Source organism: Eutrema salsugineum, unplaced genomic scaffold (genome assembly GCF_000478725.1).
Source record: "Eutrema salsugineum unplaced genomic scaffold, Eutsalg1_0 scaffold_4, whole genome shotgun sequence".
Taxonomy (NCBI): Eukaryota; Viridiplantae; Streptophyta; class Magnoliopsida; order Brassicales; family Brassicaceae; genus Eutrema; species Eutrema salsugineum.
Window position 1 is genome coordinate 5,764,100 of NW_006256686.1, and position 123,853 is coordinate 5,887,952.

A 123,853-nucleotide genomic window follows, 5' to 3' on the forward strand; every position below is an offset into this window, starting at 1 on the left:
CAAAAAAAGCAGGGGAATGGAGGACTGATCCTGGTGCCACCGAGACTAGAGTAATGAGTTTAGTTTCGGAATTTGGACAATGGAGCTGTTTGGGGTCCCACACGATTCCTCCGCGTCAATTTTTTTTTTTACGTTATTTCTTTCTTTTTTTATTTAACGCCCGCGTTTTTTTGACATTTTTGTTTTGGGGATTACGATCTCAATATGGAAACTTTTTATTTTTGTTGGGTCAGAAATCAATATGGAAACTAAACATAATTTTTTGTCATTTGAAAGTAAGATTAAAATAATTCATTTTTCGTATGTAACGAAGAAAATTCTCTAACCGAAATTCGCATGTGTATATTAAGTTGTGTAGTCGAGATGTAATATAAAGTAAAATTAAATGATATATATTATAAATATGATTTCAACCATCAGCTTAGTAAATATATATACTAATCCTATTATCTTATTAAAAAAAATCATAAGACCAAATTCATTAAGTACTATGGTATTGTTATTTGGAATAAAAAACAATTGTCATTTTCAAGTGATTATTTTACGATTATAAATTGCTTGATTTTATTCATATTATTAAGCCACTTTTGGTTTAGTGAGATTTTTAGTTACTAAAATATTATCCTCCTAAATAGCTGTTAAAATACAAAATGTTGCCACCTTGGCCTTTGTCGTAACTCGTACTTAGGACCATTCTAGGACCAATAGACTAGCTTCTAACCCTTTTAAATATTTTTTAAGTTTTTTTTTTAAATAAATATTTTTAAGTTTACTCTTTCATGGCCAAAAAGATAAATTTTTATACATTTTGTTCTCCCAACAAAAGTTGGGTATCTCAAAAGAATATGTGCATAATTTGCAACATACTACTATCATTCCTTAATATTTTCGTTTAATATTACTATTTTATATACAAATTTACCAGTTCACCTTCATAATTAGTTGACAAAGTCTAATTATAAATAAATTCAAAAAGTGTAAAAGCAGAAAACTAATGACGATTCAAGAAAAAAAGTAACTTACTATTCTATCTTGCAGTGTTGCGCATCATGAAAGTTTTAAAAAATTATCTTCGAAAGCATGTTGCTTAATGCTATATCTGAAATAGTGTCTTCACCCCGATGCATAAATTTGTTTAGTGAAATATCTATTCATAAATATATGATCATAGAAAATGTTGTATACGTCTGTTTTCTCCAAAAATCTAAGTTACTTCGAAAATCATTCAGTCACTAAAAACTAAAAAGGTTTTCTTTATTGAATTACTTTTTGTATATTTATTATTTAAAGTTCCTAGAATGAGTTACGGATTTAAACAAAATTCTGAATGTACGTTTACTTTCTTTCTTTTTCAGAAAAAGAAAGTGGTATATGACGGTTGCCAAATGGAATGTGGACTAAAATTATGCATTTATTGAGAATACTATTCGACCAAATAATACTAATAATAATAATAAAGTTAACTAGATTATTTAGATTTTATTTTTTTGGACCATAAACAAGGAATGTTAGATCCTCTTCCAATTTGTGTTTTGACCATCGATTCTCTACTATCTCAACATGGATGAATTCATGAAATAGAAACAACACAAGAAAGAATGATAAAAACATAAAGTAGGAAAAAGTAATGTGAAACCGTAATTATTTTCGGGGGAAAAAAAGGAATATATGTGCTCAAGGGTAAATGATGTAGATGTATTCGAGCGGAAAAATATTTAACAAATGCATTAAGTATTTAGAAGTATTTTGGTCTAAGGAGACATATAGACGAAATGCTCAACATTGACTGTATATGGAAAATACTAATTTTTGTATGTAAAATATAAGATTGCACTAGAGGAAATGCGTAATAGACTAATAGTAGAGGTAAACTGGTAAATATAAGATTGCTCTCAAGAAGAAAATATATAAGATTATTGTGAGAAGTTGTCTTTAGTTAAAGAAGAAGAAGTTTTCATTTGCTTAAAAGACTAAGTGTCGCAGAAACTCTGAAGCACGAAGAGGGTTTAGACAATCCGCAGGTGGGTCGGATTCGTTGAAGGCCCAAGAATAAGATAGCCGTTGCAGCCCAAAATGAAAGAGATAAGGATCACGTGGCACGCGCATGACACTTACCACTTTCGGAACCAAAACAGAGTTGGTTGGTGAGTGCTCTGTTTCTATCAAAAACGGAAATGATGCAGAGCAAGGTTTTGGACCACTTCACATGGTCGGCTGTAGGCTTGCAGGCTAAAGCATGCGCGGTTTTGTAAAGTAGGTTGTATGGACTATAAAACCAAAAGTGATTCTAGTGGATTCCGGGCACCAGATCCTGGCGACAGTAGGGTTCAAGTTTATGACCCGAAGTCGTTAAAACCTCTTGTCTTATATACTTTTATGCTTAGTTACACACAAGATCGAACTAAACAACAAACAAGAGAGAGCGAGAGAGGATTCAAGAGAGTAAACCTCAAGTATTTATTGTCTTAAATCCTAACAAATTGGTATCAGAGCCAGGTTCACCGATACAAGTCTCGTTCCCTCGGTGAAGGCGTCAGCTCGGTGTTGAGAAGATGTCCTCGGGCAAGGTCGACGTGGAGAAGTTCGATGGTGAAGGGGATTATATCCTCTGGAAGGAGAAGCTCTTGGCACACCTCGATTTGTTGGGTCTTATGGAGGGTTTAGGAGAAGCTGATAATGCTGCAGACGAAGAAACTCAAGTGTCGAGTGAAGGAGAAGTTACTCCGGCGTCTACAACATCAAAGCAAGCAAAACCCGAAAGTAAGGAGCTCAAGGAGAAAAGAGGAAAGGCAAGATCTACTATCATCTTGAGCGTAGGGAATCATGTTCTGAGAAAGATCATAAAGGAGAAGACAACTGCAGGGATCAACTTGTTCATGGCAAAGTCACTCCCAAATCGTATATACTTGAAGCAAAGACTCTATGCGTATAAAATGAGTGAAAGTATGACGATAGAAGAGAATGTAAACGATTTCTTCAAGCTCATATCAGATCTAGAGAACGTAAAGGTGAAATTACCTGAGGAAGACCAACCAATAGTCTTACTCATGTCTCTTCCAAGACAGTTCGATCAACTGAAGGAGACTTTAAAGTACTGCAAGACGACCCTAGCTCTGGAAGAAATCACTGGTGCAATCAGGTCAAAGATTCTTGAGCTTGGAGCGACAGGAAAACCGCTCAAGAACAGCTCAGAAGCTCTATTTGTTCAAGACCGAGGGAGATCTGAGACAAGGAACAAAGGTCAAGATAAGAGCTAGGGTAAAAGCAGATCCAAGTCACGAGGTGGAGCCAAAACATGTTGGATCTGTGGAAAAGAAGGTCATTACAAGAAACAGTGCTTCGTGTGGAAAGAAAGAAACAAGGGAAGCACCTCTGCAGAGAAAGGAGAAGCATTGCAGTAAATGGTGATGACTATCCGGTTCCAGCTCTCATGGTCTCAGAAGCAGAAGCAAACTTCTTGACAAGTAATGAGAGCAGTGAAAGGTGGATTCTTGACACCGGTTGTACCTTTCACATGACTCCTAGAATGGAGTGGTTCGAGACTATGTCAAAAGCAGATGGTGGAAGCGTCAAGATGGCGAATGACACAGTCTCTCTCGTCAAAGGGATCAGAAACATCCGAATACAGAATGATGATGGCACTATCGTATTGCTCACTGATGTGAGATATGTTCCAGCTATGTCCAAGAATCTCATCTCATTAGGGACACTGGAAGAGAATGGATGTTGGTTTCAGTCTAAGGATGGAGTACTCAAGATTATCAAAGGATACAGGACAGTGTTAAAGGCTGAGAAAACCAACAGGTTGTATTTTCTGAAGGGAAAGGTCATCATTGCTGAAGCAATGGATAAAAGCTCAGAAGAGACCAAGCTATGGCACAGTAGACTCGGCCATATGGGTCAGAAGGGGATGGAGGTTCTAGCCAAGAAAGGCTGTCTGCAGAAATGCAATGCAACCGGTCTAGAATTCTGTGAAGACTGTGTTTATGGAAAAGCACATCGCGTGAGCTTTGGAGCAGCTAAACACATTACCAAGGAGAAGTTGGAGTACATACACTCAGATCTCTGGGGCTCTCCAACCGTACCAAGTTCCCTCGGAAACTGTCAGTATTTCATCAGTTTTACTGATGATTTCACAAGAAAGGTATGGATTTTCTTCATAAAGAGAAAGGATGAGGCGTTTGCAAAGTTCTCTGAGTGGAAGAAGATGGTGGAGCTACAAATGGGTAAAAGAGTTAAAAGATTGAGGACAGATAACAGGTTGGAGTTCTGTAATCAGGAGTTTGATGGATTCTGCAGGAATGAAGGGATAACAAGGCATCGAACGTGTACATACACGCCTCAGCAAAATGGGGTAGCTGAGAGACTCAACAGAACCATCATGAACAAAGTTCGCAGCATGTTGAGTGAGTCAGGGTTATCACAAGAGTTCTGGGCCGAGGCTGCAGCTACTGCAGTGTTCTTGATCAACCAATCACCTTCAAGTGCAATAGAGTTTGAGATTCCGGAACAGAAGTGGACAAACTCTTTACCTGATTACAGTGGACTAAGGAGATTTGGCTGCATCACCTATGTCCACACCGACCAAGGTAAACTTAATCCAAGGGCCAAGAAGGGTATTTTCCTCGGATATCCCTCTGGAGTGAAAGGATTCAGGATATGGCTGTTGGAAGAAGAAAAGTGTACAATCAGTAGAAATGTTGTGTTTCAAGAGGATAAGGTCTATAAGGATTTGAAGACACACTCCAATGAGGTGGATAAACTACATGAAGAAGAAGAGAAAACAAGACTGGAAGTGGTTAGAAGCCTTGAGAAAGGTGAGCCTTCAAATCAAGGTGTAGACAACCGAGAACTAAGTGAAACACGAGAAAGGTATGATGATTCTTCTGAGGATAATGAATCACAGCAATCTGATAATTCTGAAGCCGATGAAGAGTTCTTCTCAGAAGACGGTGAAGATTTGGCAGAATATCAGCTAGTAAGGGCACCAGATCCCGGCGACAGTAGGGTTCAAGTTTATGACCCGAAGTCGTTAAAACCTCTTGTCTTATTTACTTTTATGCTTAGTTACACACAAGATCGAACTAAACAACAAACAAGAGAGAGCGAGAGAGGATTCAAGAGAGTAAACCGCAAGTATTTATTGTCTTAAATCCTAACAAATTGGTAACCGCAAGTATTTATTGTCTTAATCAGCTAATAAGGAACAGAGAAAGGCGCGAGATCAGAAAACCAAGAAGATATGCAGAGTCAAACGTAGTAGGCCTAGCTCTATTAATAACAGAAGATGGTGGAAGACCAGAGCCTAGAAGCTACGAAGAAGCACTCAAAGATCCTGACTGGGACAAATGGAGCCTGGCAATGGACGAAGAGATGGGTTCTTTAAAGAAGAATGAGACTTTCTCTCTTGTGAACAGACCAAAAGACAAGAAGATCATAGGCTGCAAGTGGGTCTATAAAAGAAAGTCTGGTACTCCTGGTGCAGAGGGTACTAGATTTAAAGCTAGACTAGTAGCAAAGGGCTATTCACAAAGAAGAGGAGTTGATTATAAGGAGATCTTCAGTCCGGTAGTAAAACATGTTTCTATAAGGCTCCTTCTATCTATAGTTGCTCAATATGACCTTGAACTTGAGCAACTAGATGTGAAGACAGCCTTTCTACACGGAAACTTGGAGGAACATATTCTAATGTGTCAGCCTGAAGGATACGAAGTGGAATCAGCTGAAGAGAAAGTGTGTTTGCTGAAGAGATCGCTGTACGGGTTAAAACAGTCACCAAGGTTATGGAATCAGAGATTCAATGCATTCATGGTTCAGTCTGGTTACAAGAGAAGTGGGCATGACAGTTGCGTGTATCTAAGGGAATATAAGAAAGATGAGTTCACCTATCTCCTGCTATATGTCGATGACATGTTAATAGCATCAAAAGATATGGGTGAAATCAAGAATCTTAAGACTCTCTTGAGCTCAAAGTTCGAAATGAAGGACTTAGGCGAAGCTAAGAGGATTTTGGGAATGGAGATACATCGTGACAGGAAGAATGGGACTCTTACTTTGTCTCAGGGAAGTTACTTGATGAAAATACTAGATACTTTCAAGATGGAGCAGTGTAAGCCAGTGTCTACACCTCTCGGTGCTCATTTCAAGTTGAAAAAGGCTACTGAAAAGGAATTAAAGGATCAAGCAGAGGAAATGAGATCTGTTCCGTACTCAAGTGCAGTCGGAAGTATTATGTACGCAATGATTGGCACGAGAGTTGATCTTGCTTATCCGGTGGGAGTCATCAGTCGTTTTATGGGTAAGCCAATAAGGGACCATTGGCAAGCAGTGAAATGGGTACTAAGATATAGTAAGGGGTCAACAGAAAGGAAGCTCGTGTTCAAGAAGCAGAACGAGTTTGTTTTAAAGGGTTACTCTGACTCGGATTTCGCTGCAGAACCTGACCGCAGAAGATCGATTGGTGCGTATGTATTCACAATAGGAGGAGGAACCATAAGTTGGAGGTCAAACCTGCAAAAGGTTGTTGCTCTTTCTACAACCGAAGCCGAATACATGGCATTATCTGAAGCAGCAAAAGAAGCGGTTTGGTTGAAAGGTTTGATGGAGGAGATGGGATTTCATCAAGGGCCGGTTGAATTGTTTTGTGATGCTCAAAGCGCCATTGACCTGTCAAAGAATGCAGTGTTCCATGAAAGAACCAAGCATGTTGCACTGAAGTATCATTTCATCCGTGATTTGATAGCAGATGGTTTCGTTAAGGTAACCAAGATATCGACTCTCTATAATCCAGCCGATATATTAACCAAGGTGTTGCATGTGGGGAAGCTCCAAGAAGCTTTGGAGCTGCTCCAAGTTTCCAAGAACTGACATAGGTCAGGAAGATCCGGGAGGAATCCAAGAACTAGAATCGAAAGGAACTCAAATCTAAGGTGGAGTTTTGTGAGAAGTTGTCTTTGAGTTAAAGAAGAAGAAGTTTTCATTTGCTTAAAAGACTAAGTGTCGCAGAGACTCTGAAGCACGAAGAGGGTTTAGACAATCCGCAGGTGGGTCGGATTCGTTGAAGGCCCAAGAATAAAAAGCCGTTGCAGCCTAAAATGAAAGAGATAAGGATCACGTGGCGCGCGCGTGACACTTACCACTCTCGGAACCAAAAGAGAGTTGGTTGGTGAGTGCTCTGTTTCTATCAAAAACGGAAATGATGCAGAGCAAGGTTTTGGACCGTTTCACATGGTCGGCTGTAGGCTTGCAGGCTAAAGCATGCGCGGTTTTGTAAAGTAGGTTGTATGGATTATAAAACCAAAAGTGATTTTAGTGGATTCTGGGCACCAGATCCCGGCGACAGTAGGGTTCAAGTTTATGACCCGAAGTCGTTAAAGCTTTTTGTCTTATTTACTTTTATGCTTAGTTACACATAAGATCGAACTAAACAACGAACAAGAGAGAGCGAGAGAGAATTCAAGAGAGTAAACCGCATGTATTTATTGTCTTAAATCCTAACAATTACATTAAAAGATAATGCGTAATTTTAATTTTTGTACGTGTAGCAAATAGCTTGGGATTCTTCTTGCTCCAAAGCAAAGGAAACAGCTGGAGTGCACTGAGCACAAATTCAAGGCCACCTATTGCGTTGACGTTTCTCCTAATGTATTCTTGTTATCTAAAATGATTTTACAGCACTATAATCCATTGAAAAGTTCAATAGACGATAAATAAATATTGTTAATCAAATTCGATTAAGGTTCTTAATAACACGTCAATTATATCATGGGAGTTAGTCTCCAGATTTCCAGACGATTACTTCGCTCTTTAGATAATACTATTAAATACGTTAATGTAAGTAATTATTTTGTAACCAGTCAATGGCCCTATCATTTGATTTTTGTATTTTAATATAACACACACGACAAGCGCGAATCTAAGAAACAAACATTCAACGCGGCGTAATTACGATGCTAATTTGTCAAATTTGGTTTGGTGATTGTTGTCAAATTGGTTCCCTAGTGATTAAACAAATACACAAGAAATATTTTGGTTTGAATATAGCGAACCGGTTTTGTTCTAGCAAACCAACAAATCAGACGATAGAAAAGTCGTAAGCAAACCCCCTACATTTTGATCTAACACACAATGATTACACTTCAAACTAAATCAAATCCAATGAAAATCACTAAAACAATACTGTCTTAAACCATCATTTTAGGAAACTAAAAAATAATTGAAATCGATAACTGCAGTATTGCATTTGTTAAAAGATGGTCATACTAAAAAAAAAAACTAACAAAATGTTAATTCCTTCTGTGATAGTTTTTATGGATAAGCTAATGCCTCTATAATATATCTGTCCACTCAAATGATCTAGCCAAGCTATTTAAATGAATCATAGTCTAACTCTCGTTGTCTCTTGGTTTCACAAGACAATACAATTGTATAAGGTATAAACCGTGATGGCGTGATCCTCTAAGGACTTGTATCCTAATCTTTCGATTGAACCTCCAATCCATTATCCTAAGTACATGATGACCAATCACGTCTAATTAAGATGGCTTATCTAATGGACAAATAGAAACTAGAAGCAACACATATTGTGAGTGAATGATAATATCTGCTAAATGATATGGAATTGTGGCGCAAAGTCTCATATTGTTGATACTATCCATAAAAATTAAACAAATATAATGAAAGGAACAAAAAGAACTATATAAAAAAATTATTTGATTAGAGACGTGTAGCGTGAGGACGAACGGAATGAGTGAGATAAGAAAAATGATCTTAGAGCATGTTTAATGGAGAGACCTTTATAGGTCTCTTATTCTTATTTTTATGATTAAAATAGATTATTTTATTAGTAGAGATCTAATTTAGAAATCTGGATGCAATGGAGAGACCTGTGACGGGTTTCTAAAAAAAAAATCTTGTAATAATAATTTATTTTAAAGAAGGATTTAATATCTTATAAAAGCAGATTTAATACAATAACATTGCAAAAAACATAAATTATTATACATAAACTTTAGGATATTATTTTGAACTTAGCCAAATTTTTGCCATATATGCTCAACTAAATCTTTTTTTAATTGGTGATGCACATCTCTTGATCGAACTTTTTTTCGGGTGTCCATCATATTTAGAATATTTGTAGGCATAGTTGTGGAATACGAGTAATCCACACTAGAACTTCCGCCTCCTTCTCCTTGTTGGAATTCTTCAACATTAGAATGCATGTATCCGTCTCGTTCGTCTTCGACTATCATATTGTGGAGGATGATACAAGCTCTCATAATCTTTCCAATTTTTGCTTTATCCCAAAACAAAGCAGGATTTTTTATTATAGCAAATCTTGATTGCAAGACTCCAAAAGCATGTTCGACATCTTTCCAGGTAGATTCTTGAACTTCAGCAAATTTGCGTGCTTTTTCGCCTTGTGGTAGTGGAATAGATTGGACAAAAGTTGCCCATTTTGGATATATACCATCTGTCAGATAGTATGCCAAATGATACTCCCTTCCATTGACAAAGAAATTCACTTTCGGAGCTTGACCTTTTATAATGTCATCAAAAACGGGTGAACGTTCAAGAACATTAATATCGTTGAGGGTACCTGGAGGTCCAAAGAATGCATGCCAAATCCAGAGATCATATGAAGCAACCGCTTATAAAACTATTGTGGGTTTCCCAGAACCACGTGTATACTGGCCTTTCCAAGCGGTAGGACAATTCTTCCACTCCCAATGCATACAATCGATGCTTCCTATCATCCCGGGAAAACCGCGTTCCTCTCCAATATTAAGTAGACGTTGAAGATCTTCTGCTGTGGGTCTTCTGAGGTACTCGTCGCCAAAAAGATTTATAATTGCTTCCACAAAATTTTCTAGACATGAACGAGCAGTAGTTGCTCCTAGACGGAGGTACTCGTCAACGGAATCAAGCGCAGTACCATAAGCTAAGAGACGAATTGCGGCTGTAGATTTTTGAAGTGCAGATAGACCAAGTCTACCCCGAGCATCTCCTCTGTTGAAAGAAAGGGACTTCGTTGGAGAGCCGATGAACAATACGCAAGAACAATGCTTTGTTCATTCTAAAACGTCGCCGGAAAAGGTGATCGGGTAGATTGCGTTTTCGCTGAAATAATCATTCCATAATCTTATGTGGCCTTCTTCTCGATGTCTTTCTATAACAGCTCGTTTCTTCTTTGATGAGGTAGCCGCTTCTTGATCACTGAGAAGATTCTCAAATGTTTGCTCGAAATACTGCTCGAAATATTGATCGAAATACTGATCAAATTGCTGCTCAAATTGTCGATCCCAAAGATCGCGGGAAGAAGAAGCCATAACAAGAGAATCGATGAAATGAGTGACTTTGGTTTGAGTGAATGACAAGAAACAGGTGACTTTGGTTTGAGTGAAATCGATGAAATGATTTTTTTCTCTTGATTTAGTGAAAGAAATGGGATTCACACAAAGAAATAAAGCTAGTGAGAAGAAAGATGGAGAATGAGTTTCTAAACTTCCAAGTTTACGTATATATACAACAAAGGAGAATGAGTTTTGTGGTAATGAATCAATTACCCTACATGTGGTGTCATACATATGGACCCAAACTACACAAAAAAACAAACACACTGCTTCTTGTACTCCACTACTTTGATTTCCACTCAAAGAGGGGTCCCTACGGTTTTGCCTGGCTTGTTGTACTCCACTCCTTTGAGTAACCCGTGAATATCGATTCCATTCAGTTGTCTTTATGTCTCTTCCAATAACCCGTGAAATCTGAAGCTCCAAAGTCAAGAGAATAATATTTCATTAAACAACAAACCATTACAAAGCAGTACACAACATTAAAGAGTTTGAAAAAACTCGATCCATTAAACTTGACACAGAGACAACATAAACTTAAAACACAAACAACATAACATAACATAGATTGGACATGACAGACACAACATAAACTTAAAACACAAACAACCTAATTACCCAACAATTGATTTATGAGCTTTTGCTTCAAGGCTTCTTCAGTCGCCGTGAGTGGTTCTTTTTTTGCGAATATAGAGTCCAGGAGTCCCATTGCCGTGATTTCCTTCTTCAGAACCATATCCCTCTCTTTAACAGCCCACATGGAACTAAACTCGTTCAAAGACTTCCTCTCCACCATTGATGCCTTCTTCCCTTTGGCTTTTGCGGCTTTCACTCCAGGAGGTCGGATGTTAGCCTGATCAGCTTCGGCGTCCTTGTTTCCATCAACTTCGGATGGTCCACCATTGTCAGCTTTCCTCCGTTTGCAGGGTCCATTGGTTTGAGTGGTCAAAGTTTTGCACCACTTCTGATCATTCCTAAGCTCCTTCCAACAATGCTCCAGGGTAAATTTCTTGTTATGGTCATTATAGAATATAGCATGCGCCTGCTTAAGAACGTCAGTCTCATTGTGACCGCTTCCTTTTGCCCTTGTTGCTGCGTCATAAGCTCCAACGAATTTACAGACAAGATCATTGATCTTGTGCCAGCGCTGTTTACACTGACCTGGCCCTCGAACATCACCACTTGTATGAGAAGCTGCATAGTATGTAGCTATGCGATCCCAAAAGGCACCCAAATTCTGTTCATTGCCTATAACAGGGTCTTTACTTGTATTTAACCATGCGCTTATGAGCAGAGTATCATCTGCAGGATTCCATGATCTTCTTTCTCGACGATGTGCAGGCTCCTTGGTCGGCTCATCATCGAATGCTCCTTGATCTTCAGGGGAAGTTTGGGTGCTGAATGCAGGGAGTTCTAGTGATGGGAATGGATTGGGATAGGTTGCCACAGTCTCTTGCTGGCTATGCAAGAGGTCAACAAAGTTTGAGGGTTGGTTAAAGGGATATGTAGAAGACATTTAGGAGGAGAAGAATGGAAGAAGATATCGAAGATTGAGAAGACTTGTATTTTTAAAAAGACAAGTACGAGAAGAGTGAAAGAAGATGGAAGTGTTCTCTTTAAACAAGGTTTAAATAGAAGAGGAGAATGAAGTAAAGAGCATGGAAGAGCAGAGAATAAAGACAGAGTAAAAGCAACCATTCATCGCTTGCATTCAAGACAAAGCATTCATCACAACCCAAACCAAATACAAGCATTCACCACAACTAGTCTGACTTGACATATATCTACATCGCCTTAAACACTAAACCATAAACTCTCTAAACTACAATAACCTAATCCTAACTTTCATTTATTAAAAGCTGAGAGGAATGAAATATGAAGCTGACCTTTTTGTGAGAAGCTGATGATGCCTTTAAACCGCTGTCCTTCTTCTCTCCTCTTGATTTTATTCCCCAATATTCTCTCCTCGTGCAAGGGAAAAAAAAAGATTACCATTAAATATAGAACCAAACCAACTTCAATACAAACACTTAACTCTCAGCTACCTCATATTAAAAACTACTCAAAACTAACTCCACAGCCATCCATTATTAAAAAGATCAAAGAAATACACCAACAATCTATGTAAGCACACGCACTATCAGTATAAAGCACACGCATTAAACCTTCAAATTTGACTAAGAAACATCAAGCAAAAACATAGTTAATCAACATCAAACCTACTCTCCAAGGAACGCAATAGCATAGTTTAAACAAGTAAAACCGATCAGGACAAGGACCAAATCGGATCGATTCTGAAGCAATTTTTCAACCAAAACAGAATCGAAATTTCATGATGCAAACAAAAATCTAAACCCAAAATCATGCATTGATCAGTAACCCTAGATCATGCATCGATCAATGATTGAGAAGAAACAGCATCAAAATAGATTGAGAAGATGAATCGCTTACCTCCAGCGATTGAGAAGACGAATCCCATCCATACTCTAAACTCCGGCGCTTCCATCACCGCCTCGGTCGGGATCAATCGGCGAAGCCCACGGTGTCGTCGAGATGCAGAGAACGAAGAAGGAATCCTCGCGTACGGAGAAAACGAAGAAGGAGAAAGAATGAGAAAATAGAGAAATGAAGGAAGAAAGAAAAAAAATTTCATTCTCCACAAATTTTTATCCAATAAAACACCGCCACGTGCCATTTAAAGACGTTTCTTGTGTCGCCTAAATTAGAGACGTCTTTAGCTTTATTAATTAGTTTTGATTTAATTTAATCATTAAAAAATTTTAGAGACCACACTAAAAACGCCGTTGATCATGCTCTTATATCGCATAGTCCTAAGAAGATTTATTTACAGAAAAAGACAAGTTGAGTTTTATTGATAAATTTCCAAAATGTGTGAGTGGGGGGCTGTGGGATAATATAGAAAAGTAGGGTGTCACATGGGGACACTATGATTATTATTTGGTATAAGTTTAACATTATGCACATGTTTAGTGGCATGACATTCGCTGGTTTCACCTTCTAATATTCTCTTGTTTTTAGTCTTTTTTCCTTTAAATTAAAGCTATCAAGTGTCAACACCCAAAAAAAAAAAAAAAAACACAGAGAAGCATAAGATAAAGAAGCATCCTAATATTGGCTAACTCTACATTGGACCCATCACCCCCATTCTCCTTAGCTTCGGTCTAGTCAATATTGGCTTTTTTCCAAATTGATTTTATTATATAGAAAAGTGCTTCTTTTTAAAAAAAGAAATTGGGAAGTCCATTCCATCGTAAACACAAATGTACGTATGTTGGGAAGCGTTATGGTATGTTTGGAGGATAAAGTATATGCATAAACGTTTTGTGGTGATGTTTATTGTAAATCATATACTCTTTTCGGCTTTTGAGATTAGTGAATAGGATGAGAATGACTATGGAATACATAGAAATAGGTTTACATAGTTTAACGTGGCTTTAATAGACTTTCTTCTAATTTTGAGTATATGCTAATTTGTCTAGGGGTGAACATAATTCATGTCACGTCCGGTCTTATTTCTAATCCCGAAATCTTGTTCCATATGGAAAATGCGTTTTCATATAGTACAAGCTAACAATTTCAATAGGATGTCTCGAAATTTCCATTCGGAATAACTGCATATTAGGTGATTAATCACATTTTTAGTTGAATATGCATATATAATATAAATATAACTAAAAAAATGTTAACTGATATTTATAATTACAAATTTATATGCTGATTATGTAACAATAAATAATAGTTACAATTACATTTATTTTATAATATAATTGCATAAATTCTAGATAAGTATTGGTTTTATAAGTTACTTTAATACATATTATTTTTTATATAAATAAAATTGCACATTTAAATATACTAAATTGGATTAATACGTTTTATCTAACCGGTTTACTATCAGACTAAGATATTTTATTTTTGATATTAAATAGATAATGTGATTATCTAAAAAAAATAAGATTAAAAAAAGATGATATAAAAAATATAATGTTTAGTAATAGAAGTAATATTATGTATTCAAATTTTTATAAATATTTTAATAAGAAAGAGAAGAGAAAATTTTTTTTTACAAATTAAATATTGAGTATTGAATATATAATGAATATAAATTAATCTCTAACCAAATTAATGATAAATGGCATATGATGTAATTACTCTAGTAAAGCAAATATTTTTTTAATATGTATTTTGAGAAGCTCTCTAATGATGACATATCAGCATGGTATTCTTGTAAATTATACATCAAGTGAATGTTATTTTTAAATTGTCCTTCTCAAATAATAATACAAGAAAATATTATATATATATATATCAGAGTGATAAAAAATTGTTAGAAATCGGTACACAATCACTTGTGAGTAAGGTATAATGTGAGAAAAAATGGTTTATGTTGGCTTGTTCAGATTCGAGAGTGTTAGACGTTATATATACTAGGTGAATACCCGCACGTAACGTGCGGATTTTTCTTTTCAAAATTTTCGATTTTTTTTATTATATTTTTATAAAAATTAATATAATCATCACTTATTATTTACTTACTTGTTAATATTTTATTCTAAATTTTTTTAAAATATTAATTTAAAATATATATTGAATATTATTTAATAATCTAAAATTATATTTAATTAATACATATCATTCAATATTTTTAATTAGTTATATCATAAATTTTAGTTTGACATTTACACAAATATTAATTAATAGTCAATTAATAAAAAAAATTAAAATTAATATAATCATTATTTTATTTGTTACTTGTTATTATTTTATTATATCTTAAAAATTAATTTTAACATTTTGAATATTATTAAATAATCATCAGTTATATAAAAATTATATATATATATATCAATATTTTTAATTAGTTATAACATAAATTTTTGTTTAATATTAATATAAATGTTAGTTAATACAATCTTTTCATATTCTTTAAGTGCTTATATAAATGTTAGTTAATACAAATTTTTTATATTCTTTAAATGCTTTAAAATTTAATATTAAAATTTATTATTTAAAATTTAGTTGACAGGTGTCAACTTCTCCAATGCTGATGTGTCAAGCATATGGAGAAAGTTGATTGTCTTTTATATATAAGATTTTATTATGACTATGTGTTTTATGTTGAATGGGTTAAGTTGCTTTTTTTTTGATGTTTTTGATTATGAGTCTGTGATTTATGCTAGCTTGCTGTAAAACCGTATTCTATCAATGGACTTAGTGAGAAAAAAAAAGATATAGAATCGTAGTTCGGGCAAAGTAAAGACATATCTTCTTTGTCATACTCATTATTCAGCATTGTAGCCAAACCCTCAAATTATCCTTCCTCAGATGCTCGGTTAAGAACGGGTCGTTCCCATTCCATTTATTCACACATAGCTTTTGCTTCATTCAAGTGTGAAATTCTAAAAATCATGTTAACGTTAGATTATTTGAAGTTATATTAACTAATTACCCAATCAACCAAAGTTGTCATGTTTATAAATCCAAATGGATAAATATTAGACTTTTCTGTGAGCTTGCCGCTAGCAGCTTATTCTGGAGCTAAATACCTATAAAAATCCCAAAACCAAAACTTTAATAAAGATGATAAGTATCATATACAAGCTTCAAGATTATCTTTTACCCAAAGGTTCCCATCACGCGTGTAGATACATGAGTGTTTGTATCAGGAACAATCTTGGCAAGACCAAAATCAGCAACCTGAAAAATAGAAGAGCTTCAAAAAATACAAAATTTAAAGATTCTTCTCAAAAATAGTGTCAAGTTACATATACAAAGCGTTGCTTTAAATTGGAAATCAATCAATATATTTGCCGCCTTGATATCACAGTGAATGATATTAAGATTGCCTGCAAATATACATATACACACGGGCCTCATATACAAATACAGCATGATTTATTAAACAACTATACATAATTTTAAGATCTAAAGACTTACAATTGTCATGAAGATATGACAATCCCGAATTCAAACTTCTTGGTTCATCCAGTTCTGCTTCAACCATCTCCAGGGCTTGCATTAGGCATATATCAAGGAACTTTCTCATACCACTACAAGAATACACGAATTTAGCGACACCAGAAAACGTCGGAAAATAGTCGCAAATCGGAACTTTACGACTGATTTGCGACTAAAAGAAGTAGTCGGAAATTCTTAGTCGCAATTACCACAGTCGTGAAATAGTCGTAATTTTGCGGCGATTTTACGACTAACTTGCGTGTGATATAAACTAACGTAACGTAGTCGTAAATCCGTCGGCAAATATAGTGACTATTTTACGACTACATTTACGACTCTTTTACGACTACAATGCAGTCGTACTCTTAATATCAACGTAGTAGCAATTTAGTCGTTAAATAATAAGTCGTTATTTAGACGTTAAATAAACGACCATTTGACGACTCTTTTGTGACATATTTACCTACTTATTTGCGACTGTTTCACTACTGTTGTCGGAAAATGAACAGTACTTTGTTGCACTTTTACGACTGAATTGTGACTGATCTGTGACCTTTTTCCGACAAATTTAAGACTGTTTAGTGACTATTTTGATCATCTTTTTTGGAATTTGGAATTTGCTATTTAGAAACCCCCAATTTTGAAACCTGTTTATAAACAGTGCTATAAAATGCACATTTGAATACTAAAACCATGATCAATATTTAAAAAGCCAAAAACCAATACATTCATCATCATCATTCATTTAAACCCAAAAAATCTCAAATGGTTTCTATATACAACCATTATAGAGAAGTACAAAATGAGAAGAGACATACTCTTCTAAAGTTTCCAAGACATTAAAAAGAGTCCTAAGGTTCCGAGACATAAAAAAAAAAAGTGAGAAGAGACCTACACATCTAAGGTGGTACTTGATGTTTGAGTTACATGTGTTGTCGGATCAGCCGGCGGATCATCAGGTTGTTGAGTGGTAGACTTCGCAGCATGAATGGTCGATGGAGGAGTTTGACTAGCCAAAAAATCATTGAACCGTGGATCAGTTTGAGTCAAGTACCTTTCAACCATGGTGAGCTTCTCGATCTTGGCTTCTTGTGCAGCTGAAGCTTTGGCAAACTCTGCTTCACGCCTTGCAATCTCAGCCGCTTGGAGCTCTATTTGGTGTTGAGCTTGTTGAAGCTGTTCCTGCAGAGTGTCGTAGGATGCAGAGCTTCCTGGGTACTTCCTCTTGCCATTGACGTACAAGTGAGAGAGGCTACCAACTCCATAAGGTACACCTCTTTCACTCATAATAGACGACTGCGAATACAAAAAGAGAGTCAGACATATGATTCATTAAACTAAAAAAATGTTAGAATCACAGGAAAAGCAAGATAAATCCATAAAAGAATAGAGAACCTTACCTGTAGAAAAAAAGTCGTTCTGCTCTTCCACAGTTAGCTCTCGACGAGGTGATGTACCCTCAGGATTGTCTGAGCTTTCAGGGTTTAGGGCAGACAACTTGGCTTCCAAGTTTTTCTGGTAAGTCTCAGCCACTCTCTTTGCCTTTCCATCCACATAACTCCCATCTTTTTTTGTGTGAGTCCTGATGAATACCTCACCAAGACTCACCGGTCTACCTAATTCCTCTTCCTGAAATTATAAACCAAAATATGTCAGCGGGTAAGTTATTAATCATATTTCCTAAAACTAACACTTATTGAAGAATAACAGAATAGAAAGTTACCATTTCTTGCTGGATTTGCAGATAGGATTTCTGACCTAAGAAGTGAACGTGAGGTCCAAGACCACCACGTTCAGACAACCGAGCAGCTGAAGTTGTTGATCTCTTATCTTTAGATTTTTCTGTGTACCAATAGGCAGTCATTTGTTCCCAGAGTGTATCCCCGATCCAGTTAGGTTGCACTCTTGATGTCCTTATGGTGCTGACCATATCCTTCATCCGGCTTTTGCAAATGCTCTCAAATTTTTCTTGAACCACACCAGTGATCAAGGGATCCCAGGTGTGGGTTTTCTACAACAACAAGAGACAAAGAGATGATGTTGAATAAGACATAGTTACAAAAACAAAACAAAACCATGTTGTCGACAAAAAAAAAAAAACAAAACCATGTAAATGAAAAAGGATGATCTTACCGCGAATTCTATGAAGTAACGCTCTTGTCTATCACGAGGCACACGACTCCAGCTGTAGAAAGGGCCATCAAACTTGTTGGTGAATACCTTGGTAATCTTCCGGGTAAGAGAGGACTTGTCACGATCACACCTGGATACAAAGAAAACAAAGCAAGCAGTCATCGAGCCATCATTTGAAGAATGAAACAAATGAAGCTAGAGTAAAAAATACTTACCACGTTGTACCCGGTTTCTCTATGGGAGATAGTACCGTAGTATAAGCCTCTCTCCCAGGCTTCGTGAGCAAGGCATTTAGAATGCTTAGCTGGTCGTCAGAGAGGTTGACATCACCATATTCTTCATCTGAAGGTTCTTGAAATGCAGCTTCTTCACCGTTATAATGAGCTTGTTGAGAGTGTGGAGAATTGCCTCCTTCTTGAGATAATGGAGATGCTCGATTTTGAGAGAAAGAAGAAGCTCCAGAAGCTCCTTGGTGCTGCGATTGAGGTGATGCAGAATGCTGCCGATGAGATTGTTGAGGAGATGGAGAGAACCGAGTTTGAGAATGTTCTGACCTTCTAGGTTGAGGCGGTGGTTGAGACTCAGGGGCTCCTTGTTGCGAGTTCTGGAAGAGCTCCATCGGCGATGGATAATCTCTTACATTATGTCGGAGATTGAGGTCCCTCCAGTAAGGCAACTCCCAAAATATACTTTCCTTGTGCCAGTTATGCCACTTCCCATATCCAGGCATCTTTTTTTCATGACCGTTGCCACCGCAGTCAGACGTTTTTGCAGGATTGACAGTTTCTATGCGCTCACTATAAACTTGTTCACTTGTCAAAGACTCTGGTGGTAACTCATTTATAGCTTGTCTACCCTTCAAAAAGTCTTTTCTATTCTTTCGTAATGGATGACCATGAGGGAGAAACCTTCTATGACAATCAAACCAACACGTCTTTCTTCCATTAGGCAGATAGAATGCCTTTGTATCGTCCAAACAAATTGGACAAGCCAATCTACCATGGGTCGTCCATCCTGACAACATGCCATACGCCGGAAAGTCGCTTATCGTCCACATCAGCACAGCCTTTAATTTGAAATTCTGCTGCAAAGATACATCATATGCATCGATACCAGTTGACCATAATTCTTTTAATTCCTCGACAAGAGATCGGAGGAAGATATCGAGACTGGCACGCGGATGATTTGGCCCAGAATTCAATATTGTGAGGAACAAGTACTCAGTCTTCATGCACATACCAGGGGGTAAATTATAAGGAGTCAAGATCACAGGCCACAACGAATGATTACGAGACATGCCAAATGGATTGAATCCATCTGTACATAATCCAAGATAAATGTTACGGGGTTCTTCAGCAAACCGGGGATGTAAATCTTGAAAATATTTCCACTCTGCAGCATCAGAGGGATGACACATTTCACCCTCCTTTGCTTGGTGCTCAGCATGCCATCTCATTGCCGCTGCAGTCTTCTGGCTCTGATACATCCTCTTCAATCTATCACCAATAGGTAGATACCACATACGACTATATGGTATTCTGGTTCGTGAACGTCGTCCTTCGTTAGGCTTATATCTTGGTGACTGACAGAATTTACACTCCTCCCACATTTCATCTTCTTTCCAGAAGATCATACAATTGTTAATACAAACATCAATTTTGTGAAATGGAAGCCCCAAATTACCCATCAATTTCTCTGTCTCGTAATGTGACCTGGTTGACTGATTTTCTTCTGGTAAATACTCCGTAAACAAAGATGCCCACGAATCCACACACTTTTCACTCATATTATAATCTACTTTATTTTGCATGAACCGAGCAGCTAAAGATAACTGCGAGTGACCTTCATGACAACCATCATATAATGGTTTTTTCCCAGCTTCTAACAAGTCGTAAAATTGTTGAGGATGGTTACGCACCGGTTCTTGTACATTCTGATAACTATCTTCTTGATGATATGTATCATCTTGATGATAATTACCATGAAATGCATCATTCACCATATCCACATATCTATCTCATACTACATTACCCACATTTTCTTCACTCCAATTTAAATGAGTTATATTACCATAACTAGTTCCATAATCCATAGTAATTTCTTCACCATGCTTATACCAAATATAGTAATCTGGCATGAACCCTTTACTAAAGAGATGGTTCCAAATTTTTTTTCCCGGCAAAAATTTATTATTTTTGCAAACACTACAAGGACAGTAAAATTTACCGCCATTACTCTGCGTTAGCGTCTGGTTGTTTGCAAAATTCATAAATTGTTCTACTCCGGATACAAATTCCGAATGAAAATTTTTCCGTTTCTTCGTCGATCCGTTTATACATCCACTCTCTATTATTATTATTATTATTATTACTGAAATTTCCAGACATTATATCTAGAAACGCTCTCCAGAATTTCGGAGCTTTTAGATTGTGATTGTGAGTGAATGAAAAGAAGATGCGTGGGTCTGTATATATAGAAAATTTTACGACTAATTTGCTACCAATTTGCGTCTAAATAGTGACTTCCGTGTTTTAGTCGTAAAAAACCGGTACACCTACCACAAAAGTTAAAACACATGTTTTTTATTAAGCGAATCAACAAATACGTCGTACATTGGTCGGTAATTAACGACCAAATTACGACTGTTTGTATTTAATACTAATTAGTGACTATTCAGTCATAAAATGCAGTCGCCAATTTCATGTTTTCCTGTAGTGTACGAGGAGCTATCTAGAGACATCAATGGATTCTTTGAGTCCAAATGGTTAGGACAAGGTGGCTTTGGGTATGTGTACAAAGGTACATTACGTAATGAAAAAGAAATCGTTGTGAAACAGTTGAAAGCAGGGACTGCTCAGGGAGAGCGAGAGTTTCAGGCAGAGGTCAGGATCATTAGCCGAGTTCACCACAAGAATTTAGTAGCTCTTGTCGGTTATTGCATCGCTGGTGCTCAAAGATTGCTTGTCTATGAGTTTGTTCCAACAACAGTCTCAAGTTTCACCTCCATGGTTAGACAAAAATTAAAACTCTTCTATGATTTATTGCATGCTTTGTTGTAGTCAATTTAGTGATGAATTTGTGACAGGGAAGGGACAGCCTCCTATGGAATGGAGCTCAAGATTGAAGATTGCTGTTGGTTCTAAGGAAAGGCGGTGGTGGAGAAACAGATGTTCTAAAAAATATTATGTATTCATTTTTTTAATAAATATGTTAATAAGAAAGAAAAAGAGAAAAAATATTTTTACAAATTAAATGTTGAATATTGAATATATAATGGATATAAATTAATCTCTAACCAAATTAATGCTAAATGTCATATGATGTAATTACTCTAGTAAAGCAAACATTTTTTATATGTATATTGAGAAGTTCTCTAATGATGACACATCAGCATGATATTCTTGTAAATTATACATCAAGTGAATATTATTTTTAAATTGTCCTTCTCAAATAATAATATAAGATAATATTATATATAATTATATATATATATATATATCAGAGTGAAAAAAGTTGTTAGAAATCGGTAGACAATCACTTGTGAGCAAGGAATGATGTAAGAAAAAATGGTTTATGTTGGCTTGTTCAGATTCGAGAGTGTTAAACGTTATATATATTTTATTATGACTATGTATTTTATGTTGAATGGGTTAAGTTGTTTTTTTTTTTTTTGATGTTTTTTATTATGAGTCTGTGTTTTATGCTAGCTTGCTCTAAAACCGTATTCTATCAATGGAAAACTACTTAGTGAGAAAAAAAAAATATAGAATCGTAGTTCAGACAGAGTAAAGACATCTCTTCTCTGTCATACTCATTATTCAGCATTGTAGCCAAACCCTCAAATTATCCTTCCTCAGATACTCGGTTAAGAAAGGTTTGTGCCTATTCCATTTATTCACACATAGGCCATAGCTTTTGCTTCATTCAAGTGTCAAATTCTAAAAATCATGTTAACGTTAGATTATTTGAAGTTATATTAACTAATTACCCAATCAACCAAGTTGTCATGTTTATAACTCCAAAGGAATAAATATCAGACTTTTCTGTGAGCTTGCCACTAGCAGCTTATTCTGGAGCTAAATACCTATAAAAATCTCAAAACCAAAACTTTAATAAAGATGACAAGATTCAAGATTATCTTTTACCCAAAGGTTCCCATCACGCGTGTAGATACATGAGTGTTTGTATCAGGAACAATCTTGGCAAGACCAAAATCAGCAACCTGAAAAATAGAAGAGCTTCAAAAAATACAAAATTTAAAGATTCTTCTCAAAAATATTGTCAAGTTACATATAAAAAGCGTTGCTTTAATTTGGAAATCAATCAATATGTTTGCCGCCTTGATATCACAGTGAATGATATTAAGATTGCCTGCAAATATACATACACACCCGGGCCTCATATACAAATACAGCATGATTTATTAAACAACTATACATACTTTTAAGATCTTAAGACTTACAATTGTCATGAAGATATGACAATCCCGAATTCAAACTTCTCGGTTCATCCAGTTCTGCTTCAACCATCTCCAGGGCTTGCATTAAGCATATATCAAGGAACTTTCACATACGAGGAGCTATCTAGAGAAACTAATGGATTCTCTGAGTCCAATTGGTCAGGACAAGGCGGGTTCGGGTATGTGTACAAAGGTGCATTGCGTAATGAAAAAGAAATCGCTGTGAAACAGTTGAAAGCAGGGAATGCTCAGGGAGAGCGAGAGTTTCAGGCAGAGGTCGGGATCATTAGCCGAGTTCACCACAAGAATTTAGTAGCTCTTGTCGGTTATTGCATCGCCGGTTCTCAAAGATTGCTTGTCTATGAGTTTGTTCCAAACAACAGTCTCGAGTTTCACCTCCATGGTTAGACAAAAATTAAAACTCTTCTATGGTTTATTGCATGCTTTGTTGTAGTCAATTTAGTGATGAATTTGTGACAGGGAAGGGACGGCCTCCTATGGAATGGAGCTCGAGATTGAAGATTGCTGTTGGTTCTAAGGAAAGGTGGTGGTGGAGAAACAGAGGAACTTGAAATCTGCAAAACGGTTTCTCTTTGAATCCAAATATTTGAAGATTACAGACATTCAAAGAAAATGTAGATAAATCTAGTAAGCATAATAGGTTTTATGAATGTTCTGTTATATGGAGCCGATTAGACAGAAGTGTAAAAAAAAAAACAAGAAAATGTTGATGAATAACAAAAATGAGGAACAAATTAGTTCGAGACTTGATTTCTTGATCTAATCTAATCAAGAATTTTGTTTTAACCGTTAGGAGCAGGAGGTGCTTCGTGGTCCCTTCTTTGTTTCTTCTTACAAAGGAAACAAACCAAATTCAATTTGACAAGCACAGCGACTCAAATCACTGAGTCTTGAGTAGAGTTAAAATTTCTCTCCCCAAATTAGAAGATTAAGAGACAGAAGAAGAAAATAGAGAAATGTTTCAATTACAACTCTTTACTTGCTAAGCAAGTTACATGCCAATTGCAACATCATGTCTAGACATTCTCATCTATATATGTTCTCATTGACCATATTCAATTTCTTAATGTTAGTTTACTTGTTCCAAAAATAGAATTTACATCCAGTACTTAACAGATTCCTTCAGTTAACATTTTCACTTTTGTATTCCTAAAAAATAGTTGGGATTCTTCGTGCTCCAAAGCAAAGAAACGAACGGGAGTGCACCATCACAACTTCAAGGCCAACTATATACAAACGTTTAATTCCCCCTGATTTATTTTTTCATCATCTAGCTAGCATCAAGTATTCAAGTTGCACACTAAAATAATCCATTTAAACTTGAAACGGACACTAAATTAGAGTAATTTGTAAATCAAATTCATTCATGGTTTTTTGTAAATCAAATTCAATCAGGCCATACATATCATTGGAGTCGGTCAGATTTCCAGATGATGTCTTTGCTAATCAGATAGTCATATAAGTTCTAAATAAATAATAATAACTAGATTTTAACCCCGTGCGTCCGCACGGAAATGTTTTATTTTTTATTTCTAATATAAGTTGCATTTATCTTTTTTGTTTAGATATAATTTATTTTTTTTATTTATTTTTTTAAATTAAAAAATTATTATCATATTTTAATTTTAAACAGTAAAATTTGTATATAGTAGAATAAGAGTATACGTTAATTAAGTATACATTGATCTAATGTTAATTATAAACTTTGTTATTATGTGAATTTAGATTTACACATAAACAATCTATATATCTATGAATTTGCTAATCCATCCGTTTAGTTGTCTTAAATCATTTTTAATATCTTACATGTTTTGACAAATTAACCCGTATAAGACTATAATTATAATTGTATAACCCTATAAATATTTACTAATATGGAATATTTGGACCAATTGATTATGAAAAATATAATAAGATATTTATTTACTATTTGTGCTATTAAAAAAATGTGTATATATATATATATATAAACGGGCTAACATGTTAGTTTAATTATCTCAAATCATCTTAATATTTTACATGTTTTAATAAATTAACTCATGAACCTTAAATATATAACTCTAATCAGCTCGATCATATTATTGTATAATATTTATTAATCTCAAATATTTGATATTTTACACCGATTGTTTATGATAAAATACGATAAAATATTTATTTACTATGCATTTTTATAAAAATATTATTTAAATTTAAAATTGTAAATTAAATCTTTCATGTATTTAAGAAATTCTAAAGTATTAAAATTATTATCTAAATTTTTGTAATAAAATTTAATTATAATTTTTTTTGAATTTTTTGAATTTAAATTAAATTGAATGTAAATTTTTGTAACTAAATTTAATTAAATTTCTAATAATTTAAAATTTAAATTAAAGATGACCTAGATTTTAGGAAATCTAAAAATATCTAAATTAATAACTAATTTTCTGAAATTAAATATAAAAAAAATAAAATTTTGACCAAAAAAAAATATATATATAAAAATAAAATAAAATATTATTAAAAAAACTTTAAGAGTGTTTGGATGCAAACACTAAATGTGCTTCTGTTTTAATAAAATAAATTATTATAGCAGGTCAATGGCCTACCATTCTTTAAATTTTCTTTTAGTTTAGAATTGATGACGTGCCTTTCGTTTAGTGGACCTCCTTAAGGGGGTTAAATATGGCGCAATGTGCCTGGGCCATTAGACCAAACCATTGTTTTTTGTTTTTGTCAAATTGGTTCCACTCCCAATATTGAATACAAATACCAGACATATATTACGGTTTGGACAAACACCAGAATACAAATAACCGTTGTCCACTACCTTTATAGAAAACAAATACCAGACATATTAGTGTCACATGGGGACACTATTATTATTATTTGGTATATTACATTATGCAAATGATTAGTGGCATGACATTCGCGGGTCTAACCTTCTAATATTCTCTTATTTTTAGTAGACAAGATTCTGCAAAACCTAGCTAGAACACGTACTAATAAGAATAGTAGACAAAATTCTGCAAATACTCTCTTTGCTTTATTAGAAATCGTTTAAACAAACTTCTTTCAAGTTGTTTAATCAGTTTTACACGACATCGACATAATGGTTTGTCATTGACCAATTCATAATCTATCCAAAATTTATGTTGCTATGTGATCACTCTTTGTTCACTCACCAAATCTAGAATGCTTTCTCCTGCCGTACAATCCGTACCAAACATCCTAACCGCACCTTAATTATTTATATCATCCAACTCACGTAGTTGAGAATATTTTGTCTCCAATTTTGAGGATATCACCAGATCTTCGTTTTCGTTTTCTTGATATTGAAATCCTCTGTTCTGATACGTCCAAAAAACTTCTTCCATATCAGATATGCTTCTTTTGTCTTTGTGCCTTAATTCCATTATGTGTTAAGCAGTATTCCAACTTGTTCAACCACAGGACTCAACACTACCTTGGACGGTTGGACCCATATATTTTGCTTCTTCAGCCTAACAGTGGGAGATTTATTTCAGGTTCTTTTGTCACTTCTTATGATAGCCCAGGCCCAGCCTTAAGGGCAGGCGAGAGACCACCAACTTTTTTTTTTAATAGGTCACATATTTTATTTTTGATTAATAGTTTATAAGTGTCAAATTTAAAAAAAAAAATTTTTTTAAGAAATTGCTTTCATCACATAATAAAACTTAAGTTTTTAATAGAGCACATATTTTATTTTTGATTAATAGTTTATAAGTTTCAAAATTTAAAAATTATATTTTTTTAAAGAAATTGTTTTCATCCCTTAAAAAAACTGTTTGCATCACATAATATCCAAGAATTGCAAAATAAAAAATTTATTACGAATTTTTTTTTTTACAGAAGGCCACATATTTTTTCTTGACTCTGACCACCATATTTGTTGAACCGAGGAGGCTGATGATAGTTCGGGGACCATCTCCAACCATAACACCAAATTTGGTGTCATGAATAATGTAAAATTTGGTGTAAAAGTGAATAGTGTTTTTTTTCATCTCCAACTACAACATCAAATCTCACACTAATAACAATATTTTATATTATTATATTATTAAATTTAAGATTCTCTTTATTTTTCATAATTTTGATGACTACTAATTATTCATAAAATAGATTAACTGTAAATTTGATATAACATTACATTGTGATAAAAAAAACAAAGATTACAATCAATAAAAAAAATAGAAAATAAATTATATTATACTAATTTTCATAATTAGCATATTCTAACCACAAGTGTTCAATTAATGCATTTCGAAGTTCAATATGAGCGTCTCGGTCCTTGATTTGCCTATGCCGAGCTAAGAATTCTTGAAATCGGACATCTTCATTACTCGCCATCTCAACTTCTGCAGATGGGACTTCCACTCGTTCTTCAATTATTGCATCAACATCACGTTCATCCTCAATGATCATATTATGCATTATGATACAAGCTGTAAAACTTTCTTACTCCAAAAGCGTGATGGTCCTGCCACAATTGCAAATCTTGACTGCAATACTCCAAATGCACGTTTCACGTCTTTTCTACATGCTTCTTGCCTCCTTGCAAATAATTTCTTTTTGGGGCCACGTGGATCATGAATTGTTTGAACAAGAGTGGACCATTTCGGATATATACCATCAGCTAGATAATAACCCATATTATAATTTTTTCCGTTAATAACATAATTAACGGGTGGAGCAGTTCCTTCAGCTAGATTAGCAAAAAGATGAGACGCCTCTAGTACATTAATATCATTGTTAGATCCTGGTAGCCCAAAAATGCATGCCAAATCCAAAGATCATAATCGGCTACAGCCTCTAGAATAATAATAGGAGATCCACTACGACCAGCGTATTGTCCTCTCTAAGCTGTCGGGCAGTTTTTCCATTTCTAATGCATACAATCTAAACTACCCAACATACCTGGAAATCCTCGGCTTTCCCCTATGGAGTAGTCGTGCAACATCATTAGCATTTGGTGATCAAAGATAACAGCTAGAAAATACCTCTACAACAGCACGACAAAATTGCTTCATACTTTCAATAGCTATGGACTCTTCTATTTTGATATACTCATCGGTGGAATCCGCTGGTGATCCGTACGCCAACATTCGAAACAACGCAGTCATTTTTTGCAACCCAAACAACCCAAGTCTATTGACACCATCTCTTCACTGAACAAAGTAATTGTCATGTCCTTGTATAGCTTCATGAATACGCAGAAACAAAGAGCAGCTCATCCGGAATCTTTGTCGGAACATCGTCTCGGTATACAAAGGATTATCTGAAAAATAATTTTTGAAAAGATTTCGAGAAGCACTTTCCCGGCCGCGGTTGATAACTATATGACCCGGAATAGATCCACCATGGGAACCCTCCGAGTTAAATAGGTAATTGTTCATGAGAAAATTGTTGTTTTTGCAGTAATTTGAGCTACTACTTGCTTTTGTAAATCATCATCCTCTGAAGATGAAGAAGAAGAAGAAGAAGAAGACGAAGAAGAGGGTATATAAGATGAACTACCATAGTTGAAATTCATCTTTTAAGAAACTAAATAGAATTTGATGGTGATATTCTTCACAATTTGTAAACATGATACCCATTTTATAGTGCAGGAAAATTGATCTGAGTCGTTGGATTTCTTCGGCCAAGATGTAACCGTTGCGTTCATTAGTCACATCTTGTCTATATAAATTATCAACTTCTGAGAAAAAGACGGATCAATCTCAGCCATTAATTTTTTGCAACGAAGATCTAACCGTTGTATTCATTCGTTACATCATGTCTATATCAATTATAAATAAATATTAATTAGCTTATAAATAAAAATCTGAAAATATAATTTTAATATATAAGAAAACATAGAAGTAAATCCTGATAAATAATTTTATAAATTCTTATAAGTAATCGTATAAATCCTTATAAGATTTTTTTTTGTAATATAAAACAATGACAAAATAAATTATAGTCTTATAAACTCTTATAAGTAATCTTATAAATCCTTATAACTAATCTCATAAATCTTTATAAGATTTTTTTTTTGTAATATAAGACAATGAAAAAATAATTATAGTCTTATAAACCCTTATAAGTAATCTTATAAATCCTTGTAATTAATCTTATAAGGATTTCTTAGTTAGTTACATCATATCTTTTGAATTTATTGTTGCATTCATTAGTTACATCATATCTGTATCAATTATCATCTTCTGAGAAAAAGACGGATCAATCTCAGCCATTAAATATGAATAACGAAGAAACCACTACTAATTTATCTCAGAGACCTATGGGTGTGAAAAAAGCAAAGAAAAAACAACAAGATGATGAAAATTTTTAAAAAAATTTGGAGCAAAATGAAAAGCTTACCAAAGCTCTTGCTAAACATTCTTCTGAAAAAATTGAAATTCGAAGACAGAAGCTTGAGTTACGAAGAATGAAACAAGAGCAGAAAATATTATTTGCGGATTTGAGTTCTATAACCGATCCAGCATGTCGTGCGTATATTGAAAGTCAAAGAGCGGAAATTCTGAGTAAAAGACCGCCATCAAACCAATATGGAGGGCACGGAGAGAGTTCTCGAATCCAATATCGTGAATCTCAATATCGAGAATTTCAGTAACAAGGAGATCCAACTCAAGGAGAACAAATTCAAGGAGACCATATCCAAGGAGAACAAAATCAAAGAGAAGACCAAATATCCCCAAGTGACCAACAAGATTATACCCCGTACTATCATTATCTTAGCAGAAATGGTAATCCAGACTATTAGAATATTGTTTAAAGTTATATTATGTTTTTAAAATTATTTTGTTGTATTTTGTTTTTTTTTAATTTTTTTTGGCTTTCATTTAGTAATTTTATGTTGAAATGTTTAATTAAACTTTATTATGAATTTTTAATCTTAATTTATTTACATATTAATAACAAAATTTTGTGCAATTCTAAATTACAAGAATGGATCCTACACTCCTGAAATCAATATAATTTAATTAACTAATAAACAATAATATAATTATATGAGTAAATGGAAAAAATAATATTTTAATGTTTGGTGTTGTGAATAGTGTTTGGTGCAACACTATTCACAAAACACCAAAATAAAAATTTGGTGCAACATTTAGTGCATCATTGGAGAAGAATCAACACCAAATTTGGTTTTTTGTGTATGGTTGGAGATGCTGTTATTCAGATAGGACAGATTTAGAGGGCTATGATATATAGAGTTGTTCAGATCTCTTGGACTGTTTATGGGAGTCATAATCCTCATGCAGTTAATTGTGATCACATGGTTTCCAGCTATGTCAGTTTTTCTTTTGGTTGTCGTATTTTAAGTGATATTTAGTTTACTGATTTTTTTTTTCTTTACTTTGGTTTAGTTGTAAATCCGGTGTACCAGTAAACCTCTTATCATTTTCAGAAATTAATCAATCAAATACCTTCGACCAAAAAAAAAAAAAAAAAAAAAAATCAATCAAATACCAGAAGATCCTCTCTCATTCTTATCCCTGATAAGAAAAGTCCCGTTGCTAACTGTCACTCTCTGAAAATTTAACAAAGCATAGTTATAGTATCATAGTAAAAGTGGAGCGTCGTGTTAGGGATATGCTTCAATCTGAGCTGGTGAATCGTTGACTTTCTCAATTTTATCACCCGACTAATGTCGCTTCAACTACGGTAAGTACATAGGTGATGTTTAAGACTAGTCTCTAATCTATATCATTTTGAATGTCCGTTGATGTGTTTGTTAATCTTTGCATAACGTTTTGTTTAAAAGATTGTGTGTTTATATCTCTAAGCAGAGGTTTGTTTTTTCTTTTTAAAAAGCTTGTATTCAGTTAGAAATGAGAATATTAGTTTTCGAAAATAAGGTGGTGAAAGCAATTATTTACTAATGCTTAGGTCAAATTTTTATATGTTGAGTATAATCTAAGTAATACTTTAACTAATACAAAAGAATAGAAAACGACCATCTACTAATCTAAGAAGATCGAGAAAATAACGGTTCAATATGAAGAATGTGCATTACTTCAAAAACTAATCTAGAGTTTTACTGGAAATCACAATTCACATGTTACCAAAATAAAATACTAACAAAAATTCAAAAATATAGAAAATGATCTTGACGTTTTCTTTAATGTTTGATGTTTCTTTGTTTTGTCAAATACTATGTTCGTTGTTCGAGCTTACTGCTTAGGCTCTTGTTTTAAGTAGATACCTACCCCCCTAAACCAGTGGTTCGGTTAAGTAGCTATCTCTTTTAAAAGCAGGAATAAAATCGACACATAAAACGAATATGGTCCAACACACAAGTAATGTCCCAAAGAAAGTAAAGAGAAGACCCTCTATCGGATTTAATGGAATCATGTAGGCAGTGAGAAAGATTGATCCTAGTATATGAGCGACATGGCCGGACATAAGGACAGCCACCGGATCCACACAAGACCATCTTAATGCAACTTCCGCTGCGACATAGATAAGGTAAAAGTAGCTGAGACCGATCACATCCATAACTTGGTGGAGATCATCAAACCCGTATGTAGAGAAAATTTGGTACATCAGCAAAGCGTATGCCGTGAAAATCAAAGAATGCATCACTATCGAGTAGACAACTCTCGAGGTGATCCTGCCAATATTACCAAATAATATTAAAACTTAGCTAGTGTCTATTCAAACCAAGCTTGCTTCTATTATATATTAATGATGAATATATGTATAAACTTTCTAATGTATAAATATATGTATAATGATAAACTTAGAAGACATATTGATGTGATGAAGACCCAAATTTAATTCAAATTCTAACCCCGTGCATCCGCACGAGAATATTTTTTATTGTTTAACGAATTTTGTAATATAATTTGTGTTTTTGAGTTTAGATATAATTATTTTTATAAATATATTTTTTAATAAGTGAAAATATTGATTTTTGTGTTTAGATATATTTTTATAGTATTAAAATTAATTATGATTATAAAAATATAATTTTAACCCGTGCGCTAATATTAATTCAAAATAAACTATTATAAAAATATAATTTTAACTTTTTCGTTCATATTACCGAATAATATAAATATCTGTTAAAAGTTTGAGATGTATTGACAGTATTATTTAGCATTATAGTTTTTTAAAATTTAATCAACGAAGGGAGTGTACAACTGGTTTTTCAAACCACATTATAGTGTATGCAATAATTTTTAATTTTTTATGTTTTGATGTTGTATAAAAAATATATTTTCGATATACATGTATAATTCAAAATTAGTGATTTTAGTTACCAAAATATTTTTAACCCGATTTTTTTATATATATTTTTAGTTCTTTGAATTTTAAGAAATATATTTTTAATATTTAAATTATACATTTTTACCCAATTATTTTATTATTATTTTGTAAATAAATCATAATCGTAAATATATTATATAAGCAACATAAATATCATATCATTTACATCATTATAAATATTTTATATTTCAAATATGACCATTATTTTTCATATGTGAATTATTTTTTTTCAAAAATTCTAGATATTTTTGATAAAAAGTTTAATAGTATAAAAATTATTTAAATTAAAATCTTTAAATCAACTCTAAATTAATATCTGATTTATTATTTTTAATCAAATCAAATCAAATTTAAATTACCTATATTTAAGGAACTCTAAAAATATTTAAATTAATAATTAATTTTCGAAATTAATTATAAATAATTATTAAAATTATTTTTAAACACTTAAAAAAAAATTAGGAGTGTTTGGAAACAAGTACTAAATGTGCTTATGTTTTATTATAATAGATATAAATACCCATGAAAATTTTATAAAAGTGGATCTTTTGGTTTGTCCCACATCGACAAACTTGGATAATTGAGTAGGGGAAGCTGCACTATAAATAAGAGTCATCATCTTCATAAATATTTTTTTTCAAGTTAAGGCCCATATCGAAGAATGAGTGAGTAATTCTCCTGTTGGGCCTGTTTTTAAGCCCGATTTTAAACTTAAATAATCGAGTTTTTTAAGAAATGGTTCTAAGCGGTTTAAAATTGATTATAATGGCTGATGAGGTTATTTGTTGGACCTGTTATTAAGCCCGATTTTAAACTTACGAGTATTTTAAGAAATGGTTCTAAGCGGTTTAAAATTGATTACGCTGGCGAGTTTACTTTAACATTGGGGAGATGTGGCGCTCTCTCATGGCCAACTTTTATAAAAAGAATATAGTTAGATTTTCTACCAAAAAATTAAGATTTATCATATTTAAATGTTAAATTTTGTTTATAAGAAGAGTGTAAAATAGATTTTTGTTTTGCCGACAAGTGTACACATAGATTTTAATTGATATAGTAAAAACTAAAAATTAACTTACTTACAATATAAATCTGAAATTTTTAAGAGAACTTTAAATCTAAAAGATTACTTTTACGTTCAAATTTCAAATTTGCAATATATTATGGAAAATATAGAAAATTTGTTTCCTATTATAATAGATACACCTTGATAAACTAAATATTTTAATTACATTAAACAAAATATATCAATTCAAAATATGAAAAGAAATATCTTATTATATATAAAAATAATAATTTAAAGTTACTAACTTGTCTAATCGTGACACATGTCAAGTTAACAAATCAGTTTTTGACATGTGATTAATTAATTTTAATTATATTTTTAATAAATTTTATTAAAAAATAAAATTTTATAATTGATCTTTAGTCTTACAAAATAAAAGAAAAAACAATTAAGGAAAACAATTAATTAAAAAATATAAACCACATATTATAGGAAAAAAAAGAAAAAAACTACATTTCAGTTATGAATTAAGCATAAAAAAATTAAAATATTAGATTACAAATTCTAACTAAAAAAACTTTTGCTAATCTTTTTAGTTCATAAACTACATGTAATTCAAAGAAACAAAATTCAAAAATTCTTCACGAAAATGTCGTGGCAAGTTACATGTACAGTGCTTTAATGGAAACATAAAAATGAGAAATCATACCTTTGCTTCAAAGTTGAAATCAAACAATATGTTTGACGCCTTTATATCACGGTGAATGATTTTAAGATTGCCAGCAAAAATATATACACATATAATTACATAAACAAATGCGGCATGTATTTATTAAACATCTGTTACATAATTTTGAGATATTATTTTTTTGGTGCGAATCCTTCTTATAACAGAAATTTTTTAACCGGTTACAATATTCAGACTTAATAAAGACCGTTTTGCAATAGAATCAGCATTGACATTTGCTGTTCTGGAATGAAATTAAAATCAACTGAAGATAAACATGGGATAGAGAGATAGATGACAGTGAAGATTCCGTGAATCTCCGAGATCGAACCGCCGGCGTTGATCGTTCAAATTAGGGATTGGGAGTCTGACCGAAAGGTTACTCTGTTGAGAAACAGAGATTTCGCACAGAACATAGCAGCTTTGATAGCCAATGCTTCCGCCATAAAAGGAGATGTAACATTGGATGTTGAGGAGGAATGTAAATAGGATGGGCTTTTCTCAAGGGTCCAGCCAAGTCCTGCTAGACCTGATTATGCATGCCAAGATGCATAAGTATAGCAAATATGAGTCTCTTCACTTAGTGAATAAGGATTTTGGAGAGATGTTGGAGAAATGGTCAGGGTTGTAGGCGAGGCTTGGATCTGCACAGAGCTCCACTCACGAGCATGGAAGATTGCCTTCACAACCATCTCCTCTACTGAGAGTCTGCGGTTATTGAATATTAGCTGGTTTCTTGAAGTCCATAGGGTCCAACAAACCCATGAAGATAAGGTTTCTTTATCCAGCCTTATCGGGGGAAGAGAATAGCACTCACTTGCTCTACGAATGCCTGATAAAGTGTCTATGATAGATGTCGGATCAAATCCATTCCATAAGGGGAGAGCTTGCCAGACCTCAACAGCAAAAGGGAAGTGGAAGAGCGGGTGAACTACTGTCTCAATTTCATTACATCTGCAACATTTTACTTCCATTGGGATTTGTCTGATTGCCAGTTGTTCTCCTACAGGGAGTGCATTGTGAATTGCTTTCCAGAGAAACATTTTGACCTTTAGAGCTGTTTTCAAGTTTCACACTTGCATGTTCCAGTTCGTTGAGGAGATATTGTTAGGTAATGAGGCTCTTCCTCCATTCTCTGATGCAACAAAATAGCCCGACTTGGTAGTGTATTCTCCTGAGAGGTACCTTAGCCATATTTTTATCTTTAGCCCCTAGGGTACTGGGTTTTATGGGAAGAATTTGATAATAGCCTCCAGGTTTCAGCTTGAGCTTTGTTCCACTAACAAATCTTTAACCTTGGTAGTTTGGAAGAGTTCCAGCGGTGGACCCATGGGTTGGGCCCTCTCCTTAGTTGACAGCCATGGGTCAGACCAGATTTTGAGATATTAAGACTTACATTTTTCATGAAGATAAGACAAACCCTTTGGCAGAACCAACAGCAATCTTCAATCTTGAGCTCCATTCCACTGGAGGCCGTCCCTTTCCTGTCAAAAAATCATCACTAACTGAAGACATTAAAGCATGGTGGGCCAGAATCATATTGATTAGTTATATTCATAGTAAATTAGTACAAAGGAATGGTGTAAATTTTGTTTTATGTTTAGAAGATACATGAAATGAATAGAGATTATATGTAGGTGAATTATGCAAGAAGAGAGATGGAATGTATTTTTAGGTGTGAGTTTGTTAGGAGGGGAAGGATCATGTGTGTCTATAAGAGGACAAGAGTGAGATAATAAAATTTGTCTTCTTATTGCAAAGTCATACGAAGATTTATTAATAGGAAAATAAAATAACGTTTTTGCTTTTCAGAAATCAACTTATATCTGAGTTGAATGAAAAATCTTGTAAAAGTTTTGAGTGGGGCTTCGGGATTATATATATAAGGTAGGGCATCACATGGGGGAACTATGATTTGTATTTGGTATAACGTTATGCACATGATTATTGGCATGACATTCGCTGGTCTCACCTTCTAATATTCTCCTATGTTTAGTTTTTTTTTCCTCTAAAACAAAGCTGTCAAGTGTCAACACCCAAAAAAACACACATACAACACAATTTATGATAATCTATACTATTAAAAGAGAAAGGTGTTTTGTGTCCAAACAGATTTTTGTTTGGTTTTCTACTATTCTATTTTTGGATATCTGTTATTTCTGTTACCAAACAAATTTTTCATTTAATTTTATATTTTAATTATTTTTTAAAAATAACATAAAATTTATTTAATTTATATTTAAAAATAATTCTGAAAATTTTAAATTTAAATTTAGTTAGTTTAGATTTTCTTAAATTTAGATTACATTAAATATAAAAATTACAAAAATTAATTATTATTATCTTTATAAAATAGTAAATAGGGTATTATGTTAATATTTAAATATTCAAATTTAAATAAAATTTTCATAATAAAATAAATGATAAACAATATGTATATATAGTTTTTCTAAATAATCACTCAATCTAAACATATAAATATTTAAAATTAGTAAATATTTATATTATATAGTAATATGAACAAACGGGTTAGAGTTATATTTTTAGAATTATATTCTTTTACGGATTAATAAATCGGTCGGGTTAAAATTATATTTTTATAATTATAATCAAATTTAATAAAATAAATAAATAAAAAATATTTATTTAAACACAAAAATAAATATACTACTTATTAAAATAATATTATCTATAAAAATATAAATTATATTATAAATTAGATTAAAAATATAAATTTCCCGTGATGATGCACGGGTTTAAATCTAGTGCATATATTAAATGTTAAACAAATTTTCAACTAATAAATATATGGTCCAGCGTCCACCGTTTTATTTGAATGTGATGTGGATCGGGCTTAGGTTCTAATGTAAATTCATACATTCTTCCTTGTTCCACATGTTCCTTGATTTTTCAAATTAGTTATAGAATTTATAGTATTGTAATTTAATATATGTAAGAACTAGAAGATCCCCTTCTCATTCTTATCCATGCTAAGAAAATTTCTCCAACATCAACTCCATAGTGAAAATGTTGGAGTTGGCTCGGAAGATATATAAAGATTTGTCATCCTAGCTAGTACAAATGAGGAATCATTTGAATGCCATGTGTGTGAAAAGGCGTCTACAGTTGTTCCTCCAATTTTTCTGCAATTATGGATACAAAGAGTACTGTTGATATAGATATGCTTAATTTTGTAAATCATATGATTAGTCTAATTAATAGACTAACTGTGTTTAAGAAGGTGCCAAGGGTCCACTTGCATTATTATGGAGACTAGGAGAGAACCCGCACATATGCGCGGTTCTTGTTTTAATTTATATTTTAAATAATACATTTTTAGAATTTGTATTGAATTTTATTATTACCATCAATGTTTTTTTCGTTTAAAATATTTATATTTTCCGATTTCTTCTAGATGATAAATTATTTGTAATCTCTTCCATACCGGTTGTACTAAATAATCCAATTTTTCTCCTACGGTAATGAGGGACTAAAGATCTACTATTTTAATTTTTATATAAAAACGTAATAGCTTATAGAAAAATTTACTATTTTGAGTTTTTTTGGTTATATATATTTTATTGATTACATCTTTTTAAAAATTACTAAAAAACTTTGTATGACATTTTTATGTATCCACTTTTTTTTACTATTATTTTTTAATAATTTTAATAATTTATTGAATATTTTTTGTGTGTTATAATTTTACTAGTTAGAGTTTTATATAAGATTATTTAAAACTTCTTAACTTATTCAGTCTGATAATTTTTTTTCACTTTCATAAAAATTTAATTATACTTTTAGTTTGAAAATGTAGTTTAAATCACTTGGAAGGAAGAAATGGAATGATGTATTTCAAAAAGTCTTATATTATATAATATTTATAAGTTTTGATATATTTAAAATAAATTTGAATTTATTTATTTAAATACATTTGTAATACATATTAATATTTATTAATGTTCTTTAATGTTTTTTCTTTAAATATGATTAATTGTTTATTTTATAAAAAATTTAAATGGACAGGTGGCGCTTTCTCCAGTGCTGATGTGGCAAGCAGCTGGAGAAAGTTGGCCAAATTTTATATATAAGATAAGCACATTACTTAGTAATCAAAGTTGTGTTCGAAATAAGGATCTTACTTAGATGATGAACGTCTTACAACTTGATTGCAAACTTGATATCAACTTTTTTTTTCCCTTTTCATCCATAAAATAAAATACTAATTAAGCTAATGGATCTCTTTGATTCTCCTCCAATTAATAGTTTAGACCATCGTTTTTTTTTCAATTCACAATGGACAATATTTTAATTTCGGAAGGTTTTTTTTGTTCTAATTTTACACAAAAATCTATTAGTTTGATGGCTTTTCCAAAAAAAATCAGACTCCATCTCGAAAAAGACCAAAACTCGCTTCATCACCAGGTCTGTCGTCAACTCTTAAGAAGCTCACTATCCAAGCTACAATCTTCTTCCCAAACTTTTGGAAAGAAGAATCAATATCTTCCACAATAACACCTCGCTAACTGCTAAAGTGGTTTTTAATAGCAATTGGATCGCACTATCAGGGACACTATCCTTGCTTGTCTCCCCAGAAGACAATGTCAAGATCTAATGTCTAATGGTTCACATCTGCCTAACTCGGTTCCCACTAGTTTCATCTTTGCTTTTCTCTTTTCTTTGGTCAAATGAAGCTTCTTGTTATTAAACGCTTGTAATCAAACTTATGTTCATGTTGGTAATATATTCACATTTTATCCCAAAAAAAGAATATCAAAACTCGTTATATTAAGACCAACCATACTCCATTGTATTCCATTGTATGATTAACGAGGTAATATTTTATCTCTTTTATTTTAAATTCTGGAAATTTAGATTATATAATTTGGGGTTTTCTTTCAAATATGACAAACTTGGAGGGCATCAAGATTCTAGGTCGTTAGGGGCCGCTGGTGATCACACTGGTGATTGTAGAAATGTTAGTGTGACATTTTCGATTTCCAGTATATGTGAAAAAGGCTTATAAGAATTAATTTGGCTACCTATGTCATCAAAAGTGTATATTTTCCGGTCAAGTGTCTTGAGAGAACTCAAGAGTTAAGCGTGCTTATGTTGGAGCAATCTCTGGATGTGTGATCTACCGGGAAGTAGTCTGCGGTATCGTACGAGTGAGGACAAAACATGGAAAAATATCACGTGGTGATTGCAGGGACAGTAGACAACTCTTACGAGCCTCCTAGACCAAGCGAATCCCGACCGTCAGACAGGGTGGGCCCATGGGTCTAGAAAGAGGCCAATCGTCGAACAGTGGTGGGCCAATGGACCTAGAGAGAGAAGACGTTGGGCCCCAGATATATAGCGTTGGGCTCATTGGTAGGGACGGTTGGGGACGTTCAAAGTTGATAGCCAATCCAGATGAAAGGCGGATTCGGAGTCTCATGGATTTGATAAGTCCGTCTGGTTCCCGATTATGGAAGAAGGGAGCGGAATCTCACAGTTAGCTTTTCCAGATTAACAATGAGATAATTATTTAAGGTCTTTTATCATTTATAATGACAAGTTCGAAGTCTTAGTCTTATTGAGATAGGACAGAACAATTTGGAGAGTTAGAATAGAGTGTTTAGGTCCCTCGGACTCTGACCACTCTTGTTAGGGGTTATGATTTTTTTATGGGAGTCATCATCCACATGCATGTTACTGTGATCATGTGTTTTCTAACAATGTCAGTCATTCAGACTAGGATTCATTTTAGTCAGTTGTTTGTTTGAGTCCTCTACCGTCGTCATATTCATGAATAATGACAATTTAGTTCACTAATTTATTTATTTAATTTAATTTTGTTTTAGTTGTAAACTCGATGTACAGTAAAATCTCTATAAATTAATAATGTTAGGACCATGATATTTTATTAATTTATCGTGATATTAATTTATCTATAAATTAATAATTATTAATTTATAGAGAAAAATTGATATTTGCATATAATTTTTTAAAAATTATTTTGGAATAATGTTATATTTTAAAATTTTAACAAATATCATAATATAAATTATGATTAAAAATCATAACTATCACAATAAAATAGTTTTCTCCATATTGGATTATCCATATAAAAATATACATGTTCATAAGTTTAAAATTTATTAAAAAAAACTATGGCTACTATCAGTATTATTGATAATAAAATTGAAGATAACACTACAATACATTTAAAAACATTTACATGTAAGAAAATCAATTATCACATCAAAAAATCATCATAACTTTTGAATGTATATAGTAAAACCGCAATAAGAGCTACTCATATAATAATTAGAGAGATGAGAACTAATGAGATTTCAACTTTAACTAAAAACGAACACATTAGTCATATTTTAGAATATTAAATTTATATATATATTCATAAATTTATATCATTATTAATTTATGTTTTTGTTGGGACCATATATTTACATAAGGGTTTCAAAAAAAATTATTATCTTATTATCTTATCGAATTTGATGGATTTTTACATTGGCCCGACTTGAAACTAGCAAAATTTATTAATTTATAATGATTATTAATTTATCGAGTATTAATTTATAGAAGTTCTACTGTATATGTAAGACTCTTGTCATGTTCAGAATTTAATCAATCAAAAACAATATAATCTTCTTCACTCTCTTTCTATTATTCATCACTGTTATCATAATCTATCGAATATTTTATTCTTTGAAAAAAAATCTCTTACTCTTTGATCTTCTTGTAAGTTTTGATCTCGAATCTCGTGGTTCTCGGTGAACTTCTAGATTATCTCATTGTTTTTTCTTGTTTCAAAAGTTGTATCTCTGTGATGATGGTTTTACACCTTTATCATCGTACTACAAATAAATTTGTAATATGGGCACAAAGACCTACGTATGTTGATTATAGATTAGATAATACTTATTTTGTAAATTAATATGACTAGATTAAATACTAGCTTAGCTGTGTTTAGGAAGGCGCCAGGTGCTCCACACTAAATCAGGTAAGGGTAAAATCGTCTTTTACAAACCACAACATATGACGCAGAAAGAATAAGAGACGACGAAGAAGCGAGGAAGACGCGGATGGACTTTCGTTTCTCCTTCTCTAATCTATTCTTTCTTCCTCACTGAATCTCCGAAAACTTTCTCCGGAAAATCCTCTGAGAGAAAATCTCCCCAAAAGATCGATTTGGGGAAATTATAGTTTTGTGGACGATCGAACAATGAACCGACAAGTCGGCGGAGGAGGAGGACAGCGGCTGAGATCCGCTAGACCCACCACAATCCACGATTGCGCTCACTCCGGCGATCTCATTGCCTTGCAGAGACTTCTCAAAGACAATCCTTCTCTTCTCAATGAACGCAATCCCGTCGTATGATTTCTCCTCCATTTCTTGCGACTTTCTTTTTCCCCTGAATCTAAATCCGATTTGGGGGGTTTTGTTAAGAATTCGGCCAAATCGCTAGCTTTTAGCTTGATTTTTGGAATCTGGTTGCAAAATTTGATCTTTTAATGGTGAATCGATTTAGAGAATCCAAAACTTTAGCAAAAAATCAAATTTTTGTCTTGTTATTGAGTTGGTTTTTGATTGGTCTGTAGATGTACCACACGCCACTTCATGTTTCTGCTGGTAATGGAAATGTTGATATAGTCAAGTATCTCCTCGATTGGGCAGGATCTGAGAAAGTTGAGTTGGAAGCAATGAATACTGTAAGCTTGAATTATCTTTTGTTCTTCTCCCTCTCTATCTGATTCTTCATTTTTGGAGATTTTGATTCTATCAATGTCTTCTTCAGTATGGTGAAACTCCATTGCACATGGCAGCCAAGAACGGCCGTAATGAAGCTGCGAAGCTACTTCTTGACCGTGGTGCTTTCATCGAAGCCAAAGCCAGCGTAAATTTGTCCTCTTTCTCTAGTTTATCTGTCTTCTCTCATTGTAATGTGGAAGTTTCTGCTCTTACTAAGATAGTAGCTTGGACTTATTTGGGTTTATGCAGAATGGTATGACACCATTGCATCTTGCGGTATGGTACTCAATTACCTCTAAAGACATCTCGACTGTTAAGACACTGCTCGATAATAACGCAGATTGCAGCGCCAAAGATAATGTATGATCCTCTTAAACTATGTGTTTCTTTTGTTTTTGGTAACTGTATTATTTGTGTGATAGCTGTTGAATTTTGTATTTTACAGGAAGGGATGACTCCTTTGGACCATCTACCTCAAGGACAGAGCAGTGAGAAGTTACGGGAGCTATTACGCTGGTTTCTACAAGAGCAGAGGAAAAAAAGCGCGCTTGAGGCTTGCGGTAAGACAAAAGCCAAGATGGATCTACTTGAGGACGAGTTGTCAAATATTGTTGGACTAAGCGAGCTCAAGACACAACTGAGGAAATGGGCAAAAGGAATGCTTTTGGATGAGAGGCGTAGAGCTCTTGGGATAAACATCGGAACTCGAAGACCTCCGCATATGGCATTTCTTGGAAACCCTGGGACAGGTGAGAGAGAAAAGGATTTGTATATTTATGGTTCTCTGTCTTTGCATCAATACCAATGCATGAACACATTTTGTTTTCTAACAGGTAAAACCATGGTTGCTCGAGTTCTCGGGAAGTTGCTTCACACGGTTGGGATTTTACCGACCGACAAGGTAACAGAAGTGCAGCGAACAGACTTGGTTGGTGAGTTCGTTGGTCATACAGGGCCAAAGACCAGGAGAAAGGTAATGAAAACCCGTTCAGAAAGTTCTGATTTTTACTTGTGGGTTTGGTTCCAGAGAATCTAGAAGTCTTTTCAATTTCTTGACAGATCCAAGAAGCTGAGGGAGGGATTCTCTTTGTGGACGAAGCATACAGGTTGATCCCGATGCAAAAAGCAGACGACAAGGACTACGGTCTAGAAGCTCTTGAAGAGATAATGTCGGTCATGGACACAGGGAAAATCGTGGTGATATTCGCTGGATACAGCGAGCCAATGAAGCGTGTGATCGCATCGAACGAAGGGTTTTGCAGGAGGGTCACAAAGTTTTTCAATTTCAGCGACTTCAGTGCCAAGGAACTGGCACAGATACTACACATCAAGATGAACAGCCAGGGAGAGGATACTCTGTTCTATGGTTTCAAGTTGCATGAGTCTTGCACTCTGCAGGAGATAGCGTCGGTGATAGAGAGAGAAACAACCGAGAAGCAGAGGAAGGAGATGAACGGTGGATTGGTGGACACGTTGCTTGTTAACGCGAGGGAGAATCTTGATCTTCGGCTTAGCTTTGAATGTGTTGACACTGAGGAGATTTGTACAATCAGGTTGGAGGATTTAGAGGCTGGACTTCGAGTTTTCTCGCAGTGAGAAGAAGATTTTCAGGATTTTTCTGATGGCTGATAAATTGGTTAGTATTACAAAATTGTATTGATTCAATTCTTTACATATCCTATTCTTTATGTTTTGCCCTCCAGAGCTGTACGAGGAGTGGCTATGGTTTCAACTTCCATTGTCTGGTTCGATCTATTTGTGTTATATTACAATATTGCTATTTTGGTCATTTTTATTCTACTTTTCTTATATTCTGGATGTAGTTGTTGCATCTTTTGGTGATTTTAGTTAATCGAATCGTGTGTTCCCCAAATTATTTGAATCTTATTTTATAGTTTCAAACCTAAACTTCGTTTACCACATATTTATTTTTATGATAGACAATAACATTATTTTCTAACACAAAATGTTCATCAACTCTCATCAGTATACTTTGATTGCATTTGGTTTCATCTCACACCTTATGATGTTCAAACCTTAAAGCTTTCATTAGTCTAAGAATCTCAAGATGAACAAAAGATTGTTTCCTTCCATAGATGATAGATCCTTAATTCAATATCTTACCCCGAAAAGGTCCACAAAACTTTAAGATCCATATTTATACTGTCCCAAAATCTGATTTCTGTATTTGTAATCCTAATTGTGATTCTTAACCCTAGTTGTGATGCCTTCAACCAGTAGTTTTCCATTTCACTCTATGAAAAGAAACTTGAACTTATATTTCGAGATTTAAGGCACTACAAAAAATCAGCAGAAAGAGGATTTTCTTGAAAACAAGTCAACAACCTATTTTGATGCTTTTCCCCGTTCTTTTGATATTGATTTAATAAGACGTTAATATTAAGTTATTAACAAATGAACTGGCAGTTTGGCACTAAGTGTCTCAATAAGTATATGATTATAGAGACTTTCAAATTTCATAAAAGAAGTCACTTTTAAGGGACAAAGATTGCTTGGTTAAGAATTGATGAAACCTTTAATCCAATCAAATTGGCACACATCAAACATTCAATACACTATTTTATTGTTTAAGCCAACCCAATATCCTAATGCAAAAAGTCACCAATTAAGTAATTCATTGATTATGTAAAATTTTAACTTAAGAGGACGTGGGTCAGAGGCTAACCACATGTTAGGTGGGATTAAAAAAATTGAATGTGCTTTGAATAAACCAACCATTTATAGAATCAAAGCATGGTCCTTAATTCGCCAGATCCTAAGAGACAATGACCTCCTCAAATCGGCGAGAGACGGTTCTCTTTTTCATTTTTATTTTTTTTGCAAATATTCTCTCCTTTCTTTTTTTGGTATATATTTCCAATAATATGGAATCTGACGTCTTCGATTTGGACAAGAAATAGTACTCTGATTACTAAATTGGGCTAGCTTATCCATAACCAATTTTTATTTTGATATATTTCCCTTGCTATATTAGGTACGAAATTTTAATATACCGAATATTAATGTATATAAACATTTCAACTTTTTAAGTACTATTTATATATCAGTTCAGATATTCAGATTATTTTGAAAAAATACCATTCGAATATCAATGATTACCCAAATCTGTTTTATTTCTCTTAATTTGATTCGTTTTAGTTCAACTTTTAGGTTTCGGCTAGTTTGCTCAGAGATTCAGAGCGAGTTGATCAACTAATCATGAATTGCTACAGTTTTACATGATGTATGCGCATCGTAGAGGAGCCGACAATAATAGTGTAGGGCCCGCACATCTACAAAAGATTTTGCCACTATCTGGCATCGACACGCGTCCATGTGTGTGTGAGACATCAGGTGGTCCATGCCGGTCCAATTGAAATCAATCGTTGTTTAAGAGACTCTCTCACGTAACCCAATGAGTGTTCGAAACGTTTAAGGCCGACCAAAGTCCCGTGGCTAACTGTCACTCTCTTAAAATTTATCAAAGCATAGTATTGTAAAAAGTGAAGCATCGTGTTAGGGATATGCTTCTAATTGAATCATCGTGGCTGGTGATTCGTTGACTTTCTCAATTTTATCACTCGTGACTCGACTAATGTCGCTTCAACTATGCAAGTACATAGACAATGTATAAGACTGGTCTATATATCATTTTTGAATTTTCTGTTGATGTGTTTGATATTCTCTGCATAACTCTAAGTTTATAAACATGACTCTAAATCTTAGCTCACTATATCTCTAAGCATAGGTTTTTTTATTAAAAAATTGAATTGAATAGAAAAGGATACGCCAAAATAATTTTTACAAATATTTTAGAAAATAATTATACAAAGAAAGCATTAATTTACTAAGTAGATGTGCTTAGGTATAATTTTATGTGTTGAGCATAATCTAAGCATTACTTAACTAAGACAAAAGACTAGAAAGCGATAATCTACTAATTTTTAAAAACATCAAAAAGAATAACGATTCACTATGAAGAATGTACAAAATTTCAGAAAATAAAACTAGAGTTTTACTGGAAATCACAATTCACATGTTGCCAAAATAAAAACACTAACAAAAATTCAAAAATATAGAAAATTATATTTTGTCATTGTCTTGAATGTTTGTGGTTCTTGATGTGAAGAAATTTTATCATTTTAAGTGAAAAGTTTCGATACTTTTAGCTTGTTCCAGTATTCTCATTTTGTTTTAGTTATGAGAACATTTATAATAGATTTGTTACCAAAAAAAAAATATAATAGATTAATATAGTTTCATACTTTCCATTTTATTTACGTTAATCATACTTCGAAAACGGAGATATAATTTGCTGTTCCACTTCTTAAAAGAATGCACAAGTTTTCGTCACAATTTATGAATGCATGTCTCTGTAACTCTGTCACTTTTCTAAAAGTTTTTTTTTGGGTAAAATGTTAAGAGCATTTCTAAAAGTTGTTATTACAAAAGAGAGATATAGCTTTAATACTTGATTTAAAAATCAAAAGACTAAAGTCTGGGGGAAAAAACAAAGTCAAATATGAACTTTTTAACAATATAATCGGAAACCATATACTGTCAAACTTTCTATAAATCGATATGACTATACTGAGTCACTGACTCTGTCTCCCTGTCCTAATACTCACGTAACTAACAACTATCGATCCTGTCCTTTTTTTCTTTTCTTTCTTTTGTTATACATAAATAATTAAGAAAACCCAAAAAAAACAAAACAAAAAACAAATAATAACAAGAACCAAAAGATCATATATCATGTGGAGAGCTATAGCTAAAAGCCTAAAAGCCACCTCGAAACAAAGAAAACGGATAAGGCGGTGTTTGTGGATTTGACTCTACCACTCCTCCAAACGTCGCCGTTTCACTGAACCTTGTTTCTCCCTGATGAATACTTCCACATCCTCCTCCTCCTCCTCCGTTAACGCTCTCCGGCAACGACAACGTCGACGTTAACGACGATGGTGTCGAAGACGAAGAAGTAGAAACCATCGAGTTCGAAACAAGACCCGTCTCGTTGTAACTATTACCAAACTGTCCCGTCCTCTGCAACGGAACAACCCATCCCATCGAACTCTCCGGCGACTGAGTCCGGTAAAGATTCTCCGGCGGAGAAAGCGACGGCGAAACAACACCAACACCAAAAACCCTCCCGTTCTCTTCCTCTTCTTCCTCCTCTGCACCTTCCTCTGACTTCACCGTCACGCGACGCTTCTTCTTCTCCGAGACTAATTGCTTCGTCCTCTCTTTCTCGAGCATCATCCTCGGGAGGAGGTTCGGATCCTCCACGACTTTGTAGAGAAACGCCATCATCTGCTCCGGTCTCTTCTCCGTCGCTTCGATCCTCTGGTTCATCCTCTGAATCTCCATCTCCAGCTCCCTCTGCTCATCTTTCAACCGTTCGATCTCCCTCACGATCTCTCCGTCCTCCAAATCTTGTCCGTACATCATCCCACGCGCGTGTTTCCTACGCGCTATGTTCTTGAGCAGGTGCTTCTGGCCTCTCAAGAAATGCTCGTTTGCAAACTCCCACCTGTCCGGATCCACTTTCCTAAACCCCTGAAAACAATATAAAAAAAGATTAGTCTTTGTTTCAACTCAAGAGATTAATCTGAGTTTCGGCTCAAGAAGAGTCTATTGAGTTTCTTGAGCCCTTGAGCCGAAACTCAAGAAATTAGTCTGAGTTTTGGCTCAAGAGTCTTGAGCCCAAATTCAAGAAATTAGTGTGAGTTTGAGATGGACTTGGAAATTAAGAGAAAAAGAGTAGAGTGGCTTACATAAGTGTTGAGCTGACGAACGAAGCTGCTAAAATTGTTGTGTTTGAAATAAGCAGGCAAGATCCGTTGAGAGAAGTCGAGAGGGTCAACGACGATGAAGCTGTTGTGTGCAGGTCCCCAAGTGATGAGCCAATCGGTAGAAGGATCGTTGACCATCTGGTACGTTTTCACAACAAAAGGTGCGATCACGTTTGTGTTGCTTGTGTTATTATTATTGTTGTCGTCCTCCATTTTTCTCTTTTCTTTTTTTTTTCTCTCTCTCTCTCTTTTTTCTTTCGCTTTATATGTTTGCTGTTGGTAAAGAAATTAAGGAGGAAGCTTGTAGGTTTATATAAACAAAAAAAAAAAACGAAAGAGGAAAGTGAAATGAGGAAATAGTATATAGTATAGTAAGTGTTGACAGTGAGACGGTGTGACGTGGATAGCTTTTGAGATAACGTGGCGAGTTCGTGTTTTGCTTTTTACGGTGTCACGAGCAAACCTGTGGGACCCCATACAGGTGCCCAAAAGCTTCAGGTCCTTGGCCTTTTTCTCAAAAAGTTATTTTCTTAGGTGACAAGTTATTTGATCCGCCCATGTGTGAGATATATTTAGGTTTGGCGTAATTTCCGTTAGATTCGTTTGTAAAAATTCATGGAATTATCTACAACATATAGCAAATACTAAAATCTACTAACCGTAGATAGTCTAGTGGTCTTCATAGAATATTATGTTCTGAACTCTAGTTTAAATCTTGTTTGGGAAAGATATCTCCCAAAAATAGTTCAGACTTCACAATCTTCTCGGTTTGGTCTACAAACTTTCGAAACTGTTTTGATAGCAAGAAGTAATATCAGTTAAGAACAAAACAAAATTCTTTCAATAATTTTTACACAAGGATTTACAAAATGACCTATTGTAAAGTTTCTTCTTCCAGAAACCATAAAATCGATGAACGTATATCTGCTTCTTCTATGGTTTGATGTCTAATTCCTTGCAGTAGTTGTCCTTTTGATTGGTCATATAAGTTTCGATACACAAGACTTATTAATCACAAGAATGTTAAAGTGGACCAACTGTGTTTGGGAAAGGAAGCACACTTGGATTGTGGTTTATCCGGAGCTTAATTCAGGAGCTCTTCCTTGTAAGGATCAAGTCTCTTTCCCATAAACTAGAGTTTTTGTATACATAAACACTCGAGCACGCACGAATACAACAGAAATGATCCCACACAACTCAATATAAACAAACACAAAAACAAGACTTTAGAAAAGAAAGTTATATGTTTTTGACTGGTGAATTTGCGAATATTATCAATAGGGATGATGATCTTTATATATGCTAAAAATGCTCAAACAAGAAAATTTGATTAGCCAAAAATCATAAGAGAGTGATTTTAGAGAATATATCCATTTAATTAGCCAAATAAGGTGGGAGACGCCTGGAGAAAATTTGGCATGAAGTTTTGGTCTCGTGAGAACTTTTTGTATGTGTAGAAGGTCTCTAAGTCGTGTACTTTCTGTCTTGGAAAGAGCCGTTGGAATTTATGGGATTTGGATGCAACCAGGTCCAAATAAATTAAGAAAGTTGTGTTTTGGCTGGATTGTCCTGATCCATTGTGGGACGATGCAGCTGAGGACGTCCTGAGAAATTTGTAGACGAAGATGAGACTCTTTTAGTAAGGTAAACTGATCTTTTAGTCCATTTGTGGTCATTCGGATTTGGAGGTGAATCACAAATATAAAATTAGAAGTTCGTTTCCTATAGTTTTATAAACATCAGCTCCAATTACACACTTTAATACTCGATTTCTCATTTTAAAAAGTACCAATCCGAACATAATTAGAACGGATCACATAGATCACAAAAATATATATCACGATATCTCCTAGCTATGCATTCATCTCTAACATGCCCCTAAATCTATCAGGACATAACATCAAGACAATCTAAAGACAGTCAATCGAATTTTGGCTTAAGCTTATATTTATTTCAAGCATTAAATGCCAAGTTAACATGATATTCCAGACACATTCTTTAACCTGCAAAAGCACATCCCATTTCCCTATTCATATTTATGGACTCAACCACAAGTGTTGCAACTTGCAAGGGGTTTTTGATTATAGAGGTACAAAATTACATTAACATTAACTACTCGAATGGACAAAGATTACTTGGTTAAGAATCAAAACCCGTAGTTCCCATCAAATCACACGCATCAAAGGCACTACTATTTTATTGTTTAAGCCACACCACGAAATCCAATACGATCTTTGAAAAATTCCCAATAAATATGATAGATGAATGTAGACATAAATTAACTAATAGGACGTGGGTCAAATTCTAACCCACATAGTATGTCTGTAATAATAATAATATATATACTGTTGAATAAAACAACAACTTATTGCATCAACGCATGGGTCCTTACTTCGGCATAACCTAAGAGACAATGACCTCCTCGAATCGGTGAGAGACAGTGCTCCCTTTTTCATTTTTAAAATGTTCTCTCCTTCTTCTTTTTTTAGTATATATTTCCTTTTTAATCGAATCTTACAACTTTTATTTAGACAATGAATAGTACTATGATCACTAAATGGGGTCCATAGGGTATAGTTTCTGTTTGTTTAAATAACAGTATAATATCAAAAGCTAGAAGACGATTTTGTTTTAATGGATACTGAAAACTTTTTTAACTGAAACCTTTGAATTCAACAGCAAATTGTTAGATAGGGATTATTACATTGATCACATCTCCATTACTTTTTTTATTTAACGACAAACAATTTCATTAATTTTAAATTGGGAATACAAAGTCATACAGAACTTTCGGAAAACAAATTATTACATAAACAGATATATGCATAATATAGTGAAAAAGATATAACAAAAGAAGTGATTTTGACGATGCTTTCCGTAGATAAGTCTTATCCGCTAACGAATCATGAAAATCCATTATTTCCTTCTCTGTATTTGATCTTAATTTGATGCAAAATGTGTGCGCAGTATCTCTTGGCTAAACCTTTGAATTGCACACAGCATGTAAAAAGCCGATGTTTTTGGTAATAGTTCTGGAACTTCGACAATCTGATACCAACGTTTCCGTATCAATGCTTTTCGAAATATTTTGACTTTGAAATTGTTCTCCCAATTCGATACATTGGAAATCTTATTCTTTCTTCCAAAAAGATAATTTTTCTAGTGATTCCGGGATCAAAAACCCAAATGAAAACTCCATACCATCGGGTATGAAGACAATCACCGGTTAAAAACCAGACTTTTCGCCGGCAGAGAAATAACTCACCGGAAAGTACTCTACATTGAGAGACAACAAAGATCCACCAATCAATCACTGGGATAAAAAGAAATGGAAGGATTTCACTTACTAAAGAAATTGCCATAAGCGAATTGCAATGAGCGACATTCATTGATCACGTTCTGATTTTGAGATTTCACCACCCATGCCGACTGACCCACGCATATATGAAATCGTATCGATCAGGTGTACACAATCACCACCATGAAGCGATGTTGAAACCACCGTAGGAACAACAAATCGATAACAATTCATGAGAGAAAAATTAACTATATCAGAGATAATTGGCAAGAACATCAAAGAAGAAGAGAAATTGATCCATATTGAATCTGAAGATTTCTCTACCAATTGAAAAGCTTTTACTGTCTCTGATAAGAATTTATTGGATGAAACTTATTTACAAACAAAAGAAATACAGCCTGCGTCGGAGGCAATGCCGGCCGGTGAAGGAGCAGAAATATCAGCACTGCAATTTTATGAATGTTTCTTTTGCATGATCTTACACGTGATTACTAATTGAAAGATAAAAGTGAAAATACCTCTTCACGATTATAAATCTTTGAGTTAAAGTTTTTTTCTATATTTCTTTTCTTAAATTTTGCAAAATCATTTCTCTGTTTATCATGTTTTCAAATATAGAGTTAAAGTGCAACTATTGTACAATCGTAAGTGTAATCCATTGTCTCGATGAGAAGGTTTCATATTGCCAAGGATATCACTTGTGTGCAAGCAAAGTCTCTCTGGCTCGATCTTTCTCTCTGGCTTGATCTCTCGCTTGACATTTTTGACATTTTTTCATCATCATGAACAATTGGAGTGAAGAAGACGATATACGTGTGGGAAACGCTTAATGGACTTACCCATAGTTCATAGAGACCCTAAACGCATAAATAGATCGACTTTACTTTAGAACATAAACTTCAAAACCTGAATTTTTTTCATGGTGTTCTTCTCCGGTTGAATTTATCAAAAATAGTTATCCTTAAATGATTTGAGTGCTAAGAAAATTCAGATTTTTATAGATCATGTGGATTCATTGCAGGTGTTGAATTGGGTTGTCTAAAATTAATTTTTTAAAACAATATATATATGAACTACCAATGAAATTCAACATTTTGTCAACTTACCTACAATCAATTTACCTATCTTTAGGATAACTTATATAATATCCAAATTAAATTAGACCTTAATAATAAAATAATAATTGGAGACATCTCTCCCCCATACCAAATATATGTCGTCCGTAATGAAACAAATGAGAGGTCCATAACAACACTATAGTGTAGTGTGTAAATTAGTGTGAGATGGTGACGAAGTATGCTTTTGCGATAACGTGGCAAGTTCGTGTTTTGCTCTTATCTGGGTCCCATGCAGGTGCCCTAAATGATTCAGGTCAACTGTTGCTTTCCTTAGGTGGCAAGTTACTGGTCCAGCCATATCATATGTGTTTTGAGAGAGATTTCTCAGAGAAAGAGCCAGGAGGTTGCGCGTGGGACGCTGACATGGTCTGCACTGGTTATTGATGCAAGAGCGAGTAGTTACTTGACACGTTGTGTAGAATCTTGATGGGGATGCACACAGTACACTCGAGTGTGGTATTTGGATAATTTATTCATTTAAAACCAGGTTAGCAGATTATTTTCTGTATAGTTTAATTTATATAACAATAAAAGTGATATAGTACGGATCAATTAGTTTATTAGGCGATAATGGCGAGTTTTACATCATCTCATACGTCATAAGGAGAAAACCGCACCCTATGAAGAGGCAACATATGTTTAATTTATAAAGTGATTAAGATCACATAGTACATAATTACATAGTAATCTAGTACATATAGTAATCTAGTACATAGTCATCTAAGTTATGTATATCGATTATTACCCATTTTTGTATTGCTAAGTATGTATTTTGCTGACTAATAATATTAATTTAGATTTTAAATCACTAATTCATAGAGAATCTTAATAAAAATTTAATATATATATATATATATATATATATATATATATATATATTGGGAGAGAAATTATTTCAAAAATTAGTCTACTAGAAAAAAGTTTTATACGAGAGATGTAAATACTCAAAAACTTCAAAATATATATGTAATGTTTGTTTTCTTAAAATTCCATGATATTTAAAGTAATAATTACGAATCATAGGAATTTCGATGCTCGTTTATAGCTTATGAAGCTCGACTGAACGAATATGTCATACACAAATATTTTTACCAATCAACCCATAATTACGAATATGATTTAGATATTAGACCGTTCTATTGAAGTACAAAGTCCAAATATTACATTATAAATAAAAGGTATTTAAATCCAAATATCAAAAGTTGATATGGCCGAGTTGGTCTAAGGCGCAGGATTAAGGTTCCTGTCCGAAAGGGCGTGGGTTCAAATCCCACTGTCAACAATAATCTTTTTTGTTTGCCCCTCCAAAACACAGAACTGATCCGAACCGTTGAATCCTATCAATCAAGTAGGCATCTAAAATCCAACGGTTCAAATCTGATTTCGTTATATTAGAATTAAGAAAACCCCCAAATCCAAAATCTTCCCCGCCAGTGTAAAAACCCATTTTCCCACTAAAACTTTCTGCAGAATATTCAGAAAAATCAGAAGTGGAAACGAAGAAGACGAAAGTAACGAATCAAACTTTTTCGACAATCTGAAGATTTTCATCTCAAATGGCTCAAGCAGCGAGATTAAACATGAGAATGCAAAAGGAACTGAAGCTTCTTCTCTCCGATCCACCTCACGGCGCTTCGTTTCCACACCTCTCTTCCGCCGCCGCTGGATCCGGCGATTTCTCAACCTTCTCCACCATCGATGCTCGTTGGATTTTTTCACATCTCTTTGTTCTCTTTTCCAGTTTCCGCGATTGAGATCTCTCTTAACCTATTTTGATTTTGGGTTTTTGGTTTTTCCAGATATCGAAGGTCCTGCAGATACTGTATACGCTAATGGAATCTTCACCGTGAAGATTCAAATCCCTGAGAGGTACGATCTTACTTGATTTTGGTGTTGATTGGTTTTGGTTCCTTTTTGTGTCTGATGAGAGAAATTTGGATCTATCAGATACCCATTTCAGCCTCCGATTGTGTCTTTTGCTACTCCGATTTATCACCCAAACATCGATAACAGTGGCCGGATTTGCCTTGACATCTTAAATCTCCCTCCCAAGGTGAGACTTTTGCTTTGATCATTTCTTTCTTCCTTGAAGGCTTGTGTTTGATATGTTCAAGCAATTCAGTGTTAGTTTTGCTCTTCTTGGCTAGAGATATTGTCGATTCTTGTTCCCTTGAGGCTTGTGTTTGATATGTTCAAGAGCAATTCGTTTTTCCTTGAGAGTTGTTTTTGATATGGTGAAGCAACTTGTCTACGGTGGTTCTTGGTTATAAGAATCCATGAAAGCTGTTTAGTTTGGCTTTTTGTTTGCGATTCTTGGTACAAATGTGCAGTGTATCAGGAACTAGGAAGCAAAAGAGCCTTTTTTTATTCAAAGAGATAACACTGATTAGTTTCTGATATGAGCCACAGGGTGCTTGGCAACCATCTTTGAATATCTCGACGGTTTTGACGAGCATCGGATTGTTGCTGAGTGAACCGAATCCTGATGATGGTTTGATGTGTGAAGTAGTAAGTCTATTTGCAAAATGCTTACCACAAACTCAATCTCTCTTTGAGAGTTTTCTTTTGATTCTTGATGATATATGCTGGCCTTTTGTTTCTCAGAGCAGGGAGTATAAGTACAATAGACAAACTTTTGATTATAAGGCACGAGAGATGACCGAGAAGTATGCAAAGGTTAAGGCTGATGGAAGCAGCACCAGCCTCCAGATTCAGGACAGTCCAAATACAGTCGAGGTTAAGGTGCATGATTTTATTACAGAATCTGAGTCTTCAATGAGCTTGAAGTAGTGCTGATCTTGCCTAGACAAATAAGTTCAGTTTTTGTTTCTTTAGAGTCATGGAGATGAGAAGGTTTCCGATGGTATTAAGCTGAAGATAACACTGGACCGTGACGCTAGTATATCGAATAAACAACTGCTTCTCTCAAATTCTGGAGATGAACAAAAGGGTGGAAATGGGAAGAGAAAAGCCGAGATTGGTTTCTGCGAGGCGAACACATGTGGTAATGACGGATTAAAAGCGAGCAGGAAGAAATTATCTCTTGTTTTGCCTCCTCAATCTCAAAAGAAAGACTTGTGTGGTGAAGAACTCATCACAAATGGAGTTTCAGCTGCTTGCAAAGAAAACAAGAAACCACATTCACATGGAAAGAAGCTTTCTCTGGGGCTGAAGCAGCCGTTTAAAGAAGAAAGAGATATCAGCAAATTGGATAAAGCAGCAAGTGTTACGAAGAGTGACAACAACAATAAACTAAGCCGTAAACTATCCTTGAGACCCCGTGGAGAGTCGCTGTCGAATGAAGTTACCAAAACCGAGGTACTTGCTCAAACTGTAATGGAACCGGAAACGAATCAAAACCAAGATGCTGTTGAGTTTGAGAACTCGGGCTTAGAAGAAACATTAATGTCTGAATCCATTGTTGTTCTAGACAGTGATGAAAGTGGAGAAGAAGAAGAAGAAACAACAGTCTCTTCGAAGTCAAGATTATCATTTGCAAGGAGAGGCCTTAAGTCTAGACCTTGAGAACTGTTTTGTTTTTATTTGGATTGAATCAAGCTTGCAGATTAAATTTCAAGCATATGATTTTTATTAATCTTGAGTTTATATTCGATAAAATTAGATTAAAGCGCGATTAAGTACTTAGAAGCAATTACATGTGCCAAAGCGACGATTGCATAATCCTCCCTTTGGACATCTTAAGGTACAATCGTAGTCGATCTTGCAAGTTGGAAGTGGAGTGAACGAATCCTCCATTTTCATGCCGGTGCCGGCATAACTTGAGCTTCCGGCGATAAGTTCGACTCCAGTTAGCTTTCTTGCTTCTGCTCTAAGATCTTCTACATCATTCGCATAAACAAAATGGCTTTTAACGGTTAAATTTGTGTTTCTCTAGTAATATTTAGGACCAAAGAAGAACAAGGCAACAGTTCTAAAGCAAGTTTATTAAACTATTAAGTAGTGTCTTTAATATCTTTTAACCAAAAAAATTTGAAAATATTTTAAGGTAATGATTTATGACGATACTTTTTTTCATCATTTATGTTTTGATTAATGAATAAAATACTCACTAGATGTGATGACCAAAATGAAAATCAAGAGTGGAAGCTTAAAAGAAACGTTCTTCATTTTCAAGTTTTGTTTAGATATTTCAACTATGAAGTGTTTTTAGTTTTGTGGAAGTTTGCTGATTCGTAGTAATTTAGCCATATAACCATACATTTATAGTATGGCAAGTCCAGTCTTGGTGATATACTAGTACAAAGTTATCAATAAATGTATTTGTAACGTAGCGTATAATTGTAGATATCTTAAAGTATAAATGTAGAGATTTTAACGTATGAGAGATTTAGAGGTTTTTCAATTTCTCTATAATTGTATTTTTATAATTAAAATTGCATTTATAAAATATGAAGTAAACATAGAATCAAGATTAGTTTTAAGTCAGACAAGCATGGAAAGAAAAAACTAAATATAGATCCATATCTTTCGCTGAAAAAGAGTGATAATTATTGGGAGTATTTCCAAATTTATGTTTTGATTCAACAATAAATTGTACTTCATACGTACTTTTTTTTTTGGTTAAAAGCATAACTATTAAGAAATTTACTTTTCTTTAAAACAATATTATTTAATGTATAAACTAAAACTACTTTAATCAATTATAAAAAAATTAGATAATTTAATTGGTCACACAATATTCAATAAAAGTAAAAGTTGGATAGAAATGTGAAAACAACATATATTGTGAAACAAAAAAAACCTTCAAAACAGCTTATAAAAAAACGGAGGGAGTATAAAAGACTTTCTTGTTACACGTACTAGAAAGAAAACCGATCAAGAACAAAAACAAGTTTGGTGGAACTAGGATCAAAGCAACAAATCGTTTTGTAGTAGGTACGGATCAAGGACAAGGGGTTGATATAAGAATCGGTGGTGATTCTTATGATCCGGATAGATATGGAACCAAAGATAGGCGGTCGCTTTTTCTTTTGGTCAAGTGATGGTCGATGATGAAGTGATCTGACACGCAGGCGGTTACCCTTTCGTGTAGGATCGTTTAATGGAATGCTGGCGGAATGAATGTATGATACAGAGGAATGGTAAGTCTCTGATACAATGCTCAAACTTATGTGAATATCACACACAAGAAAGAACAAACACTCAAGAACACAAGGAATCTAACATAAGTGTTAAAGAGAGAGAAAACACAAAGCTTTAAGGGGAAACACAAGTTTCATTTCAATTCATTTTCAAGTCTGTCTATTACAAATGAAATGAGTGAGCTTATAAAGAAGTCTCACACGTTTTTACAAAAAGAAAAAGTCATTAAAACCCAAAGGTTTGATTGATAAGAGTCATTAAAACCTAATTTTTGGCCAAACAAGGAAAACATGAGGTTCCTTGTATCTGGACAGCTTCTGAATGATTTCATGACTTGTTAGTATTCTAATAACTCTCTTCCTTTGCATCAAATCGAGAGTCGTTGGTCAATGTTGTTTAATGCTTTTGGTACCAAATATGGAAGGTCTTCGTGTATGGGTGAGAGAGATTGAATCCGCCTGATCCAATGCTTGCTGGTGCACGTGATAAAATCATTAGGAGCCTCTAGATGTACTTTAAACACTCCTGGACGCCAGAGATACGTTTGAAGTCTCCCAAATTCGGAAGGTTCCAAATAAGGTAAGTCGAGAATGGTTTGGTTTAGAAATTGAATAACTTCCCAACCAAAGCCGATTTTGGTATGATTCCAATTTTCACATATTCTCTGATGAAACAAGATTCTAAAACAAGTCGGTTCGAAGCTTAATTCCTCCTGGTTTGGTGGGAAACCTCCAATTAGGACATGCATGTTCAAATCGGGTAAGTTGGAGATCACCCGATTTGTAAGTTGAATAACTTCTTTGTTTGAACTCTGATTCGGCTGATTCAACTTTGTGGCGTCTTCTAGGTGAGCTGAGAATGATTTACAAGTGATCTCATGCTCTGAATCTTTGTGGTTGATTCGGTATGCTTATTGAAAGGCACATGTGTTCTGGTAGGACCATGAGTGTGATGTTTGATGGAGCTCTGGTTCAGCCTCTTGTCTGATGACCACATCATCAGGGGTATCAAACTTAGGCACAATTGTTATTGAATCGTGCTAATAAGGTAAATACGTGAACGTGGGACGTGGCTAATTTCATGTCAAATGATTTTAATTAGATTGAAATTTATATTTTGACAAGGAGAAATGAGATACTAATAAATTGATCTCCTCAAGTGTAGACCTTGAAAAAGTGGTGATAATTGTTTGTTGAATTTTTAGGTTGAATCAAGTTATTTTGATTAATCTTATAAGTACTAACTAATCTTGAATTACAAATGATAGTAGTATAAAGTCCGAAGAAAGACTCAAATTTGCAGTTTATTTTGAAAATAGTACCGTGTTCTGATAGTTTAAGAAATTATCATTGGCAAGGAGAGGCCTCAAGTGTAGACCTTGAAAACTGTTTTGTTTTTATTTGGATTGAATCAACTTTGAAAATTAAATTTCAAGCATATGGTTTTTACTAATCTTGAATATAAACTATAAAGTCTAAAGACTTGATGGGTAAGGTTTTATTTGAAAAAATAGATTAGAATGCGATTAAAGTACTTAGAAGCAGTCACATGTGCCAAGGCGATCGTTACATAATCCTCCCTTAGGACATTCAAAGCTACAATCGACGTCTCTCTTGCAAGGTGGATGTGCCGGATCCATAGCCCCGGCAGTGACGGCGTTATTTGAACTTTCGGCGATAACTTCGACTCTACTTGGTTCTCTTGCTTCTGCTCCAAGATCTTTTGCATAAACAAAATTGTTGAATTTTGTTTCTCTAGTAATAATATACTAAATATCTTTGTCTTTTAACTAAAATAATTTGAAAATATTTTTAAGAAATGATATATGATGGTTGCACAAAAAATGATATACAGTATGATGATACTTTTTTCATCATTTTTTCTTAAATAAATAGATAAATACATATAAAATACTTACTAGATGTAATGACCAAAATGAAAATCAAGAGTGGAAGCTTGAGGGAAACGTTCTTCATTTTCAAGTTTAATTGGTATGGAAATTTCAACTGTGAAGTTTTTAGTTTTGTGAAAGTTTGTGATTGATTCATTAGCCATATAACCATACATTTATATAGTGTGGCAGGTCTAGGATTGGTGTCAATTCTAGCCAAAATTTGGAGAATAAATACATTACACGTATTGGAGGGTATATACTAGTCAAATCTCTTTATATATGTATTTGTAGTGTATAAATGGAGAGGTTTTAATGTATGAGAAATTTAGAGATTTTTAAAAATCTCTATAAATGAATTTTTATAGTTAAAATTCCTTTTTTGAAAAGATGGAGTTAAGATAAAATCAAGTACTATTAATCATTAGTCAATACTCGTCAAAATTCAAACACTATATCATATTTTCTACAAGTGTTTATTTCTATTTAAAAAAAAATAAAAGCAAATGTTGTTGTAACAGAGAATTTAATAGCGAAGAAAATTAAAAATAATGAATTCTCAGTGGCATTGACTAGAATATTTTAACACTAAATAATTTAATTAGCTGAGATAGTAATTGTTTTTATTTTGGTCGATAAGCAGATATAGTAATTTTTTTCCCCCGAAAATTTGAAAAGGACTAAGTTTAAGTTTGTGAAACAAATATGTAGTTTTCAGTTTTAAGAAAGTTTGCGATTGATTCGTAGTATTTAGCCATATAACCATAAATTTATAGTGTGATAGGTCTAGGATTGGTATCAATTACTCAAATTGTGGAGAATTAATACAATCTAGGTAGTAATCCGTGCTTTGCACAGAGTGAGATATTTATAATTTTTTTTACAATATTCAAGTTTGAAATTAAATATGAACACTAAAAACTTAAAATTGTGAAACAAATAGATTATATTGGTATAAACTATATTATTACTCTTTTTTGTTTGTTTCTTTTATTAAATGTTTTTCTAATTTGTTTAACGCATATAAATTACATTATTAAAATACATACATAATATATTAATAAATAGTTGTAATATCATTATATAATAAATATTTTACTGAAACGTAATATATATGTCTAGTTGAAGGTCTATAATTTTACTGGCATAATCATTTAAATATATTAGACATAATTGACGTATTGGACAGGTTATATATGGACCTCTCTAGTAAATATATATGTAATCATAAAATTTTTTTTTCAAGACACCAAAAATTATGATCTGCAAATACATGTTCTTGAACTTTGATTTTTTTGTCAAATATTCTTGTATTTATTAACGCATATAAAATACATTCATAATATATTAATAAATAGTTGTAATATTATTATATAATTAAAAATGCATTTATGATAATAATAACATGCCTCAAAATATAGTTGTAATATCATTATACTTTATATTATGTATATATATTAAATTTGTGAATTATGCAAATATATAAACATAGTAGTATATGATAATATATTAAAATATAAGATAAAATAATATAAACGGTTGTTTTGGTCTAAAATGGAAGAATTGTAATTATTCTAGTAATTAGAGACTACTTTTAATATAATTCTGAGAAGCTCTCTAAGCTTGACACCTCAGCATGACACAATTGTAAATCACAGATGACACAAAGATCTTTTTTAATGTGTCCTTGTCAAATAATAATAGAAGATATTAGAGGGTATATACAAGTCAAATCTCTCCATAAATGTATTTGTAGTGTATAAATGGAGACATTTTTAAAATCTCTATAAATGAATCTTTAAAGTTAAAATCAAGTACAATTAGACATTAGTCAATACTAATGAAAATTACACAAAATCATGTTGGGGCAATTGTATTTATTAGGACAAAAAACCATAGTATTGTCTTAGTACTTTTTTTAAGTTTTATCATTTTTGGACTGATAGATCCTTTTTAATTAATTCCGAAAAATTGAAAAAATATTTTTAAAATCTAAAAATTTTGAAAAAAATTCTAAAAGGAAAAAATAGTTTTTTTTACTAACTTTTTGGAAACAAAATATTTTAAAGAATTTTTTCATGCCGCACCTGTTTGACAGATGATCTGGCGTGAGTCCAGGGTTGGTTCCTCCATCCTGTAAGGGTCTTGTTGGCAGAAAGGCTTCTCAGTCATCTGTGCCATTTGCCACTTTATAGCTTCCCTGACTGCCTTTGTGATCGTATCCGACGGTGAGAAGACTCTGTTTTCAAACAGAAAATGATTTCTAGCTGCCCATATAGCCCAACAGATCCATGGGAATAGATGGCCCGATGAAACTCCTGTCGGTGGTGCACAAATCCATGTTTTTGAAGCTTTTATCCCTGTAACAAGATCGAGGATCATACTTGAGTCGATGCTGAACTTAAAAGGGGCTTGCATCCATACTTGCCGAGAAAATTCACAGTGGAGGAGAAGGTGGTTCGCCGCCTCGAGTTCTCCACAGTGTATGCAGTTTGTTAAATTGGAAAGACCTCTCGCTAGTAAATTTGATCCAATGGGAAGAGTTTTGGAGAGATTTTTCCATTCCATATGTCGGCATTCCAGTTAATGGGTGGTGATATCCCCTGTTGTGCTTCTTGTTGTGTCCTTGCGTTAAAAGCAGAGTGATAGCCTGACTTGGTGGTGTAGATTCCAGACTTATTTGAGAGCCAAATATTCTCTGCTTGTTTTAAGGCTGAGGATTTGTTCCACATGTGACGGTAGTATTTCTTGTAGCAAAGAGCTATCCCACTCCGAGGAGTTTGGCCGCATCAGATCAGATACATGGAGATCAAGAGTCTCCTTTGTAGGTGGCCCCATCGGTTGTCGTATTGCTGTGGTAGAGAGCCACGATTCAGTCCAGATTTTAGTGCCCTTTCTATTTCCAATAGCTTTCCCAATGTTGTTCTTTAGGAGATCTCTTCCTATCATGATGCTTCTCCACCCATGAGAGGCTGTTGTCAGAGTTGGACCAGACCACCCAACACATCTTTTTCTTATCCACCTTTGAATCCCACCAGAATCTTGTCATGGCTGATTTTATTATTTTACAAAGGCTTGAGGGGAGTTTGAAACAAGACATTAAGTATGAGGGAATTGATGAGAGAACTGATTTCAGCATTATCATCTTTCCAGTATTAGATAAGAAGCGTGTCAACCACCCAACAACTTTTTGCCTGATTCGGTCTATAATCTGTGTAAAGAGGTCTTTTTTCCTCTGGCCAAAGTACTCCAGGATACCTAAGTACTTTCCTTGGCCACCCTCCTTCTCAATGCTAAGTGCAGCTTTTAATCTTTCACCAACCTCTAGAAGAGTTCTCGATGAGAAGGTGATCGCTGATTTTTGCGTATTGATCACTTGGCCCGATGCTTTTTTCGTATTTTCGGAAGATTTCCTTGAGTGTTGAACATGCTTTGGTGGATGTTTGTCAGAAAAACATCATGTCATCAGCAAAGAGTAAATGGTTCACTCTTGGGATCTGTTTCGCCACTCTGATACCGGAGAGGGATCCCTTAGCTTGTGTAGTTCGGAAAAGTCCGGAGAGAACTTCTCCACACAAAATGAAGATGTAAGAAGATAGTGGATCACCTTGTCGAATTCCTCGTTGAGGCAAGACATTCCCTAGAGCCGAGTCATTGATGAGATATGAGTATGATACGGTTGTAATGCATTGCATCACCCAGTTGACACAAATGTGGTGGAAGCCGAGTTGAACCTGAAGTGTCATTCGAAACGATCGTATGCTTTGCTCATATTGGTCTTAACAGTCATAGAAAAATGTTTTTTGGCTTTAGATCTCTTAAGGAAGTGCAGAGTCTAATGCGTGATCATCATGTTATCAGAAATAGCTCTTCCCGGCACAAAAGCGGATTGAGTTTCCGAGATAATGGAGTGAAGCAGTGGCTGGAGCCAATTGATTTTCTACAGTTTTCTCTATATTCTCTACAGTTTCCGAGATAGAATTGATTATACAGTTTTCTCTATATTCTACAAAGTTATAAAGCTATATTCTATAACCTGTTCATTTTTCTACAACTTAGCGGAATTATATTTTTACAATTAAATCTGTGTTCTACAATTGTAGAATACTTATTCTACAAAGCGGTTAACAAAATCTCCAAAAATATAGGATCAGGTGTCTAAAATCAACAGATGTATATATTTTTTCTTTTCAAATTATTTAATTTCCTAATTTTTTAAAAATGTTTTTTTAGGTAAATGACTTTTGGCTACATTTCTTCTCCACTTCCTTCACGTTTTTCTCCTCCTTCAGCACACCTTCTTTCACGTTTTTTTCACAGTTTTTACTTCTTTTTTTTTTTTGCTAATCTCCTTAAAATATGTTATATACCTACGTAACATGTGGTCTCTGGAAATCGGGTATGACGAAAGAGTGGAATTTTATTATCGATGAAGAGAAAGGAGGAAGATTACTAACTTTGGAATCAAGTACCAGTTTTGAGGATTTAAAAATGATGGTGTTGGAGGACTATGGAATCGTCGATCAGCATGTTAAGATCAGTTATCTACCTAGTGATTGCACTGATAAATCAGGGTTTCCGCTAGTCATTATTACAAATGATCGGCAAATAAAAATTTTTGTTGGATATGCAAAGGAAAATCCTTCTATCCGACTATGTGTGACACTTACATCTGCATCTGCTATAAGAACCAAACTTGTCAACATTGATTTGAATAAAGAGCCATCTGACTCAGGCAGTAGAGTAAGCGATGATCAAGGACAGGAAAAGGCTGTAGCGTTAGTTTTAGAGCAGCAAAATGATAACTTCACAACAAGTGCTCGTAACTTTGAAGGTGTTGGCGAGGATGGTGACGATATCTTGCTTGGTGAAGACAAAGAAGAAAGTCACACAGAATCTCCGTGTTGGTTGGTAGATTCTGTCAAGAAGGAGAAACTTTTTAAAAGCAAAAACTATATGAAGACAACTCTGGAAACATGCGCAATGAAGCATAACTTTGATTATTATGTGAAGCAATCTGCAATAAAATTCTGGTCAATTTGCTGCAAAGATAGTGTGCAGATGGAGTGTTCATGCAGAATATTTAGAGGGCTCAACCTATTTCAAAATCAACAAGTATGTGGCTGCGCATACATATGCTCCTTCAAATAAAAAAATATCGGTAGGAAAGCTTCAGCGAAAACAATCAGACTTCGCATAGGTATGAATGTGTTAAATAAGGACCAAAACCATGAGAAATCATGCAAATTATGCGAAGTGAGCATGGATGCGATATCTCTTACACACATGCTTGGGATTCGCGTGAGTATGCAGTTAATGTTGCTAGAGGAATTCCTGAGAAATGTTATGGTAAACTTCTCAAATATTTGCACATGTTGAAAGAAGGTAATCCGTGTACGCATACTCAATTCAAAACTGATTCTGATAGTAGATTCAAATATCTATTTATTTCTTTTGGTCAGTCAGTTAGAGGTTTCTATAGAGCCATGCGTAGGGTTATTGTTGTTGATCGTACGTTTTTGAAAAGAAAATACAAAAGTGTGCTGCTTGTTGCTACAGCTTTAGTTGGTAACTCCATCTTGTATCCAATAGCATTTGAGGTTATTGATTCAGAGATTGATCGATCTTGGGAGTGGTTTTTCAGGCAACTTTTAGTCGTTATTGGTGCTGGACAAGGTTGAGCTTTTGTGTCAGATAGGAATTTGTCCGTTACTAAAACACTAGCTAAAGTTTACCCGCACTTTTCACATGGAATTTGCATACATCATTTGTTGAATAATGTGGTAACCCATTTCAAGACAAAAGGTTTGATTGGTTAAATGCAAAAGCGTCTAAAGAATATAGGGTTGCTGAATTTGAGAGGAGATTCAACGATATTTTCAATATTAGTCTGCTTGTTAGAAAATATTTGCTGGACGCTGATGTGGAAAAGTGAGCGCACTGTAAATTTCCTGGATTTAGATATGATATTCGAACCACTAACCCAGCTGAATCGCTAAATTCTGTTTTGCTATCACCCAAAGAGTTTCTTGTAATTCCTTTGTTGGACAGTATCAGAGAAATGTTAACGCAATGATTTTATGATCAAAGAAGACTAATCTCAAAGCATAATGCCCCTTTAACCATTGAGATCGAGAAAAAAATTGACAAGAGGATTGAAAAGGGAGACAATTTTGATTGTTCAACCATTTAATGTTTGAATCGATTTACGGTTAAAGGAGATAATTCGATTGTCTAGTTGACCTGGAGCGAAGGATGTGTACTTGTGGTAAGTACAACTTTTTAAAAATCCTTGCAGACATGCAATCAAAGTTGCTTTTTTGGTGAACAAGGAACTACACACACTTACTGATGAAAGGTATACTCTAACAATCTGATTTTCATTTTGGGTCCTCATCTGAGAATACATTGAATTATAGGTATATCACTGCTGTATGGAGAACGCCTTACGAAAAAAAAATTTAATCCAATAAGCGTTCCTGAGGATGCATGGATGGTCCCATTGGACGTTGAAAATTCCAAAGTTATTGCACCAGAAACACGAAGATATGAGACGGTTGAAGACGTGATACGTAATTCACAGGATTTACAAAGGACTAAAAAATATAAGTGCAGTCATTGTGATATGGAATGACACAAGAGTGGGACATGTGTGATAACACCTGATTTTGACTACTTTTCACCATTGATTTCAAACGCTTTTTCTAAGGTTTTACTTTGTTTTAGGAAATTTTATTATGATTTCCATGTATTTGTGGTTTCATGGCTCTTTTCAGGAAACTTAGAGAATATGATGGCAAAATAGAAGAAATCAACATTTTTATCTCATAGTCAGACCGTCAGAAGTTCAGCTTCAAATGAAGACTTTCTCACCGTCCGATCCAGCTCAAATTTGGAGACAATCAAGAGGATACAACCAGATTTCCATAGCACTTTACATCAAAAAGATCCAACGGTGCAATCAAAAGATACATGGAGAACAAGTTGACCCAGTTCACCAGTCCCGGAAGACTCTCACCCGCGGGAAACATATGTTTTACCTGCCCGACTCTCACCCCCGGTGGACCTTAAAACTATTTTTCTCGCTGATGCCTTGAGACCTTCTAATTGATGCTTCAACTTCTGATTCTTCTCCACAATCTTCTGAACTTTCTCCATTATAGTATTCTCTGCAATGACGATATTCTTCATGTCCTTAAATAACATCAACTGATTCTCGGATAGGATATCAAAATTTTCCAACCGTGCTTCTTTGGCCCAATTGAAAACATGACCGTAGTCACCTTGTTTTGAGACCAATCATTTGTAAAACTTTTGATTAGGACTTTTATCTGTTGTTGATACATGTAACACGATGTTCTCTCCACAAACACATCTTCTCAAGATACCTCATACGGATCTCGATGATGAACCTGAGGAAACATTGCTCATCGCCTACAAATCAAAATTAGACAAATCGCAGAATGTGTTCAATCAGTAATCAAATTGAAGTATACATTTGCTGGTGTTAAAATCCCCAAAACGACACGACTTACCTTTGTGGGTGAGAAAAATGAGGTGAAATTGACTTCAAATATGTTTTTATATGGATAAACGAATAGGTTTCACAAAATTAGCTGGGTTCATAAAGAGATCGAAGAAGCTTACTCGTGTAAAATTTTCATTTAAAGATCACTTTTTTTTTATAAAAAGACGTTCCCGGTCCAATGTGGGATTCAAACCCAGGACCGATACTAATGTAGTGTTAAAGGGAAACCAGCAATGCTAGGGTGGTAATCAATAATTATGGACAGATAAAATACTTTTAAGTGTATTAAAATTCTTTTAACAAAAAACAGATCTCGGTCCAGCGTGGGATTCGAACCAGAAACCGATACTAATGTAGTGTTAAAGGAAAACCGGTAATACTAGGATGGTAATCGATAATTATGTACATATAAAATACTTTTAAGTGTATTGAAAATTTTTTTTGCAAGAATGGTATAACGATAGGTTTGTCAAGATTTATTTACTACTAGTATTACTAGGCATTGCCCCGGGTTGTTTCGTATTGATTTTTTATTTTATTTTATTTTTGTTTGTAAATATGTTTAATATTTTTTGATATATTATTTTATTTGTCCATGTCTATGTTTTTGTCTATAACATAACAGGTTGTTATAACAATGGAGGTTTAGTTTAGTAATTAGATTCATTACATCATCTGCGGCATAATGATATAATTTTCCCTTTTTTCATTTCTATCAGAAAATGTTCACCGCTTCATCAAATAAAAGTCTTGTTACGGTAGTTGAATGTAGCTGCTGTTTTCCCTTTAGTAATTTTATCTTCATTTTTTGTTTGAGCAATTTGGGTTACGTATAAATTTTTCATTGTATTTAAATTTAACGCAAATTAAAATGGACAGTTGACAAATTAGAAAAATATCAAAAACCGAAATGGTTAGTTCAATGGTGAAATTCCATATCCAACGTCTATAAATAACTGATGAGAAAGTGTATAGTATAATAAACTGGTTGTAATTTGATACAACTAAACGTAAAAGAGAAGAAGTAGTTAAAATGTTGTAAGAACTGGTTCAGGAACTCCTGGTTTGGAAGGTGTTATCCGCATGAAGCTACCTGTATAGAAAAATCACGGTTTTAGTTTTATTCATGTTCTAATTTATTAATGTTGGTATTGGATGAGAATTAAAAACTTACATTAAGTATTAAATAGTTTGACTATCCTTTTAAAGATGACATAGAATCACTCATTTGCCGAACGTTGTTTTCCTGTTATTTCTTTTCTATGATAGAGATGTAAGTTAAATGAATAAACAAATATCATAAGTAATTTATATAGAAGACTAAATAGAAAATTCTAACCAGTGTAATGTTTGCTGAAGATGAGCAATGCAAACAGCAATGTCTTTGTCATCTCTTTCTTCCTAATCGTTGGGCATAATAAATTTTTAAGTGTTAGTAAGATTTGTATAAGAATATATCGTCATTTGCTGTTTGGGAAAAAAATAATGGATTTTTTTTTTGTTTGGTTGGGTGTTTCACTGACTTACCTTGTTAGGTTGTGAGACCATTGTATATTTCCTTGTATACAATGTTTTTAACGGCATCTTTTGGTGAACCTTCTTTTTGTACGATGGTTAGCCCTTTCTTTGTTGTTACTCTTGACAGAGCAACATATAATTGCCCATGAGTGAACACCGGTTTGGGTAAGTATAACAGAACTGATTTTAAGCTTTGTCCTTAGCTTTTATTGATCGTCATAGCATAGCAGATTCTTATTGGGAATTGCCTTCTTCTTAGAGTGAATGGGTGCCTTGTGTCTGGTGGGGATAAAATAATTCTTGGTAGCAATACTCTCTTACCAACATGACTCCCAGTTACTATTTCACCCTCAATAACTCGATCACCCATATATATGTTATGATAAGCCTTGTTCCATTACACAAACCTTCCTTTTGATTGATATTCCTCAGCAGCATGATAGGTACGCCAATTTTTAAAGAAATCTTATGTGATGGCAAACCAGGAAACTCTAATGAGTTTAGATATTCTACAGCATACAATGTTTCGTTCTGTGGGGATTTTGTATCTGTTATGCCAAAGCTATCCAAACTCAGATACTCCTTGCACTCCCCTTGTACTTGCGATATCATGTATCTATTGATTTCATCAACCGTCTCATTTCATGGAGTGAGTATGGCTCTTTCTGTGTAGTATTCTTTGTTTGTTTTCGAGACAATATGATTGCCATATGCTGCGTCAATGATTTCTTTAAGTGTGTTTCCACTGGATACCCTTAAAAAATGGTTGTCAACCACCACCATCTGCCCATCATCTGAAATGTCATGATCGGTTTGAATTGTAGGGGCGTCTCCGTCCCCAACTCTTAGTACCCAATTAGCAAATTCACCATCTGAATCTTGAAGTCTCATATTTTTCTTCAAAATATACTTTTGGCAAGACTCCCACAGATATGATTCGCTAATAGATGCCATAACCGTGTCTGCCCGAGTACCTTGTGGTATAACTGGTAATATCTGCCTGAAATCTCCTCCTAGAAGAACTGTTTTCCCTCCGAATGTTTGTTCCTTCGCTTCTGGATTGTCATGACCCATTATATCTTTCAAAGTTCTGTCTAAAGCCTCAAAAGTGTGTCTATGTGCCATTGGTGCTTCATCCCAAATGATAAGATCAGTTTTCTTGATTAGTTCTGCAAGCATTGTACCTGGCATTATATGGCACACCGATTGTCCAGTAACGTCAAATGGAATCTTGAACCGTGAATGGGCCGTTCTACCACCAGATAGGAGCAGTGCTGCAATCCCTGAAGATGCCACTGGCAATACAATCCCTTTTGTTGATCGTATCTTTGAAATAATGGTCCTATATAGAAATGTTTTCCCTGTCCCGCCAGGTCCATAAACGAAGAATAGCTTACCACGATGATTTTCAATTGAATCCATCACTGCATCATATATTGTTCTCTGTTCTGGGTTAAGCTGTTTAAATAGGGCTACATGTTCGTCATTCTGTTCTGCGGTACTGTATTTCATTTCTTCTTTCCATAGAGTGTTCCCTACTTCTTTCAATAGGTTTGGATCTGGTTGGGGCATCCCTGTAAACTCTTTTAATGTCCGTTAGTGCTGATGTAAAATCTTTTCCACCTCTATCAATGTGTATTGCTCTAGCTCAACATCACCTAAGTTTAGGTTGTTATGTGTGAAAACAGCTTGTTTCCTATATGTGATGTCCTCGCTTAATGTTTTCCAACAACGCTTCCAGAGTTCTTTAGGGTTACCAACCTCGCAATATATGAGCAGTGTTACAAACATCTGTCGTAGTTGAAACGGTGTTGCCCAAGTATTTGTTTCTTCCATTGCAGCATGCCATTCTTTGTCATTGTCCAGCAATCCTTTTGCATAGCAAGCCGCTTTGTAATCAAGATGTAGGCAGTTGTTAACTATTCGTAGTTCTTCAAAACTTTGTGCTCCTTTAACCTCATTAAGTATTATCCTTAAGTAGTATAGATCACCTGAGTTTGGATGTATTGTAACTAATCGGCTAATGGCTTCTCCTTTTTTCAGCTCGGTCCATATCTTCAATGCTTGATCCCACACAAAATGTTCTGGTATTTGAACATATGTCCGATTTTGGGCCTTTTCTGATCTTTTGTTTAGTTCAAAATACTCTGTGAGCATAGTTTGATCAATTCCCGGTCTCTGCAGAACATTATCTAGATTGTCTGTGTCTTTGTAGGTGACATTTTGTTGGCCAGGCAAATGGATGATTAATTTTTGGACGGAAGGCTTTCGTTTGTGTATGTGGTAACCAAAGGTTCTCCACATAGCTTCGTGTGCTGATAAGTACCGGCAATCTAGGTACTCTTGTATCTCATTTCTCGGTTTCATGGTTGTACTTTTTCCCTCGACACTTGAACCGGAATCATTTCCCTTCTCAATTACTACAGTGGCCTTATCAACTCCTTTAGTAATGTATTTGAAGAGGTACTTTATTGCAGTTGTTCTGTTGCACCACTCAACATTAATGTGTGCCTTAAACTTTTTCAGAATAGCCATGTTATGCGGGATAACATATTTATTATCCAACCTCGTGCCCTCTTTCATGACATAATCTTCATCAAATTGACGTCGACGGTAAATTATGTATCCTGATTTGTCGATCGTTGTATGATTAGTATAAGGGCGTGGAAACTTTTTGGTACAAATCTGTTTCTCCATGCATGGGGATCGAGGTCTGTCTAATCCACACAGACCATGCATCATGTATTTTGCTACCAGATCATACCCTTCTGGATCTTTATCTTTAGAGGGGAGTTCAGCCGAAATTATTGCATCAACATCTTCAGGTTTTGGTGTTTTAGTTGACTTTCCAAACCACATTAGTATATGAGCGTGTGGGAGACCTCTTTTTTGGAATTCGATTCTGTGGATAACTGGAAAATATATAGAATAAGTTAGGAAATGTTTTTAGTTCCATTGGCAATGTCTTTTATATAATTATGTATCATTTATTATGATTATATATAATATATATATATATATATATATATATATATAAATAAAGAATGTTGTGCTATTAGAATTGCCAGCATACCAGCAGTGTATGGTTTGAAGAAAGTTCCTTTCTTTAAATTTTCCAACAGCTCGTCTAACTTCATTTTGAAGACGCGACACTGAATATCAGGTCTATCATTGGGAGATGCACCACCATATGCTGCTAGATGGTGTTTTATCTCTTTCCAATTTGGATTAGCTGTCATTGTGATAAACAAATCTGGATTTCCATATTGTCTACAGATTGCCATTGCGTCATGATACTTTTCAACCAGATAGCGAGGTCCCCCAGTAAAACTTGGTGGCAAGATAAATCGTTTTCCTATTTTTTGGCATCTGTGTCACCTTTTTCTACAACATCACATACATTATTGTAAAGATCAGCTCTGAGTTGGGCTTGATTGTTTCTGGCCCAGCGAAGTCTTTCTTGTTCAATAGCAGTATATGCATCTACCACGTATTGATGAAGAAGGCGACCTCCCTTTACTATTGTCATTCCTTCTTTCAAACGTGTCTGGATTTGATAAGCGTAAAACTGACAAATGCTCAAGAACTCTCTTTTTCTTGGGTTTACGTCATCCACTTTCATAGGTATTTCTGTGTGGAATCCATACTCACCATAAGGAAATAGTAGCAGGTATTGCAAGCTCATATACAGTGGGTGATCATCTCTGATTTCTTGTAGATGACCTGATTGCAACTGCAGGATGACATCTCTTTCCCCAATGGTAGTAGACATGTCACCAACAATTAGACCGGCGACCTCATTGGTTTCGGGTGTGTCATATTGCTTTCCTTTTCCTTTCTGTGAGATTAATCGGATTGTGAATTCTTCTTCGCTGTTAGACTCGAAGATATCACGTGCTCTCCGAAAAATCTTGGCAAGACAATTGTGTGCATCGATCATCTGAATTAGATGGGTTACTGTTGCCTCATCTAGTTTTCCATCTGTTGCATTTTGGGTTACTGCGTTTATGCGGTTCCTGACTTCATTTTTAGTGTCAAAGATGTAAAGCTGGAGGTATTTGGGTGGTTGACCTGGCGTTGGCAGAAGGGAGCCTATGCGGTGATAGTTTTGACCTTGAATTCTAAATGTGAATGGGCCTGGTCTATATACGACACTGTAATCAATTTTCGCTCCAATGGATGTGAATGCCAAAACAGCGTTGTATATTCGAATTGCTTCTCGAAACCAGGCACAGTTTAATAGGTCTTCAAGAACAGGTGATGGTTGTTTTACTGGCGGAAGTTTTATTTTTCCTTGGTTGCAACAAATTGTGTACGTAAGAGCTCCGGTTTTTCGATCTCTTCCTGTGCTTTCCGAGGCCCAAACTAACGCACTACAAAATGTACAGTCCAGAAGGTTGTTTTCCTTGTTCTTTGAAGTGGTAGCTGTGTTTTATGATTTTTTCTGTTAGTTATTGTTAATAATATAATAATTTTTTCCAGACGTATTGTTAATAATTCATTTCTGAGCGAGAAACATATATTAATAATAATTTCCCACCACTCTAAAATCTTTTGTAATACTCTTTCATAATTTAAATATTATTTGATGTAATATAGTACCTTTGGAGCTGTTATTTGATCTCTGGCGTTCTGATGTCATAGACGTCATAGTTGAAGCTGTTAACATTTTTTTTAAGAGAATGTGTTAATATAGCTTGGAAATAATTGTATTAAATTATTGGAGATACCTTTTAGCTCTTGAGTTGCACGTTTAGATAGTAGAATTGCTTTTCTCATTGCTCGTGCGTTTTTGCGTCGAACTACAGAAGATAAGGTATTGTTATTCTCTAATTTTTATATTTAATGTGGTTGTAGATTTGAAGGTAATTGTATTATACCATAGAGAGCACATATATCACATCCACCTGAAAGAGTTGTATATATTTTTGATTAAATAAGGTATTGAAATGTTGACTTATATATTAAATAGATATTTGCGTATTGTATGTAGCTTAATTATACTACGAAGAAGTACTTACAATTGTATAGGTTTGATGCAGATGGGGGTCCTTCACATATGCTTCTCACTTGGCCTGTGTAAAATTTGAATTTGTAATCTATATTATGAGTACGATCTGTTTTTAATTTAAGAATCCATTCAGTTTCGGGTGATTGTGGTTGTACATTTTTTAATTTGGCATAAATAAGATTGAATATTGGGTTTTTTTCTGTACCGATTAGACTTTAAGAGTTGACTCAGCCAATGTTGCGTTAAATACCTTTAGGTTGATTGCATGATCCTGAAGGGCGTCTTCGTTTCCGTGGTTGATTACCGGCTCTTGAGGATTCTGTTGAAAGGATGTTGTAGATGTTAGTTTCATGTATTTGTGTTGTGCGTATAAGAAATGGTGTATTCTTTTGCATTGTGGTTTTAATTGATGTCGTCTTCTATATATGTGATAGATTTCTCGTTCAAAACCGATTTCAATTTTGTTTGCGGAATTTTCTTCTAAAAGATTGTAAGTTGTAACCAACGTTTACATACTAATTGAATCACATCTTGCAAGAAACCAATGTGTGAAGAACTCTTTAATTAAGTTTCTTACACTTTATTTATAGTAGTTCTTTTGTTTGTGAAGTTTTCTTAGCCATATTATGTTTTCAGTTTATTTTAATGAAAATAAAATATAATATTACCTTTCAAACAAAAATATATATATATATTAACTATAAAAGGCGATTCGCCCCCAACTTTTTTATTTTTTTTTGCTTATTAAATTATGCCCCCAACTATTTTTTTTTTAAGATTCTCCACTATCTTCCACCATGCAATTTTGGGGGACTTACCTGCAGTATTAATATTTTCTGTGTGTGTTTTGTTTCGAGAACCAGGTGGCCGTCCTCTTCTCCGCGTTTGTGGTAAGTCATTTGATGGATCTGAAATTCAAAAAATATGAATGGAAAGTTGGGGTGTCTTTTTTGATATCTATAAGAGGTTGACTGAATTCACCTTTAGTTTCCTGTTTGTGGTTATGATGATGTGGTTTACGCATGGCAGTGGATTTGATCCTCACTGTGATTAATTGTTACAACCTGTTTGTTTGGGAAGACATATCAGTAGTATTAGTATGGTTTTTGGACAAACATGCGACCAGAGAATACTATATTTGTACACCCATAAACAAACACTTTATCCTCCTCTTTGACCTTATTTTTTGAGAAGGTGTTGTAGATGATGTAACTTTGAACGCCGTTAGAGTTGAAAATAATGCCCTTAATTGATCTTTTCTGCCGAGAATCAATTTTGTTTAAGCATAAGATCGATTTTTCCTAAAAAAAGAAGATCGATTTTTTCAAGCTTAAAATCGGTTTTTTTTTAAAATCTTATAAGCAGTTTTGAACGTTTATAATGTTTTTTTTTAGAAAATATTGAACTATAATGAAGCCCAATTGTAACCTCTCATGTGGTATGAGACAAATTAGGGGATAATGACTTTTATTTATAGTGTAATTTTTCCTTCTAATTTTTGTAATTTTGTCGATGTGGGACATTATATATTCACACTTTAGGGGTTAAAAATTTGGTCTTTCTTGCTGGCCCAAAAATTCATGATTTTGTGGATCTCCCTAAATCCTTAGATTCTTTCTTATATCATCATATCCAGTTTTATAAGTTGATAACGCTTAAAAATAGTTGTGAAATCAAAATCTGTCTATGTCTTCTGTATCGAAAATTTCTTTAAGTATATAAATAATTAAGTATTCCAATTCCTTACTTAGTGCTTACCTATTGATTTCCACATTTACAAATTTTTAAAAATTCGAATAATCCATTCCATATAAGATTGGCTACATTAATTGATTATTGAAACATGAAAGGTAATCTCCTCGAAATGCATGAAATGCAGATATATATATTTTTTCTAAACTGTGACGGTGAGTAGTAGTGTATTAAATTAATGTAACTTATGCAAACATAATTTAGAAGTCGAAATATAGTTATTTGAAAAAAAAAGAAAATGCTGAAAATTAATATTATTATATTATCATCAGATGAAGCTTTAAGAAAATGGTGAGAAATATTTTCGAAAACATGGTGGTGCTGAAGTGGTGGAGGATCTACTTCGGGACCTGGAGTACTAATATTTTGTTTGTCGGACTTGTTTTGAGATCCCGGGGGCGGCCTCTTCTCCGTGGTTGTGTTAAGTTGGTTGATGTATCTGTAGTTCAGAATAGGAATTGAGGTTTGGTTTTCCTTATTTCATACATGTAAAAAGTTTAATAGTCGACCTCTAGTTTTCGGGTTCTCTGGCTTCCGCATGGCTGTGAAATTTGTCCTCTCTCTGCTTAGTTGTCACCTTCTGGTAGTTTGCCAATACATATCATTAGTTTTTGTTGTGGAAATCATGTGGAGCAGATATATAGTTGGATTCATTTTGTAAACGTATTTCTTTCCCTCCTCATTCACCGGTTGTTTTTGGTAGGAGGTGGTGAATGTGTAGATGATGTAGTCTTCAAAGATAGTGTTCTTGTATATGCTGAAATCTGGTGTTTATTTGGAGGTCTGTGTAGTAGTGTTTTTTAATTTTTTTATGGGGTTGTTTTCATAGGATTTGTGTTCAGTTTAATAGGTGTGTATTGCCTGATTTATGGTATAATACATTTAAATATTTTTTAACGTTTTTAGTCAACGTGTATTGAAAGTGAATCTCCAAATCAATGATTGGTGCTGTCTATAGGGTGATATTTGGGATCCTTTTTCAAAAAAGAATGACAGAGATAATGTTGGAATGGTAATACGTTTCGTTCTTCTGGTGACTAAATTTATTAAGGAATTTAATATTTAAGTTAGTGGATCCCTAACTTGACGCTCTCGTAATGGTTTAAACAGATACAAACGTTTAAAATAATAATTGATAAATCAAAATCGGATTAGCTATATATTAAATATATTTCCTGCAATCATGATGGGAAACCTTTTATAAAAATCATGGAACGCAGATTGATATACATCCATCATAAAAAGTGATAGAGAGTTGTAATCGTTAGTTTAAATTCATATAATTACTCTAAATTTTAAAAAATAAATTGCAAATCGATATATAACTGAAGGAGAAGAAGAAAACAGGCCCTGTGCGGACATTGATATTCAGATTAATATAACTATAAGAAAGTGCACTTAATTATTTTTGGGAATTTATGGTGTTGGTTCCTAGTATTTAGTATTCTTCCGGGGACGCTTGTTTTCATCGGTTTCTTCACTGCCAAGGCTAGTCTTTTTGTTCTTCCCTTGTGTTTTCTCTTCGCTGGAGGCAATGGTGTTGGTGCTAGTTGCCATGTCACCCATCTGGAGGTCCCACTTAGTGCTCTTAGTCTGTGGCAGTGTGTCGCTGTTTTTGTCTTCAAGCTCCGCTCTTGTATTTGGTGAAGGCATTTTGGGGAGATCAGCTGGCTGGACAATCTTAGTCACAGTGATAGTTTGCCTAGCAGCACTAAAGTTGTATTCATCCACTTTCACCTTGAATATGTATGTCTTGGCAATTGCATCATTCAAGCTTTCTGGGAGTGGTATGTTATCTCCAGCACCGCCAACCCCAACAGCCTGCAAAAAATGAGCTAGATGCAGTCTGGTGATGTTTTTTATTTACTTTGGATTAAGAAATGTAGTTACTTACGTCGACGTAGTCTTCAACTATCTCTGCAGCTTTTCTCCCGATTAGCTGAGTTCCAGCATCATCGAGGAGAACAAACGTGGCTTTGTTGTTATTGTCGGAGACGGATATCTCGACCCGATACCTGTGTCAAAATAGCAATTTGATTACATTTAACAAATTATAGTAAGTGAGAATCTGCTGTACGTACTTGATTACTCCAATAGCATTGTGGTTGTTGCATTTGTTGCACACTAATGAAGTAGGTCCTCGGATTGCTTTTGTGTTGCATGTAGTGCAGGCAATGTAGTACCAGCTTTTAAGTTGTTCCACAGCATCAATGGTTGCTGTGCAATGGAAGTTTGCCTTCTGTTATATTTAAATGAGGAGAAGTTAGTATGAAAGTACGGCATTGGTGAGCTTGTTGTAGCCGAGTGATGCTGCCATGTCAGAATGTAAAGAGTGGAATCTATAAACCCTCAAAGACTTAGTGGTCTAGTGGTTGTTTAAAACTGAATAGACATTTGAGATCCTGGGAGATATTAAATATGAATGTGGTGTTTGCTTTACACTATTAACATTGGTGAGGACGGATTAATAACTAACGTCTATTCTTTTCTAATTAAACTAATTGTTGGTAGTCCGAGATGTGAAAATACCTGGGCTGGTTTTTTTGCAGGAACTGGAAAATTTCACCAATAGTGAGAGTTTCAACCTTGGTGATCTCAGATGCATTAACACTGACGTTGCTAGCATTATCACGTAGCCTGGAATTGTAGTCAGTGTTATAGTAAATTTGAAAGTGGACGGAGATACTTAAAATTAGGGATAACTGGAGCATACCAAGTTAGGTATTCAGTGGTCTGCTCGGCGAAACTGGAGCATACTACAGGAGCATACTACAGGAGGTGTTTCGCTTGCTTGAAGTTTCTTGCAGAACTCAACGGCAGTGTTGTCCCAGAGGTAGATGTTGACAATTGGTCCTCTGCACATAAATATATAGCACCATAAAATACATGTCAATAAAATAGTTTCTGAAAATTAAGAAGACGACTTGGACTGAGACTTCAGATAAGGTGGAATCTATCTTTCTTTTGGAGATACGGGAAAATAATTATTATGCATGTTGAATAAGGTAATAATAAAGAATAATTATGCATGTGGAACAAGTTAGATATCTACGTGTTGGTAAGTTGTTAGTTATGTATAGATGTGTTAAATTTGTTGTTCATAGATTTGTACTACATATTAGAGGTTTGGATGGCAAGAAGGGTATAGTAATTAGATTACTCTCTAGGCTGCAGGTGGACTGATACTCCCCTCTTTTGGTTGCCTTCAGATTCTAAAACTGGGTGGTCGTGAAGATTCTGGCCATTAATGAGCTTTAGGTGACCGATAATATCTGCACATGTCAAGATGGTCATCATATTGCTATAGGAGATGATGTGAAGGCATTAGGTTAGATAGTTCTGAGTGAGGATGCTTAAGTCGGTGAAGCAGATTGTGAATTTGTGGTCTGTAACTCTGAACATTGTTTTGTTAGGAGTAGCAAAGAAATTGGTGAGCCTGTAGATGATGTTTGGTTTGAGTTTGCCTTCATAGCGTGCAATTCTGTTGGGTGCAATGAATCCTTGAATGATGGTTCCCTGGGTCAGTTTTAAAAATAACAATTATGAGTTAGTGTATGGAGATCAGGATGGCGTTCTTTGATTAGCTATAATTTGGGGGGGGGGGGAAATGACAACAGGAGATGGAGACGACCGACGACCGTAGATATAATCAAACTAAGAGAGTGGTAACAGTGTTATGTATTCATAAAATAGACCATACCTGTTCGTCAATCAGTAGCAGCTCCAGTCCGATGAGCAAGCCACCTTTTGTAGGGTTTCTAGCTTCCCAGAGGTGGATGACTCTGAAAGCGAGTTCGTCCTTGCTTAGACCGGATTCAACGTCATTGAAGAGCAGTTTTCGGTGGACCGGTGCGGGGACTTTTGAAGCAGAGGCTGCCATAGCTGTGATAGTAGATATATGCTGTGTGCGGCCAATTTCGGTGTTCTTTCGTCGAAATGAGCGAAGACTATATAAAGAACATTGAGGTGCGGTGGCGTTTCAGAATTTATTAGAAAGAGGTTGTGTTTCAGATTCCACATCGTGGTTAATTACAATAGGAGATCGTGGTTTGTGGGAGGGAGAGGAATCGTTTCTGGAGTTGTTGAATTTCAAATGGGAGGGAGGGGAATCGTTACTGGGTTGATTTTCTTTCTGTAATTTGAGATTATGGATGCGCAGAACGACAAAGAAGGTAGAAGACAATTGCAGATGAATTAGGTTTTTGGTTTGGGCTGGTTTCTCAATCTGTTGTGGACTTTGTTATTGGGGTTCGCTGTATTCCTCTTATGTTTTTGGTTTGGGCTCGTTTGTCCATCTATTGTGGGCTTCGTTATTGGGCTTACCTGTATTCTTCTTTCTTTGGTGTGGACGTGGAGTTTTTTAGCTTACAGGATTAAAAAGTGACGTGTAGGAGATTGATATTCTAATTGGCTGATTATTTTTCTGTATTTTTTTGCTGACGTGGAGGCCCTAAGAAGGTAGGAAATCAGCTCCTTTTATATAAAGGAGATCTCTCGTGCTATGCACCAAAAAAACTTTATAAATAAAATTACATTATAAAATAACTTTCACTTATTAATATGAGATGATACATAAGAAAATCAACACACTTATCTTTGATTAACCAGAAACATATGAAAATTAAGTTAGATTTTTTAAAAAGAATTTACATTGATCTAAGTTGCTTTGTTGTTTTATTTATTTCTATCTTGCTCTTCAAACAATCCTACAAATTGAATTATAACAATAAAAAAACCAGCATGTCAGAAAAAAGATCATTCTATGATAGCAAATCAAGAACTAAAATCAATACATTACCATGGAAAAATATAATTAAGTTATCAAAATTACTTTACTCATTAGTTTTACAAATAGGCGTTCTTTACTATTATACCATTTCAATCTAAATGACATAAATGATAAGATATACATCAGAGTTGTTAAACTATTAAACATACTCTTATAAAAATGGATCTATGTTTTGACCAAAAAAAAATAAAAATGGATTTATTTGAAGAACAAACAGTGAGAAAAAAAGTAAAACATAATGGTTCTCCCCACGTTTCAACTTTAATTAGCATAAGGAACCGGTTTCTTTAGAAAGACTTACATGTAGAGAGATTTCGATGTCTCCTATGGTTCTCCTGATGAAGAAAAGGAGGCGAATCGTCCGTCACCGAGAAACCGCCATTTGTTGGTTTCATGGTGGTGCTGTAATTCATCGTTGATTCAGTTGATTCTCTGTAGTATTAATAAACTTGAGAATCATCAATACCACAAAGAAAACTCCAAAGACTCAGACCCAAAAAAAAACCAAAAATCATCAGATCGAGTAGAGATTGTTATTAACCTGTTGGAGAAGAGTTGAGCAAGAGAGAGAAGCAGATGGTGAGCATCGACAGCCATGAGAGCCAAAGAAGAGGTTTAGAGAGAGAAATGATGAGAATACAGAAGTTTAAAAGAGAGAAAATAAGAAATGCATGAGTTTTGATTTTTGTTTTATTTTCCTGCTTTGATGTGCGTGAAGATTAGAAGATAGCTTTAGTGCTCGGAAGTTATACACGAGAGAGAGCAAGGCAAGGCAAGATCAATTACATTTTTATGATAGAGGAGGGAAAACTGTTTCAAAAATCGTGGAATCGTGGGTTTTTGATGAGAAAATATTGGTTTTTTAGATTGAGGGCTTTTTATTTTTTACTTTATTTTTGTTTTTGTTGCGTTGCCATATGTCACCATGTAATTGGTGAAATGAGTTATGTTTTAATAATATAAAGATTTCTCTTCATATTCAACATGTTCTCGTTCTCCATTATAATTTTCTGTTATATTGATTTTATATAAGAATGTCATAGCGAACTATATACGATGTTTTTGCTCTAACAATGAAGAAATAAAAGAATAAAAAACAAATAATGTTATACTTGTCATTTGAGAAATAAGAAAAAAAAAATAAACCAAAACAAATAGTTGCTCAAAGCTGTGGATCAAGGTCTACCAACATCTCAGTTTCTCATGGGATTGATTCATATCTAGACAAGTGGTCAATGAAGATGGGATTGTTTACAGCTTCACAAAATCACATGCTATCTTCATATGAGCCGCATTAATGTTATCATCGACAGATCTAGCCTGAGTGTGTGGCACTCAATGTGTTTCAAAGCATACACTCCACAATCATATACCCTCTTATTACTACCCCACTTCATCTGAGAATACGGTTTAACATTCAAATGTTTCCTATTTTTAGGAGACTGCACTTCCTTCACTAGCCGAAGAATGAGAATTGAGAATGCTTCCACCACCTTTTTATATTTAAAGCCTATACAATCGAAGAATTCAACAATTCTTTGAACAAAATTTACGAACAATGAGATCCAATGATTACCATTCATGTGGACCCGTGCACAAAGTCGGTCGACATCGAGATCGAAAAATTTGTTTATTTTCCCATGTGATGGAAGCTCCTCGATGCTGTAATGTAAGAGCCATTTATTGAATTGGAAGCTTCTCTTACCCTCCAACTGTTTTTTGTAGCACCCTCGATTAGGACAGCCAAACAACAATTCATGAAAACAACACAGTCTGGTTTCCACCTACGCAAAGTTGTTCACTCATGAAATAAATATATAACGGCGTCTATATCCTGGAAAAATGTATGATCAATACATATGTCTGGTTATAAGTGTAGTAAATAAATTTTTGTATTTGGTTAAATACGTACCGGTGTTCGTGGCCAACTCTTGAAGGTGAAAATTCGATCTGTTAAAGCATATGTGAAATCCACTGGACCAAATTTTAAGTCTCTGAAACATTATTAAAAAACCTGTCAATGTTCTTCTCGATCAAGTGAATTTTCTAAACATTATGTATCAAAGGTTTGTAAAAGACTTACTCGGGTTTTGACATAGACCACTGATTTAGTTTAGACCATGATTCTTTAGAAACGAAAACCAACACAGTAATCAGGATCATCTTCTGAATAGCCAGTATCTGTTAATGTAGGCGTTGACGAAACAAGTTGTTTAGAACTTCTTTCTGCAGTGGCTTCGACTTTTTGACTGTGGGTACTAATTCTATTTGTTCTAAAGCCTTCAAAGAAGGTGTTAGATCAAACCCGGTAACAAACAAATCTTGAGATAGATGGCTTGAAGTCTTTTCAAGGAACTCTTGGGTGTTCAATCCAAAATTGATCTCTGAAAACTGAGTTAACTAGATGTCAAGCAGATCCGAAAATGGCCCATCATTTTTCACGGCCTGGTAATACAAAAAAAAATATGAGACAATGATAATGTCATTAAGAAACATCAAACGACATAACCAGCAAAAAAAAAATATATATTAGTTAATATTTTACAAAAAAAGGTAATACATTTTAAATACAAGTTCAGTTATTACTCTAACACAACGAAGCAAAGATGAACTTAGATTTCTATTTTCCAAACATGATTATTTTTTCCTGAGTAGTTCATGGCTTAGAATTTCTTGTCTTTCGTATTGTTTTTGGAGGTGGAATGCTCTTGGTACTGGTGGGTAAAGCACTTGTAAATGGTTTTCCTATTTGTGTTGTCAAGCCAGCAACAAATTTTCTTGTCTTCCGCACAGTTTTTGAAGGCTGAACAACCTCGGCATTGATGGGTGGAGAACTTGTAGATGGTTTTCCTGTCTCCGTTGTCAACCTAGCAACAAAGTTCTCTAATACCTCAATTTTCTTATGAAGATTCTCGATATTCTCTTCCAAAGGTTTGATTGTACTCTGAAGCAAATCTCAAATAAAGGCATTGAGACCATCATCAATATCTCTTTCTTTCGTTGCTGATTGTTTCCACAATATCTTCTTTTTCCGTGCATCTGAACCATGATCAGCCATTTTTTTGCCGCGGTTTGAAACAGATACATCACCTGCTACGCAACTCGGTGTCTCAGCTTCAATTAAACCATTTTCGCATGTATTAACACCATTGGTCTTTGATGTTTCTTCATGAGCAGTTGAAGATGTGCTAATAGCTCCCTCAATTTCCCTAACATGGCTAGACCAATCCTTTCCCTGACTGACCATGTTCTTTATGCAATCTACTCTCTCATCAGTCATTTCATCATCCCTAACATATTGGCCAAATCAATGATGTTAAAATCCCAAGTACAAGAGATGAACGGATATATGACATCCTGTAAGAATTAGTTGGGAGCAAAAAAAAAAAGGAGTTAGACATTTATGGAGATGGAACAAATATAAGCAAAGCCAGCAATAATTTTTTTTTTTTAAGTAAGTAAGACAGTACTAAGTTCGTATTTAAAGGTGATTTCTAGTTAGAAAATCTCTGCATATGACACTAGTGCAGCTCCACTCCAGTTAGTGCATCTAGGAATGGGAACATGCTCATTTTCGACTCTTCTACCCAACATTGTTCCAAAAACAGGAATGGCTTCCATTATTCAGATCTGAAGACAGTGAAAAACCATCTAATGTATATGACTTCCCTTGTTGCAGCCTCACCCTACTCTTCAAAATGTTATCCACCAAAAATTTGAATGACTTAAGCCCCCATGGGTATCTCCGCAGCCTCTCTAAATCATCACAAACACAATATACTTTCGCGTGATATGAATATAAACACTCTGAGCCATTACCAAACCTGCAAATAAACCAATCTCAACCTATCATCGTGGCTCCACTTGTTAGCATTCCTGAGGTGTACATCCATTATCATCTTCAGGGTTATTCCTGCATTACTCTCTAACAAATTGCTCCAGAAACCACCATCTTTCTTCCAGTTTCCCTTTTGTTGTTCCTTGTCTCCCAGAAGTTGAAACCAGTAACTGCATAGTACTCTTGCATGGATAATAAAAGAGGTTTCTGTCCAGAAATGAACCACAGCTCATGCTTCTTGTTTGTCATGAGCTATTTACACATAAAGCTGTGGATCAGCCTCACCGACTATCTGATACCATTTCAATGAATCTTCACGATCAGACCAAATACTGGATCTTCCAATACTTTCTTGGACTTAGAGTTCAAGTGCGTCTCAACTAGGGTGAGGATCGACAATGTGCAGTGGTTGTTAATTTTTTCAACTTGCGGTTTACTTCCTGGCGTAAAAATTTGTTTAAGACAACTCCATATCCATTCCTGCAAATAATAAAAACAACATCGTGAACAATTGCTTAATTCGTAGACAACAAATCATAATTCGACATTCTGTTTTTTTCCTTGATTAAAAAAACCTTAGATACTTGCAAAATCTACTAACTAGCAAACATTTTATTTCTAAATTTAAAGTTACACATTTAACACAAATTTTTGCAGATGATACAAACAATCATAAACCTATTGTAAAATAATGAGCTTGAAGAAATGTGAATTCACCTAAATTATAGAAAAGTAACGAACAACTAAAAGATAATTCCGAAATCAGATGCCATCTAGTAAATCTTGGCTGTAATTCCTAGTAAACTATTGCACATGAATTTTATTAACAAATGAAAGTAGATTCCTCAAAACAGAGCATTGTGATATGAACAAAATGATTTTCATAGAAAACACGCATCTGTAAAGTGAGACATAGCTAAAAAAGCTTGAAATCTTAATACCAACAAACACCTAAACTATCCATATTTAAAGCTTGACATATTAATAGCAATGAACACTTAAACTATCCATCTTTTAAGTGATACAAGTTATTTTGAAAAATCTGAAACTGAATGCTTACCTGAAGGCTTTGGGGAAGAAGGAAGAGGCAGAAGATCCTAATGAAGTATGAGAAAGCCTCGTTGGGTATGAGATATGGTACTGCGTTAAGAAAAAGAAACAAAAATAATTACTTCAAACCATAAAAGAATCAAAAACTACATAGAAGAAAGAGACTGAAGACATATCTGAGAGAAAGATTTAACTTAAGAACCTAAGATTGAACTGTAGATGTTACCTCTCACGCTTTTTGATCTGCAAATAAGCTTATACATTATGTGCTGAAACACATCAAAAGCTTATAATTTACAATATTATATCAAAACAATCGAAAGCTATGTGCTATGTGTTAATAAGAGCCAAGATAAAGCAAGTCAGAATGAGGAAGACAAAGATTAGAAAACAAAAAACCCTTCTACGCAAACATCAGTACTCAGTAGAATGTTAATAGATACTAAACTTAATCTGCTACTCCAAAACTGTCTTAAACCCACATCAAGAACTCACAAACATCAGTACTCAGTAGAACTCGCTATGACAGATCAAAATAAGACAGAACTCAAAAACAAATGAAACTCAAATGATACACACACTACAATAGACTTTGCTTTCAATTTTACAACCAGAAACAAATGATACTCAAAGAGTACAGCTCAGAGGTGACAATACAAAAAAAATATGCGATTTTCGACGACCATATCCGTCGGAAATCCGTCTGGAAACTTTGCATATACATAGTTTTAAAAGCGAGCATAAACAACGAACCTAGAGCAATAGAAAAAAAAATTATGTCCACAATCAAACAATTTATCTAGGCAATAACAGCGCAAAAGCTGAAACAGTTGTTTACAAAGAACTAGTTCTTACAACTAATTAAGCAACAGTCTGATCTCATCTCTACAATAGTTATCAGTAACAAACACACATAAACCAAATTGCAAAAACAAATAAGAATGTCGAAAACAAATAAGAATGTCGAAAAAACTCATCTACATCAAATGCAAATCAATAGAAGTTAGTAGAGACTAAACACTGTAAATTAATAGATTACCTTGAGATTATCAGTTGATACAGTAACGTCGGTGTTCGCTATCCATGAAAATAACTTTGGCTGCACCCAGAAAACAAAAATCAAATTGGGATTAAAAAATCTAACAAGTCAATCAAATGAAACGAACTAACAAAGAAGGAGTAGGGAGATGATATAAGAGGACGACGGCGGTTAAATTGACTTACCAGAATTGAAATAGACAGTAGATCGGCAAAAAATATGCCGGAGAAAAGTTATCGGAGTTTGTCCTCTTTTTTTTTGTCGAAGTAGACTATTATAGAAGGTGATTTCACAAGGGTCGGAGTAAATATTTTTTTTATAACTTTTTCTATTTTTTATGTAATCTGATTAAATTTCATATAAATGATTTTTATAACTGTGTGAAAATTCAATTTAAATGGCAAAAAGGATTAGATAATTAGTAGAAGTATCTTTCGCTGATAAAGGATGAGAGTGTTGATAATTATTTGGATTATTTCCAAGATAATATATGATATAATCATGGAACCGAAGGAGACAAAGGACGAGACAAAAGTCGAGGTTCAGGCCGAGGGACAAGACCAAGCTACCGACCCAGATGATATTCTGGTCGTGCCAGCCGGCCCAATGACCAGATCACGTACCAAGATGCTTACGGGAGCGATCTAGCGTGTGCTTACTGGTCTTAGGAGCCAAGGCCAAGTAACAGACCCAACACCAAATCACAAGGCCATGACCGTGATCATGTACTCAGGTCCGAACTAGCCTGATTGGGGTGCTGTTTTAATACTTTTTTTCCTTGCATTCGGGTTTGTCCCACTGGGTTTACCGAATGGGGTTTTAACGAGGTTAAGGCATCACCCATCTCACGACTATGGTTCGTTCGCGGCTTAGTACGATACTTAAAAGTTCAAGAGTTTTATCGGTAAAGGATGCGAAGGGTCATTCAAGGAAGTTTGATCGTTATTCAACTTTTCTTGTCTTCATTTATTTTCTTTTATTTCCTATGTATGACCGATGGTCTTCTTAAGCCTCTATATAAAGGCATCGTTGTACTCAGACTGAGATCATCTCTTTTCTCTTAATAAAATTTATCTTTGAGTTTTCTCTTTTGTTCTTCGTGAACTTTTCGATTTATGGTGGTTAGCTATTTTATTGTTTTGGTTTATCAAGTAGTTGTCATCCTACTTGACGCAGCCTTCACCTACAAAGAGTGAGAGAGAGATCGTAGTCATATCTGGGGCTTAGGGATTTTCGGGACTTGTCTCACACCCTAACATCCGATATCGCGACCCTTGTCCTTCTTTGTTCCATCCCCTCGTTTTCGTGCTTTTCTTTGAAATAAGCCTAAGGATATTCGGGTTTATGCTCACGCTTTAGCATCTCTTTCTCCGAATCGATTCGGAATCAAGGATCTATCAACCCCCACCAAACCAAGTGTGTGACAATTCTAGGACGGTTCTTATCAATAGTATAATATACTATGATATTTTTCAATTTCATATAATACTATCTCGAATTTGACTAGAAAATTCGATGAATGCGGACAAAAGAGATTGGTTTGAAAGGCAGCTCAACAGAAAATAATACTATATTAAATATCAAAAGTGAATTTTTTATTCGAACTTTTACGTGCATTAGAAAAAGAAAACTAATCGAAAATACAAGAAAATGGTAAAAAATTATGATCAAGGTACAAGATCTTCGACGAATCAATCACAAAGGGATGTCAACCTTAGGCGCAATTGTCACTGAACCGTTGTGATAAAGTGAATATGTGACCGTGGCTATCTTTATGACATATGATTTTAATTAGATTGATATAATTTTTTACTTTTCTTAGATTTTGAAAATACAAACGAGTAGTATAAAGTCCGAAGAATTGGTGAACATGTTTATTGATAAAAATAGATTAGGATGCGATTTTATAGTCAGATACATTCACATGTGCTGTAGTAAACATTGCAGACTCCATCATTTACATTCACATGTGCTGTAGTAAACATTGCAGACTCCATCATTGGGACATCTAAACGTACAGTCAATGTCCCTCTTGCAAGGTGGACCGGTGTTTACTTCGATTTTCTCATCAGTTCCACTTAGCACTCTTGATTCTGCTCCAAAATCTTGTCCATCATTCACATAAACAAAATGGTTTTAACGATTAAAAAACATGATCTTGTAGTATTTGTGAAGTTAAAACGATAGAACTAAATGTTTAAAAGAAAAACAAGGCTACTGTTGGTTCTAAAACAAACTTTTGTTAGTTGGAACATGTTTTCTGACCCGAATTAATCAATTTTACGATATATATATATATATATATATATATATATATATATATATATATATATATAAATACTTACTAGATGTGATGACCATAATGAAAATCAAAAGTGAAAGCTTGAGAGAAACATTCCCCATTTTCAAATTTTGTTTGACGTTATCAACTAGAAAATTTTAGTCACATACCCGTATATTTATAATTTGGCATGTCACTAAAGGCTAGAGAATTATTACATTACCAATTATTAGGGCCACTAAATATTGAATAATAAGATTCCATTTTTAAAAGATGAAGATTTCTAAAATTGAGAGATTATAAAAATCTCAAAGATTTTGTGGATTTCTAATAAATCTGTGTACCCAAAATTTGGATTCTTTATAATAACTTCTATGGATTTTCATAGATTCCTAATAACTTTTAACAAAATTGTCGTAGATTCCTGATAACTTCTTTTAATGTATAAGAGATTTAGAGGTTTTCAAATTTCTCTTTAATTGTATTTTTATAATTAAATTTAGTTTTTTAAAATAAGGAGTACTTAAAATCAGATCTAAGTTTAAGCTAGACAAACATGAAAAAAAGAAGTAAAAATAAATCCATATCTTTCGCTGAAAAAGGGTGAGATTGTAGATAATTATTGGGAGTATTTCCAAATTAATGTTTTGATTTAACAATAAATAGTATAAAAGACTTCTTGTTACACGTATACTAGAAAGAAAACCGATCAAAAACTATAAAAAAAGGTTCCGTGGAACTAGGACCAAAGCAACAAAATCGTTTTGTAGGTACGGATCAAGGACAAGGGGGTATCAAACTTAGGCACAATTGTTATTGAATCGTCCTAATAAGGTAAATACGTGAACGTGGCTAATTTCATGTCGTATGATTTGAACTAGATTGAAATTTATATGTTGACAAGGAGAAATGAGATACTAATAAACTTATCTCCTCAAGTGTAGACCTTGTTTACCAAAAAAAAAAAAAAAAAAAAAAGGGTAGACCTTGAAAAAATTGGTGATAATTGTTTTGTTGCATTTTTAGGTTTGAATCAAGTTATTTTGATTAATCTTATGAGTACTAACTAATCTTGAAATACAAATGAAAGTAGTTTTTAAGTCCGAAGAAAGACTCAAAATTGCAGTTTATTATTAAATGTAGTACGTGTTCTGGTAGTGTAAGAAAGTATTTTCTTGCCTTGCCTCCTCAATCTCAAAAGAAAGACTTGTGTGATGAAGACTTCATCACAAATGGACTTTCAGAATCAAAATCAAGATGATGTTGAGTTTGAGAACTTGGGCTTGGAAGAAACATCAATGCCTGAATCCATTGTTGTTCTAGACAATGATGAAAGTGGAGAAGAAAAAGAAGAAACCGTCTCTTCGAGGTCAAGATTATCATTGGCAAGGAGAGGCCTAAAGAGTAGACCTTGAAAACTGTTTTGTTTTTATTTGGATTGAATCAAGTTTGCAGATTAAATTTCAAGCATATGATAACTTCGACTCCAGTTAGTTGTCTTGCTTCTGCTCCAAGATTTTTCAACATCATTAACATAAACAAAATGGTTCAATATTGTTTCTCTAGTAATAATATATTAAGTATCTTTTATGTCTTTTAGCTAAAATATTTTGAAAATATTTTTAAGAAATGATATATGATGGTTGCACAAAAAAATGAAATACAGAATTAGATGAAAATTTTCATCATTTTTCTTAAATAAATAGATTAATATATATAATTACTTACTAGAAGTAATGACCAAAATGAAAATCAATAATGGAAGCTTGAGGAAAAAGTTCTTCATTTTCAAGTTTGGTTTAGAAATTTCAACTATGAAGTTGCGATTGATTCGTAGTATAAATTTAGAAAATATGAAGTTCAGAAAAATCATGTAAATAAGACATTTGTCAATAGTAGTCAAAATTCAAACACTAAATTATATTTTCTATAAGTGTTTAGTTATATTTTAACCAAAAATAAAAGCAAATGCCGTTGTAACAGAGAATTTAGTAGAGAAGAAAAGAAAAAACAATGAAATCTCAGTGGCATTGACTGGAATATCTTAACACTAAATAATTTAATTATCTAAGATAGTAATTTTTTTTCTGAAAAATTGAAAAGGGCTAAGTTTAAGTTTGTGAGACAAACATGAAAAAAAAAAGCTGAAAACAGATCCATTCGCTGACAAAGGATGAGAGTGTTGATAATTATTTGGAGTATTTCCAAAATAATATTTTTTTTATATTCATTATCTTGATTTATGTTATTTGTACTACGATATGTTTCAACTTTCATATGTAATACTATCTCAAATGCGGACAAAAGAGATTGGTTTGAAAGGCAGTTCAACAGAAAATATTATATTAATATCAAAAATGACTTTTTTAAGTCGAACTTTTATCGTGCAATAAAAAAATGGTAAAAAATTAGGACAAAAAGTATAAGATCTTCGACGAATTATTGACAAAAAGGTGTCAAACTTAGGCACAATTTTCACTGAACCGTGATGATAAAGTGAATATGTGACCGTGCTATCCATCTATATAGTTGTGTAGTGTAGTGATTTGGTATTGTAACTTAGCCCAGATGTTTTGGAGAAGAAATTATGAAAGAATGAGGAAGGTTATGAGTGAATGAGCTCAAATATTTACTTTGAAATATGGGTTAAATCTGCTAAAATTGTGAGAAAATGGCAAAAGTTTGAGAGAGAAAAAAAGAGGTTAGTTTGGTGTTTGACTTTGAAATCTATCTATTCTATTAAAAAAGAAGCACATTTGGTGCTTGCATCCAAATACTTCCAAAGTTTTTTTTATAATATTTTTATTTTATTTTTATATTTAATTTCCGAAAATTAGTTATTAATTTAGATATTTTTAGATTTCCTAAAATCGAGGTCATCTTTAATTTAAATTTCAAATTATTAGAAATTTAATTAAACTTAGTTACAAAAATTTGCATTCAATTTAATTTAAATTCAAAAAATTCAAAAAAAATTATAATTAAATTTTATTACGAAAATTTAGATAATAATTTTAATACTTTAAAATTTCTTAAATACAGGAGAGATTTAATTTAAAATTTTAAATTTAAATAATATTTTTATAAAAATGCATAGTAAATAAATATTTTATCGTATTTTATCATAATCAATTGGTCTAAAATATCAAATATTTGAGATTAATAAATATTTATATTATACAATAATATGATCGAACTGATTAGAGTTATATATATATATATATATATATATAAGGTCCATGAGTTAATTTATTAAAACATGTAAGATATTAAGATGATTTCAGACAATTAAACTAACAGGTTAGCCAGTTTATATATATATATATATGTATATATATATATATATATATTTTAATAGCACAAATAATAAATAAATATCTTATTATATTTTTTCATAATCAATTGGTCCAAATATTCTATATTAGTAAATATTTATAGGATAATACAATTATAATTATAGTCTTATACGGGTTAGTTTATCAAAACATGTAAGATATTAAAAATTATTTAAGACAACTAAACGGATGGATTAGCAAATTCATAGATATATAGTTTTTTATGTGTAAATCTAAATTCACATAATAACAAAATTTATAATTAATATTAGATCAATATATACTTAATTAACGCATACTCTTATTCTACTAATATACAAATTTTACTGTTTAAAATTAAAATATGATAACAATTTTTTGATTTAAACAAAAAAATAACAAAAACAAATTATATCTAAACAAAAAAAATAAATCAACTTATATTAGAAATAAAAGATAAAACATTCTTGTGCGGTCGCAATTTAATTAAATTTAATTACAAAAATCTGTATTTAAATGAATTTAAATTCAAAAAAATCAACAAAAAATATAATTAAATTTTATGACAAAAATATAGATAATAATTTTAATACTTTAGAATTCCTTAAATACAGGTTCGATTTAATTTTAAATTTTAAATTTAAATAATATTTTTATAAAACTGCATAGTAAATAAATATTTTATCGTATTTTATCATAATCAATCGGTCTAAAATATCAATTATTTTAGATTAATAAATATTTATATTATATAGTAATATGATCGAGCTGATTAGAGTTATATATATATCTATATATACTTAAGGTCTATGAGTTAATTTATAAAAACATGTAAGATATTAAGATGATTTAAGACATTTAAACTAGGGACTAACAAGTTAGCCAGTTTATATATATATATATATATATGTACATTTTTGTAATAGCATAAATAGTAAATAAATATTTTATTATATTTTTTTATAATCAATTGGTCCAAATATTCAATATTAGTAAATATGTATAGGGTTATACATTTATAATTATATTATACAGTTTAGTTTGTCAAAACATGTAAGATATTTAAAATGATTTTAGACAACTAAACGGATGGGTTAGCAAATTCATAGATATATAGATTATTTATGTGTAAATCTAAATTCGCATAATAACAAAGTTTATAATTAACATTAGATCAATATATACTTAATTAACGCATACTCTTATTCTACTAATATACAAATTTTTACTGTTTAAAATTAAAACATGATAACAATTTTTTGATTTAAAAAAATAAATAACAAAAACTAATTATATCTAAAAAAAAATAATGCAATTTATATTAGAAATAAAAAATTCTCGTGCGGACGCACGGGGTTAAAATCTAGTATGGGTTAAATCTGAAACTCTCCCTAATTATTTAGACTGATCTGTTTTAAGTTTTTTTTTTATGCATCATCAGATAAAAATCAATCAAATAATGACACGTGATTGAAAAATAGGGCTAAATGATATAAAAACGCATTTTAGGCAAATTTATAAAGTATTTTTTTTTATTTTTTGGATTAGAAATGTTTTTTTGAAATACCCAGTGAATTTCATTTCATTTCATTCGATATTTATTGTTGAATCAGAAGTTTTGATTTTTAAGCTACTTAGCTTATCAAAGTAGACTTCAGTAGACTTCTCTTGAAGTCTACTAAGGAAGTCTAATTAGGAAGTCTACTTTTTTTATTTATTTTAAAAACACATATTTTAAATATTTATAAATTTTTTTTTTAATTTTTAGGTTTTGACATGCGTGTTAGCAAGTGGTTGAACTACTCAATGATTTTCATTTGATTTAAGTCGATATTTATTGTGGAATCGAATTTTTTGATTTATAAGCTAGTTAGCTTGTAAAAGTAGACTTCTTCAACAGTCTACGGATGAAGTCTACACACGAATACGGATGAAGTCTACACACGAAGTCTCCAAACAAAGTCTTTTATATAAAAAATTTGTATCTTATGTGTTTGCAATAATGTAGTTCCTATTTTAGTTTGCTAGTATGGTTTACTTGTGTAATTTATTACAAGAATAGTTCAAATACCTGTTTTTCATCATTTTTTTAACTCTTTTTTTTGTTCATTGCTTCTTCATTCTAGTTTTTACCATATTCTCAAGCTCTGTGTCTTTCTAAAACAGACAAAAGTTTTTAAAGATAACAACAGTCCACATTATTTAAGTCTGTTGGACTAGATTATTTGCCTTTCGTCTCTTCTTATCAAATATACAGAATAGTTCGACTTGATTTTGTTATGTAAGAGTGTTATTGCTTTGTCTCTGAAATATATTTTGTGAATCTCTGAAATATATTTTGTGACAAATCTTCTATTTGAATGTTATTCCTAAAATTGAAATTTCCTGATTTTAAAGTAGCTGATCATGAAGCTAAAAAATCTGAACGACAACACTTGATTATAAAGTGACAGCAACATTACATGCAAGCCCAAAAAGGGCACGTGGTAAAAGAAGCAAACTTTGTATTTTCTTAAAGAGATCAGCCTCTCCCGAGATTTAGGATATTATTATACCATTATTGATTAAATGAAGATGTTACAAATGAAACACCATTACCGAGATTATTGACCTTGCTACAACCGAATCTATGTCACTTGAATTTAGAAGTAAACAGCTTTAAAAAGTTCGATCTAGCCACCGAGTAGCATCAAATCCTTTCTATAGTCACCAAAATTTCATTATGAGCCTCCCACACTGAGTTCCTGTGAGCTAGACCTGTACAACAACAATGCTTCTATCAGAGTAAAACCATAAGGAAGTATATATTGTGAAGCCAACATACAAAGGAAATCAAACAACAAGATCACACTTTCTACATTTTCCTTCATGTTTCTGTTAAAAAGCAAACGAAGCTACCAACGCCATAACACCATTACTAAGAATTCGTATAACCTCAACACATAAGTTCTCATTTAAGACCATATGATTTTAGGTCTAAGCATCCTCAAGCCCTTGATTCTTACAAAACGAAATCAAAATCTCTCTAGAAGAAATAAATATATGGTGAGCAGTGAGCACCTGCAAATAGGTTCAGCTATGGCGATACAAAGGCATGTTTCCATTATATATATGGCTTCAACTCCAATTTGCTATAATCCTATCCTTCTTCTATCCTTCACCTACGAAACCATTACAATTCCTCTTCACTGAGTTACAATGTTTCTTATGTATATATAGAAGTACAAAATCAACCTACAATATAGCAAAAAAAAAAAACTAATTTACTAACCATCACGAGAATCCTTATCGGCATCATCACCAAGATAATATTATTCATTTTGGATGTTCATCATCTTTTGATCATCCTGAGAATTTTAACAATGAATTAAAGTAACTAACATTGAATAGCTTATCAATAAAAGAATTCTCCTTTAAGAAAACTTAGCACGAACCTTCCCACCGTACTTCATCTTCTTGCTAGAGCGTCCTCTTTCACCTGAAAATCAAAATTACCACCCAAGTATTGGCATATTTTTGCTTTTCTCTGAATAATTCGATAAACCATTACAACAAAAATAACTAGGTATCCTAAAGATCTGGACAGGATTGCTTCTGTAATCAGGCTGCTTAGGAAGAGATATCGATCTCGCGGCAGAGGCAAAACCATTGATTTCTCTCGTATTCATCTTTCCATGGAAGATAAAGAAGAGATCGAGAGGAAATAACATACCTTTTAGGTCTCAATGTTATCGGCTGTGAAGGAGAAGAGAGATGCGGTAGATCTGAAAAAGTCACCTACAGAAGCTGCTTGATTCGCCGTTGTTGAGTTGTTGATACCGGATTGAAAGAATCTCTGAGCTTGGAAAAAAATCGTGAGAGAGGCGATGGAGGCCAGAGGAAATCGCCGAATTAGAGAGAGAGTTTTGAAAAAATTAGGGTTTTACGAGGATTCGTTGGTTTATATAGTAAGATAAAATTTCCAATTAAAATAAATATTTTTGGTTTAATTTGGATTTAATTTCGGTTTAAATTTCGGTTAGGTTATTTTATTCGGTTTAACAGACTTTTAAAACCTAAATATAAAAGTTTACAACTTTTAAAACCTAAATAATAAATTTATTTCTACTTAATTTAAAAAATAATTTATGTACATTTGGGTTACATTATCATTTAGCAATATGAAAAAATAATTTATGTACATTTGGGTTACGAAGAATTTATGAATGTAAATTTGATATCAAAATAATTTTTTAAAAATTTTAAAATTAAATTTCCAGATTTAATTACTTAGTAGACTTCATTTCGATAAAAGAAGTCTACTATTAGACTTCTTTTTCTCTTTAGTAGACTTCGTCAGGGTGTAAACGGTAATTAGAACATCCATTTTTTGTTTACTCATACAGGATTAAATGATCTTTTCACTACCCCTTTAGGTTATTTCTGCTAAATGTTTTTCATGAGTCTACGTTTATATTCAAAATCTTGTTTTAGGTTATTTTCAGGGGTCTAGTTTTATATACTACGATATATTTCAATTTCATATAATACTATCTTAAAGCTCAACAGAAAATATTATATTAAATATCAAAAGTGAATTTTTTAATCGAACTTTTACGTGCACTAGAAAGAAAACTAATCGAAAATACAAGAAAATGGTAAAAAATTATGATCAAGGTACAAGATCTTCGACGAATCAATAACAAAGGGATGTCAACCTTAGGCGCAATTGTCACTGAACCGTCGTGATAAATTGAATATGTGACCGTGGCTATCTTTATGACATATGATTTTAATTAGATTGATATAATTTTTTACTTTTCTTAGATTTTGAAAATACAAACGAGTAGTATAAAGTCTGAAGAATTGGTGAACATGTTTATTGATAAAAATAGATTAGGATGCGATTTTATAGTCAGATACATTCACATGTGCTGTAGTAAACATTGCAGACTCCATCATTTACATTCACATGTGCTGTAGTAAACATTGCAGACTCCATCATTGGGACATCTAAACGTACAGTCAATGTCCCTCTTGCAAGGTGGACCGGTGTTTACTTCGATTTTCTCATCAGTTCCACTTAGCACTCTTGATTCTGCTCCAAAATCTTGTCCATCATTCACATAAACAAAATGGTTTTAACGATTAAAAAACATGATCTTGTAGTATTTGTGAAGTTAAAACGATAGAACTAAATGTTTAAAAGAAAAACAAGGCTACTGTTGGTTCTAAAACAAACTTTTGTTAGTTGGAACATGTTTTCTGACCCGAATTAATCAATTTTACGATATATATATATATATATATATATAAAAATACTTACTAGATGTGATGACCAGAATGAAAATCAAAAGTGAAAGCTTGAGAGAAACATTCCCCATTTTCAAATTTTGTTTGACGTTATCAACTAGAAAATTTTAGTCACATACCCGTATATTTATAATTTGGCATGTCACTAAAGGCTAGAGAATTATTACATTACCAATTATTAGGGCCACTAAATATTGAATAATAAGATTCCTTTTTCAAAAGATGAAGATTTCTAAAATTGAGAGATTATAAAAATCTCAAAGATTTTGTGGATTTCTAATAAATCTGTGTACCCAAAATTTGGATTCTTTATAATAACTTCTATGGATTTTCGTAGATTCCTAATAACTTTTAACAAAATTGTCGTAGATTCCTGATAACTTCTTTTAATGTATAAGAGATTTAGAGGTTTTCAAATTTCTCTTTAATTGTATTTTTATAATTAAATTTAGTTTTTTAAAATAAGGAGTACTTAAAATCAGATCTAAGTTTAAGCTAGACAAGCATGAAAAAAAGAAGTAAAAATAAATCCATATCTTTCGCTGAAAAAGGGTGAGATTGTAGATAATTATTGGGAGTATTTCCAAATTAATGTTTTGATTTAACAATAAATAGTATAAAAGACTTCTTGTTACACGTATACTAGAAAGAAAACCGATCAAAAACTATATAAAAAGGTTCGGTGGAACTAGGACCAAAGCAACAAAATCGTTTTGTAGGTACGGATCAAGGACAAGGGGGTGTCAAACTTAGGCACAATTGTTATTGAATCGTGCTAATAAGGTAAATACGTGAACGTGGCTAATTTCATGTCGTATGATTTGAACTAGATTGAAATTTATATGTTGACAAGGAGAAATGAGATACTAATATACTTATCTCCTCAAGTGTAGACCTTGAAAAAAGTGGTGATAATTGTTTTGTTGCATTTTTAGGTTTGAATCAAGTTATTTTGATTAATCTTATGAGTACTAACTAATCTTGAAATACAAATGAAAGTAGTTTAAAAGTCCGAAGAAAGACTCAAAATTGCAGTTTATTATTAAATGTAGTACGTGTTCTGGTAGTGTAAGAAAGTATTTTCTTGCCTTGCCTCCTCAATCTCAAAAGAAAGACTTGTGTGGTGAAGACTTCATCACAAATGGACTTTCAGAATCAAAATCAAGATGATGTTGAGTTTGAGAACTTGGGCTTGGAAGAAACATCAATGCCTGAATCCATTGTTGTTCTCGACAATGATGAAAGTGGAGAAGAAAAAGAAGAAACCGTCTCTTCGAGGTCAAGATTATCATTGGCAAGGAGAGGCCTAAAGAGTAGACCTTAAAAACTGTTTTGTTTTTATTTGGATTGAATCAAGTTTGCAGATTAAATTTCAAGCATATGATTTTTACTAATCTTGAATATAAAATATAAAGTCTAAAGTCTTGATGGGTAAGATTTTATTTGGAAAATTAGATTACAAAGCGATAAGCACTTAGAAGCAATCACATGTGCCAAGGCAATCGTTACATTCCTCCCTTAGGACATTCGAAGCTACAATTTACATCTCTCTTGCAAGGTGGATGTGCCGCCCCAGCGGTGACGGTCTTATTTGAACTTCCGGCGATAACTTCGACTCCAGTTAATTGTCTTGCTTCTGCTCCAAGATTTTTCAACATCATTAACATAAACAAAATGGTTCAATATTGTTTCTCTAGTAATAATATATTAAGTATCTTTTATGTCTTTTAGCTAAAATATTTTGAAAATATTTTTAAGAAATGATATATGATGGTTGCACAAAAAAAAATGAAATACAGAATTAGATAACAATTTTCATCATTTTTCTTAAATTAAATAGATTAATATATATAATTACTTACTAGAAGTAATGACCAAAATGAAAATCAATAATGGAAGCTTGAGGAAAAAGTTCTTCATTTTCAAGTTTGGTTTAGAAATTTCAACTATGAAGTTGCGATTGATTCGTAGTATAAATTTAGCCATATAACCATACAATTATAGTGTGGCAGGTCTAGGATTGGTGTCAATTATAGTCAAGATTTGGAGATTTAATACATTATAAATAATAGAGGATATATACTAGTCAAATCTCTCTATAAATGTATTTGTAGTGTATAAATAGAGAGGTTTTAATGTATGAGAGATTTAGAGGTTTTTAAAATCTCTATAAATGAATTTTTATAGTTAAATTTTTTTTTGAAAATATGAAGTTCAGAAAAATCATGTAAATAAGACATTTGTCAATAGTAGTCAAAATTCAAACACTAAATTATATTTTCTATAAGTGTTTAGTTATATTTTAACCAAAAATAAAAGCAAATGCCGTTGTAACAGAGAATTTAGTAGAGAAGAAAAGAAAAAACAATGAAATCTCAGTGGCATTGACTGGAATATCTTAACACTAAATAATTTAATTATCTAAGATAGTAATTTTTTTTCTGAAAAATTGAAAAGGGCTAAGTTTAAGTTTGTGAGACAAACATGAAAAAAAAAAGCTGAAAACAGATCCATACCATTCGCTGACAAAGGATGAGAGTGTTGATAATTATTTGGAGTATTTCCAAAATAATATATTTTTGATATTCATTATCTTGATTTATGTTATTTGTACTACGATATGTTTCAACTTTCATATGTAATACTATCTCAAATGCGGATAAAAGAGATTGGTTTGAAAGGCAGTTCAACAAAAAATATTATATTAAATATCAAAAATGACTTTTTAAGTCGAACTTTTACGTGCAATAAAAAATGGTAAAAAATTAGGACAAAAAGTACAAGATATTCGACGAATTATTGACAAAAGGGTGTCAAACGTTTTTTTTTTTTAAATCAAACATAGAAACTATATCTTTTAGTGATTACCATTTTTTAATATTTCTAAACTTTACAAAAAATCTAACAAAATTATTAAAAGAAACACAATTAGAATCTATTTAAAAACTAATAAAATATTGTATGAAAAAAAAAGATTTAATTAAAAATCTAGCAAAAAAGTTTTTTAAAATTATATATTTTTTTATTTCTTATAATTTAGTATTAATCTCAACCACTTTTCTCTAACTCTCTCACAACTTTTAAAATTGTATAACCTCTTTCTTCTTCTTTATTCTAACTAAAAAATCATAGAATCATCAGGTAAACATATACTACTGTTTTCTAAATAAATACTCAATAAAAAATAACTTTAATCATATCGGTCTAAATTATTATAGTTTAATATTTCTCCTTATTGTCAATACCGTCTTTAAATTTAATAAAATTGATATTTAGTCAAATCTAACGAAAAAGTAAAAAACAATCAATGAAATGTCGAACAAAATGATGATATTTGTGATGTCTAAAATATATAAAAACAGTGATCAAAATTAAAAAAGTTTGTACGGTACTTAAAAAACTACGTCTAAAATACATAGAACAATGATAAAAAATCTCAAAAATATTTAAGCTAAATTATTTGGAGACTAATATATTTTTGTTTACTCTCTTTTATATTGTTTTTATGATAATGTTTTCAAACATTAACATGCATAATAATCTAACAAACAAATATATTCAACAATAAAACAAATGAATCTAAATTACTATTAGAATTTCAAACAATTAAATGAAAAATTATATTAGCCCGGACAAGACGCAGGAAAGTTAACTAGTATAATTTTAATTAGATCGATATTTGTAGCTTTTTTGTTGAACAAAGCGATTAGATTGTATTTTGATTAACCTTAGTAGTAATTTTAGAAATACAAACGAGTTGTATAAAGTCCGAAGAATTGGTGAATAATTGATAAAAATAGATTAGGAAGTGATTTTATAATCAGAAACAATAACATAGGCCGAGGTAAGTCTCGCAGACTCCATCCTTGAGACATGTAAACATACAATCAGTGTCCCTCTTGCAAGGTGGTCTAGGTGGACCGGGCAGATTCAGAGTCTTGCCAGTGTTTACTTTGAATTTCTCATCAATTCCACTTAGCTCTCTTGATTCTGCTCCATGATCTTGTCCATCTTTCACATAAACAAAATGGTTTTTAACGATTAAAAAACATGATCTTGTAATATTTGTGAAGTTAAAACGATAGAACTAAGTGTTTAAAAGAAAAACAAGGCAACAGTTGGCTCTTAAACAAACTTTTATTGGTTGGAACATGTTTTCCGACTCGAATAAATCAATTTTAATATATATATATATATATATATATATAAATACTTACTAGATGTGATAACCATATATATATATATATAAATACTTACTAGATGTGATGACCAGAATGAAAATCAAAAGTGAAAGCTTGAGAGAAACGTTCCCCATTATCAATTTTTTTTGGATATTTCAACTAGAAAATTTTAGTCACAGACCCGTATTTATAAATTGGCATGTCCAATCGGTTATAGTTACTGGATAAAGGCTAGATAATTAATACATCTATACTATTATTTGCGAGGTCAAAAATTTTAGATGTTGTTTCTACAACGATTGTTCTAGGTGACATTAATGGAAAAATATTATTTGTTTTGATAGGTCAATCATTAATCGTACGTATAAAAACCTATGACATGGTTTTATCATTGGATAATGGACCAGTGAGTTTGTTTATGGACCAGCGATTTTGTTTTTGGTCAAAACCACCGATTCTGGTAATGGGGCACTGTCGTTGAAATTCTAAATCCTAAAGCTTCTATCATACTATATATACTCGTATCAACTACATTTATTTTTGCATACAACAACCATCTTCTAAGGTCTAGCAATTTTTACAAAACTCGTCCACCTTTTTCTCACAAATAATTTTTTTGTATACCCCGATCTGGTTTAAATTATATCGTTTGTTTAGTTGGTTGTTCTTTTATGCTATCGTTTTGTTCCGATCAAGATTCTTCTATGCTAACTGGTCAAATATCTATGCTTTTTTTTATTGTATTCTATATTACTATGCATCACAGCTATCTTATCTTTTAACCTCTGTTTTACTCTCGATTCAATTGGTCATCGAGATATCATATTTGTGCTCTTTGTTTTGCTTTGTAATTCTATATATAAAATTTGTTGCTTCCATATTAGATATTTGTGTCACTCTTTATTAAGTTTTTCCTATGGATATATTTGAGTTATTTTTCATTAAAAATAGATTGACCTGAGCTTTTTTATTGTATTCCTTGAACCTAGAGTTCATCTCGCAAACTATAGGTGATTGGTTCGAACTTTTGCAATCATATCTTCAAAAGAATCTAACAGGTAATTGTAAATAAATCATTAGTACTTCTTTTTTCTGGTCAACAAATTATTAGAATTTCTACTTTGCTTAATTGATATTCGTAAACTCTCTAATTTGTTATTCTGATGTTTTTAGAAGGATCTAAACCATAGAAAGGAGTTTTTGTGTGTGTATAATTCATGTTTTATTTTCCCTTTGGGTTCTACTATATATTTTCTTTATATTGTTGTTTATGTTTATTTTTATTTCTAAATATAATTTTATGATTTATTTTCGTTGTAGCTTATGTGGACATGCATCTTTAAACAAAAAGAGAGTAACCAGTTCAGATTAGTTTTGGTTTTATAGTTTACTAAAGATATGTAACATGAACAAAACAAGGTCTATTGTTTAATAATTTTCTCATTTTTTTAATGCCCAAAAACAATTATGTTGTTTCTGGAAAAAATATTTTATAGTTTTGATTTTTACCCAACACATTCTTTTATCAGAAAATATTAAATTACTCTTAAGACTAAACCTATCAGGCATAAAAGCAATATCTTTGTTGGTAAGTCGATGAACCGGAATGTGATGTCTCATAACCTCAAAGAGCAAAGGAAAAGCAGGTGACAACGAGACTAGATTCAGTGTGACTAGAATCTTTGTGCATGTCAAATTCTTGTGTTGATATACAACAATCGTATTGAGAACAGAGTGCAAACCAATTGCAAATGACACCATCCAATTGGTGTTGGATTATATTATGGTCAATCCCAAACCCACTTCTTAGTTTTATGGTTTATTAATGAATTCATCAATTTTTTTTTAACCTTTGAGGAGAGATTAAACTAGCTGAAGGAAGGAGATACACCAATACAGAGGAAGAAGAATTTTTGCTAGTGAAATATTCAAGTCGTAATTTTCATCATCCTTGTAATTTGTTTCAGCTTGCTAGAACTATATTTTTAGTGTTTCAGGCTTCATCGGAGTACCGAGTAAATTGATGATTCTCTGACACTAGAATCTAAGAAACATAGATGACTGAAATTCTTGTGAATTGAATACTCACACCTTGCATTTTTCAGATGTTTTGATGTGTAAAAATTAATTCTTGTGTTGTATAACTCTGTTGCTTTAAAAATTTAGTTTTGAATTAAATTTATCCTAAAACAGTCCATCCTTTGATTGTTTCTCTAAAACCCAAATCTTAGATGATAAAGCTTATATTGTATCTTCGAAGAAGAGTTGAAGAATGAGATGAAATCTCGAATAGGTTTATATGTTAAAAAAAAAACTCAATTCAGATTGTTATGTGTTTCTGAAGTTCAATGTTTTACTTGAATACGAGCCAAAAGAGATTGAACACTTATACATTGATTTCGACAATACTAAAAGGGGTCTGAAACCCTGACTGAGATGTGTGAGGAAAACATGGAAGCTCAACAAAACAATGGATGAAACGAAGAAAGATAGTTGGGTGGCAAAGAAATGTGTGATTGATATAAAAAAGGGGAAAAAAGAGATGACGAAGGCTTGAAGGTAACGAAGAGAACAAAAGAGAGAAGAAGAAGTTGAGGAGATAAGGCTAAAGCTATATTGTAGAATTTGTCATTAATTTAAAGAGAAGAAGAAGAAGAAAAAGAAGGGAAAACCTAAGGAGATCTAAGTTATGAATATATAGAGGGAGGGATGTAGAGAAAGACAGAGAGAGCGAGAGGGAGAGAGAGGGAGAAAAAGGGAGAGAGAGAGGGGGAGTAAAGGAGATACAGAAAGAGGAAGATAGGGAGGGAGAGAGAGACATGAAACCATTGTCTGTGAAAGTAAACAAATCAGAATATGGAGACAAGAGAAAATATGAATCAGAATAATAATCATTCTGAAAAAATGAATACAATGAAGACTGGGAAGCAAAGAAAAGACGAAGAAAATTCAAAATAAAAAGTCGGGGAGACATAGACAATGATGAAGAAAAAGATGAGGGATAAGAAGATTGAAAAATATGTAAGAGGAAGAAGAGGAAGTCAAAGACGATGAAGAAGAAGAAGGAAAAAACGAGGAAGAAAAAACTCCGAAGATGAATAATAGGAAGAAGTGAAACAAGAATTTGATGGAAAAGAGGAAGAAGAAAAATTCGAAGTGAAAGAGAAATATACATTCAAATGGGATAAGGAAGAAGAATACGAGTAAAACCCAGAAAAAAGAAGAAAAAAGTCAAGGGAAGAATTGATCAAACACAATGAAAAATAATAAGGAAATATGAAGAAGACAAAACTGAAAAATAAAGAATATGAAGAAGAATTGAAAAAAGAAGGAAAAAAATGAGGAAGAAGACAAATCAGAAGTGAAAGAAGAAGTAGAAATGAAAAGATGAGGAATAAGAAAACCAAAAAAATAAATAAGAGGAAGAAGAAGAAAAGGCAAAGACGATCAAAATTTTTTTTTATACATGATTCTTCTTATTGTTTATAGGTATTATAATTGTCAGCTTTTGGCTATAACTGGTCATTGGTTTTTATTGTCTTACAGTGCATAGATGCTTCTTCTCTTCCCTTTGAACGTGATTATCGTGCCATCTCTACGTAGGTATTAGAGTACTGATACTTACGATCTACCTAGATACTAGGTGGTTGAAAGATATTGAAGAAGAATAAAGAAAAGACGATAAATAAATCAATCAAAAGATAAAGAGGATGAAAACGAATAAACATTATGTGAAAATGAAGAATTTGTATTTATCTTAATTCAGTTGGTTTGTGGGTTTCGTACACTTATTTAGTATTGCATTTTGGGTGTTTCATTTGATGGATTTGTTTTATTTTGATCATATACGTCTCAGTTGTTCTGATTCTCTTGATTTACACTATGTAAAATTTTGTTTTATAATTTTAAATCTCTCGAGGGTCCGCACAAGGTGCAGACAAGACACCTAGTTACCAAATATTAGGGCCACTAAATATTGAATAATATGATTCATTTTTTTATGGAGACTAGGATACTGGCCCGAACGCATGTGCAGGCTTGAACGTTTTTTTTAATTTTAATTTTATTGGGTATATTGTTAAGTTTATTGGGTTGAATTTTACAATATCGATAGTTTACAGAGTGTGTGGGTACAATGTTACTAATTTTGGGTCGAATGGTATGTTATTAGTATAAGAATTGAATTATATCTTAAAATTGGCTCATATTTGCAGTTATAAATTTTACGTAATTATAATTAGGTATGTATAATGAAGAAAGTGTAGATGAAGAATACATGTAATTATGAATACATATATTAATTTTATGTTTTTAAGTTATTCATTGAAATGTGACATTTATGAACATATTTTATAGATTATATGCGCAGATGTATTCATTTATTTCGAAATGTATCTTCTTTCTTTATTTGTGATAAATCAGTCAAATGTTATTTAATATGTTTTAATTATAAACGACTTTTGGGGAATATGAAACACAGGGAAGAAAAATGAAGAGTCACTCTCTAAGAATTCTATAAATACACACCAGAAGATAATTTTGATCAACTAACCAAGCAAACAATTACTCACTCAAATACAACCCATATTACAATTATTCTTCTGATGTGATCCTCTCACAGACGTACAAAAAATATGTTTACATGAAAAAAAATACATGTTTTCCTACATAATATTTCTTGTGCATCTGTGAAGAATCACATCAGAAGAAGTAGTTTTATTCATTGTGTCGCCACAGAGTTATTGTAATTATATTATTTGTGAATGCTCACTTTCGAAAGGAAGTACACTGTTAGTACTTTATACCAAATTCTGGATAAAGTATTGACAGTGTACTTCTTGTAGAGTGAGATACAAGTAATTTTATTCAGTAGGTAAACAGAAATGTATACTGTTTCAATAAGTTTTTGCTATTGTAGATTTTTTATTATTCACTGGAATTTTTAGAAAAAAACTCTAATTATGTAGAAATTTGTTATTTACCTCGAATGAGATGCAATATTGTGTAAGAAATATAAACCTTGTAATTAGGATTTTTTAATTTAATCTATAACGATTTTTCTAATTTTTAAGATTGTTAGATTTATTATTTCTCATTTGTAATTATCTAAAATAACAAAAATTCGCATTTTTCTATATTATGTATTTCAGTTAAAATTGTAATTTAAAAAGTTGTTTAATTTTATCAGAGATTTTCAAAATTTGAGATATAATTTATCATATTACCAATTAAGTTACGATTAATTCGCATCAACAATACTTTAAACTTACAATGATAACAGTTTATTCACTAAATTATAAATTATAAATTACGCTATATTTTATAAAATGTTAATTGGTTGACTCGTGTATTAATTATGTAATATGTAACTGTTGCAAATGTAGTATTTAGTAGATGATTTACTTTAGTATTTCATATATTCAACATAAGAAGTACTGTAAAAAATGAAGATTAAAAACAACAAAACGAAAGTAACTTAGTGAAATAAAGATTCAGCATGCAGTTTTAAAACTAAAACTAGATTTTTACCCCGTGCATCCGCACGAGAATTATTTTTAATCAAAATTTGTAAATTAATTTATGTTTTCTTTATAGATATAATTTTTCTGTTAAATGACACAAATTTATTTTTATGTTTAGACATAATTTGTTTTTTTAAAAAAAAATTAATATTATTTTGATCACGATCATAAAAACATAATTCTAATCCGGTCATTCTATTAATAAAAAATTACCGTTTTTATAAAAAAAATCTAACTTGTTCATTATATTAATCCAAAACGAACCTTAGTTATAAAACCATAATTCTAACCTCCACGTTCATATCACTATATAATAGAAATATTTACTAATTTTGAAAATAATTTTTATCTCAACCCGCATAAGATCACAATTATAAAAAAATCTAACTCGTTCCATCAAATCATTATATAATATTAATATTTATCAGTTTTCAATATGTAAAATTTTAGTGTAATTGAATATGATTAAAAAATATAGTAAAGTATTCATTAATCATATGTGTTATTCTGAAAATATTATTTAAACTTCAAAAGTTAAATTAAATCTAACCTATATTTAAGGAGGTTTAAAGTAATTTAAATTAATATCTGTTTTTCAGGATTAAATTTAATTACAAAAAATAGTTTGAATTAATAACCTATATTTAAGGAATCTTTAATTATCTAAATTAATATCTAATTTTTGGAATTCAATTTATATATAAAAGAAAATATGTTTTAATATAATATTGCAATAAATTAGGATAATTTTATTTTTTTTTCTAAATATTTTTTTTTTTAAAAAAATATAGGACTGTTTGGAAGCAAGTACTAAAAGTGCTTCTGTTTTAATATAATAGATTAAGAAAGACATATAAATCTAATTGACCGGGAATAAGCCCCTTGCATAGCAAGCTTCTCTGAAGGTGTCGTATACAACACCATTAAATGTTCGGATATCTTCATAACTGCAAGGACCTCTAATGATATTCAACAGACAACCCAAATAAAAAATCTTCCCATCATAAATTGAATATTGTTGAAGAATAGTTGGATTTCCTGAATCTTTCACCCGTGGCCTCCACTCAAGCAATGTGGCATTCTAGACAAATTGATGAGATAATTCAGTGTAGAGCAGGAATCTGGCAGTTACGTATATCTTGTTACACTCCATCCAAACAATAAATTTTGTATTTTTCATTAGTTTGTCGACCTTGTTTTCCTTGAAAGAATTTGTTCTTGGTAGATGAAATTGAATAATTTCTGAAAACAATCATAAAAAAACTTGTTAAAACAGTTAAAAGGAAACAAATAATGTATGATAATAAATTATAAATGGTAAGTCTCTATAGTTCTATCAAAAGGATTCTTAATAGATAAAAGTTTGACGCAGAAGGCTTACTTATCCTGTTCATAGTAATAGAAATGGAGAATATTGAGAATTTTTATTCAGTGTAACAAATGAAGTTGCACTTCACAAAAGTATGATGTGAATATATAGATGGATTAAATAGGGCATACACGAATATACGAATACGTTAAAGATTGCAATATGCATCTGGTTTTAGAAAGTAATAACAATATATAAATATCCTTCATATTATATTTGTAAAAATCTCGAATATATAGTTAGATAATTCAATTTATACATAATTGCTTCATAAGAATATTAGTTTGAAATTATCGGAGGACAATATTATATTATCATATATTGCGGTTTATATCAAACTGTAAAGAGGAAAATCCAAACTTTTCAATCTTTTTGTATCAGCTAAGTTGTGTGAATTGGACGGAGAAGACTTGTGTAAATATTATGTCCATATATCAAAAGCGAAAGTTAAAAAGTCAAATTGGTTGGTTGAAACAATATTCCCAATAAAACATAGAAATTTGGTGACATTGAATATTTTTTAACTACCATATCCTATACAAAATAAGAGTTGCTTCGATTATAAACATACTTCTTAAATTTTCTCTGCAACCTTAAACGTCTGATAAGAGATTAGACAAAAATGGAGAATCACCAAGAAAAACGTTATGATGAAAACGGATTACTGAGAATTAATCCACCACCATTGAACATGAGATTTGGTGTGGAAGAACCACCATCACCTCCTCCAATTTCTGAATCAGAGATGGAGGAAACTAATATGTGGGAAGAGATGAATGATTTTCTGAGCAAATCAACTGCAAAGCCCATCGAGGTTCCTTCTGAGGTAATTTAAAATTTAAATTATTCGGTTTTATTGATGATTTCTGTATTATTGGATGTTTATATCAATATGTAATATCTGCAGCCTGATGAAGAAATATCGACTGATGATCCAAAGGAACGTTGCAAGAAAGGAAAACACGATTTTACATCTAGATCTGGAGATAAGTTTGAAATGTATAGAATGTGGCTTTGTTAAGACATAGATCCGCTATCTAGATACATCGGAGTGGGTAAGCTGTTAATATTTCATCATTACATTGATTTGTTTAATTAATATGTTTGAAGTTAACAACATTATATGTTTCTGAATCTTACAGGCACATAAAAATAAACATGGAAGGAAAAACGTTGGAGTTTAGTTAAAATTATCTCTTTTTTTTTACCTTAACTATCTCTCTTTATTGGAATTAACTAAGCATGTTTGCTACAATAAGTTTTAATATCTTGATTCAAATAAAAATGCATTATTTTCCCAAATCACTTTCTCATATGTGTGTATTGACTCGTGCTAAGATTATAAGCTCATCTGTTACATTGATTATAATCCACAAACATTAAGACATCGATAATTTCTATAATATTTTACACTCAACTCTAAATTTTATGAGAAAATCTTAACGTCAGTTGTCAGCACTGAAATGAAAACGTCAATCGAAATTAATTTCAATTTACTTTTACACGTAAAGTTGTTAATAGATCAACAGTGAGCATTGGATGAAATTGCCTATAAGAAGTGTTATAGTTGCATCGTTTGGCATAATTATAAATAAGGAAATTCATAAAGGTTCGCAATAAATGTAATGTTGAAGTCTACTTACATAAATTGTTATGGTACTAAAATTGGCATAATATGAAAAATAGCCGTTACTATATTGTACTAGTATAATTTGGCAATGTCTTATTATTATGAAAATGTGCAAGTAACCTTTCTAAAATCAAATGGATTCTATATATAGATGGTAAATATTATATCCAAAACTATACATATATACATGTAAAATATATAAACAAAAAATACAATGATATTAAAAGACATAAGTAAATTGGCAATTATACATTACCATAAATAAATACTAAATATTTCATTACAAATATACGAAAGTATGTTCAAATCCATCCTAGTTTTATAGGAAAATATTACATAATAGGAATGTTTAACAGTTACGGGAAAATATAAGTACATAAGGGGGACTAAACTTATGGCCAGCTCGGATCTCCATGGATATCAGTAAAAGGAAGCCTGACCAAAAATAATTTCAAGTTAACAATTGTAAAAAAGATTAAAGTAAACCATAAAACATATTATATATATTAATACCAATTAGAAAAATTACCTGTCAAGAAAATCAGAAACCTCTTTGATATGAGGATTGAAAGTATTTCAGAATGGTTTCAAGCATTCTTTATGCGATATCTCCCTATATAATTTTAAAATATAAAGGGCACAAATGTTAGAAGCCAAATTATAATATTAACAAAGTGGTCATGAAACTCGATTATAAAATTTAATTACTAACCTTCAGAATCATAGGTCAGACGAAACATGCGCAAAGTCAAGACTGTTTCATAAGTACATACGTCTTCCAACTTCTTCCAGAAATCCAGAACAGTCTTCCCAATGAGTTCGATGTTCATATCAACATAACTAAACCAAAAAATTATATTACAACAACATTAACAAAAATACATATGTACAACATAAGACAAATTATTGGCCTTTACATATATAGATGATAATATAAAGCATCTTACTTCATGTCCCTTATCTGAATGTCCAATTTGTGAGAAGGTCCAAAAAATCATCTCGTAGGGGTCATCAATGTCAATACTTAATTCATCATCAACATAGATGATTACGCCGATCAAGTCTACAAAGAAAACATTTTATCACACAATATTTATAATAATTCTTAAATTGAATAAAGGTGAGAAGCCTAACCGATAGAGTACTCAGTAGGGAAATTCCCTCGGATAATGGCATCAAATGGAATAAAATCCATCATATGCATAGGATTGACTTGAAAGGTCATGTCTACAACAGTATCTGCGTTCATGTTGATGAAGTGGTAGTTTATAGTATTTCTGAAAGATCTGAACGCATTAACAACGTTGAAGAATTTGACATAATTCCATTCTTCTTCTTTAAACTTTGGACCGAGCGAAGAAATAAGATCCTGATCTATTGATGCCTTTTTTTTTGTAGCCCTAAATTCGTGAACCAAATAATCATTTCAGAGATTCATGTGTTTAAATGTTCATAACATGCAACAGAATAAAAAAAAACTTCAAAAAGATGAACTTACATTTTCGTCACCAAGGATAATATGCAATTCCTGGCATTGATTACGATAGTTGAAGTGTTCCCAAACTCGTAGAACTTTTATAAGAATTCTGGAGTCAGATTTTGTGGGAGAAATATACACCAGGGTACAATAGCGAGGCATATTTGAGGAAAGTGGTTGTTTTCTGGCACTTTAGGTTTTTTTTAGTTAAGATGGCGAGACGTTTTTTTACTTGGTCTTTTATATGTATAGCAAAGCAAGTATAGAGTTTGAAAAGGTTGTGTCGTTTTGTAAAATTAGAATAAATTGCAACATTTGATATTTATTGCACTAATTGACTTACGAACAAAGCAAATTGGTTACATTCAATTCATAGGTATATTTGACTTTTATATTGATTATATATATATAGAAAAATATGTAAAGATGGTAGAAAAATATCATATCTTTTACTGACTACTTCTCATTAATTAAGTCAATTACTTCATTTCATTAATTACAAATAATTAATGAGAGTACAATACTAGAATTTATGTACTCTATTTTTAATATAGACACATATCACGGACCATCCAAATTTTGAATATCATTGTTATTTTTTGTTGAAAATAAATAGAGTACGATTCACGAAAAAATGCTAACACAATTAAATTGTTTAATATATATATATATTCATTGGATAAGTTATCTCAATCAGAATAATATAGCAGTAAAGATTTTCAAGTTTAACACTATAAAAATAAGAAATAGGAAACAATAATCTCTTTTACCGAGACTGGTTTTCATATTCATCGTGGACCGGAGAAAAATCAATTGAAATTGCAAGCCTGAATTAACATTAGAATTTTTTTATCATTATACATATATATATATATGTATAAATATTAAAATATAGGATACAATATCAAAGATGGAATAAACATACATCAACCTTGCTTTTTCCACTTCTGGGGTAGGAGGATCCTCGAGAATATCAGATATGAATCTTTCCGATTCAACTATTCATTCATCTAAATACATAGACATACTCAGTATATGAAAAAAATATATATGTGAAACTTGTAATTAATTAAAAATATCAAATAATAAGGTAGTTAGTTACCTCTCCATCTAGTGAAAGAGAAAAATCTCAATATAATAATACGCCTAGAGGACCTTTCACGATTCCTTCAAAGTTCTTCAAATTTCATTGTCAAATTATCCCAAGCAATACATTTCAAAGATTCTCCACTGTATATTTAAATCATTTAGAACATTATTAATATACTTTAAAATTTGTAAACAATATACACATAACAGATATTTTGAGGATAAATTGTACACGGAAATCTTGAATTTTAAAACGAATAAGTGGACGTTGCGTGGGTGTGTCCTATATATCGGACATAGGAACTCCTAACTGAAGTTTCTGAACAAATGTGACAACACCGAGAAGATCAACTGCAAAAATAAAGGACTGCCTTTAATTACATGTTGGAGTTCCTTAGATAAACGATTTAAAATAACAAGCTGTAAGAAACATACCAAGATATCTATCTGTATGAATAAATCTATATAGAATATTCATGAATGCACAAAAAGAGTATATTCCTCTAGAAGACTTCGGATCGGTTTTCTCAACAATGGTATCCTCGAGGAAATGTATATGATAGTTGTTTGATGATATACTTGGACGAATCACTCTGTCAGTAGCTTCAAAATTACCAAGAAAAACCTAACCTCCTTCAACCAATTCATACTCGAATTTGTCCATTATATCATATTGAATAGCAGACAGGATGCGATTGCCCTACACGGTTTATAAAAATAAATAATTAACAAATACATTCCTAAAACATAAAACGGTAAATCTTTTCAAACCTCTAAATACAAATTGATCAGCAAGAACTAACATCCGATTAGGTCAATCGAAGAGAGTATAATCATAATAATCTCTTAGTATCTGTACAAAAATACGATATCCGCCGTTTGTCTTCTGAAGATCGGAAACTCTTTCACAAGGAGACATTCTTTGTTTTAATTTTTTTGTTAAGAGTGAAGATGAAAGAGAATAAGGAAATGAATAGTTTTCTATGTGATGGAGTAAAACGGTTATGGTTTTAATGTCATCTTAATTGAAACTCTCGTGTAAATTTATGAAAGTTGGTTGAACAAAAAAAATTTAAATCACAAATTAAAGTCTAAAAAAATTGAATTAGAAACAAAATTCTAGGGCAACACTCAAGTTCCACAATAAAATAAAAATATGCCAAAAGTTCCAAAAATACCGCAAAAAATAACGAATAGAGTTCAAACATTATCCACCCATTGGAAAAATTTGTTATAAAGATCAAAAGCAATAATCAATCACCAGCAATGCATTTCGGCAATAAGTTCATTACGATTTCTTGCTTCTTCATAACTTCATCGCGATCTCTTGCTTAGGTCGCTTTTTGTTAACAGATCTTTCACCTTCATCAAAATAGTTGGGACTCTTAATTAGCTTCTTAGATTAAGGAGTGAGTGAAGATCCAAACAATGGATTCTCAAGTTCGCCAGAACTTGTAAGCATCAACGGTTGCTGAAAATATAAAACATTGTTGACGTATTAATTTAACTAAACGATCAGATTAGCGAGCTTGAGAAGTCTGTAAAATTTATCCTATATATTACCTGTGATCGAGAATCCCACTCAGTCATAATGTCGACATCTTGAGACCATAGTTCTACTACATACAGAGACTGGCTTCCTTTTGTATGCTCTTCTGAAACTATTATATTTTGAAAAGCATCTTCATCGTTAGGAGCTTTGTCAAGCCATCAGGGAGCCCTCTTGGTAAATCCTGCGCATCATTATATATAATGGATTAATATTATTTCAGAAAATATAAATAATGCATAATGTATATAACTATTTAACAAATAACCTCATCATTTTGTTCCATTATAGACTCAGCTGAATGACCTAACAATCTTTGAGCAGTGTCATCAAACATCAGGAAGCGGACATCGACGTCTGAATCATCAGTTATAAATAATACAATATAGTACCTACATAGTTTGAAAGGAAAAAGAAAAGTGAGTTATTTAAACGTTACATGAATAAACATGTAATGTAGTGTCAGAATAAATGTATGATGGGACGAATCAATGTAATAAATTAAGGCAAACATTTAGCCAGTCAATCAGAGAAAATTTACATGAAATAATTCTGCTATATCTGTTATATATCTTACCAAAGAAAGTCTTAATGAAATAAGTAATGTTTTCTTGACTTTATGAGACAAATCATTGTATTACCTTGCGATGATGGTATCATATGAATAAATATCTCCACAATTTTTGCAACTGAAAAGAAGAATCCTCTTATCGTAATCTTCATCATCAGACATAATGCCATGCTCTAAAACTTTGATGTTGCAAGGTTTGCATGCCCAATAATACCACAGCTTTGAAGTGTCAACGTCTTTGACCGTTACACATGTTACAATCTTGCCAAGCTATACAAAACCATTAATATGTATATAGTGAAATGTAAATATATTTGTATCATGAATAAAATATAGTTCATACCACTTTTGTATCACGAATTCCAGCTATTGTCCGCCTCCTATTTTTCACACCTAAAAATTCTTCACGGTAATCAATAGCACCATCCCAAAGAAGTCGAATAACTCTGTTCAGCATGCACAATCATTTGATTGTTCTTTGGCAACCTACAAAACCGTAAACAATAATTATATATATAAAACAATGTTAAAATGATATTAAAATAGTCACATTACATACTTTTCTCTGAAGTCTTTCACGATCTTGACGTCAGGATCAAACAAAATTTTGGTGGAGTTGAAAGCATTTGATATTGAAATGTCACATATACACAAAAAACATAAAATAAGAAGAATTTACAAACTAATCCAATACCAATCTTTACAAACTGTGTATATATGAATAGGGGATATATGATCTAACCTTTGTACTCTTTTATACAGACAAATCGCATTACACAAACAACAATAGCAGCCATATGTTTGTCAGTGTACTCAACAGTTGCTTTTGCATATTGTCCCCATAGTGTACATTTCAGTTGGACATCGCTTCAGCAATAAAAACATATTAGTTTTCCATTATTAAATATTGTTATGTTTATTTTGGTATGATATCATAACTACTTGGTATCTCGGAGTGTTATCATCAATTTCTCGCTGATCCCACTTTTTTCTTTAGTTTTTATAACTTCCATACTCCCACCGGTGACATCTTGAAGACAAAATATTTGTATACAATGATAAATATGTACATTAGAATCTAATTTTCAAAATCGCGATGATGACATACCGATGAGAACGTTTTTGTCGAGTTTGTCTTCCTTGATTGACTTGAAATCAGACAAATATTTCTCTGGCAAGTCTGATGGAAAATCATTAATCTCCTTAGCACGGGTTGTTCTGCACAAAGCGATCTTGTATGGTAATGGAATAGTCCTAAATCACCATAGTATTCTTTAATGATGAAGCAATTAATAGAAAGTGATTTTCCTTCTATAAGGATGCCTTTATGTTTTGCGATCAATTATTCATCAACGGTAGCGTGAATCCTAGTGCCCTGTGAATCACACATAAATAGTATTACTATATAATATATAGATTGATTAAATAACAATAAACAAAATACATAAGATCGCATACAAACCTCTTCGTCAACCAATATCATTTCTATAACAAAACCAGACTGCCTCTTCTTGACTTTCCAAAGTGAAAATATATTTCACTTGATTGATCTAATTTGGCAAATGAAACTATAGCAGTCGAACGTCTGTGGACTAAAGCCATTTTTGTGAATGAGAATGGTAGAGTTTTAGGGTTTAGGATAGGTGGTATATATAGGGCGAGGAAGTCCATGAGAACATTTTAAAATTGATGTTAGGCGGGATTGAAATTATTTTGAAAAAAAGAATGAAATGAAGAATATGGATATTCGGAATGTGTGTATAAGTAGGTATTGTTGCGGAAATATTTGAGAATCAATATATTCAAATTGATTTAATTGCCAAAATTGACGTATAGTATTAAAATGTAAGATAATCTCTTGTTTTTTTTTTGAAATATTAAGATTTCTGTATATTCTGTTACATTAACTCCAGTAAATCTTGCTAATAGTTAATGTAATCTTTCATTTTGGGAAAAAATTATATTTTTTTACGCGGAAAAGTTTTTAAAAACATGATTACAAAATTTTTAAAAATTGGCTTGTATGAAGTATTGGGCCAAATGATGTTTTTAAAATACAGATAATTGGGTCGGATCGGGTATAAAGATCCGCATGTTTATCCATTTATGATTTTCTCTTTTTTTGTTTTTTTATTAAATCAGAAAAACTTGGACAGAAATTACACATCAGCATCAGCATCCAATGAAATTGCACAGAGCTAACGTTCTTACTATGTCATATTTGACATGGAATAAACGTCATACATTAACGTTGGCAAGAGAGCTTTTCTAAGCCAATCAAATTAAAACAAATCAGATTTTTTCATTAAACTACATTCTCATTTAATATATAGGATTTCTAAAGTCTAGAGATTTTAAAAATCTCAAAGATTTTTGTGGATTTCTAATAAATATGTGTATCCAAAATTTTTGATTGTTTATAATAACTTCTATGGATTGTCGTAAATTTCTAGTAACTTTTTTTTAAAAAAAATATATATATATATATATATATATATACATATATTGTAAGGTGCGTATATATGTTTATGATTTGTTTTCAGATCATGCCATTGCTTTCAATAAGGCATTTTCCTTAATTAATTTGAATGACAAATCATCTCATGTAATTGATGGAATTGCAAAGAATTTGCTGATAATTTTCTTCATATATATCTTTTTTTTTTTTGAAAAAAAAAACAATTCTTTGACATGGCATTTTAGTATGATTATTTTTTTAGGTTTGCTTTATTTTTGGAAATATGATGGTGATGACCCGATAATTAGATTGTGAAAATAGATAGAGTTTTAATTTTGTTATATAATGTCTAAGAATACATAAGTATAGTAATGTGAAAGTTGTTGTTAGTAACTAAAAATGTGAAGAACATTGTCCCATAACAGTTTGATAGAATTGAAAATTTAATGAATACTCAAAATTTAGAATAACAAAATTTTATAATTCATCCAAAAAAAGAAGAAGAAGGAAACGATTTTAAATGGAATGACAAAATCAACAAACCAATAACACAAGATTTTAATTCATCATACCATTAACACAAATATTTTAATAAAAAATAGAATCCATAAACCAATATCAATAAAATTTTTAATCTTTTTTTTTTAAATCAACCTATCAATAACCTCTCTTAGTAATTGGACTATATATCTTACCAAAAATTGTTTATTTATAATTCATCCAAAAAAAGAAGAAGAAGGAAACGATAAAGCTGTAACAAGTATTATATTGGGTTAATGTGCAAAATAACCTTGTTGTATAGACGTGTTTTTCAATGTTTTATTTTATACACTTTCTATTGTTCTTCTTGTCTCATTTCTGTCTTTCATAATTGTTTATTCATTCTTTTCATATCCAGTTTAGTCTCTCTTTTCTCGTTCAAACATAAAATTAATATTGTTAAAGGGTATTTAATGTACTTATGCACTGTTTGCTTCTATTTTTATTCAGAATGTTCTGATATGCTTCAAGGCATGATCAAAATGTAGTATCCCCTACTAGTTTCACGGTTAGAATGAAACAATTTATTTTAAATTCATTAAGTGTATGGGACTACTCTGAGTCGTAGACAAAACATATGTTATTGGTGTGTTGTTCGCCTTGTTCAACTCCACAAGAAATCCTATTAAAAATTCAATTATCATTATGTTTTTAAATACATTCTGCTTCTGAATCTATTAAGGGTCCTAAAATATTTTTTAAATGGTTATTATCAACAAGTAGTCATTTTCTGTTGATTAATGGCTTAATGCCAGAGATCGATAATACTGATATGAATATATCTTCGTAATCACCAAAAACATAGATTGTAATTCCTGGTTAAAATAAAAGTTAAAGTGGGTAAAATTATGTTAAGACTGAAAAAAAAATGACTTATTTTTCCCAATTCACAGAGTATCATTCTAGATGAATAATTATGTATTCTATCAAATGATGTTGACTGAAGAAATTGATATACTTCCACTATATCATTAAAAACAAAAAATTATATTAATTATTTTATTGTCAAAAATACTATTTTATGATTTCAATATAACGTTTAATAAATAAATAGAATTAGAGGAGAAAAAAACAGTGCTATACCAACATCTGAGTTTCCAGGGTTTTAGACCCGGAGAAAACAAAGTATTACAAAAAAAATTAGAGATTTGAAGTTATTGGAAAACCATAACGCAAAGTTTTTGCAAATAGAGGAATTTCTAGCTTTGCAACCAAAATGTATTCTCTGATCAACAATTTTGAAGAGATATTCCGTGGGAACGCAACTGTTGTTTGTAGATTTGTTAATATCGTTTAGAGCATGTTTAATGTATTTCTCCATATTTATCTCTAAAATGAAGGAACTGCAAAATGAAGTTGGATTTCTTTCCAATGTATTTCTCCATTTTCAACTCCAAAAAGAATATTCTAAGTTATTTTTCATTTTTATTTTATTATTAATTACTAATAATACATTTTATTTATAAAAATTACAATTAAACCTATTTATTTTTTTCAGTTAAAACATTTATAAATTATAATATTATTTTAAATTCAACTATTATAATATACAAATAATACTACATACTATTTAAAATAATAAAATAAAATATATATTAATATTATGTATTTTTATGTATTTTTAATTTTATGTTATTTTTAATTTCAGTTAATCCTTTTATATTTTTTATTTTTTATTCTCAAATTTTAAATCTATCTATCTTTAATTTTAAATTAAATATATATAATATAAATAATTAAATTAGTGATTTTAGCTCGAAGCAAAATAATGATCAGAAAAGCGCGTAGCACTAGACTAATAATGTTACGTGTAGTTAGTTTTACATTGGAAATTGGATTAATTGGTGCAATGATGGGTCCAGTGTCCACACTCAAGACAATAGATGTGTGTACTCGTTCTCCACAATTTCTGTCACATTTTATTGTTGTTGTTTTTTTCTTTAAAAAGAGATATTGTTTGCCAAAGAAAAGATATATATATATATATATTAAAAGGTACATATATTTCATATTTTTATTCATGTTCTTTCTTTTGTTGCATACTTACATCTCCATTTTTTGTTGTTTCTTAACACAAATTTGGGACTGTTACTTTACTGTGGCGTGACTTACAATGTTTTTACATATATACGTCACTCAAAGGCAAACGCTTTTGCTACTGTCAATTGTCATCGTCCTATCTCAAACTCTTGGACCCTTTTGGTGTTTGTGTTTGGTTTGCTCTTTGCGATGATCAAGTACTACAGTACGCAAATACTACGATCCTAGTTGTGCCACGTGTCGTCTCTTTAAGTTTACACAGTTTCTGACCAGACACACATACAAATCTCCTTCTAGAAGGTTTGCTCAATTTAAGCTGTAAGTTATTAATGGCTCTGACTCGTGACACTTCCCCTTTTGGCACTTTACAGTTTAATAGTTTATGATCATGAATGAGCCACATCCTGCATTATATGTTAATTATTCTTTTCTCAAATGTTACAAAATCTGTTATACATTTTTGGAATAATTGGTTTGTTTGTCCCCGGTAGATTTTCTACACTTGGGTTCCATGCCCCCATCTGATATATGGGTTTTCTAACAAAATAAAAGGGTCCAAGTCTAAATAAATGTTTATATAAATGTTTTAAATCATGATCTGGATACATATACAGGATATATTTTGTTTCTTTTGGATAATGACATGACATATATTTTTCGTCACTTCTTCTAGATCATATCTCTATTACGAATAAACAATTGATATATGTTTTTTTTCAACTTTTGGTACGTCACTCTCGTTTACTATCATTAAAAACGGCAATTATTCGTTGACAAACAAAGCTGCAATTATTTTCCGGTTGAGAAAAAAAAACAATGGAATTATGAAGGCAGTCGCACTCCAGATTTGTTCAAAATAATATACATAACTATCACGAATTTACAAATAATATATATAAAGTGAATCATTTCTTTGGTTTAACAAGGAATCATTTAATAAAAAGACATAAAACGTGAACCTATTTTACTTCATCGGAAAAAAAAAACCCTCTCTTTTTCAAGTGAATGTTGTGCTTTATAGACTTATGGGTTATACACCTCGAATAAAATCTAAACTTTGGCCAGATTTTAATGAGTAGCTATTGTATAGGTGGGAGTGTGGGACTACTCGGTATCACCGTAAAACCCAAGTAGCAAGTCATACTATTTTTTTGGTTTTGATTGGTAACAATTGTATGGAATACATAATTGCAAAATGCATAATTGTAGTAGTGGAAATAATCTTGCATTATAAAATAAACGATTTAAAACTCATTCTTCTACTTAATAAATTTTTATTTGTATTTTCGTTAAACAACAACGTAAACTGCATTTTCATGTTTTATTTTTTGTTTTGCAGATTTTTCTTAATTGGCAAAATACTTACTTATTGCTGAACGCAATTCCGCAGATAATCAATTAAAGCTTATGAAGCTCACACTTGTCGGAAATTTTAGCATTTTTTAGTGGAGTAATATTTCACGTAAAACAACCAGCCCAACGTCATATTCATGTCCCCTTTAATTTTCCAACTATATCTCTTTAATGTTTTTTTTTAAATATATCTTGTTGAGTACGTAGTTCAATCAGCCAGTTTTTAATGAACTTGATAAACACTATACTATTTCAACTGGCCAACAGAAAAAGTTATATAATTTCACGTTTGCAGAAAATCTATTCCTGACTTAAGCCATCAAAACAACTTCTCCACAAATTAAAACCATTAGTCCACTATCACTTGATTTACATTTCAATTGATGTTTAATGTAGTTCAAAACTATACAAATTTTTTGAAAAGCTGTGTGGAATATATCCTTGTTTTGTGTATTTAGTAGTTAGTACGTAGGACATCGTGTTTCATTTTTGTAACGGTGTTTTTGTTTTCTTTTAATAGCATTAGTAGATTCATCCCGCGAATCCGCACGGAAATTATTTTTTATTATATAATATAATATAATTTTATTTTGTTTTTATTTATATATAATTTTTAAATAAGTGATAAAAATAATTTTTGTTTAAATCTAATTTTGTTTCTATTAATTTATTTTATTAGTATTACATATAACCGTGATTAGAAAAATATTATTCTAACCATCTGTTCATATTAAAAGTACAATAATTATAAAACATTATTATAATATGTTCATTTATATTAATTTAAAAAGAATCGAGATTATTAAAATATTTAATATGTCTGTTCAAATTTAAATTTTGGACTTATTTAATAAAAATATACAATAATATATCATTTTCATCTCTGTCATTGAAAATATTATTTAAATTTAAATGTTTAAATTAAATCTAAACTAATATTTAGGTTATTATTTTTGTAAAGATATAATAATAAATTTTTATAATTTTTGATAATGTAACCTATATTTAAGGAAATCTATAGCAAATTTAAATTAAAAACTAAATTTTCAGATTTATACTAAAATAGAAATTAAAAATATATTATTTTATTAAAATTACAATAATTAATTTATTTAGTAAATTTAAATTAAAATCAATATTTTTGTTTGTAATAAAAATTACAGTTATCCAAAAATAGAATAGTAGAAAACTAATAAAAATAACAATATCAATTATCATGTGTAATATTAGATATTGTACATGTAAAATTCTAGTAGGCATACTCGCAAATAAACTTTTCACGGAAACAACCACAAAAGAAATAGCAGAATATAACACTAATATAACTATGTCATGATTTTCTTATATAAGATTTTTCTTTAATTGTACGTTTACTTTTTTATTAGAAGTTTATACAGTAAAACTTCTATAAATTAATACTCGATAAATTAATAATCACTATAAATTAATAATTTTATTGGTTCCAAATTGGGCCAATGTAAAAATTCATTAAATTCGATAAGATAATAAAATAATAATTTTTTTGAAATCCCTATGTAAATATATGGTCTCAACAAAAACATAAATTAATAATTATATATATTTATACAAATATATGTAAATATAGTATTCTAAAATATGACTAATATGTTTGTTTTTACTTAAGGTTGAAATTTTATTGGATCTTATTTCTTTAATTATTATATCTGTAGCTTTTATTGATGTTTTACGATATGAATTTAAAATTTCTGATAATTTTTAATGTGATAATTGATTTTTTATTTGTAAATGTTTTTAAATATATTGTAATGTTATTTTCAATTTTATCATCAATAATACGGGTAGTAGCCATAATCTTTTTATAAATTTTAAACTTATGAACATGTATATTTTTACATGGATAATCCAATATGGTATTAAAAACTATTTTATTGCGATAGTTATGATTCTTAAACATAATTTACATTACAAAATTTGTTAAAATTTTAAAATATAATATTATTCCAAAGAAATTTTTAGAAATTTATAAGTGAAAAACAAATTTTCTCTATAAATTAATAATTATTAATTTATAGTTAAATTAAAATCACGATAAATTAATAAAATATCATAGTCTCGACATTATTAATTTATAGAAGTTTTACTGTACTTGGGTATCGTCTGCATTCGATTTAGTTTTTGTATTCGGTCCATTCGTTATGAAGTCTAACAATAATGTTGATTTACAAAAAATACTGTTTGGGAATAGGAGGACATGAATATGTCGTTGGGCTGGTTGTTTTAAATTCTATTTTTGATTTCTTTGTTTTTTTAATGACGTCATTGAAGAAGAGGTTTTGCTGTTCCTGTGCGAGGTAATTTGAAGCAGATGAATTTTGGTATTGTATTTTCGCGATGATCAGAGACTATAGAAAGAGCATGGAACTGCCTTGGCGTTTTAAAATTTATTAAAAGGGGCAGATGATTCAGATTCCACATCGTGAGTATTTATTTACAGTAGGAGAACGTGGAATGTGGGAAGGAAGAAGAATCATCTAGTTTGATTTTGTTTCTTTGATTTTAGGTTACCTCTGCGCAGTTAAATGAGTAGGATAGAAGATATTAGAAGAAGATTTAGGCGTTCTGTTTCAGCTGCTTTTGTAAATCTTTTTGGGTTTTATTATTGGGCTTATGTCTATTCTACGTTTGTTGGTGTAAATGTGTGGCGATTTATTATTCCTTTATTAGCTCACTGTTTTAAGTGACGTGTAATTAATTCATGTTTTGATATACTTACTATTTTCCTGATTATTATTGCCTAATTAATGTAGTTATTGTAAGAATGTTTTTATTGGCTGACTGTTTTATGTAATGTACTGAATTCATATTTTGATTGGTTGTTAATTTTCCTGATTATTATTGTCTACATGGCATAGCTGAGAGGCCAGCAAAATAAACCCTTTTATATAAAAGAGATTTTAGTTTTTAATGATGCCACCGCGAATGAAATATATTAAACCAAAAAAATGGAACTTGGAAGTTCGAGCAATTAAATTATCGTTGATTATTACAATATATGTTTTATGAGATAAAAAAGGAATTCAAGTCTTTCATAATAGTCATAAATTAATACTACTATATGCTTCAGTTCGAGATCTTTCAGTTATAATAATAGAATGAAAATGCATATTTATTATGTATGGTTCATAAAGTTTTTGTATAGATTAATAGGATAGAAGTGGGACAACTCGTTATAAAACTACAAAAATAAGAAGACTTTACGCATTTAATGTCCATACGACCCAAAACACACGCCATCCATACACCCACTCTATCTCCATAATTTTAGCATCTCTTAATAATACATCTATACAAAAACTCTACGAACTATACAGAATAAATATTACAGAATAAATATTAACTAGGTGATTACTTCCATCCGGTGCAAAATAAATATTAACTATAATTATTTAATTTGAATATATAAATACAATATATATAAATATAGTTATAAAAATATTAACTAATATTTATAATTATAAATATATGTACTGATTATAAAATTATAAATAAAATAAAAATTATATTTATTTTATAATATAATTTAATAAACGTTATATAATTATTTTTATAATTAATTTTAATATTATTTTCTATATGAATGAAATTGCATATTAAATATACTAAATTGAATTAATACATTCTATTTAAGCAGTCCAACATCAGACTAAAATATTTTGCTTAAATATTAAAAAATTGAGTTATATTATGTATGCAAATTTAGATTTTC

The 123,853-nt window shown here is 32.4% G+C and overlaps 13 protein-coding genes, 2 long non-coding RNA genes, 1 other non-coding gene and 1 pseudogene across 17 annotated transcripts; 4 read left to right on the top strand and 13 right to left on the bottom strand.

Annotated features, from left to right (window-relative positions):
* Positions 1-1,053, top strand: part of LOC18013716 — a 6,069-nt pseudogene extending 5,016 nt beyond the window's left edge.
* A 21,229-nt stretch (positions 1,054-22,282) lies between these two features.
* LOC112084410 (proline-rich receptor-like protein kinase PERK3) lies at positions 22,283-35,736 on the bottom strand. Its single transcript, XM_024153538.1, is given in 6 exon segments — positions 22,283-22,346; positions 22,453-22,548; positions 22,610-22,686; positions 33,939-34,009; positions 34,429-34,451; positions 35,377-35,736. Coding segments are annotated over 6 exon segments (450 nt in total). The 5' UTR covers positions 35,496-35,736.
* A 5,212-nt stretch (positions 35,737-40,948) lies between these two features.
* LOC18013530 (protein CbxX, chromosomal) lies at positions 40,949-43,569 on the top strand. The gene is made up of 7 exons (XM_006418668.2): positions 40,949-41,334; positions 41,562-41,672; positions 41,759-41,857; positions 41,962-42,072; positions 42,158-42,461; positions 42,546-42,685; positions 42,772-43,569. Exons 1-7 carry the CDS (start codon positions 41,185-41,187, stop codon positions 43,306-43,308), a joined length of 1,452 nt encoding a protein of 483 aa, XP_006418731.1. The 5' UTR covers positions 40,949-41,184; the 3' UTR covers positions 43,309-43,569.
* A 2,667-nt stretch (positions 43,570-46,236) lies between these two features.
* On the bottom strand, positions 46,237-48,121 carry LOC18013531 (heat stress transcription factor C-1). The gene is made up of 2 exons (XM_006418669.2): positions 47,487-48,121; positions 46,237-47,268 (listed from the first exon to the last, which is right to left on the bottom strand). The coding sequence occupies exons 1-2, from the start codon at positions 47,715-47,717 to the stop codon at positions 46,492-46,494; spliced, it is 1,008 nt and encodes a 335-aa protein (XP_006418732.1). The 5' UTR covers positions 47,718-48,121; the 3' UTR covers positions 46,237-46,491.
* Positions 48,122-53,121: 5,000 nt separating this feature from the next.
* On the top strand, positions 53,122-53,202 carry TRNAL-AAG. Its single transcript has one exon. It is a non-coding gene; the product is annotated as a tRNA-Leu (tRNA).
* A 274-nt stretch (positions 53,203-53,476) lies between these two features.
* LOC18013532 (probable ubiquitin-conjugating enzyme E2 37) lies at positions 53,477-55,445 on the top strand. The gene is made up of 6 exons (XM_006418670.1): positions 53,477-53,624; positions 53,720-53,789; positions 53,868-53,973; positions 54,330-54,428; positions 54,525-54,662; positions 54,756-55,445. Exons 1-6 carry the CDS (start codon positions 53,477-53,479, stop codon positions 55,443-55,445), a joined length of 1,251 nt encoding a protein of 416 aa, XP_006418733.1.
* Positions 55,446-55,491: 46 nt separating this feature from the next.
* LOC112084652 (putative defensin-like protein 257) lies at positions 55,492-56,114 on the bottom strand. Of its 2 annotated transcripts, none has more exons than XR_002898324.1 (2): positions 55,991-56,114; positions 55,492-55,759 (listed from the first exon to the last, which is right to left on the bottom strand). XR_002898324.1 is itself a non-coding variant. In XM_024153927.1 (2 exons), the coding sequence occupies exons 1-2, from the start codon at positions 56,046-56,048 to the stop codon at positions 55,563-55,565; spliced, it is 252 nt and encodes an 83-aa protein (XP_024009695.1). In that variant the 5' UTR covers positions 56,049-56,107; the 3' UTR covers positions 55,497-55,562. The 2 variants fall into 2 exon arrangements, 1 of the variants encoding a protein (XP_024009695.1); XM_024153927.1 differs by having other exon boundaries at positions 55,497-55,756; positions 55,991-56,107.
* Positions 56,115-58,518: 2,404 nt separating this feature from the next.
* On the bottom strand, positions 58,519-59,058 carry LOC112084651 (putative defensin-like protein 257). The gene is made up of 2 exons (XM_024153926.1): positions 58,942-59,058; positions 58,519-58,742 (listed from the first exon to the last, which is right to left on the bottom strand). The coding sequence occupies exons 1-2, from the start codon at positions 58,997-58,999 to the stop codon at positions 58,558-58,560; spliced, it is 243 nt and encodes an 80-aa protein (XP_024009694.1). The 5' UTR covers positions 59,000-59,058; the 3' UTR covers positions 58,519-58,557.
* A 1,932-nt stretch (positions 59,059-60,990) lies between these two features.
* On the bottom strand, positions 60,991-61,482 carry LOC112084411. The gene has a single exon (XM_024153539.1). The coding sequence runs from the start codon at positions 61,480-61,482 to the stop codon at positions 60,991-60,993; it is 492 nt and encodes a 163-aa protein (XP_024009307.1).
* A 7,120-nt stretch (positions 61,483-68,602) lies between these two features.
* On the bottom strand, positions 68,603-69,532 carry LOC112084412 (ATP-dependent DNA helicase pif1-like). The gene has a single exon (XM_024153540.1). The coding sequence runs from the start codon at positions 69,530-69,532 to the stop codon at positions 68,603-68,605; it is 930 nt and encodes a 309-aa protein (XP_024009308.1).
* A 24-nt stretch (positions 69,533-69,556) lies between these two features.
* Positions 69,557-71,244, bottom strand: LOC112084413. Its single transcript, XM_024153541.1, has 2 exons — positions 71,034-71,244; positions 69,557-70,872 (listed from the first exon to the last, which is right to left on the bottom strand). Exons 1-2 carry the CDS (start codon positions 71,242-71,244, stop codon positions 69,557-69,559), a joined length of 1,527 nt encoding a protein of 508 aa, XP_024009309.1.
* Positions 71,245-76,044: 4,800 nt separating this feature from the next.
* Positions 76,045-77,040, bottom strand: LOC112084414. The gene is made up of 4 exons (XM_024153542.1): positions 77,002-77,040; positions 76,805-76,959; positions 76,618-76,738; positions 76,045-76,544 (listed from the first exon to the last, which is right to left on the bottom strand). The coding sequence occupies exons 1-4, from the start codon at positions 77,038-77,040 to the stop codon at positions 76,155-76,157; spliced, it is 705 nt and encodes a 234-aa protein (XP_024009310.1). The 3' UTR covers positions 76,045-76,154.
* Positions 77,041-82,406: 5,366 nt separating this feature from the next.
* LOC112084592 lies at positions 82,407-85,688 on the bottom strand. Its single transcript, XR_002898273.1, has 5 exons — positions 85,625-85,688; positions 85,440-85,499; positions 84,627-84,643; positions 84,411-84,490; positions 82,407-83,830 (listed from the first exon to the last, which is right to left on the bottom strand). It is a non-coding gene; the product is annotated as an uncharacterized LOC112084592 (long non-coding RNA).
* A 1,610-nt stretch (positions 85,689-87,298) lies between these two features.
* Positions 87,299-87,864, bottom strand: LOC18013649 (putative defensin-like protein 257). Its single transcript, XM_006418671.2, has 2 exons — positions 87,785-87,864; positions 87,299-87,544 (listed from the first exon to the last, which is right to left on the bottom strand). The coding sequence occupies exons 1-2, from the start codon at positions 87,840-87,842 to the stop codon at positions 87,393-87,395; spliced, it is 210 nt and encodes a 69-aa protein (XP_006418734.1). The 5' UTR covers positions 87,843-87,864; the 3' UTR covers positions 87,299-87,392.
* A 5,590-nt stretch (positions 87,865-93,454) lies between these two features.
* On the bottom strand, positions 93,455-94,927 carry LOC112084617. The gene is made up of 5 exons (XR_002898287.1): positions 94,747-94,927; positions 94,469-94,512; positions 94,306-94,381; positions 94,095-94,195; positions 93,455-93,791 (listed from the first exon to the last, which is right to left on the bottom strand). It is a non-coding gene; the product is annotated as an uncharacterized LOC112084617 (long non-coding RNA).
* An 890-nt stretch (positions 94,928-95,817) lies between these two features.
* On the bottom strand, positions 95,818-96,421 carry LOC18013651 (putative defensin-like protein 257). Its single transcript, XM_006418673.2, has 2 exons — positions 96,340-96,421; positions 95,818-96,123 (listed from the first exon to the last, which is right to left on the bottom strand). Exons 1-2 carry the CDS (start codon positions 96,395-96,397, stop codon positions 95,972-95,974), a joined length of 210 nt encoding a protein of 69 aa, XP_006418736.1. The 5' UTR covers positions 96,398-96,421; the 3' UTR covers positions 95,818-95,971.
* A 1,410-nt stretch (positions 96,422-97,831) lies between these two features.
* Positions 97,832-98,246, bottom strand: LOC112084658 (putative defensin-like protein 257). The gene is made up of 2 exons (XM_024153948.1): positions 98,191-98,246; positions 97,832-97,976 (listed from the first exon to the last, which is right to left on the bottom strand). The coding sequence occupies exons 1-2, from the start codon at positions 98,244-98,246 to the stop codon at positions 97,832-97,834; spliced, it is 201 nt and encodes a 66-aa protein (XP_024009716.1).
* Positions 98,247-123,853: the final 25,607 nt, after the last annotated feature.

What these genes read in the sequence shown, in the direction of transcription:
- LOC18013530 (XM_006418668.2), top strand. Translation starts at nt 41,185, where the DNA reads ATGAACCGACAAGTCGGCGGAGGAGGAGGACAGCGGCTGAGATCCGCT. An exon ending in TCAATGAACGCAATCCCGTC is followed by an intron (nt 41,335 to 41,561) that starts GTATGATTTCTC and finishes ATTGGTCTGTAG; the next exon opens with ATGTACCACACGCCACTTCA. An exon ending in GGCCAAAGACCAGGAGAAAG is followed by an intron (nt 42,686 to 42,771) that starts GTAATGAAAACC and finishes ATTTCTTGACAG; the next exon opens with ATCCAAGAAGCTGAGGGAGG.
- LOC18013531 (XM_006418669.2), bottom strand. Translation starts at nt 47,717, where the DNA reads ATGGAGGACGACAACAATAATAATAACACAAGCAACACAAACGTGATC. An exon ending in TTCGTCAGCTCAACACTTAT is followed by an intron (nt 47,269 to 47,486) that starts GTAAGCCACTCT and finishes TATTGTTTTCAG; the next exon opens with GGGTTTAGGAAAGTGGATCC.
- LOC18013532 (XM_006418670.1), top strand. Translation starts at nt 53,477, where the DNA reads ATGGCTCAAGCAGCGAGATTAAACATGAGAATGCAAAAGGAACTGAAG. An exon ending in TCTTAAATCTCCCTCCCAAG is followed by an intron (nt 53,974 to 54,329) that starts GTGAGACTTTTG and finishes TATGAGCCACAG; the next exon opens with GGTGCTTGGCAACCATCTTT. An exon ending in CAAATACAGTCGAGGTTAAG is followed by an intron (nt 54,663 to 54,755) that starts GTGCATGATTTT and finishes TTGTTTCTTTAG; the next exon opens with AGTCATGGAGATGAGAAGGT.
- LOC112084652 (XM_024153927.1), bottom strand. Translation starts at nt 56,048, where the DNA reads ATGAAGAACGTTTCTTTTAAGCTTCCACTCTTGATTTTCATTTTGGTC. An exon ending in CATTTTGGTCATCACATCTA is followed by an intron (nt 55,757 to 55,990) that starts GTGAGTATTTTA and finishes ATGATGTAGAAG; the next exon opens with ATCTTAGAGCAGAAGCAAGA.
- LOC112084651 (XM_024153926.1), bottom strand. Translation starts at nt 58,999, where the DNA reads ATGAAGAACGTTTCCCTCAAGCTTCCACTCTTGATTTTCATTTTGGTC. An exon ending in CATTTTGGTCATTACATCTA is followed by an intron (nt 58,743 to 58,941) that starts GTAAGTATTTTA and finishes TTTATGCAAAAG; the next exon opens with ATCTTGGAGCAGAAGCAAGA.
- LOC112084411 (XM_024153539.1), bottom strand. Translation starts at nt 61,482, where the DNA reads ATGGAATGGAAAAATCTCTCCAAAACTCTTCCCATTGGATCAAATTTA.
- LOC112084412 (XM_024153540.1), bottom strand. Translation starts at nt 69,532, where the DNA reads ATGCCCCAACCAGATCCAAACCTATTGAAAGAAGTAGGGAACACTCTA.
- LOC112084413 (XM_024153541.1), bottom strand. Translation starts at nt 71,244, where the DNA reads ATGGCAATCTGTAGACAATATGGAAATCCAGATTTGTTTATCACAATG. An exon ending in CTTCAAACCATACACTGCTG is followed by an intron (nt 70,873 to 71,033) that starts GTATGCTGGCAA and finishes TATATTTTCCAG; the next exon opens with TTATCCACAGAATCGAATTC.
- LOC112084414 (XM_024153542.1), bottom strand. Translation starts at nt 77,040, where the DNA reads ATGGCAGCATCACTCGGCTACAACAAGCTCACCAATGCC. An exon ending in ACAACAAGCTCACCAATGCC is followed by an intron (nt 76,960 to 77,001) that starts GTACTTTCATAC and finishes ATATAACAGAAG; the next exon opens with GCAAACTTCCATTGCACAGC. An exon ending in AATGCTATTGGAGTAATCAA is followed by an intron (nt 76,739 to 76,804) that starts GTACGTACAGCA and finishes ATTTTGACACAG; the next exon opens with GTATCGGGTCGAGATATCCG.
- LOC18013649 (XM_006418671.2), bottom strand. Translation starts at nt 87,842, where the DNA reads ATGGGGAATGTTTCTCTCAAGCTTTCACTTTTGATTTTCATTATGGTC. An exon ending in CATTATGGTCATCACATCTA is followed by an intron (nt 87,545 to 87,784) that starts GTAAGTATTTAT and finishes ATGATGGACAAG; the next exon opens with ATTTTGGAGCAGAATCAAGA.
- LOC18013651 (XM_006418673.2), bottom strand. Translation starts at nt 96,397, where the DNA reads ATGGGGAATGTTTCTCTCAAGCTTTCACTTTTGATTTTCATTCTGGTC. An exon ending in CATTCTGGTCATCACATCTA is followed by an intron (nt 96,124 to 96,339) that starts GTAAGTATTTTT and finishes ATGATGGACAAG; the next exon opens with ATTTTGGAGCAGAATCAAGA.
- LOC112084658 (XM_024153948.1), bottom strand. Translation starts at nt 98,246, where the DNA reads ATGAAGAACTTTTTCCTCAAGCTTCCATTATTGATTTTCATTTTGGTC. An exon ending in TTCATTTTGGTCATTACTTC is followed by an intron (nt 97,977 to 98,190) that starts TAGTAAGTAATT and finishes AATGATGTTGAA; the next exon opens with AAATCTTGGAGCAGAAGCAA.